General features: G+C 34.7%; 8 protein-coding genes, 4 long non-coding RNA genes and 1 other non-coding gene across 23 annotated transcripts; 7 read left to right on the top strand and 6 right to left on the bottom strand.

Annotated features, from left to right (window-relative positions):
- Positions 1 to 5,487: 5,487 nt before the first annotated feature.
- LOC146906951 (dual specificity protein phosphatase-like protein) lies at positions 5,488 to 9,178 on the top strand. Its single transcript, XM_085727063.1, has 3 exons — positions 5,488 to 5,619; positions 7,958 to 8,243; positions 8,796 to 9,178. The coding sequence occupies exons 2-3, from the start codon at positions 8,009 to 8,011 to the stop codon at positions 8,948 to 8,950; spliced, it is 390 nt and encodes a 129-aa protein (XP_085583189.1). The 5' UTR covers positions 5,488 to 5,619; positions 7,958 to 8,008; the 3' UTR covers positions 8,951 to 9,178.
- A 10,953-nt stretch (positions 9,179 to 20,131) lies between these two features.
- Positions 20,132 to 20,635, bottom strand: LOC146906950 (S-protein homolog 5-like). The gene has a single exon (XM_085729002.1). It carries the CDS (start codon positions 20,633 to 20,635, stop codon positions 20,132 to 20,134), a length of 504 nt encoding a protein of 167 aa, XP_085585128.1.
- Positions 20,636 to 33,658: 13,023 nt separating this feature from the next.
- Positions 33,659 to 45,039, top strand: FHA2 (SMAD/FHA domain-containing protein). Its single transcript, XM_085722505.1, has 3 exons — positions 33,659 to 34,383; positions 42,497 to 42,654; positions 44,549 to 45,039. The coding sequence occupies exons 1-3, from the start codon at positions 33,732 to 33,734 to the stop codon at positions 44,756 to 44,758; spliced, it is 1,020 nt and encodes a 339-aa protein (XP_085578631.1). The 5' UTR covers positions 33,659 to 33,731; the 3' UTR covers positions 44,759 to 45,039.
- A 3,452-nt stretch (positions 45,040 to 48,491) lies between these two features.
- Positions 48,492 to 53,441, bottom strand: LOC146906948 (ethylene-responsive transcription factor-like protein At4g13040). Of its 10 annotated transcripts, none has more exons than XM_085731168.1 (7): positions 52,699 to 53,441; positions 51,875 to 52,018; positions 51,656 to 51,786; positions 50,215 to 50,299; positions 49,501 to 49,681; positions 49,071 to 49,192; positions 48,492 to 48,891 (listed from the first exon to the last, which is right to left on the bottom strand). In XM_085731168.1, exons 2-7 carry the CDS (start codon positions 51,915 to 51,917, stop codon positions 48,752 to 48,754), a joined length of 702 nt encoding a protein of 233 aa, XP_085587294.1. In that variant the 5' UTR covers positions 51,918 to 52,018; positions 52,699 to 53,441; the 3' UTR covers positions 48,492 to 48,751. The 10 variants fall into 10 exon arrangements, with proteins under 10 accessions (XP_085587294.1, XP_085587286.1, XP_085587290.1 ...); XM_085731160.1 differs by having other exon boundaries at positions 51,635 to 51,786; positions 53,252 to 53,441; XM_085731164.1 differs by having other exon boundaries at positions 49,501 to 49,678; positions 51,635 to 51,786; positions 53,252 to 53,441.
- Positions 53,442 to 67,418: 13,977 nt separating this feature from the next.
- LOC146906947 (uncharacterized) lies at positions 67,419 to 67,856 on the bottom strand. The gene is made up of 2 exons (XR_015019930.1): positions 67,496 to 67,856; positions 67,419 to 67,464 (listed from the first exon to the last, which is right to left on the bottom strand). It is a non-coding gene; the product is annotated as an uncharacterized LOC146906947 (long non-coding RNA).
- A 2,822-nt stretch (positions 67,857 to 70,678) lies between these two features.
- LOC146906946 (wound-responsive protein-like protein) lies at positions 70,679 to 73,081 on the top strand. The gene is made up of 2 exons (XM_085731159.1): positions 70,679 to 70,808; positions 72,794 to 73,081. Exons 1-2 carry the CDS (start codon positions 70,738 to 70,740, stop codon positions 72,864 to 72,866), a joined length of 144 nt encoding a protein of 47 aa, XP_085587285.1. The 5' UTR covers positions 70,679 to 70,737; the 3' UTR covers positions 72,867 to 73,081.
- A 2,615-nt stretch (positions 73,082 to 75,696) lies between these two features.
- LOC146906945 (uncharacterized) lies at positions 75,697 to 77,191 on the bottom strand. Its single transcript, XM_085729001.1, has 5 exons — positions 77,142 to 77,191; positions 76,908 to 77,004; positions 76,521 to 76,764; positions 76,345 to 76,454; positions 75,697 to 76,203 (listed from the first exon to the last, which is right to left on the bottom strand). The coding sequence occupies exons 1-5, from the start codon at positions 77,189 to 77,191 to the stop codon at positions 75,697 to 75,699; spliced, it is 1,008 nt and encodes a 335-aa protein (XP_085585127.1).
- A 170-nt stretch (positions 77,192 to 77,361) lies between these two features.
- Positions 77,362 to 81,207, bottom strand: LOC146906944 (cytochrome P450 714C2-like). The gene is made up of 5 exons (XM_085731158.1): positions 80,842 to 81,207; positions 79,339 to 79,565; positions 78,750 to 78,991; positions 78,225 to 78,597; positions 77,362 to 77,919 (listed from the first exon to the last, which is right to left on the bottom strand). Exons 1-5 carry the CDS (start codon positions 81,146 to 81,148, stop codon positions 77,494 to 77,496), a joined length of 1,575 nt encoding a protein of 524 aa, XP_085587284.1. The 5' UTR covers positions 81,149 to 81,207; the 3' UTR covers positions 77,362 to 77,493.
- A 14,804-nt stretch (positions 81,208 to 96,011) lies between these two features.
- On the top strand, positions 96,012 to 96,118 carry LOC146906943 (small nucleolar RNA R71). Its single transcript, XR_015020793.1, has one exon. It is a non-coding gene; the product is annotated as a small nucleolar RNA R71 (small nucleolar RNA).
- A 6,381-nt stretch (positions 96,119 to 102,499) lies between these two features.
- Positions 102,500 to 104,399, top strand: LOC146906942 (uncharacterized). The gene is made up of 2 exons (XR_015020023.1): positions 102,500 to 102,607; positions 104,217 to 104,399. It is a non-coding gene; the product is annotated as an uncharacterized LOC146906942 (long non-coding RNA).
- Positions 104,400 to 122,230: 17,831 nt separating this feature from the next.
- LOC146906941 (uncharacterized) lies at positions 122,231 to 122,910 on the bottom strand. The gene is made up of 2 exons (XR_015019857.1): positions 122,666 to 122,910; positions 122,231 to 122,563 (listed from the first exon to the last, which is right to left on the bottom strand). It is a non-coding gene; the product is annotated as an uncharacterized LOC146906941 (long non-coding RNA).
- Positions 122,911 to 123,175: 265 nt separating this feature from the next.
- On the top strand, positions 123,176 to 124,294 carry LOC146906940 (uncharacterized). 2 transcript variants are annotated; one of them, XR_015020083.1, is made up of 2 exons: positions 123,176 to 123,819; positions 123,946 to 124,294. It is a non-coding gene; the product is annotated as an uncharacterized LOC146906940 (long non-coding RNA). The 2 variants fall into 2 exon arrangements; XR_015020084.1 differs by having other exon boundaries at positions 123,943 to 124,294.
- A 6,922-nt stretch (positions 124,295 to 131,216) lies between these two features.
- Positions 131,217 to 132,196, top strand: LOC146906939 (glutathione S-transferase T3-like). The gene is made up of 2 exons (XM_085729000.1): positions 131,217 to 131,806; positions 131,977 to 132,196. Exons 1-2 carry the CDS (start codon positions 131,217 to 131,219, stop codon positions 132,194 to 132,196), a joined length of 810 nt encoding a protein of 269 aa, XP_085585126.1.
- The last annotated feature ends 11,983 nt before the right edge of the window (positions 132,197 to 144,179 follow it).

Genomic DNA, 144,179 nt, shown 5'->3' with positions numbered 1-144,179 from the left:
CCAAATGCTCCGGAACATGCAACACCTCCACCCCAAGGTCCACCTTATGGACCTGAATAAATTATGAGGTTTCCTCTTTCTTTACTCTTCCTCTCTCTTATATTATCTTCCTTTCTCTTCTCTCCTTCTCTTCTTCTCTTCTTCTTTTCTTCTTTTCAAATCATTGAGGACAATGCTTCTCCCAAGTGTTGGGGGGGGGGGGGGGGGGCAATAAAGTGTCTTGTTTAGTCAAGTGTCGTAGTGTTTCCAAACTCCCTTGAATTTTAATTCATGTAAAGCAGCTTGTTTTTATTATAAATTATGAAATGCCCAAAACTGGTTGGTCACCAAGACATTAAAATGATCAAGTGCCTAAAACTGGTTGATTATCAAGAGGGTTGGAAGCAAATATATTTATAAGGAGGCATCACTGACTCTAGGGGAAAAGGGTAGGCCCCACTGACTTCCCATGTGAAGGTGGTGTTTCTCTAACAATCACCAATAGCTTCTGTAATTCCATCTTAAAAATGTCAAATGATCCAATGATCATATAATTTCCATCTCTCTTATATGAAATGAAGAAAGGACTTTTCTCGATTAGTTTAGTGTTAAGGTTAGAACCTATTTCCTCATAATATCTATCTTATACAAGAGCAAGAAAAGGGTTGGACTACACACACACACACACACACTCATTTGAAACTTGTTGTTGGGTTGAATAGGTTCACAAGGAATGCTTGAAGTTGTGATTAGTGTACACTTGAAATGAAGCCTTAGAGGAGACAAAAGTTTTTAATTCTCTTGTCATATGTTAAATCTTGTTTATGCTACTATGTTTATGCATTTTGCTTGAGGACAAGCAAAGATTCAAGTGTGGGGGAGTTTGATGAGTCAATGTTTTTAATATAATATTTTAGTTCGTTTTATTTATATTTTATTAAATTTTATTTAAACTTATTTCCTTTTTAGAACTATTTTACTTCAATTGCAAGTTATTTTATTTCAGGAACAAATATTTCAAAGATTGCGTCTTGGAGCAAAAGAAAGGAGAATTGCAGCTGATTCGTGCCAAAAATATGAAGATCTTATACAAAAATATCATGTGCAAAGAATTTGAAGATCCTTCACCAAAATATAAAGTTGGCACGCCCCATATTGTCTTTTTGCTGCTTTTGCTTCTTCAACAGCTTCTTATTTTAGTATTTCTGACCTAGAGCCCACGGTTTCTTGTGCAACACTTTAGTGATTTAATTCTTGGGGCTCAAGTCAATGTTAGACTATAAATAAAGCAGCCATCTAGCTTGTATAATCATCTTTTATTCTTGGAAATAATAAGCGACAATTGTTTTCTTTAATAAAAGATCAACCTTTATTTTATATTCCTCTTCTTCTTCTTCTTTTCTTCTATGTATACAATGAACGTGAGTGAGTAGACTCTTCTTGTCTTGGGATTGTTGGATAAGTCTAATGACATAATCATAATCAAAGCAAGCCTTGAACCCTATTTTTATATAAATCTACTTTCTAATCTAATTTCACCGTTGTTATAATGAATTAACAAGTATCAAACTCATAAAGCGACAGCGGAGGGTTAGTACTTGTTAATTCATCATCACAAATATTAAGCGATGGATCGAAAGATGAAATTTTAATATTGGAACAAGTGAAATTAGACAAGGATTGCGAAACATGAGAATAGTCTAGCAAACCTTGAGACAAATAAAGTTACGTTCTTCAAGAATTTCAATAGCAATCAACCATGAGAATAGGCGTGGTTGCTAGAGGAACACACTCACTGAGACCGAAAGGAGATGTGATAGGCTTAAGAGAAACTTGTCTTTAGAAAGTGGGTCCAATATAAAGTTATAGGTTTAGGGTTTGGTTTGTGAAGGATTTGTCAACAAGATGAACCAATAATCCCAAGACGCCTTTTTATTATTATTTTCATTCAATTAAAAATCCAAACTTTTTAATCTCAAACTCTCATCTAATCATTATTTAAAGTTAATAGAATTTATAACTCCCTGTCGGAACGATACTCTTTATTACTACATCGGTAAACCGTGCACTTGCGGATTTATCTCATCAGTGATAAAAGCTCGGGCTCGAATGGTTTTAACTTTGCTTTTGTGAAAAAGTTTTGGTATTTGATCAAGAGTGAGGTGTGTATCATGTTTTACCAATTCCATGGTAATGAAAGGATTCCTGAAGCTATGTTAGCTTATTTTGTGGCGTTGATTCCTAAAATTAATTCGCCTTTAGAGTTGAAAGATTTTAGGCCGATTTCACTCTTAGGGTGCCTTTATAAACTTTTAGCAAAGGTGTTAGCTAGGAGGTTGACGAGGGTCATGAATGCTATTATTTCACTGAATCAATCGACTTTTCTTAAAGGGAGAAGCTTTGTGGATGGTGTTTATGTGATAAATGAGATTTTTGATTTTGCTAAGAAATCCAACTTTGATTTTTGGATTCATAAGGTCGATTTTGAGAAGGCATATGATTCGGTGGATTGAGGCTTTTTGGTGTATATGATGGAGATTGTAGGCATGGGTCCGAATGGATAGCTTGGATGAAGGCGTGTGTGTTTGGTGGAAGTATGTCCATCCTTGTTAATAGGAGTCCAACGGAAGAGGTTAATATTCAAAGAGGTCTAAATCAAGGCGATCCGCTAGCACCTTTTCTCTTTCTTTTGGTGGCGGAGGGTTTTAGTGAGTTAATGAGGAATGCAGTGAGGTTAAATTTGTTTGAAGGTTTCTTGGTATAGGAGGAGGGGGAGGTGTATTCTCATCTTCAATACGCTGATGATACTCTTTGTGTGGGGAGAGCAACAGTGGAGAATTTATGGATTAGGCATTTCTTAGAGGTTTTGAAATGCATCCGGTTTGAAAGTTAATTTTTATAAAAGTTGTTTGTAGGGTGTAAATGTGGATGCCAATTTTATGGTTATGGCGTGCAATTTCTTGGATTGTGGTCAAGGTAGTTTTCCGTTCAAATACTTGGGGTTGCCGGTTGGAGGGAACCCGGGGAGAGTCAATACTTGGGAGCCATTGGTGGATCAATTCTCTAAAAAATTGTCTTCTTGGGGGAATAGGTATCTTACCCTTGGAGGTAGAATTGTTCTCCTAAACTTCATTTTGAATGTGATCCCTATTTTTTATCTTTCTTTTCTCAAAATGTCGGCTAGTGTTATTAAGAAGGTTGTGGGAATCCAAAGGGGGTTTCTTCGGGGAGGTACGGAGGTTGGTAGGAAAATTAATTGGGTGAGTTGGAAGGTGGTGCGCTAACAAAAAGAGAGCGGGGGGGGGGGCGCTTGGGTTAGAGATGTGAGATTGGTGAATTTGACTCTTTTTGCTAAGTGGAGATGGATGTTGCTTCAAGGTGATAATGCTCTTTGGAAGGAGGTGTTAGAGGAGAGATATGGGCGCAAGGTTGGTGATTTAGTGGAGGGAGGGGTTAGAGTGCGGCTGAGCAATGCTTCAAGGTGGTGGAAGGACTTGGTGTCTCTTGCAAAAGGTGAGGAAGTGGATTGGTTCAATGAGGAGGTAGTAAGGAGAGTGGGGAATGGGGCAACTACTAGTTTTTGGAAGGTGGCGTAGAGAGGGGATGTAGCTTTTATGGTGAAATACCATAGATTATTCTCAATCTCGAACCTTCAAGAGGCTACGGTACAAGATATGTGGATTCCTAATGCTAGTGTAAAATTGTTTGTGTGCGAGAATAACCTTCTTATTAAGCTAATGGGGGATTTAGACGGTTTTCGAGGAAATTTAGACGAAGATATTTGCAGGTGGAAGTTGGAGGAGGATGAGTCCTTTTCAGTGAAGTCCTTGTATTTGAAGTTGGTTAGGTGAGAGATAGGGATGGAAGTTCGACCGAATGATGAAAGGAGGGTGTTCCATGATATTTGGAAATTCGGGGCTCCATCTAAGGTGATAGCTTTTGTTTGGAAAGCCCTCCTTGATCGGATTCCGACTCGGGTTAATTTGGAGATTAGGAATTTTTTGCCTCCTGATGTTGGTCCCAATTGCGTTTGGTTTGTGGCGGCTCCCAAATCCTCTTCACATCTTTTCCTCCATTGTGATAGGGCGAGGAATATTTGGTTAAACGTGATGTTGTGGTTAGATTTGAACTTTGTAATGCCTCCAAACTTGTTTGTCCATTGGGAGTGTTGGGTGGGGGTCAAATTAATAAGTAAATCCGAAAGGGGTTGCGGATGATTTGGCATGCGGTGATTTGGAAGGCGATAAATGAGGTTATTTTAAATAATGTGAATGCAAGGTGGGATGAGTTAGTGGAGGAGGTTAAGGTGTTGTCTTGGAGGTGGTTGCTTAGTAGATTTACTACTCTGTCGTGTATGTTTTACGAGTGGAGTTGGTGCCCTCCGGAGTGCCTATTGAGGTAATGTGTGTGGTGGGGAGCCGGCTGTTTTGTCTTGGTGGATGGCTTGGGTATTGGTGAGCTTGGCGTGTTTGGCAGGAGGTTTTTTTCCTGCATTTTTTTAGCAGGTTTTGCTGCTGTCTAGCAGCTGCTGTTGTTCAGTTCGGCTGCCAGCATGCTGTTTGGGAGGTTTTTGTTTTTTTGGGATCAACTTTAATCATGTGTATTGGTTGTTGTTTTATTGTTGTTTTAAGGTGCTCCTTACACTACTTCTAAAGTATTATTTTTTTTCTTTAATGAAAAACAAATCAATGGTTGATTAGAATAATTTAGTAAAATAACATCTTTCTTTTAATTAATGCATTTCTTAATATACATGTAAAAACCTTAAAACGTCATCCATTTTAAAACAGATGGAGTACTTATTATCATATTAGTTCTTACATAAAAATATTTATGTGAGCATCGAATGCTTATTTTAGAATTAAAGACTACTTTAATTAACATAGCCCAATCAAAAACTAGTTAACCAAGTTGCTTGGGCTTCAGTGGCAAGAAGCTCTTCCAAAGACGTACTCGTGGAATACCGGGTTCGATTCCTAGGGGGAACAACGCTTGACCAGTGCGCATGCCTCTGCGCACGAGCCGGATTAGTCGTCCACCTTTGGTGGGTCAGAAACCGGTGCGAAAGCCAAAAAAAAAAAAAAACTAGTTTAAAATTTCGATACTTTATAAACTAAGGTCTTGTTAACGAGTGCCTCCAGAGCACTCTTTAAGCATTCCAAATTTAGTAATTATTCTTTAAAAAAATCAACTATTACAATTTTCAATGCATTCAATACACAGCTTTTCATCAAAAATATACCATTTAAATTTAAATTGGTTAAAGAGTGTCCAAGACACTCGTTAACATTTCTCTAAAAACTATTATGAATATCGCCAAAATTACTACTCCCTCCGGTCCTATTTACAAGAGACAATTTACTTTTTAGATACATTAAATAATTTATGTATTTGGTTTAGGTTCTTGACTAGATACATACATTATTCAATGTATCTAAAAAGTCAACTTTCTCTTGTAAATAGGACCGGAGGGAGTATTACCTTAATAAAAAAAATAAAAATAAAAAAGGTTTATTAATTTATGGAAAAGTGTTACGACTGGCGCACTAAAAACGATCGATTACTTGACCATAATTCTTTGTTTCCTGTTTTTTCCAAAACCTCCGCCGATTCTCAAATTCGCCACTAACAATAACACTCGTAAGTGCTTACCCATTCTTCCTCTTTCTGCTTCTCAGTTCTTATTATCATTGTTATTGCTCTTTTTTAAGTCAATATTATTATTATTATTATTGGTTTATTTTTAAACTCGGTATCCGGTCTAAATACCGACAAATTTGAGGGGTCCATATGGAAATTGATTATTAGCTTGAATTCACTCCTCCTTTAACCTGCATGATTAGTTGCCTACTCACTGTTTGATAAAATGCTTATTATGTTAAGCGATTATGTAAATGTTGCATGAGCTATTTTTACAGCAGAAGATATAGTAATGTTAAATTGTTTTTGCATATGTTATAAGTTGTTTTTATAAGCTATAAGAAGTTATGAAAATAAGTTGAAAAAAGTTTTATGAAAATTGTCATAAACTGTTTTCATAAATTCTCTCAAATATTCTCACAACTTATGACATTAGATAAGCTCAAATAAGTCAATCCAAAAAAATACTAACTTGGTGATACAAAAATCAAAATTTAGCTAGCAATTTGATATCTGAGAAACTAATTTGGTGATGATGAACTTCATAGTTAGTTTTTTTTGGCATTGCATGCTACCTCATGCATATGAATTTGTGTATATAAATTATGAATTTTATAATTCTTATCTGATTGATCGCTTTATTTCTTTCTCCAACTGAGAATATTTGCAGCACTGTTTGATCCCTTTTGGTGACCTTTAAGGCTGTAATAGATATATAGAATATAAGAAGCTTTAATTAATATTTTTCATCTTTAACCTTTAAGGCTGTAATCCTAATAGTGCATAAATTTAGAGCTGTTAAATAGGCCCCCAACTGTAGTTTGAACTTAAAATGAGTAAGTTCATTAGTGAGCCGAAAAATGGATAGTCCTGTTCTACTTACCTGGGTTGGGAAGTAAAAGGGTGACCGACCTACGTTAAACAAAATTATTGAAAGATTGAGAAAGTCAGCGGACATGTGTCCAAGTACTTGTCAGAGATTCATGACTTCAGAATAGGTGGGTTTCACTTGGTTTCTGCTCCTTTCACAATGCTATGCAGCACTTGCATGGCATGTTGAACTTGCTATGAGAAAAGGAGGTGGCAGGGATTTAGGTTTCTCAAACTCAAAAGGGGTGGGTGAGTGTGTTATGAGTGGTGCCAAAACAAAGAGTCTATCCTAAAAGACCAATCTATCATAGATTTTTAAGTCCTCCTTATTAGGTGAGAGTTCCTCAATGTGGGACTCATAATAATGCACCATTACTATCCGATGTATATAGCGTCTTCACTCCACGACACGTGGTGCTAATCTAGTAGTGCATTGAGTTGAACTAAGTAGCCCAGTTCAAACCTAAATAACCTGTGAGTTTAGTGAGCTTGGTCAAAACAACTTGTCGTCATAGTGAGTTGGTTTTGGAGCAACTCAACCCACCATTTTGGTAAATTGAGCAAGTTGGCTCATGTGGACCAGAATCCGCTTTGATGGCTCCACTTAAAATAGCGGTGGTGAATTTTTGGTAGTACAGATTTATATGCAAAACTATGCTTAAAGCACATCCATTAATTTTTCATCCCTATTTTTGAAGTTTTACGAAACTGATCCTAAGTTTCTACTTTGCATAAGAATTGAATGTTGTGAGGTACCAACTATATATGTGGATTTGGTGTCATGATCTTGACATTTACTGACGTGTGTATTAACTATTAATCCACTAAGATTTGTATGTTGGGCAGTACATGATTTTGGCATATTAAGTAGAGGGCATGAGTTGTCATTGTCGTGTATGTGAAAGAATGTACTGATACTTGTATGTGACTGTGTGTATTTAGTTAAATCAAAGCTTTTATAGTTTTTCAATAGTAATACTATTTACATCAAATACCGCTTAGCATTTTAGCTTAATCTACTTGAATTTGCATGCTGCACCATTGTATTAGCATATTATATGTTCATTCTTCATGGACACTAACCATGCTGTATTTGATGTGTATACAATTTGCAATTTATTAGTGCACGGGTACTATAATCTAAAACCTAAATATATGAACTATAAGGAAGTTTGTTCTGAACGTCATAATCAGTTATGCTCTGGTATAAATCTAGTCTGTGTAGATCAATCACTATGCTGTATTTGATGTGTATACAATTTGCAATTTATTAGTGCACGGGTACTATAATCTAAAACCTAAATATATGAACTATAAGGAAGTTTGTTCTGAACGTCATAATCAGTTATGCTCTGGTATAAATCTAGTCTGTGTAGATCAATCACTGTTGGACAATCATTTTATCAGTTCCAGATATGAGTATGTATTATCTTCTACTCTAATTTTCTTTAATTTCACATGATTCAAGCATAACACCATCTGGAAAAGGAGAATCAGAGAGGAGCTGCAGAAAAATCAAATGGCTGAAACTAGTATCTCTGAGCCGGAAATTGTGGCCAAACCTGAACTTATATACCGGTGTAAGAAATGCAGAAGAATCGTTGCTTCAGAAGAGAATATGATTTCCCATGAACGTGGAAAAGGAGAATCAAGCTTCAAGTGGAATAAAAGAAGCAGTGGATCCTGGGAAAATAAAAATCAACCAGCTGATTGCACCTCAATATTTGTTGAGCCCATGAAGTGGATGCAAGCAGGTACTTGAAAATTTCCATCTTATCCTATGATTTCCATAAGGAGTCCCATTTGTTTAATCTTTTTTTATTATTATAAAAAAATGACTAAAATTTGAATAGAAAAAAAATTATTTGTTCAAAAAAATTTATGTGATGTAGAAACCCTTTTTTAATTGAGTTTAAAGACTATGCATATGCATCTAACTATATTTCACCATGATGTTGTATTATTTACTAAAATATATACATGATGAGATAAGATTGGGTTCATGCAACACTGTTAACTCATAGTTTTTAAACTCTTTTTATTTGGCTATGATTATAAAATAAAGAACTTTTATTTTGAAATATAGTTGAAACTTGTGTGTTATTATAAGTTACTCATAATTTTTCAAAATAATCATTAAATAAATCTTTAAGCTTTATTTTTAAAATATTTGAATTAAAATGTTGAAATTTTTAAAAGTTTGCTTTCAAAATAAGAAGCTTGTTATTAAATAAACTGAAACAAATGGGCATAAAATTACTTTCAAAACCATTTACTAACACTGTGAATAATTGAATGTTTGGAAGTACAAGAAGGTCAAGTGGAGGAGAAACTTGTGTGTATGGGCTGTAAAGCTCGTTTGGGTTACTTCAACTGGGCTGGCATGCAGTGCAGCTGTGGAGCCTGGATCAACCCTGCTTTTCAGCTCCAAAAAAGCAAATTGGATGAGTGTTATATGTAAATCGATTTCTGAAAAACCAGAGCTTGAAAAAATGTATGTTATTTTTCTTTTAATGAACAAAGATAGTTTTGTTTGGAATATTTTCTTGTACCCTTTTACTGTTTCTAACTAGGAGTAGGTTACAAGATATGGTTTTCATATGCTAAGGGTGGATTTGGATTGGTATATAACCTCCTTGTATGGACTAATATAATGGCATACGTACTATGTTAGGAAGAACTTCTGAAATTAACTTGCAACATATTCGTAAGTTTTTTTTCGGTTTATTTTATTAAGCTCTTTATTATAATTTTAATAATAAGTATCCAGTTTATATTAAAACATTTTCACTACAGTTTTACAAGGCACCACAGTGGGCACCTATATTCATGTGTGAAATCACGGGATGCACCACCTGAAGGATGTACCACCTCAGCAGGTGGTGAACTCACGTTGATGTTCCCTGCTACTGGTTGTACGCTCCTCCAAACGTGGGAAGGGGTGTGCTTGCAAAAGGCATTGTATCAAAGTCAAACAGTGTACTAACAAGTAGCAAATAAGTGAATATGTGAGGTGATCATACTTTGGGGGAAGACCCCCTATTTATAGTGTGGCTCTAAAGTGATATGCTCTTGGTTGTTGCTATCTTCATGCTGAATTCAAATCAGATAAATCATATTTGACTGTGTTCCATGATGCTATGAACAATGGAGCACGTTGATGCTTCTAAAATTTTCGTTCTGGAATGAGTTAGTTTCCTGATATGACATTTGGGGTAGGTAGGTATCCGTGCTGCATCATCCTTAATGCGGAGGTGAGTGCTTAAGATGTATTTGTTGATGGACCTTGTTATTGGGTCAGTTTGGTGCTTTTGAAGTAAGCTTCCTTGCTGGATAATGCTTTGGATAATTGGGTTGGGTCTTTTTGGCTCATACAGTTATAGAAGGTGAGGGTACCCTCCATTGTTTGTTTTACCATGTTGTATTTAGTGAACTTGTGTGATTTTCATGCTGTGTTGATATGATGTTATGAAATACTTGTGTTGCATGAATTCTATGTGCTTCCTCGTAAACCATTGGATTGATTATACCATGCAATTTGGTAACCCGTGATTACCGTTGTTGAGATCTTTGCCTCTAGCTCTAACTTGAAGTTAGAACAAGTTGGACTTATCTAGATACTCCTTTTGAGCGATCCTTTCTTGAATTGTTTAACAAGGTGAAGCATTCATGCATGCATATTGTAGTGTGTAGTAGTATCCATTGAGTTGGAACTATTGTGGTGTTTCCATTGGGTTGGAGTAGAGGTGTCAATTTGCTATATGACTACACATTTTACTAGGGTTTCCTAGCTGGAGCGCCGCATCTATACGTCCATCAACAATCAGGTGCGTGGAAAATGACTTCCCTAATCCCTAGGATGTGGATATTTTGAATTCTGATTAGCATAATAAACGACTTGCGTGCCATAGTTTATGACTTCCATTAATCTGAAGCCATGGATCCTTCGTATATCCAAGTGGACTTGAGACTTCAACTCTTACTCGCAACGGAAAACTCATGTCCAAGTTTGGAATCGTCTCTTAGATTTACCGCAAGAGTATTGGCGTGAGAGAACTCTATTTAAACTTTTTGGTGCCCTTGGCACAACTTTGACAGTTCATGTTGCTACACATAATTGATTTTTTGGTCATTATGCTCATTGCTAGCATCTTGGTTGGTGTTCTTAACTTCATGTTTCTTAAAATTGCTTCTTCAAAATCAAGCACCGATTTCCTCCTTAATCTTAAATTTAATGTGGTTATTTAAACTTTATCATAATTTCTTAGGTATAAAAATGAAATTTTAATTGGTTGTTTGAACATTTTCATAATTACTCTGGTTGCAAAATGTAGTAAATGTTCCAATTTTTAGATTGTAGTTGGGCTTATTGAGTAATTACGTAATCATCATGGAGTCAACCATGAGATCATGCACATAACTACAATTGATTACAATTATTGAAGATTTTGGTTTTGTGTTTGACTATAGTTATTTACATTGATGTATATTTTATTAATTGCCTATGTACAGTACATGTATAGCTGAAACATATCAATACTCTTTAATGTATTCGGTCATCTCTATCCATAAATAGAGAGGCTGATGAAACTTCTCAATAAAATTCAAAATCATTCATTATACTCTCTATAGGGCTGAGATTTTTTGTAGTGAAGATTATGTTGTTTTAGATTTATAGGTGAATGAACGAAGAAGGGGATCAAAACAAAGATCATGTGTGTCATGCCTTTTTAACTGGACTTTGATCTTGACCGTGTATTTTGATCTATCAGTTGATATATATATTTAAGTCTCTTTCGCACAAGTTTCGTTTTTTCTTTGTTCATATAGATTTTGACACTTGACATCGAACAATTGTGAAAAACTGTAACTTATAATATATTTGATTTGATTGCCATTATTTCAATTGTGAAAAACACAAGAAAGCTACATTTCAGATGTAGTATTGTTTACATCCATTAATTCAACACTTTTCCAAGGCAAACAAACATCGAACGATCCTGTTCCATCATGATCCCTACACCCACCATCTTTATTCATTCTCCACCTGCAATTTTTGCATCTATCTCGTTTGAAATCATAAATGTCAATATAATGACGGTTGGGGCTTTCTTTCCATGTAAAACTGCAGAAGAATAATGTTCCAAACGGAAATCTTGGCTTGAATGAAAACATGTAACTTTCTTCAAGCTTGAGTGTGTGAAATCCTAAATCATCATCTTTCGATTTACAATGAAGAGTGATATCTATGGGGTATGGATCTTTTGTTAGAGCATTGATGATTGTAACATTTACTCTACTATATGAAGTAATCTCTCTAGCCTCAAAAGCCAGTATTACAATTATCAGGATTGAGAATTTTAGCGTAATTGGATTTTGATATGCCATACCTAAATCAACAATACCTGCAAGGCTTATATCAATCATAATTTATAGAACTTCAAAAATCTTATCCTAGCTCCTTTTCAATTTAAAAATATCAATTAAAATACATACTCCAATCGGAAAACAGATATTATTTTCAAAATGTATGAAAATTAACATTATTCTCAAAATATATTTATATGTAGTCTAAAGTAACTATTGATTCGGTTGAAAATGAACGTGTATCTTTATTATACTAACATTTTAGAGTTTTTAGAAATGCACCATCTCAAGATTCCTCTCCTCTAAATATGTCCACCTCATCATAATCCTATTTGGCATTTGTTCCAAAAATTTCTCCTAATTTTTAATACAAGCTTAATAATAATTATTATATTAAAAACCGTTTTTTAATATAATTATTAAATAATTATTGTTTCGATTAAGATTTATATGTTACATTAAAAATTTGGTACGTTACAAACAAATCATTATTAATATAATTAATGTTTTGATTAAGATTCATACGTTACCTTATTACATTAAAAATTTGGTACGTTACAATCAAATAATTATTAATATAATTAGTATTTAGATTAACATTTATATGTTACATTAAAAAATTTGTAGGTTACAAAATTATCATGAAAGATGTCTATGAAACACGACTTCATCTCTGATGTTTTGCCAAGAAAACAATCGTGTACATTGGTTGTGAGGGTTGTGAGGGCTTGGTTTGTTCAAGACTATAAAAATAAAAAACTACCATTTTCCTTGGAGTTGGTTATGATGGATCGAAAGATTCTTTTTCATGTCGTTTTAGTTTTTTTTTTTGTATTTTTTTGTTTAAAGTATAGTGTTTTAATCTTTGTTATCTAAGGTGATCGAATTGGTGTGTCTATACGAAAAACATTGATCTACAAGTTCAAGGAGCAGCTCCAAGAGGGAATGGTGTTCACGATTTTCTCATTTGACGTTGCTTGCAACAGTGGTTCGTATAGACCATCACGCCTCGAATACAAACTGAATTTCATAATCAACACAAAAGTGAAACTTTTTAAAACTGCAATATAACATTTTTATATAACATTAGGAAAAGGTATATTTTTTTAATATAACATTTTCTCACGATTCATTTATTGAATACATTTTTTTATTAAATTATAATATTATTGACAAATACTTTTTATTACAGCTTTCTTAGTTCAAATACAAATTTTCCTGCATCGAGATTGATCCAGTTACAAGATTCATCTCGCGTACCTGAAAATGAGGAGTTTCTCAAACCTACTCCTAGGACCAGTATTGAGGAGTTGAAGAATGTTAATAAGGTTTTTTGTTTTATTAGCGATATATCTTGATAAAGTTTGTACGTTTCTTAGTATAATGTTATTTTGTATGGTGATGCAGGGCACCTCTTTTATTGTCTTGGGAAAAATCATTGAGATTATCAATGAGGATGGATGGTGATACACCGCTTGCTCATGCAACAAAAAGGTATATGCTGATTCTAACATGTACTTTTGTGAAAAGTGTGATCGTCATATTGTGCGTGTTACGCCTAGGTATATGCTAACTTAAATTTGTTGATATTTTTAATTAGCGTAAAGCACTATCCTTAAGTTTGTTATTAACACATCAAGCCGTTTGATGCAGGTTCAAAATCAAGATTCAAGTAGTTGATGACAGTGGAAGTGCACTTTTTGTTTATTTAATCGAGATGTTTCTGGATTGCTTAATAAATCATGTTCTGACATTATTCAGTCCAACAACATTAGAAAATAAAGAACTTTTATTTTGAAAGTTAGTTGAAACTTGCGTTATAAAAGTTACTCATAATTTTTCAAAATAATCATTAAATAAATCTTATTTATTTTTTAAATTTTTGAATTAAAAGGTTGAAATTTTTTAAAAGTTTACTTTCAAAACTAGAAGCATACTATTGAATAAACTGAAACAAATGGGCATAAAATTAATTGCAAAACCATTTACTAACACTATGAATAATTGAATATGGATTGACTTGGAAGTTCAAGAAGGTCAGTGGAGGAGAAACTTGTGTGTATGGGCTGTAAAGCTCGTTTGGGTTACTTCAACTGAGCTGGCATGCAGTGCAGCTGTGGAGCCTGCATCAACCCTGCTTTTCAGCTCCAAAAAAGAAAATTGGATGAGTGTTATATGTAAATCAATTTCTGAAAAACCAGAGCTTGCAAAAAGTATGTTCTAATTGTAGCTTTGTTTGGAATATTTCTTGTACCCTTTTACTGTTTTAAACTAAGATTAGGTTACAAGATATGGTTTTCATATGCTAAGGGTGGATTTGGATTGGTATATAATCTTATTGTATGGACTAATATAATGGCATACGTACTTGTGTGTATGCTAGGAAGAACTTATGAAATGCAACATGTTTATCAGTTTTATTCGGTTTATTTTATTAAGCTCTTTATTATAATTTAAATATTAGCAAAGCATTCAGTTTATATTGAAACATTTTCACTACAGTTTTACAAAGGTGCCACAGACTAGATGCACCACCTGAAGGATGTACCACCTCAGTAGGTGGTGGTGAACTCACGTTGATATTCGTTGCAACTGATTGTACGCTCCTCCAAACTGGGGAAGGGCTGTAACTGCAAAGGGCACTATATCAAAGTCAAACAGTGTACTAACAAGTAGCAAATGAGTGAATAAGTGAGGTGATCATACTTTTAGGGGAAGACCCCCTATTTATATTGTGGCTCTAAAGTGATATGGTCTTGGTTGTTGCTATCTTTATGTTGAATTCATATCTGATAAACTCAGTTTGTTATGGAAAATTGAATCCAAGATAAGCAGTAGTGCTTATCATATTTGAATGTGTTCAATGATGCTATGAATGATGGAGCACATTGCTTCTAAAATATCCGTTTTGGAATTTGGGTTAGTTTCCTATGTGACATTTGGGGTAGGTATCCGCGTTGTATCATCCTTAATCCTGAGGTGAGTACCTTGGATGTATTTGTCGATGGACCTTGTTGTTGGGCCAGATTGGTGCTTTTGAAGTAAGCTTCCTTGCCGGATAATGCTTAGGATAATTGGGTTAGGTCTTTTTGGCTCATATAGTTATAGATGGTGAGGGCGTCCTCCGTTGTTTGTTTACCATGTTGTATTTAGTGAATTTGTGTGATTTTCCTGTTGTCTTAATATGATTTTATGAAATACTTGTGTTACATGAATTTTATGTGCTTCCTGGTAAACCATTGGATTGATTATACCATGCAATTTGGTAGCCTGGGATTACCGTTGTTGAGATCTTTGCCTCTAGCTCTAGCTTGAAGTTATAACAAGATCAACTTAGCTAGATACTCCTTTTGAGCGATCCTTTCTTGAATTGTTTAACAAGGTGAAGCATTCACCCATACATATTGTGGTGTGTAGTATCCATTGAGTTGGAACTATTGTGGTGTATCCATTGGGTTGGAGCCCGCGATCTTGGTCGAGAATCATATAATCCAAAGGGAACATTTGCTCTAAGCAATGTTGTTGCTTCGTCCAATGGGTGTTGGTTGGTTTTGGAATCTGGATCATATGCAATGACGTATAGACCACATCTAGGACCTTTGTGCATTATTGTGATTTTATTGAATGGAATTTTGTGCATGTACATGTTTGATGCTCACATGTTCTACCGTTAATAATTTTACGAGCTTTCAATATGTATATGTATAGATATCCCATGTTTGTATATGTTTTGGAGCTAAGCTTCCTATTTCGCCAAATTTCTAATCAAGGTCAGTGCGAAGGGAGTGCAATCAGCTCTTTGGAGCCGGGCCCCACAAATTTGGAACCCAAATTTTTAGTTTTTTGTGAGAACATTTAAACAATATAAAATGCTTAACCTCTTCTATGATAACCAATGTGATACTTCTAACTCACATTTGCTACACAACAATCTTCCCCTCAAGTATGAGTTCATCAATTCGCCATGTTTACCCATCAAGCAGAAGTCCTTTCCTCCGCACACACTTCATTGTACCGCCTTTTCCGCACTCAACAAAACCCGCCTTGTAAACACCTTTGGTCAGGAAGACTTTCAACACAAAGAGCCGATTAAACCCTCCGTCGAACCTTGGCTTTGATACCATTATTGGGACACGAAGGGAGTGATAGGGTTATGCTACTGTTTCAGTGAAAATTAAATTCCCAATTCAGAATTGGAAAAGTCTGAGGGAGAGAGAGTATTTTCATAAAAGATGTTATGTCCTTTTCATTAATCTTTCTTGTCTAATATATCTTGTTATGCAGCTTACATGTGTAAAACTATCTAGACCTAGGAAACTTGTCCAATTATTATTGCTTGCTGATAGAATAAAGAAAAATTGAAAACAAAACTAATTACTCGTATTCTTATCTATGACCACCTAATGGTCCTACAGCTGTGTCTAGCTTTAAGCCAACCAATTGTCCTTGCTCTAGTCCTTGAATTTGTTTGGTAACTTGATTGATCTTTTAGGCCTATCTTCTCTTGCTTTAGTTGGGCCTTTTGTTTTGTTCGAATAGGACCGATTTTGTGTATGTTCTCCGAGGCTAAACAGATTTGGTGGTGCCATAAACGGGTGTCAATTTTAGTGAAGTAGGTTGCACCGTGAAGTTCATCAAGTAACTCGTCAATTGTTGGAATGAGAAAACGATATTTGATAGTGATGGTGTTAAGAGCCATATAATCGACACAAAATTGACACGATCTTTCTTGTTTACTAATATGATCGGGGAGGAGTAAGGGCTTGTACTTGGTTGAATGATCCCGTCACGAAGCATTTCACTAATGAGAGTAGTCATGACTTCCTTTTGGAAATACGGGTAGCGATATGGTTTGATAATGACAGGGTTGGATGATGGTTGGAGGTGAATGTGGTGATCATGAGGCCGTGGTGGTGGGAGCCCTTGGGGTGTCGAAAAAACAACCTGATATTTGTGCAGCAAGTTTTGAATGTCCGGATGTGGGTGAGATCTTGCTTCATCGTCAAGGGGAGTGAGTGTTAAAAGGGTAGCGTCTGAAATTTTGGTGGATAACATAGAAATGCAGTGAACGAAGTCAATGGAGTGGGTCATAATCATTCGACTCAACTGGTGAAAAGAGGAGTGGGAAATGGTTGTGGTTTTGGAAGCATGGATGGAATGGTAAAATCAGACACAAATGGACCCAATGTTTGTAACCATTGGACACCAAGAACAATGTATGCTCCTTGAATGGGAAGGACATAAAAGGAAATAGGGAAAAGATGGGTTTCAACAGTTAAAGCAACATTGGAGAAGAACCTGTAACAATGGAGATGTTCTCCATTTCCTACCATAACAGCGAAGGATTAAAGGGGTTGAATGTTGAGGTTTAAAAAAGAGGTGATTCTAGTCTGGATGATGTTATGGGAGCTGCCTGAATCCACAAGAACACTAACAGGGTGGCCATGGATTGAAGCCAAAGAAACGCAGTGTACGAGGGCATGGATGATCGGTGGCTGCTTGGAGAGAAAGATGAAAATTTTAGGTGTCAAGGTCAGATTTTGTGGTGTTATCTTGCTGGTTTGATGGTAATAATGATGGTGATGGGTCGGGTGGTGTGCTGGGAAAAGGAATTGGATCTGAGATAATCAGAGGCTCGTTTTCGTCTTCGTCCCCCAGAAGTAAAAAAAAATATTTGAGATTTGCAGCAGTGACTAGTGTGGAAACATTCATCACAGTTAAAGTAGAGGCCTTTGGCGCGGCGTTCTTACATCTCCTAAGTGGGGAGTCTTTTGATGGGTAAGGATGAAGTGGGAGAAGGTAATAGTTTTGAAGATGGTGTTGGTAACAGTGGGGGTTTTGGACCTGGATTTTCTTAAGCTGGAGTTTGGAAGGGTCTTTGTGCTAAAGTTTTGGACTTAAAAAGTTTGGAAAGCTCAATGGCTTGGGAGATGGATGTTGGTTGGTGAATGGCAAGTTCATTCTAGATGTTGAACTTTAACCCGTAAACGAAACAGTCCACTATGGCAACCGGAGAGAGACCAGTTACGCGATTGCGCAGCCGTTCGAACTCCTTTTGGTATTCGACGACGGAAGTTGTTTGTTTGAGCTTAAATAAGGCTTGTTGGTGGTTATCATATGCAGATTGTACAAAATAGACTTCAAGAGCATGAACAAAAGATTCCCAAGTGGACACTAGATGGTTATTGAACATCCATTGGTACCAACTTAAGGCATCTCCGGACATGTAACAGGCGATATGGGCTAATTTCTGGTTGGTCGGAATGTTGTAGTGGTTGAAAAACTGTTCGACTTGGAAGACCCAATCCATTGGGTTTGAGCCGTCGAAGGGACTAAGGCGGAGTTTTGGTGGTTTGGGAAAAGGGTTGTTATCTTGGAGAGGGTGGGGAGTTACAGTTGGGATAAGTGAATTTTATAAAGTCTGAGAATAAACTATGATTATGTTGTTGAGGTTTTCAAGAGAGGAAGAATAAAGTTCATGCCTTTGGTCTTGGGTGTTTTTGAAGATGGTGAAAACATTTGTGAGGGAAATAATGGAATCATGGAGTTGTTGGGTGTTGATTTGAGGGTTCCTGTTTGTAGGGTCGGCGCGTGGAGGCATGGTGTGGAAAACGAGAGCAGCAAATGATAGGGTTATGCTATTGTTTCAATGAAAATTAAATTCCCAATTCAGAATTGAAAAAGTCTATGAGGGAGAGAGACTATTTTCATAAAAGATGTTATGTCCTTTTCATTGATCCTTCTTGTCCAATATATGCTGCTATGCAGCTTACATGTGCAGAACTCTCTAGACCTAGGACACTTGTCCAATTATTATTAGAATAAAGAAAAATTGAAAACAAAACTAATTACTCTTATTTTTATCTATGACCACCTAACGGTCCTACAGCTGTGTCCAGTTTTAAGCCAACCAATTGTCCTTGCTCTAGTCCTTGAATTTGTTTGGTAACTTGATTGATCTTTTGGGCCTAGCTTCTCTTGCTTCGGTTGGGCCTTTTGTTGGAATAGGCTTTGTATCAGGGAGCCCAAGTGACCTCCCACATCAGGCAAGAACAACCACTCGAGTGAGAAAGACACCACACATTTACCTAAAACCTTAAGTCAATGGATTCATTGGTCCTCTAACTTATAAGTTCATCAATTGGAACATTTTAGATATAAAAATTAAATTTTAATTGGTTATTTGAACATTTTCATAATTCCTCTAGTTGAAAAATGTAGTAAATGTTCCAATTTTTAAATCGAAGCGGGGCTGAGATTGTTTGTAGTGAAGGTTTTGTTGATTTAGATTTACAGGTGAATGAACGAAGAAGGGGATCGAAACAAATCACGTGTGTCGTGCCTTTTTGACTGGACTTTGATCTTGACCGTGTATTTTGATCTAACGGTTGATATTATATCCTATCATATCTCGCATTAGACACTCCTCTCACTTATACATACATACATATATGAAAAATGCTCTTCTCCCAACAAGATTTGCTCACTTCCAACTAAACTTCCGAAAATACCCCGTGTGAGTTAAGTCACGCAGGTGTTAACTCAGTGTGACTTAACTCGCGCAACGTGACTTAAGTCACGCTGAAAATTCACATTGAACCCCAGCGTAAGTTAACTCACGCTGGTTTTCTTTCTCACTTTCACTAATATTCTAACTCACGCTATCCTTTAATGCATGATGCCATGATACCATGACTCCATCATTTAATGATGCCACTTGTTTATATGCATGATGTCATTCTTTAATGTGCACTTCCACCTGCTCTTAGTGCGTGTCAACTAAAGTTTAACAAGCCAACTCTATCCTTTAATGCATGATGCCATGATATCATGATTCAATCCTTTTTATATGCATGATGCCATCCTTTAATGTGCACTTCCACTTGCTCTTAGTGCGTATCACCTAAAGTTTAACATGCCAACTCTATTAGTGAAAGTGAGAAAGGAAACCAACGTGAGTTAACTCACTCTGGGGTTCAGTGTGAATTTTCTGCGTGAGTTAAGTCGCATTGAGTTAACATCTGCGTGAGTTAACTCATGCGGGGTATTTTCAAAAGTTTGGTTGGGAATGAACAAATCTTGTTGGGAGAAGAGCATTTTTCTAGGTATATAAACAAAACAAAACAAAAAAAAGTTTAATCTCTTTCACATAAGTTTCATTTTTTTCTTTATTCATATAGATTTTGACACTTCACGGGTCATATTCAAACTGCAACTTATATGTAATATATTTGATTTGATTATCATTATTTCAATTGTGAAAAACACAATAAAGCTACATTTTAGATGTATTGTTTACATCCATTATTTCAACACTTTTCCAAGGCCTACAATTATCGAACGCTCCTGTTCCATCAGAATCCATACACCCACCACCTTTATTCATTCTCCATTTGCAATTTTTGCATTTATCCCGTTTGAAATCATAGATGTCAATATAATGAATTTGGGGGCTTTCATTCCATGTAAAACTGCAGAAGAATAATGTTCCAGTCGGAAATCTTGGCTTGAATGAAAACATGTAACTTTCTTCAAGCTTGAGTGTGTGAACTCCTAGATCGTCATCTTTCGATTTACAATGAAGAGTGATATCTGTGGGGTATGGATCTTTTTGTACACCATTGATGATTGTAACTGTTACTCTACTATAAAGACCGGAAGGAATCTCTCTAGCCTCAAATGCGAGTATTAGAATTATCAGGATTGAGAATTTTAGCGTAATTGCATTTTGATATGCCATACCTAGATCCACAATACCTGCAAGGCTTATATCAACCATCATAATTTATAGAACTTCAAAAATCCTAGCCTGTCTCATTTTCAATTTAAAAATTTCAATTAAAAAACATATTCTACAATAGGAAGATAGATATTATTTTCAAAATGTATGAAAATTAACATCATCCTCAAAATATATTAATTTTTAGTCAAAAGTAACTATTGACTCTCGTTTGAAAAGAAATGCGTATTGACTAGCTGATGTTAGTCAAAGAAAAAAAGAGAAATTAAATAAATAAATATAAGATAAATTAATCTCTAATAATAAATTATTAAATTGCCAACAAAAAAAATTAATATCTTTTCTTTTTTAAAATAAAAAATACTAATACTTTTTTTTAAGGAAAAATATCAATGCCTATTGACTCTTTTGAAAATAAATGCGTATTGACTAACTTTTTTTGACCGAGCGTATTGACTAACTTGAAAGAATTTAAAGGACCTCTAGTAAATAAAGGCAATTACAGTAGAAACTCTATAAATTAATAATGTCAGGATTGGAAAAATTTATTAATTTAGAGAGTTATTAATTTATCGATAAATTAATAATTATTAATTTAAAGAGTTTTTAAGTAATTATACCGTACATACCAAACAAAAAGGCAAATTAGTCTATGCCTCTTAGAATTACGTTGCAGCGAACCTTGGGACTCAACGTAAATTAGTAACTACTGTGTTCATATGCATTGGAAATCAATAATGACTTTTGAAGTACAGTAACTACTGTGTTCATATTTCAATAGAGTGTAATATATTTTTTTCAGTTTCTATGAATTATTAATTTATGATTTTCTTGGGACCGAAAATTATAAAGGGATCTCCCGAAAAATTATTATCTTATTATTTTATCGAGTTTTTCAATTTTTTACATTGGCCCAAGTCGGGACCGGACAAATTTATTATTTTAGAGAGTTTATTAATTTACCGAGTATTAATTTAAAGAGTTTCTACTGTAGTTCCACTTTCCTTAGAAACAGCTCACACATCTTTCTCCTTAAAAAAATAAAAAATACTCAAACATATTTTTTTGGTGGTCGGCCGAACCTCGCATATATTATGCATTATCACTGCTAACTGAGTTAAGCTCACGAGTACACTCACATACTCCCTCCGTCCCGGAATAACTGACCCATTTTCTAAAAAAAAGTGTCCCAAAATAACTGACTCATTTCAATTTTCAATACAACTTTCATCATTCCCAATACAATATAACACTAAATAATACTACTTTTATCATTCCCAATACAATATATTCCACTTTCCCCTTTATTTATACACTTTTCTTAATCTGTGTGAAAAACCAAAGTAGGTCAATTAAACCGGAACGGAGGGAGTATCTTTTAACAAAAGAATAGTGTCCTTTTAAAAGTATGTAAGAATTTACTATAAATTAATTAATACATCAAAAAATAAGATAAATTAATGGATTCTACTATTTAAAAAAAAATGTTACCGAATGATCCTGAGATATTCTTTAAGCACTTTTAATAGTGAATTTTTATGAAAATTAGTGTATTTAATGCGTTGAAGTTTTAAAAAAAATCATATTAAATACTACTTCCGGTCTTTATTTATAAAAAAAATTGTATTCTTAGATTTTTTGTATAATTGATGTATTTAGTCTCGAGATAAACCGGATACATCAAATATTCGATAAATATAAAAAGTGAATTGTTTCTAATAAATATGACGGGGAGAGTCTATAGTTTAACTTATAGAATTTTATTAGAGATTAATTTTGATACATTATTACTGTAAAAAAAAAATTACATTACCACTCTGTTTTTATAAAATTTAAGATGCATATAATTAAGCCCCATTTAAAAAATAAGTATAATTAAAGTCAAATATTTATATTAATACAATGCTTGTAATTGACCGATAGTGTAAAATATTTTTACATTTTCAGTGTATATGAATTAAATCCATGTCATTATGTTGTTTAAAAAAATTCATCATATTTAATAATAAAGATATTAATCCTTATAATGTTTTTCGTTGATGGAATTAGAACCAAAAAAAAAACATGGTCAAAATGACTATTATATAATTCCAACAATAGTTTTTTTTAATAAATCATTAAACCTTAATTATTTTTATAATTAAGTTTTTTTGAATAAAAAATACATAAAAGTAGGGGTGGACGGTGCGATTTGGTTTGGTTTTGAGGTTAAAAGTCATATGAACCACAGGATAAAAAAAGCATGGTTGGATTGGTTTTGTTGACTTTTAAAATAAATCTGAATCAAATCAAATCAAACCATTACGGTTCGGTTTGGATCGATTGGTGCGGTTTTTTTGAGACAATATAATTTTTTGTTTCAAACATTAAAATCGAGTTAAAAAGATAAAACACAACATATTTGCAACAATGTTACGACAATATTTTTAATTTCATCCAACATTACAATTTCATTTTCACCAAACAATATAAACCAAATTAAAAACGTGGATAAAAAGTAATTATATTAGGTAAGAAATGTAAAAGACTAAGATTTTATCATTCTCTAAAATTTCAAGCAACACATAAATACATTTTTGAAATAAAAAACAAAGAAGAAACTTAACATGAGAAAAAATATGTCAATTTATAAAAATTTACATCGAGTTTCTATGATATTGGTATAGGTGACATTGATTTAAGGCTTAATTGCATATTTGGTCTCTTATGTTTATTTTAGGTTTCAAGTTGGTTCGTTATGTTTTAAAAGATTCAATTTGGTCCCTTATGTTTTAAAAGTTTTAAGTTGGTCCAGAACATTACTCACCTTGGAATAAGTTAGTCTCTTCCATCACTTGACCGTTTAGAGATTCGGGTTGAGAATATGAGTGATGTAATTTAACTTATTTAAAAAATCAATTTTAAAACATTTTATTAACTTTTTTTGTTTTATTAAACTCAATATCATGTCACTAAAGAGACTAACTTGTTCCAATGTGAGTAATATTTTAGACCAACTTGAAATTTTTAAAACGTAAGGGACCAACATGAAACTTTTAAAACATAAGGGACCAACTTGAAACCTAAAATAAACATAAGGAATCAAACATGCAATTAAGTCTAGATTTAATTAGTGTTTTTCTTATGTTGTGGTTTGATTTAGTTAGATTCAATTGGTAAAATAAAAACTGCAAAGTGAACCAAACAATGCGGTTAAGTAAAACAGTGATCTAAATGTATCCAAATCAAATATGATTTTTTGCAATTTTGATTTAGGTTGGTTCAATTTACGGGTTTTTTATTAGGTTGGTTCGGTTTTGAACACCCCTACATAAAATATAAAAATTACATAAAAACATGTATAGGATAGATATTTTTATCATTCAAATTAAATTAACGAAAAAATAATTAATATTATTTAATAAGATATGATGTCACTCTACTATCGCAAAAAAAATAGTCTACTATAGGAAAACAAATCTTAATTTTCAAATATATGGATTGGTAACATCATTACAGTTTTATTATGGAAATCTCCCACACTACCTTGGGTCAAGGGGAATACGGATGGATCTCTGATTGGTGGACATGCATCTTGTGGTGGCATATTTAGAGATCACAGGGGGTCCTTCTTGAGTTGTTTTGTTGGCAACTTGGGACAGTTCTCGATGTTAGAGGCGGAGCTCCATGGATTCATCATGGCAATGGAGTTTGCGGTACAACATCATTAGCACCATCTTTGGTTAGAGGGGACTCTTCTAGTGCTCTCTCTGCATTGAAGAATCCAAAAGTCATCCCTTCTACTTATATATGTAAGAAAGGAAATGTCCGTTGAAATTACCAATTTGCCCCTATGAGGGGCATTTTGGTAATTCAATTATTGGAAGTGGTTTTTTTTTTTTAAGGTTTGGCCTATGAATTTCCATTTTTGCCCCTAACCAATTTTTTTAATTATTTTCTTATTTTTATATTTTTAATAAAATTTAATTATTTTCCAATTTTTATATTTTTAACTATTTTTCAATTTTTCCTCCCAAATTCAATTGTTTCTACATTGCTGTTGTGGGAGATTAAGGTATCGTTTGACCCGACTTTTTTTCAAACTTCTCTACATTTTGAAGGAGAAGTTAGGCCGAATACAATATCAATTAAGTACTTACTAAAAAAAGTACTTTTTTTGAACGCATAAAATTGAATGGAATGAGCTTTGACCAGAAGCTGTTGAATGTTACTTTAAAAAACTACTTCTTGACAATTTATTTCACAAGCACCTCTTTTCAACTCACGCCGGAAACTTTTTCTTTATTTTTTTAATATTATATTTCAATATGTTTTATTCTTCCATTTAACTTTATTTTTTTTAAACGTTCCATTAATTTTTTAAGGAGATTCCATTTAATTTTATTACCTTTTTTTCAAAGGAATTTTATTATCTTTTTATCACTTATATATTTAATTTCAATATCGTTTAATCATCACAATCTCACAAATATTTTTATTCACGCTGTCATTTAATGATCCCAAATATTTTTATCTCCTTTCTTCAACCTCGCGAATATATACACACATTAACGTTTAGAGTAATATTTTATGTCCGTCTGTCTGTTTTTTTGTTACGCTAATGCATATAATTTTTTTAGTGTTGCTTGGTTGAGTGCTACCTCACCAATTTTTTTAACTATTTTCCAATTTTTATATTTTTAAGAACTTTTAACTATTTTACAATTTTTTATTTTTAACTATTTAAAACTAAGTTGATGGTTCATGGTTTTTAAGGTTTATATTTTGACATATTACAATGATTCACAATTATCCGTCATTTTACCATCTATCATTTCAATGTAATCTTCCGGACTGAATATTACTAAGCATATGTGAAGAGACTGAATATTGCTCAGTTGATATTACTTTTTTGACGTCAAAGAGATTTTTTATTTTTTAACGGTCAAAATATTAATAACCAAGTTCCTACACAAGACGCTAAAGAGTTTAATGTGTTTCTTTCGTTCATTTTGTGTCATGTAAATATTGGTGTTAATCCCTTTTTGGTAACTCTATGACAGTAGCGCTCACTTTTATAATTTTAACTATTATGTAATTTATGATGTTTTCCTGCTCTTGATAAAGTTTTTTAATTTTTGTGCAATATTCATTAATTTGTTCATTTTTCCTTCGGAACAATTTTTTTACAAAATACGTTACTGAACCCCATGCCTTAAACCATGCATCACAAATATTTGGATTATGCGAACTTCATTCTCAAATTTACTAAGAATGGTAATATTCCGTAATTTGAACATCTCTCCTTTAAAACAAGTTTTTAAAAGTGCGTATAATTCACATGAAAGGACTCGATACTAAATTGCAGTTAATATCTGCCTTTGCTGTAGATCATGTGAAATGATTTATATACATTGAAACTGAAAGGCAAAATGATATAAATCAAGTAGAGAGACATTCAACTATCTGTCTGATTCAGAAGTTTGTTCACCTGAAAGGAATGGATACTAAATTGCAGTTACTATCTACCTTTGTTGTAGATCATGTGAAAGGATTTATATACGTGGTACTAAATTGCAGTTAATATCTGCCTTTGCTAGGGGTGGCAAAAATACCCATGCCCACGGGTACCCGTGGGTAAAATCCGTCACGGGTATGGAGCGGGTAGCTAAACTGGTATCCACGGGTATAATAAACGGGTATTTGACTACCCATTATTATATGGACACAGACACGGATTGGATTGTATCCATACCTACGGGTACCCATACCCGATAATAAATTAAGTAAATTACTAATATATCTTTATATATCATATCTTATTACTTAAAGTTAGTACCTTATTGAAGAAAATTTTACCCCCCACCTAAAAATCCTCAATAATAACCTATTTTTATTTTAAATTTTTTAATTCATCTTATTAAGTTCACCGTTTCCACTTCATTCACATCATAAAACATATAGATTATATAAGAATCATGAATTTTCTATGAATTATGTATGATTTATGAAATTTTGAGTGGATTATGTATGGATGTTTAAAAGTTGAAGTTTTTTGGTAATTAAAAAAAGTTATTATTTGTACCAAAAAATAAATAAATTCAAAACTCCATGGGTACCCATGGATACCTCAATACCCACGGGTACCCGTATAGTGAGTACCCACGAGGATACGGGGCGGGCACGGGTATCATACTTATCCAACGGGGCGGGGACGGGTATCATATTATCCGTACCCATGGGTATCCATTGACATCCCTAGCCTTTGCTGTAGATAATGTGAAAAGATTTATATACGTTGAAGCTAAAACACAAAATGATATAAATTAGGTAGAGAGGCTTTCAGCTATCTATCTGATGCAGAAGTTTGTTCGCCTGAAAGAACTGGATACTAAATTGCAGTTAATATCTGTCTTTGCTGTAGATCATGTGAAATGATTTATATATGTTGAAGCTGAAAGTCAAAATGATATAAATCAGACAGCTTTGGTAATAGGATTTTCATTGGTTTATAGATAGATATCAATTATTACTGAAAAAGTGTTTCTACCGCTGACAAAATATGTTTTCATTTGTTACTTGTGATCAAACCATTTTAAAGATTTAATTTTGTAATCCGTAATGCAAGAGTACTTTAAATATTGTATTATGGTTTATAATTATCTGTCATTTCACAATCTATCCTTCCAATATAATATTTTGTCAAATACGTTACTGAACCCCCGTGCGAAGCACGGGTTTGTAACTAGTTTAGATTGAGAAAGTGTTGGCATAATTGTTTGTATAGAGGTTTACAGGTTATTGCTTCTCATATTTATCGCGAAGGTAATGGGTGCGCTGATAAACTGGCGAATCATGGGCACTTTATTCAGAATTTAGTTTGGTGGGAGACGTTACCCTTGTTTATTAGGGAGGAGTTCTTTCAAGACCGATTTGGGATTCCTTATTTTCGATTTCTGTAGGTCTTTGTAGTTTCTATTTTTCTTTATTTTCATCGTTTTGGCCTTTTTTACGAGGGTTTTGGTTTGGCCCCCTCTTGTGATCATTTTTTCCTTTTTTAATAATATTGAGCAGGTGGCATAGGATGGAGGTGAACTGGAGGTGCCAACTTAGTTGGGATGTTCTTTCCTCCTCTTGATGCTTTCTTTGATCTTGTTTCAACAGGAAGAAAAAATGTATGAAAAATTAACATTATTCTCAAATAAATAGCTGTTCACTAACTTTCATGAGTTTAAAAATAAGGTCAATTGGAATGTAGGAATTTATATTATTATTTTGTTTTGGAGTAAAAAAAAATCATGAGTTTAAAGGACCTACGTTGTAAGTTTTTTTTTTTTTTGTAACAATCACACCAATGGCATCTCACATCTTTGAGTATGTTTTAAGAGAGATGATATTTGTACAACTATTATATGATAATTTTGGACAAATCTCTCTTTATACTTGCATTATGTTCTTACTCTCTCTTTCTTTTTTATCTCTATTGTTTTTTATCAATAAGAAGAGAGAAAAGAAGGCAAACACAAAAATTGTCACCAAATAATTATACAAATATTATCACTCTATTTTAAAATTGTGTTTCATAAGTGGTAATTTGATAGGCTCTAAAAGTTTTATAAAATGGAGAAGTGGAAAATTAGTAATTAAAGGGTCAGTTTTTGCATTTTAAATCTTTCCACGAGCTGATCATAATTTCGTAAGATGGGTATTTTGTTTTTTTTTTTTTTTTCAAAATGGAAACTAAAAGAAAGAAGAAGAAAGAAAGTCAAGGAAAACAATTAAGGATGAAAAAATATTACACCCATGACATATTTCAGCAAGATAAACAACATTTTGGAGGAAAATACTTTCTCTACTTCTATGTCCCAACTTAGCTAAATAATCAGCAAAAGAGTTATCCTCTCGAAGAGTATTACATAATGTTCACATTCCAATCCTTGAGTAAACAATTTCTTGATAGCATATATCAAATTCACATAGTGATGGTGATCAAACTACAAGAATAATTTCAATCAGCCATGAATATTTTACACATGGTCAATTTGTGTGAGTAATACACATGGCAAAATCGTGGGTAACAAAAATGAAAACATATAACACTTATTAGGGGTGGTAAAAAAACGTCCAACCAACCGGACCGACTCGTCTAGCACACTGTTTTTAGCGGTTTGAGTTGAAGTTTTGAACTTGTTCCCTTCCGTTGGTGTGCCTCATTTAGCTCGTTGAAAAAGCGTGTCGGGACAGAGATAGGACGGGCCGGTCCGCTAACTCGTCAGCTTGTTATTTATTTATTTTTATTCAACATGTTAGACATTATTTAATTGGGAGCGACGCAATAACTCAAATTTGTCTCATAAGCTTGTTTTTACAACAAATTTTTTTGGTACAGATTTTATTTGTTTAAATAATAGGCTTAATAGCAGTTTTAGCCCCCTAACTTTCCTAAAGTTGTGATTTTGGCCCCCTAAGAAAAAAACTACAAAACCGCCCCCTAAGTTTTGTACCTATGGCAGTTTTGGCACTCAAGGCCAATTTTGACTCGGTCTACGTCGACGTGGCACCCTAAGTGAGGTGCCACATGTTATTTTTTTTAATTTTTTTTGCCTTGGGGCCAAAACTGCTATAGTTGCAAAACTTAGGGGGCGGTTTTGTAGTTTTTTTTCCTTAGGGGGGCAAAATCGCAACTTCGTGAAAGTTAGGGGGCGAAAACTGCTATTAAGCCTAAATAATAACATGTTTTTTTATAAAAACAAAATTGTCAAAAAAATACAATAAAATTATCAGTTTTTGTTTTGACGAGTCGGTCCGTCAAATTGATTCGGCTCGTGTCGTCTCGTCCATTTGGTTGATGGGATCTTCATGATCCATTCCGATGAATGAATTTGAGTGCAAGAGTTGGATAAATCCTGTCTTGATTTCCATTTGCTGCTGGTTGTTTCAGGCTTGACTAATTGACTGAACCACCTTAACCTATTGTTTTTCATCTCTAGTGTTGGTCTTTCTTCGTCATTGGTCATATATGTTGTTGATTGCTGAATATATTTTCTTCTTTTTCTTGCTTGGTGTATGTTTTTCCTTTTGGTCCTTTCGATCTTGGGATCACAAAGTAGATGACCCTCAGGTGTTTTGCCTCGGATAAAAAGCAATCAAACAACTATATCAATAATTAGTAGTCAAGTGTGTTATAGAAGTTGTAAACAAATAGAAATTAAAGGTAAAACAAAGAAAAATATTCACAGGTTATGACTTGTTCGTTGGGTGAACTAGCTTCACCTAGCGAATGAAGTAGATCAGAGAAAAAAATATACAGATTTAGAAAAATTGTAAACAAGCCAAATCAATCTAATTTGATGCAGTCTTCGGCAACGACGCCGCCATTTTATAAAGAAGATTTTACCTATCCTCCCACATTAGTAGTATTTTGCCATTTTTATAAAATAAAATAAAAACTATTGAACAACATAGATCGCGCTTAGTTCGATTTCGCTCGAATTCACAAAAATTCTAAACAAAGTCTTATAACAGCTTTTAGATAACGTGTTCAGACGTAAGATATTTCAAGATAGAGAAAGTTTTGATGAGATTAGGTTTCGATAGCTATTCATCGTATGGTTCATCTTAATCGATCGTATACTTTTATGGTTCAAACATAACTTCACATATCCCTCAACATACGTCCCCATTGGTTGCCAGTGCCTTTCTCTCTCTGTTCTCTGTATTATGTGAGTTACAAGTGATAAAATCCAAAAAATCTAAAGCCCGATTGTTTTGGTTTTTTTTGAAGAAAAAAAAAATCAATTTTTTGATCTAAAAAAAATCACTTTTTTATTTTTGTAGTGTTTGTTTTAGATTTTTAAAAATACATTCTGTTAAAAAAAATCATTTTTATCCACAAAATGAAAAGCTATATCAAGTAGCTTTTCCAAAATCTATTTTTTTTCTAAACATAAGGAACTCAAATGTAAGAGCTTCAAATCTTAAAAAAAAGGATTTTTATGATAGTAAACAAACATAAATAGTTTAGATTTTTTAAAAAAATCTCTAGATTCTTTTAATTCAAAATCTATTTTTTTAAAAGCTGAAACAAACGCACCCCTAATTACACCTCTATTTATAGAGTTTTTGCAACTTAAGGTTGGCTAGGCGAAGTGATGTCCACCTAGCAAATCGAGCTCTCTTCAGATGTTTTTTGAAACCGCCTTAGTTCGCCTAGCAAGTCTTTTCTCGCGTTAGCGAACCGACTTTGGAAAATCTTCCTGAAACTCTTTGTTTTGGCTCCCTTCCACCTCGTTGCAACTCGCCTAGCAAATCGAGTTTTTCCAAAATATCTTCTAAGTACTTTGGCTTGAATTTCAGCAAGTGTGCTCATGTTGCAATGTTTCATATCAATGTAATCTTGTTCAAAACCTACAAAAAGGTGTGGGAACCAGGACATAATAACTTTCTGACGTAGTTTTACAATGTAACTTATATTTACTTATAATCGGAGGTTTCTTCGTTAGTTAACTCGTAAAACAAGTAGATAAGTGCCATGGAAAATTATTGTAATTTGACACTTATTATTTCCACCTACATTTTTAAGACAGAAGGGCATTACGTTGTAGTAATAATTCCTTGATTCAACATAAAGGTTATTTTTTCTTTGTCAATTTTGGCCAAAGACATTTGATTTGTACCCATAATAAGCATCCATAAATGATAAAAGTTTGAAACCTGAAGAGTTGTCACCTAGTTTATCTATGCTAGGAGGAGGATGTGCATCTTTAGGCAAAGCTCTATCAAGATTAGTATAGTTAACACACATATGCCACTTTCCATAAATTTTTTTGACAAGTGCAACTTTGGAGAGCCAAGTTTTGTACTTGGCCTCAGAAATTAAATTTGCCTATAAGAGGTATTTTACAACTCCTTCTGCAGCCTCTGCTTTCTTGGGAGGTTGCTTCCTACGATGTTTAGCTACAATGCTAGCACTAGGATTCATTGTCAACTGGTGACAAGTACCTTTGATATCTATTTCGGGCATATCATTAGTGCTCCAAGAGAACATATCAACATTTTCCTTTAGACACACGGTTAACTATGCTCAAACAAGCTCTGAGAGTTCTTTCCCAATCGTCATGTTCTTGGAAGGTTCATCTCTCAATGGAACCAGCTCAAAGTCACCATCGGGAATAGGCCTCAAGATATATTTGTTCAATGGACATTTTTTTTTTGCTCTTTTTGGTCCATTTTGCATAACCTAGAATCGAGTTCCACTATGTTAACATCAGAGGTGATCTCGAATGCGTTCTTCTTTTTCTATATCCTTTGAAAGGGTTTTAGGCATGAAGACATTGCTCTGGTTTTGTTGGTTGTCAGGAAGAAATTCCTTGCAACCTCAATGTTTCCATGCAAAGTTCCTACCACATAATCTTTGGTGTGATACTTAACCTTCAAGTGCACCACTAAGAATACAACTACTAGTTCAACCATAGTTGGTCTCCAGATGATACAATTGTACAGGGACTTACAGTCCATGACCAGAAACTGAACTTTCGCAGTTCTCATGGCATATCCTTCTTCGAAGGTCACAAGTAGCTTGACATATCCCCATGGTTTGGTGGATGAGCCATTGGAACCTTGTAAGTCTGATCCAATGTATGAGACAAGATTCTCCTCAGTTAGCTAGAGTGTCTTAACGAGTATAGAGTACATGATGTCACACGAGGTTCCTTGGTCGACAAGGACCCTGAGAACATCAAAATTTCCTATGTAGGCTTGCAGGAGCAGTGGAATCGCTGAATTTGCGAATCCTCATGGATCTCATCATCATAGAATGTCAGCAGTGAGGTGACAACATTTTGGGTTACGCTCTTCAATTTTTCAAATTTTTTTTACCGTATCCAAGTTTGTAGTCTCTAATATTTTACCTTAGATTTTTAGTGATGTCTCATGTTCCTAAGATAGTTTTAGATTGTATTTAGTCCCTCTAAGTTTAGGACTTATTCTCATCTTGCATAAACTTATTCTGCATGCATAAAACTTTTTCTAACTCATGTTTTGAACCTACTTTGAGGTAGAAATCATATTTTACAAAGTGTAGAATCTCAGTGTGTTTTTTAACTATTTTTATGCACTTTTACACTTGTGAATCGGTTCAAATGTCACAAAGGACAACTTGAATCGAATTAGTTCAAATATAAAGTTTTAAGACACTTTTGAATTGACTCAAAACATGTAGGAGACCATGTGAATTGATTCAATCATCACATATATGATCATCTAATCGATTCAATCTTCAAATGATACCCATAACACATTTTAGTCCCTAAATGGATTCAGACTTTCGCTGAATCGATTTAGACCGTGTATTTTCCTTAAAAACCATCTTTCTTTTGTTCTAAAACACTCGATCTATAAATATTAATTCCCATCATTATTTTCAACGCCTAAATTTATTCATTACTTTTCTCTATACTATCAGTCTCTCAATAACCATAAGAAAACACTTTCTTCATACTCCCTGCGGTCCCATTTATAAACAAAAACAATTTTTAGATTTATTAGATGACTAATGTATTTTCACAATATATAGATCGGATACATTAAATATTCAATGAATCTAAAAAGTTGTTTTTTGCTTATAAATGTGATCGGAGGAAGTATTTCTCAGTGAGAATTTGGGTCTAGGATTAAAGGGACAATTACAGGTTGTGTAATTGTTTGAATATTTCAAGTGGTGTTAATTAGCATGAAAGTACAACCATTTTACATCTACATCTAAGTATATGTTATCTCATCAATTGAACTCATGTATTTTCATATTCATTAATTGACATGAAAATACATTATTGGATGCATTTGTAAGATAATTGTACTAATATATTTAAAGGGTTATGCTAACAAGTGTCTAAGGGTTCAAAAGACGAGATTATTTAAGAATCTTATGTAGAAAAAATTCCTTTTTGAAGTTTCAATAAATTGAGTACACAATTTCCGATAAAAAAGCCTTTCCTTAAGTTGGTCCAAACAATTATTATTATTATTTACTTATTTATTATTATTTGGGAAACTTTTAATGTGACTAAAGAGACACAGTGATTCAATTACACAAACAAACCAATTCTATTCTCTTCTTCCCTTTCACTCTCACAAACCCCTTTCTCTGCAATTCACGATGGGAACACCGACAACCGGCGCCGGCGGTGACGTGGAAGCCGGATTCGCAAAACTCCAAGGCGAAGATTTCGAATACTACATGCAAACCTACAGCATAATCCTCGGCCGCAATTCAAAGAAATCAACCGTTGACGTCGACCTCTCAAGTCTCGGCGGAGGAATGAACATCTCCCGTCACCATGCTCGTATCTTCTACGACTTTGCTCGTCGTCGTTTCGCTCTCGAAGTTTTGGGAAAAAACGGTTGTTTAGTTGAAGGTGTTCTTCATTTACCTGGTAACGCTCCTGTCAAGCTTGATTCTCAGGATCTTCTTCAGATCGGTGATAAGGAGTTTTACTTTTTGCTTCCTGTGAGGAGTATTCTTGGTGGGGCCGGTGCTCGGCGTATTGTTGCTACTCCTGCTGCTGTTGCTCCTCCTGCTGCTTTGCCGCATTATAGTTATGGACATCTGCCTGCTGGGACTGGTGGTGCTGGTGCCGGTGCGATGGTGAAGAAAGGGAGGAGGGAGTATTATGAGGAGGAGTATGAGATGGATGATGATGTTGATGTTGGCGGGGGGAGTAGTGGGAAGAAGGTGAGTAGAAGGGAGGGTTATGATGGTTATGGGTATGGTGGTTCTGGAGGCAAGGCTTCAATGCCAGGACCGATTGGTTAGTTTCTGTTGAGAATTTGAATTTGAATTTATATTGCTGTGATTGTTTTGTGATTTAGACAGTATTTGAATAAATTTCACAGCAGGTGCTTGATTGGATATGAAGGGATTTTATAATAATTATATGATATGATGAATTTGCAATGATGTTGTTGGTGAATATGTTATTTTGGTTTTTGGTTTATCAGCTTGTGTTTCTTTGTGAATGTTGGTTGTTATTCGATTGGCTGAATGAGGTTACTATTTTATTGTTTTTGAATTTCTATGTGAACAGGGTGTTTGTTTGTGTGTGTCCTGTTATCTAGTGAGGGTGTGTAGTTGAGGTTTTGTATGTTCAACTTGTAGTTTACAGTGTTTGCTTGAATGTTGTCTTTGTTAGCGTTTTTAATATTGTGTTTTGTTTGAGGAGGATGATTGGTTTTGTTAGGTTACACGGTTTTTATATCATGAAGTGGTTATTGTATCCGGTTGTGCCTGTGTTTTTTACTGTTTGTAGCTGCTTTTATATTGTGTCGTGATATTTCTTGGAGGTTATATATAGTTGAACATTGCATTCTTCTCCATGGGGGGAGGGGTTATGATCATGAAGAGTCCGTGTGATTGTCACGATTCATGATTTCAGAGGGTTCGTGTGATGATGGATTGACCAATGTCGTAGGGCTCTATTGTCTAGACTCTAAAACCAGGTTTTTTATGAAAGTATAGAACTGTCTAGAGCAAGGTCTTATGCACTCGGTATAATTCTTTATTATTTTTTCTAGAGATCATAGTTACCTATTACCAAGAAGCGTGGCATTTTTTAGTACTCTTAAGCCTATACTGTCGATGTGCTAGGGATTAGCTGATGACTGTCGATGTGCTAGGGATTAGCTGATGATAAATAAATATGACCTCCTATAGCCTAATCGCAGGATGACCTAAGATGACTAGCTCAAGTTGCCTTCTAGTTGGATGTTTAGTTTTTATACATGTCATATTCAAAGTTTATACTATCACTTGTACATTTAATTTCCCTTCTGTCTATTTCATGTTATGGGTCACAAGACATGCCCATCTTCCAGTGATATGAGGATATTGTTGTATTTCAATCAAGGTTTTAAATATTGTTTGTGTCACACTCGATTTTACGGAGAAATAGAATTGTGGTCAAATGTAGATAATGTGGCCGAAGACCTTTGCTTCAAAGCTTGACTTGAATGGTATTAACATAGCATACTTTTTTCTATAACAGTTCGAAATAGTTGTACCTATAAGCCACTTCGAGAAGATATGTTGTAGGAATGTGCAATTTTGTATTCTACAAGTATGAACAATCTTGAACCCAGCTCAGAACTTGTTTTGCTGGCACTATGATAGGTAGGATTGCATGTTAGAGCGTAAATTTAGTAGGGTCATAAATTCACCAATCTTAGATGTTGTGCCAAATCCAACACTAACCAGGCCAAAACCTCGGGAAAACCCACCAACATTAACCCTTTGGATGTTCTAGTGGGAGAGTAAATTAACCCCAGAATAAATCATCGCCCGAGGCTGTTGTCAAATATGAGGAGCTGCGGTTGGAAATCTGGACTTCGGTTTTTTGACTTCCGACTACATTTCTGAACTTAGAGCTTTGACTCGGGTGCTGGCAGAACTTGGTCTTGCTGTGATTCCTTCCGAGGAAATTAACCCCAGAACAAATCAATGCCCAAGGCTGATGCCAACTATGACGTGCTGCAATTGGTAATCTGGACTTTGATTTTGTGATTACCGACTACATGTCTGGACTTGGAGCTTTGACTTGGGTGCTGGGAGAACTTGGTCTTTGCCGTAATTTCCTGTTTTTGAGTTCTCTCTGTTTATGCACATTGAGTTTTCTCCCTCTATTTTTTGGTGTTTTGCAGGCTTGGCTGTTCTTTAGTAGTGGAAAAGGGAAGTGTGAGGATATGATTTGACAATATTTCGAAATAAGAGAAACTTTGTAAAACTCTCATTTTTCAATTGTCATTTTCGTCCAATTACCATCATTAAAGTTATCACATACTTGCAGCGCTTAGATTTAGTACAGTTAGATTAGATGGTCCCACGAATATGATGGTACACCTTTCTACACAAAATATCTTCCTTTTCCGTGTTGAAACCGTACTCGACCCTTCCCCCTTCCCTCCATCGAGTTAGCACTCGGTTGGCTTGCAATCTCACCAGAAATAAGATACGGATGGCAGCTGAAGGTGATCCTTCCCACAAATTGGTTGAGGGCTTTTCTTCACAACACCAAATGAGGCCGTCCTATGGTCATGCCTAGTCGGACATAGGCGCTAAATGGCCAAAATCTGGGGGTGAAGGCGTTGACTTTGTGTTGCTGCTATCCAATTGTGAAACTGTTCAATTATTCTAGTAGAGGAGGTTGAGGAAAACCTTCCTGTTTGGTTCGACCAAGCACATTTGGAGACATGTGGCGAAGTGGCGGCCCATCAAGGAAAGAGAGAACTTCTTATAGGTTAATTGAAAGGAGAAAGAACACAAGTAGTTGTACATGTATGTATATGTCAACACTGTGTCAAAATTGGCATACTTAAACTTTCTATAAATTTTTGTAGAGTGCAAATTTAACCAAGCTAACCTTTAATTAAAATCAATGTTGTCAATTGCAGATCACGGCTAATAGCAGTTTGTTCAAATTCCGCCACGCAACACTGCTATAGCCGATATACTTCACAATATTTTGTTCTAAATAAGATACTGCAGAACAAATAGCGATTTGTTCAAATTTCGGTATGCAATAAGAGCGCTCTAGCCATTATTTAACAACATTGCATAAAAGTTCTCAATACGTCGACCAAACAATTCAAAAACTATTTGGTTCTTCTTCAAGCCATGTTATGGTAATGTATAATCCATTTAAAAGATACTTCCGCCGAACTAAATTATAAGCAAAACTACCTACCTACACACAAATTGAGGATGTTAGTTATGTTTGTTTAATTTTCTTTAATTCATACAAAAGGTAAAGGATTTGGATCATCCTCTAAAGTGAGTAAAGTGTAAAGTGAGAAAATCAAGGGTTGTTATTTTAACAAACTCATGATTTGTTATGATGTACCTACAATATCTACTTTTGGTTTGCTAATTAACGGTTGATATTTCACACTTTACCTTCTAAAGTGAATTGTTCACTTTAGAGGAGCCGGATCCAAAAGTAAAATACTTCCATAATCTACCCTTGATGGTATATATTGTAAAGGGTGTTCAATGAAGGGTCTTTTTAGAGTAATGACATTAAATGAGGAATTGATTTTATTCCCATTATAACCTACTACTATGTTGTCAATAGCGGTATATAGTGTCGCGATTGTGGTGGGGCGGCGCGGAACGATGCATGGTCGTCCTCAAACGCAGTGGTGTGGCTGTTGTGGCCGCAATTGTGTCCCAAAATGAGAAGCATATCAGGCTTGGTGTTCCGCTATAGAAACGGTACAATATACTTTGGCAACATTTCTACCATGATCAAGCATTTTCCGGCCAGCATCTTCACATGATGAGAAGTAGAGAAAAATGCGGGGCCTCTATAGTTCTGCTACGGCATCTTGCAGCAGCAAGAGAGAAGAGGCTGCTCTTTAGGAGAAGAGGATCTTTCGATTTTAGGGTTTAGAGAATAAGCCATCAGTTTTAAGGCTTGGGTTTCACATAACAATTCTTTAATAAACCCAACCATGGGCTATGTATTTTCCTAAAGCCTAACAACGATTTCTGTTAGTAATAAGTGTGAAACTGAAAACTCAATGATGGGCCATACATTTGGCCTGCCCCCTTTCTCTTTCAATTTGCCACTGTCTAAAAGATAATTGTGAAATTAAAATAAAAAACAAAATTACTTATAAACACCCTAAGAAATGAAAACTGAAACATAAATGAAAATATTTATTTGCATACATATTATAAATTACTTAAAATAAACAATTTCATATGATATATTTAGTATAAAAAAAAGGGCATCCGATGCACTAAAGCTCCCGCATATGCAGGGTCCGGGAAGGGATCCCACCATTTGGTGTATTGTACGCAGCCTTACCCTGTTTTTTTACGCAAGTGGCTGTTTCCAGGACTTGAACCCGTGACTTTTCAGTCACGTGACAACAACATAACCGCGCCAAGGGTCCCCCTATATAGTATGTATATATAGTATTAAATATTTAATGAATAATTTGAATAGAATAGTGGTCATCCTGCAATCCGCAGTCCTGTAATCCTACTTTTGAGGTCGAGTGCTCCGCTATCTGGAATTGATTACATAGATTATTACTAAAAATCATCAAAGGTGCAAATATGCTAATTTCGATTCCTGGTGTCAAGACCCGCGTGTGTTCGTATCTACATGACATGTGATAATCTTTCATTTTAAGTGTCTGCATCACGTGTCCAATTCCAGGTCGGATCTATGGGTATCATTTCTGTGGTGTGCACGAGTATCACATTGTTTTGCTTATATTTGAGTCTAGATTGAGTAAATAACTACTAATGTTGAATATGATAGAATGAATGTGTAAGGCTGAATTTTTATATACATTATCATCAAATTAATATAATGTGATTCAGCAGTTGAATCGATTAAGCTCGCATTAAAAAAAAACTCCCGCATACATAGGGTCCGGGAAGGGGTCCCACCATTTTTTATGCAGCCTTACCCTGTTTTTTACACAAGAGGCTATTTCCAAGACTTGAACCCATGACCTTTCAGTCACGTGACAACAACTTTACCGTTGCGCCAATGCTCCCCTTTTTCGATTGAACTCACATTATAACAAAAAAATCATTGAAGATTTAAATATGCCAATTTTGACACCTGGTGTCAAAGACTGTGTTCGCTTCTATATTACATGTGATAATTTAACATTTTAAGTGTCTACATCACCTGCCTGATCCTAGTTGGTATTGCATAATGAAGACATTAGTGATGATAAGCCCTAGTTATAGAGATAACTTGTTACACAAGTTATCTGTTAGTTACCTTTAACTAACAGTATTAGAGTATTTGTTAGTATACAGTTAGTGTAGCATAGTTCCTCTAGTCTTTTACTTCACCTATATAAGCTGTACTATCATTTTGATCACACTTAATGAGAATTGATTCATTCATTTGTTCCTTCATAATAGTTGGCATCTATGAGTGTTACAACTGTAGTGAAGATGAGTTGGGTTTTTTTTTTTTTTTTTTTTTTTTTCATTCTGGAGTTACTACTTTTGTAGCTGATTTACCAAACAGCTCTATTTTGTGGCTATGTGCTTAACAGCCCATAAATACTTCTATTTAAAGCACTAGCAGTTCCTTGTTGATTTTAATGGTGTTGCTGTCAAAAGTGTTTAGAGTTGCCAATTGCGCGTGATTGATTACGGAAACTGTAATGTGGGGGATTTTGTGTTACATCCCCGGTTGTACCCTAAATTATGGTAATTTCAACCATTATGATGAGCCCTTCTTTCCTCCATTTCTTGAGTTATTGAGCAATCTTGCTTTGTTATTTTCACAATTTTGCCCCACTTTTTCTTAGTTATAGTTGCCCATATTGTTTGAAACCTGTTTAAATATTGATTCAAACCACAATGACTGCTATGATTTTTATAATTATAAACATGTCTTTTTGTGTATTTTTTTTTTTATCTGAAGATTTATATATGCGCCGTATGAATTACTTAACTTGTATCTATGGTCTTCATTATAAGAGCTGTTCCCGTCAGAACAGTTGGAATTAACTGCTCCACATCGTCATCCGGAATTGATAACTATAATGATTGATAAGTGATAGAAATTCGTTCCTTTTTAATGTAGTTTTCTTAATTATTTTTTATTTTTTAAATTATGGATATATTAATGCTTTGTTTTGCATTGTAGTTTTTATTCAAGTCCATCTATTGATAAGATTTTCTTGTACATTAAAATTCATGTCTTTTTTATACTTATTAATTTGCTCTCCTGGATGTTGCAAGTTGTCATGAATAATTACCACATGATTTGGGTGATACTGGGATAGAATGAAGTCAAGTGAAAAATGGCAGATTGGTAAACTTTATTTGGTTAAATTAAATTTCCTTTTTGTATCTACCCACTTTTTCTCCTAGCAATCACTCTGTTTTTGACACTTAAACTATTTGTTGTGCACCTGAGTATTGTTTCCTTGCATGTGATGAATTTTCCGATTTTATTATTGCCAACATATTTTGTCGTGTAAAATCAAATGTATTTACATTGAATTTATTTTTCAAATTTGTCTATTGGATAGCCGCGAGAAGACGTAAATGAAAAGGTAGAGATGAGGAGACAAACTTTGGTAGCACATGCTTTGCATTTAAGGAGAAGTAAGATGAAATATATATAGGGTGTGTTTGGATGGAGGGTTTAGAGGGGGAAGGGAGGGGAGGGTTTATTTTTCATTTTTAAATTACGGACACTATGAAATGTTTTTTTAAAAAGTTAACATATTAACATGATAAATGATCATATAATACTTCAATCACACTTAATTTATTTTAGAAAAACCTGTTATATAGTCTGTAATTTAAAAAAGAAAATTAAACCCTCCCCTCCCTTTCCCTCCTAAACCCTCAATCCAAACACACCCTTAGTGTAAGTTTAGCAAAAGGCACAATAATTATTGGTTTAGAGGTGAGAATTGGATTTGGAGACCATACCATGTTGCAAATCACATTGACCAAGTATCTTGGGTCAATTATACGAAATGACTGAAAAGAGGGAGATATTTGTAAACTTTAGGTTTCAAGTAGGGTGGATGACATTGAAAGGCGCTTTTGGTGTTATTTGTGATAGAAAGGTACCATTGATGCTTAAGAGAAATTTTTACCACCCAGCTATAAGATATGCAATGTTATTCAAGATCGAATATTATGCTATTATAAAGATCCGACCAGAATATAAGCCGAATGTTGTTGAGACATGAATGCTACAATGGATGAATGGACATATAAGACTAGACAAGATTAGGAATGAAATCATTTGAGAGGGAAATTCATAGCACATATTGTGGAAAAGATGGTAAATTCTTGCCTCTAGTAGCTTGACATGTGTGGAAAATTACTGGCAAAGCTCGAATAAAGTGGAGGATAGTCCAATAATTAGAGGTAGAGGAAGACTTGGGAGACCTCTAGGTCATTAAGGAAACTTTATACGTTTCTCTCTGTGAGTGATTATTGATAGGAACATTATTATTTGGTTCATGTAGCTAACCTCATATAACAGGAAAAGGCTTGCATTCTTAAGTTATTGCTATTTTTGACTTATAGTAAGTATAGGTTAATGCAGTAAAGTTTTAGCTTAGTTAAACTATGATAAAATTAGAAAAAATGTTGAATTTTTAATTATACTATAATGTAACAGCATGAGCTTGAAGGTCCTGCGGGGTGACTGTTGTTTGATCCTTGTGGAGAGACCAATCTCATACTCTATCCACGTGTAGGTAAAAATAGATTGCAAAATTATTGTGCCATTTTGAAACTTAAATAGTGATTGAGGCTTCTGTCATGATTGGCTTTTTTGAATATGGATTTAGTCATATGATTTTTAATCCTATTGAATGCTATGATGAACATAAAATAAAGAACCTATACTGAAAATGGTATGTAGTATCCAAAATTGAATTATAAAGACATGGAAGCCTTTCTTATACCCGACTTACAAGCTTGTTAGAGTTCTCTTTTTCCTTAGAGTTCACGAGTTGCCCACTATTTATTTTTCCTGTTTTGCACTCTTCTTTGATGACCTTCATTTATTATGTTTTTGACTTTTAATTCTATGTATATATCTATAATTAGGTTATTTTCTTTTTTAATTTAATGGGTTTTCATGAACTTAAGCCTTTATATTATAATCTGTTAAATTGTAACTTTAGCTTAAGTTGTGACTTGTGACTTTTGACATGAGAATTTCTTATGCATTTTAAATTTGACGGGTGATTAAATTTTAGTGTGCTTTAGATGGTATTTTTATATACATAATGAAGTTTGCGTTTTATGACCTTTCAATCTGTGATCAAACTATCTACATGTTTCTTTCTCCAGTCCTAGGTTGGATCTTGGCTTTAAGTTTAACAACCTTAATTGACATGGTTTCTTACCTGCAGATAAGAAGGCAGAAGGAAGATCCCGTGTAGATCGTGATGCTGATAATCTTCAGCTTCAACAACTGGAAGAGAAGGACGTAGTATCATCCGTAGCTAATGTCCTCTCTGACCTTTGTGGTCCTGGAGAGTGGATGCCTATGGAGAAACTTCATGCTGTGGTTAGTTATGATCTTTTATTTGTTTAAGTTACTACTTGTTACAACATTTCTTTTTGTGATTTTATAAACATGAATGAGTAGCAGAAAGGAAATTTGTCTCGTACAGTTGTAAGATCAGCAATGTTGTATGGGACAGAGTGTTGAGCAGTAAAGAACCAACACGAGTAAATTAAGCGTAGTGGAGATGAGGATGTTACGTTGGATATGTGGCAATACTAGACATGATAGAGTTAGAAATGACAATATTAGAGAGAGTTGGGGTAGCACCTATTGTAGAAAAGATGGTAGAAACTTGGCTTAGGTGGTTTGAGCATGCAGAGTCAAATCACTAGAGGCGGAGAAAGACCTAGAAAAACTATTAGAGAAACTATTTAGAAGGATCTGGAGATTAATGAGTTGGATAGGGATATGATATATGATAGAACATTATGGCGGCGTTTGATTCATGTAACCTACCTCACTTAGTGGGATATTGCTTTGTTGTTGTTGAGTAGCAGAACTTTTCTTTTATCCATTTTAGTTGCTGTCACCAGAATTCTGCATGAAAGGTATCACCTACATTTTTAGAATCCAATAGTTCCGGAATCAACTTCTACTCTTGGGTAGTCTTTGGGATTTATCCAAAATTGGGAATGTTTTAATCTAAATTAAATTCAATTGATTTGATATAGAAATCAAATTTTGTGTTTGTAATTATTAAAAGAATAAAAGATGGACCTTGAGTTGATTTACGGTTTGATTTCCATGTTTGGAACACATTAAAAATGAATTCAATTAATTTTATGTTAGTAATTTACGTTATTACCCATACTTGGAATAGTTAAATGACTTGATTAATAAGGGACCAATAACTAAAATAATTGACTGCAAACATTATCATAGGGTATGTTTGGATGGAGGGTTTTGGAGGGGAGGGCTTACTTTTCAATTTTAAATTACAGACTCTTTAAAATGTTTTGAAAAATAAATTAATTGTGATTGAAGTACTATATGATCATTTATCATGTTCTTTCAATTTTTTTAAATATATCAAATATATTTGAAAATATAGGCTTAGCCCTCCGAAGCCCTCCCCTCCCAAACAGACCCTTAAAGTCTGATTCCCTTAGAATACAGAAATGTTGTTTTTCGTAGTCATAACCAGTCATCTGGTTATGTAATTTAGAGTCCTAGGATTGGGTTACCTGTACTGATTAGTCATAGCTCATAACATGACAACCTTATTTCTTCATATCACAATTTTCATGCAAGGATGGGTTATTTTTCTGAGTTTTTTTTTTATATCACATTAAAGTATTCCTAACTATTGCTCATCTGGTAGTATGATGCTTTTTCATTTATGCTTTCTAAATTTATACAACCCACCCACGTAGGTGAGAACTATGCATGAAATGAACGGTGTCATTTTATCTATTCCTTTATAAGCATCAACAAGGTTCTTTGTAACATTAAAACAAAGTGGAAATGTTGAAAATAGTGGAAGGAGTGATTTGTGTAGTATAGTAATATTGAAACTTAATATCTGCTACTTGTTGCTCTCTGTGGAGAAGGTAGACTGTGAAATAACTCAAATTACCATATGATATATAGTTTAAAATCATTATGATGCATCTCAAATGCATTTGGCAAGATTCACAGACCTATTTGCTTAAGGAAAAAACTTAGGTACATGCTTATATGTACTGTTTTCACTGTTCTGCACATAAGTTTCTTCCAGACCTGATAACTTCCCTTCACACTTCTTATTAAACACCTTTTGCACTTTTTGCAACTATTATTGTTGATGCATGTGAGAGAGAGACAACCAGTATTCTTGTCATGTCATGTTTTTGTAGTGTTGCACTTAAGTTTTGTCCTTTGTTTAATCTCTGAGTGTTGCTTTGTTTTTGGTCAGTTGCTGGATAAGTATAGCGGTGTTTGGCACCATGGTAGAGTAAGGAGGTATCTCACATCAGAGGAATGGTCTTGTCCAGAATCCAAAGGGAAGCCTTGGTATGGCTTACTTATGCTACTAAGGAAATACCCGGAACACTTTGTCATCAACACAAGGTCCAAGGGCCGTGTTACTCTGGAGTTTGTTTCTCTTGTCTCACTTCTCTCGTGAACTTCGTGCTATCTTCTAAAAGTAATGATAACTTCGGTAGTCTGTGAATTTTACAGAATTGTGGTATCTGGTGGTCAAACATCAGATCTGTATAAATTTGCACCTTGCTTCCTTTTTTCGTTAGGTAAAGACTTACTTTTTGCAAATGTTCGGAGAAAAAACGTCCATTTTGGGCAATTGGTAAGATTTCTGCGAGCAAAAGAAACGATAATGTGTTATTGATAGACTAAAACCTGATTGAATCAATTGCTGTGATGGGGAGTCCATAACTTGTTTTATGAGTAACCTGTTCCATCCGTACAATTGGAAGTAGTTAACTGGTGATATAAATTAGCCGAAACATTACAAAATTGGCTAAATGATGAAATCAATGGCACATTAGGTTGAATTAAATTGCTTGTCAAAACTCACATAAAAGAAATGTTGGTAAAAAAAAATTGTATCAAATTCAACCAATGTTATTGATGTATGTTATTGATGTTTGATGGTTTAAGTGGTAAGGAATTCAATTCTGCAGGGGTTTCTTTTCGAATCTTATGAATGCAAAAAATAGTTATCAACATAGTAGTTTTGTCCAGTTAAATTGATTCACTTCAATTTCTTGGATTTAATTTGATTCTTAGATACTGAAATTTTTAGATGCAAACTATTCCATAAATTACAATAAAAGGAATCTTGAGTTGAGAGTTTTTTCCTTGCCCTACATGTTTGTAATTGCCAGAATGTAGGTCCTTATATTCTATGCTTTTGAATTTTAATGTATTTCTTTTATGGAATGACTCTGTAATAGATGATGTACCAATTATTCAAGATAGAGAAGACTTTTAGGTTAAAAAAACATTCACAAAGGATCAATCTATGCAATTTTATTTTACTATTATCGTGATTATGTAGTTTTTCAACAAAAAAAAAATAAAATACAATAACTAGCTAGAAAAATAAAAGAATTGTGCTCTTCTCCCAACACATTTTGATTGCATTTAACTGAAATATCGGAAACACCCTTGTGTTAGTTAATAACGCAAGTGTTAAAATCTGCGCATCTTAACATGCGCTGCGCAACTTAACTCACGCTGGAATTAACACTTGTCTGAGTTAACTCACGCTGGAAATTAACATTTACGTGAGTTAACTCACACTGGAATTAACATTTGCGTGAGTTAATTCACGCTGCATGAGCACGTAGAAGTATTTTGGGAAGTTCAGTTGGATGCGAGTAAAATGTGTTGGTAGAAGAGCAGAATTCAAAATAAAAGTCCTCTCTATTATGGAATGTAGCTTGTACAATCTTTGAAGCCAACGTTGTTAACAAAGTTACAGGCCCCATTGAAACAAGAACTTTGTTTATTAGTTGCAAAAGGACAAAGCATTGACGTGTATATATGCATCACCAATAAGGCAATTGCATCCAAGCCACAAAGCTCGTGCACACAATAAGTTCTACCTATATCTTTACCTATTATTGGATCTGAACCAATGAGTATGAAAGCAATACTCTAACCACTTAGTTAAGTAGGTCAGTTATCATCTTTGTCTTGTTTTATTCATATTTTGCTTCCAACCAACCTAGTCAAACTGTAAAGCCTGTAAGTCAGAAGTAACCACCACCAACTATGTGATACATAAAAATCTTTGGTATGACATGTATTAATCTCCAGATTCTGGTTCATTTTCTATAGTTTTACCATAAACTGCTACATTTTCCATTCATAGTAAAAGTGCATTATATAGTAAAAAACATCATCCATATTTGGTTGTCGTGAAAAGACACCTACCCATTGTTATTATTAGGAAGATATTCATTCATGTACATTAATATATTATCAACTCAAAGTAAAAGCAAAATGATTTACACTAATTTGCAAGAAGTATCTTAGAAAAATGTCAATTATGACTCTCTAACACATACTCCCTCCGATCACTGTTATAAGCAAAATTTCACTTTTTAGATACATTGAATAATCAATGTATCCCATCTATAATAAAGACTTATAATCGGTAAATTTTGATCATTGACTCTAACTACTATCAATAATATTAATTAATGTGTAAAATCATGACTTTATTGGTGTGACAAATGCCAACTTTAACGAATTAGTTAATTTATAGGGGCTGTTATAATAAAAAGTGCAGCTCTTGAAATCGATGTTTCATTGACTATTTTTAAGCTAAAATCAAATTATACTACTCCCTCCATTTCAAAATGAGTGTCGTTTTAGCAAAAAAAATTGTTTCAAAATGAATGTCATTTTCAGTTTCCAATGCAATAATAACTTTTTATTTTCAATTGTACCCTTCAATTAATACTATGACTACTCCCAAAGAATTATTCTTTCTTTAATGAAAAACAAACCAATAGTTTTTTTTGAAGAAGCTAAATAGCCCACCCAAATTGGCACCGGAGAGAATCGAACCTGAGACCTTGCGGAGGAGCACACTCCCAAGACCCAAGCCAATACCACCAGGCCAACCCAAGTGGGTTAAACAAACCAATAGTTGATTAGGATAATTTGGTAAAATTGCTATGACATTTGACTACTTTATTTCATTCTTTAATATGTATGCAATTGGCTAAAGCGACACTCATTTTAAAACGGATGGAGTATTAGCCAAACAATTTTACTTTTTTCGGACAAGGAATGTCCGAGAGAGCAATGAATAAAAGTATCAATTACATTGGAAAAAGAAAATAAACCACTAGAAAGAAAGCCAATAAACTAGTAGTAACACAAAACTCATCCTAAGAATAAAAAGGGATTCAACCACCACATATTATATTAAAAGCAAAATTGACGTGTTTTGTCTTCAGCCACCAAAAAGATTGAATTTTAATTTTCTCAAGATGATCAGAATACTGAGTTAAAAAGAGCTTTCAGCCACAAAACCGACATTTCATTGACTACAAAAATGCGGTCAAAAGAAAAAAACATTGACTATTGACCTAATAGTATTAAAATTATGAAAGTTATGGTTAAACTATGAAATATTAAACTTTTTTTAGGAAAATTTAAATTTTTAAGCCACAGATAAAAGTATGAAATAAATTACGTGAATTAAGATAAATTTACTTTATGTTAACTAATTTAATACATCAGAATTTAAATTTATAGAGCCCTAATTAGTGATTATATAAGAAACTCCATATTGAAAACTTAAGAGTTTATAAAATTGATTAAAATTAAATAATATTATTCAAGACAAAAAATATATAAAAATAACAAATGGTAAAATATCTATACAGTAAAAACCATATTTTTTTTTTTGGTAGTGAGTAAAAACCATATGATACAATAAGGGATAAAGTAAAATGAAAATAAAACCCTCATGTTCATGAATAGAGTATCAACTTAATATTTAAATGCCGATTAATTTTATGTAATAATAATTTGTGGATGAGCATAGCTCAGTTGGTAGGATAATGCATTATTATATGCAGGGGTCGGGGTTTGAACCCCGGACACCCCACTTATTCACCTTATAAATGTGAATTCTAGTCATTAGGCTATCTGACCAAAAAAAAAAAAAACCAAAAACCAAGGAAAAATGAGGGGGAAACACATTGTCAATTAAAGTCTACAGTGACACTAAAATATGTTTATCAATTACTTATTGAATCATACAAAAATAAATGTCAATATGTAATCATTATTTAATACTAAATATAGACCCTATTTGCAGGGTGAAAAAATTTCAATCTAACTGCATAAGAAAACTTTTAGATATCTCTTAAATGTGGCAATGAACAGAAGCATTTTTATTTCCATTGCACAGAAGAAAATAAATGTTGCACTAGTTTGGTAGATTTATTAAGGATCTCAGCACCTGAAAGTTGACAATGTCCAACTTGAGATGTACACTCTTTAATGTGTTAATAATGTGTAATAATTTGCATGTCTTAAAAGATTATTAATGCTATCAAGGTATGTCATAATGCTGAATTTTCTACAATATAATTAATGGATCTAGCATGAGGTGGTTCATGAATCATAAATTTCAAGAGATTGATGTTTTCTGATCTGCATCTTCATAAGCAGAAAAGCCACTCACTCCTTGCATACTTTCCCAATCATCTTTGTGCAAGGGATGCATCTCAAGATTATTTTGCAGTTCTGGGCTAATCATTCTCTTGAGCTCTAGATTTTTTGCACAAAAGAATTAAAGTTTAGTTAAAACAAGTAATATCTAGCAGGAATTTAATAACCATACACATGTATTCAATTATATTTGAGACGCAAGTGTTTTATTGTCGGTGTATAGTTATTAAACTCTATCGAAGAAAGCATATGTGGCATAGTTCAAAGAGAAAGATTACTTTTACGTGTGATTGCTTGTCGAGTCATCGCCAAGAAATCATCCCATTTGAATTTGCGCAGTTCTTGCTTCTCTTCTTCTGGAAGATCGAAATTTGGCTCTCTCCCACACATGAAAGCAGCCCTAAAGAAAAAGAGATGTTTTTCATACTAAGTAGATCATGGTTAACATAATATAGCAAATTCAAACACCAAGATATTTTATTTTGTTAGCATTAACAGATTTCTAAAGTTCTTGAAAATTTGTTAGCAGCAGAGATCGAACCCTAAACCTTCATCTTAGTACACCACTTCAGTGTCCCAACTCATACCACTGAGTTCAATCGTCGGGGACAGAAGTAGGTAACTTGACATTGAAAGGAATGCATATTCTCACCGTGATTATCAAAAGCGAAGCTGTTGGTAACAACATTATAGAACTCAAGGTAGTACCTGTCATATAAGTGAGCAGCTTCTTCTTGCGATCCAACAGTACCTAGGTGAATCTGTTTCTTGTCGACTTTTATTGCTGCTTGCCACTTCATATTTTTGAAGTACACACCTCTCATGCTGACTTCTTGACTATGTAAATTCTTTCTCCTATGTCGCTTCCTACGTTTGACAGCAGGTCCTGCTAAATGCAATGTAAAGTAGGTCACAAGAAATTAGTCGTAAATTAAAAAAGCTAATAGAGAATTTGATGGAAAGATGATCAATAAAGAAACTGTTAATGACCAGTAAAACATACTTAAATAAGCTTAGTTGGACATTTCCTATGAAATATGAAAAGTTTAAACATTTCTACCAATGATATCAACGAAGTTAAGCTCCGCAACAGTTTCAAGATATCTAATTATAATATAAAGTGGACAAGCTGTATCAAAAGGAAAAAACATTCATACATTAGGGAAAAATAGTGTGATTGTATCTCAAGTATGAACATTATGTGCATTCAGTGAAACTACAGTTTTCCCCTCTTTAGTGAATCAATCTAACTTATTCTAAAGCAAGTTTATAACAAGTTTAAGACATTAGAATATATTTCCAATCACTAATTGTTCCAAACAGATCCTAAATCAAAAACTATTTATTTGGATCAGCTTAGTCATAAAAAAACTAAGCCATACATAACACTGCAAATGAGGAAAAACATAGTAAACAACTAACCAAGGGTTGGTTGAATAAGCAGCTCTTTGGATGAGCTTGAACCAGAAATATTTGATGAACCTGGTTCTTCTTGCACAACAGTATTCTGGAAAACATAACAGATTCAGTAAGTTCTTGTCTGTCTAAGATATAATTAAATAAATAAATAATAGATCGACGCCAAGGGCATAACTTCATACATTTATCAACCTTGTAAACATTTATTCTGATTCTGATCACATCTGGTCAAAAATTGCTAATTCATCAATCTAGAATCGATTTTGATTCTAGTAGTAAAAGATCAATATATCAATCCCACCCGGTGTGATAAGGCTTCATTGTGGTGGTAGTTGTAAATCAAAGCAGTGAGGATGCTGTCATTCTAGTTTTTAAAAGACGGCTGATAAAATATAGCTTTTTTGGTATTGCTTCGTCGGTAACAAGGAAAATTGATTATGCTGACTATCGAGTAATGTTTTAAAAACCAGACTGAAAACTGAACTGGTGAGACCTTCCGGTCATGGTTCAATTGGTTTAATCGGTTCAACCATGGTTGAACCGGATGAAAGATAATGCATTGAGCCAGTTGAAGAAGACAAGCAAAATATGCATGATGACCAATTTTAAACTTCCTCTTCAAAATATTTTTCATCTTGCCTTTTACTATTAGAATGCCGAAGCGAGCTAAAGTGGTCGATAAATTCCAATGATGATTACTGAGTATCATCATGTTTATCCAAATAACTAGCCAAAATCTTAGAGAAAAGAAGAATTATCCAACCATGGCGCTATTGAGCATATCCATTCTGAAGAGGCGATAGTAAAACATCTACAGATGAATGTTTATGATCAGAACAGAACATGTTCAGAAAGCTGTTAGTCTTGTAATTGAATGTAGTAACTCTAATTTGCTGAATTTTCTAATATTGAACATTTTGAAATGAATGGTTTAACGTATGTTAGAGTTTCATCTACCTGATCTTTCAATTGAATCAGAAGCAATGTCTTAGAATTTAGGTTAGGCCTAACTCAACCCTACAAAATCGGCCTCTAAGATCAGTGATGCATCCAACTTACAAACTCGTTTTCAGATCATATCTCATCAAGTGAGGGACTCTTAACACGCTCTTGTGTCTAGGACTGGATATCTAAAGCGTAACTTGAGTGGTCCGATAGTGGGTGGTCCGACGAATCTTGGATTGCTACTAATCCTTACAAAACCAACTTGAAAGGCGAGGGATGCCTCCCGGTTCTAAACTCATTTTTCAGACCATATGTCATCAAATGTGAGACTCTTAACACAGTCCAATGAAAAAAAGATAAAATAAAAGTCCTCGTTGAAATGGAAAGTGAAGTAAAAGAAGCTTTAAACAGATTTATCAATAGGATTGAAATTTGCGAAAGAAAAACTTCAAAAAAAAAAATATATACAATTATTTACTAGTAGTGATCTTATTCCTACACTGTCTGGGATGCTTGCATCATCTGAAAGCATAGGCCGTTCACTCTTGGGTTTAGCATGCCAAGACAAATTTTCAGAACCAGTTAGATTCTCACAGTATAGAGGAAGAGGAGAGACAAAGGAACTGCTTCCTGCAAAGGCAAAAAAAAAATGATTGGAAAATCATCTCAGTCGAGTAATAGATACAAAAGCATGATGAATAGGTTTACCGACGTGTACCTGAGCATAGTCCCAAGAGCCTGCGCCTTCTTAAGCTTACCATTGTTAGTTTCAGTCTTTTTACCGAATCACCAAAGCATGATGATTAATTTTCTACCATAGCCGTTTTTTTCCTTTAAAACAGGTAAACGAGATTACTTGGACCTATAGGGGAAGAAAAAGTTTCATAATCAGTTCAATATTGTAAAACCAAACAATGCTGTAAATTCCAAAAGAAAACAATATGCAACCAAACGTGCGTTTGAAAGAGCATATTTACAGCTTATTTGGGCTTATCTTATGGCATAGACATAAGTGTAAGTGTTCATATGAGAACTTATGAAAACAGCTAATGAGCTATAACATATCCATAAACTGTTTTCGACTTATTTTAATAACTCCCAAAGATAACTTGCGAAAATAGCTTTCAACTTATATAAAAAACAGTTGAACTACATTCTCTCTTGGATTAGAAAAATAGTTTACAAATATGCACTTATATGATAACTTATTCAATAAGTTGTTTAACCAAACACACCACAATTAGTAAAGGCAAAATGTATCTTTAGGGTGACATACACACATGACAAGTTATACTACAAAAAGCAATGGTTTTTTCCTAATTATAGGACCAGAAATAGGTAGAAAATCATCAAAAGTTGACACTAAACAATGAAAACATCAGTTAGAAATCAAGAACTAAATCACACATAAAAGATTTAGCTGAAAGTTTTTCCTGCTTTGACTTGATGCTTAAAAACCACCTTGGTCAAAATCATCCATAAACAAGTACAGATACAAATGCGGAGAAAAATTGAACATGACACAGTTTCAATCACTCTTACCTAGAAATAAACCTTTGTAAACATAATTCAAATCATTTATCCAATTTTATCATAGCAAAAAGCATTGTTCAAACCCTTTTAAAACTGAAACATGATAAAACTAATTTGCAAAGAAGGAAAAACAAATCTTTTGAGAAAAAAGATGGTATCCTAGTTTGCTCAATGAAACATTGAATGGAAACACAATTTGAAAACAAAAATCATGAACATAACCAAAGTATTTCTCCTTTTGGTTAAGTCAACTCCATCAACCTACCACCTTTCTTGGAAAAGGGTAGTAACAAAGAAGACAAACCCATTTTGACCACACAAATCACAAACCAAAATACACACACACATTCACAACAAAATTCAAAAAACACCCATTCAAGGAAACTATAGAAAGACCAAGACTTTATCATCAGTCAACTCAAACATTCCGATTCTGCAGCTCATCAGTGTCATCATATCATACGAAGCACACACTCAGACACGGACATCGGACACGACAACATATAAAAAAGGAAACTAAATGAAAGAAAGGACATAAAGAAAAAGACACAAAAAAACGTACGGAAATGGGAAGAACAAGTCAACAAGCCATTGTTGTTGGTAAAAGCTAAGGGTACCTGAAAAAGGATAAGGTGACAACAGAAAGAGAAGAGAGAATCTAAGTGAGAAAATCTTAAGGAAAAGAAAGAAGGGGTTTATAGGAATATTGAAGGAAGACAAGGTGGTGAGTGTAGTTGTATGAGATAATGTGTGTGTTGTGGCTCATGCATCTACCACCTTTTGTTTCTGTTTTTGTTTTTGTTTTTGTTTTGTTTTTTATAATTTTTCTTTCTCCCTCCTCTTGTATTGTGTGTTATTAATATACTTGTATTGTATATAGAAGAAAATAAGAAAAAGAAGGGTGGTGGAATGGAAGGGTGGTATTATTGAATATTGATGGTTGTTGAGAGAGAGAAAGTTATGTAGAGTGAGAAAATGTGAACGTAGCTACTAGTTGAGACTTTTATTATGTGGGTTCAATGTCAATGCTGCCCTTTAAAGAGCCAACAGATACTAATGAGGTTGGTTACAACATTAGAAACAAATTTGGCTTTACCATATTGCCCCTAAAGCTTCTTGTTTATATCTTATTCTAAAGGGTCTTGCTGACGATTGTCTTTAGAAATAGTTCAATTTTTAATATATTAAATGTACAAATTTCAATATATTAAATACACAAATTTTTATTAAATTTATCATTTAAGGTCCTTAAAGACTTTCCTCAAAAAAAAAAAGTTCCTTAAAGACCGTCCGGAGACACTCATTAATATTTTCCTATTCTAAATATTTCGTTCACAATTCTAAGAAACAAAATTCTAATTCATTAGGATTAAATAAATGTAATGAGATTGATTTTTTTTATTACATGAGGGAGGGTAAACAAGGAAGAGACTCAAAATAGGGTCGAACAAACTCAACGTCCATGACATTTGCTAAGACAACATAGGTCATACTAGGAGGGACTTCATGCAAAATACTTAAAGCACTCTTTTAGCTAGGAAGTCAGCTCCATTGTTACCCTCATATAAAGTGTGTCACAAACTAACCACCCAATCTCTGTGAAGAAAATGCCTAACAATCATGATCAAATTTTCATACTTGTGATGCATATTCAAATCCTTTTGGATGAGGTCAACAATAATAGTTGAACCATAGAGAAACAACACTTGCTTTAAACCAGTATCCCAACAAAACTTCAAATCATGTTATAAACCCAAAATCGTAGCATGGACAATGCAAGATATACTAACTTTCCGTAATAAAACATGTGAAAAGAACCTTTATGATCATGAATAAGACCACCAAAACCACCCATATTAAAATCTAGGAACACACTGCCATCATCGTTGAGAGCTGTAGTAGTCAAGTTATGGTGGGAGCAAGTTGTTGAACAATGTGGGAGGTATGAGAAGAAAAAGCTTTCAAGATATGATGCAAATGAGAAAACACTTGAACACCAATATCTTGGACAAAATGCTTAATATCTTCAAAGATACATTTATTGCGAGAACATCCAATCTCCACAGAATAATGGATCCAATTGAGTCAATATTTGAAATGAATTATATCATCTTTGTAGGAAATTATTTCGAATGGGTCCAATGGAGCCAGTATGAGGAGTAACCGACCGGTGGTGACAAAAGGACTAGACATCCTTGGCATGCAGGCTGAAAAGAAAATCAAGTAACGTATTTTCACTACTTTCATTATAAATAGGGCATACACTATAAGATATAAGATTACGAGATAGTAAAATAGTTGTGAAAGGAACATAGTCGTGGCACAATAGCCATAATAAGAATTGAATATTTGACGAAATGTATAGGAACCAAATTCATTTCCAACTTATTCCCCTAGAAGCGAAGTATGGTCACTCATTAACCATTGGTAGCCTTACTTGACACTGATGTGGCTAAGGAAGTTTAGTGTTTAGGATTTTTTGTATGGCTCTTCAGTTTTCTCTTGATATTGTTTTTCACCATACTGCAGTTGAACGATACATTTTTAATGTGGTTCGAGCTTTTAATATCTCTCATATTGACAACTCATGCTTTAGTTCGGTTTGGATATAGTAAATTTTTGTATTATTAGTGTTTGACCCCTAGCTTCTTATATATTTATGCATGCAAAAAGAACTGCAAATGTTTAATCCTGACATAATATATTAATGTTGTTTAGATTGTGGATTGTTTTCATTGTATTGCTTCTATTGCAACTGATTTTGTTTCTTAATAAATTACATTTTTCAATATAAAAAGAAGAAAATTATTTCATTATAAATAATAAAGGCAATACAATTAAGGATATAATGAAAAACATATAAACAAGACTAAAATATCGATACCTTAGAATAAGTGTTAGAAACCTCATTTGTTTGTCTACCTATAAAAACAACTTTTTAATATAGTAAATTGTTATAGAGAACCTACAACTTAAATCAATTTTACTGAATTTTGTGTTCATCAACATGTGGATGATTAATGTCATCCATCATAAGTTTAGAATCTAAACTTAAAAATAGAATTAGAGTTGAAACTTCATCAATACCAAGGAATTAATGTTTTAACTTCATGGACATGGGTAGTTGTCCTTTAGATAATGCACAGATTATTTATTTGGTATGAGATATTGGTGATAATGTTACATTTAATGAATCCATGAGAAGATCTTGACCAAGACGGACAACTACTAGGAAGAGGGTTTATATTCATAAAGTGGATATTCATTGGTTGTTTAAATCTTGAAATCTGCTCATTAGTTCATACGAGTTCTAATCAAAACCTCCCATAGATCTTTTGTTATAGCCTCCACAAGAAGAATATTTATGTTACGCCACCAGTTGTATGTCACCATTGCCATGTTAATATGTTAGTGAGGTTTGATTATATCAAAGACATTGAAGAAAAGCTTAGTTGTTATGAAAAATTAACTCAGTGGATGTCCATCCTTAGTCTTCCACCTCCTATAACTCCCATAAGTGAATGGATGGTTAGTGGTCCTTAATTACTTTGATCATTCACTTGCTCATATTGTATCCTATAAATAGGACTCATATTTTAGTGCAAAGACACACTTGAGGAGCAATACATTATACTCTCTTGTTCTCTCTATTCTTATATACTTTATAATATCTTGCAATACTTTAGATTAATTTCATAACATTAGTGAAATTTTATGCACTAAACAAATGGGTTTTAGGTGATGTTTAGAGTCTATTTCCCACATTTATATGGGGCTTGCAAATATTTTAGCTCTCTTAGTAATTAATCGGTTAATTATAGAATTTGAATAATTGAGGATTTAAAATATGTGTAGGTATGATGATAAGGTTTGATGATTTTGAATTAAATTAATATGTAATGTTAATATGTTGATTTGATCGAGTTTAATGTGAAATTATACCTTGTCATATGAAGGTGGTTTTATGAGGATAATGATGTGAGTTATTAAATTAATATTATCATTAAGACGTTGAAATTGGTGTATTAATGTTTGAGATTGTATTGAATGTTTGGAAATTTAATTGTTTATATGTTTTAAGGTTATTGTTATTTGTATATGTCATTCTTAAATATGTATTAGAACAATGTAATGGAGTAAAAAATTAAAGCATATTGTAAATATATAAGTATGTAAACTATGAGCAAAAATAAATGTGAATGTTATGATTTTCTTGAACTGTGAACAAATATATAATTTGAATTATGAACAAAGTCATGTGTTTTAATAAATGGTTATTATGTTAGTTGTAAACTATTTTGTGATCTAATAATGAATTTAATGAAAATATAAACATGTATATTATGAATGTCATGAATGATTTGTTATCAGTGAGAATGTTTGACTCGTGTCAATGATGTTTCTTATCAAAGAGTGACCTAGGGTGACTATAGAAGGAAGGTATATGAGAGGGTTATATGTGTTGTTCATATATGTAATTATAAATGTAATTATAGTGTAAGATGTGGTTAAATATATGTGTTGTTCATCCATTTAAAAGTGATGGCATAGTATTATGTTTATTCACTAAGTACTTTAGAGTTAGCTAGTTCCACATGTCAATAGGAGCATCGTATAAAAGTAACATGTCTCAGCATTGTATGAAATAAATATTGTATTATGAGTGATTCTGAATAATTTGTCGATCAATGTGATAGATACACGTTATTAATATCCCTGATGTTATGTATGTGTTTTACTATTAATGTGTATTTATTTTACTTTTAATATTATTCAATTACTCACCTTAAGTGTTTTGTGTTTGACATTTACGACGTTGCAAATATGTCATATGCTTCAGAAAATTCATATAGCCTTGTTGCTTCAGGAAATTAGTCACATCATTTTTTACTTTTATCTTTAAATTTTACTCATCTATGTGTGTGCCTAAGTCATATTTATTTGTGTTTGTGACCAACTTAGACTTTCTCTACTTAACAACACTATGAATGGATTGTATTATTGCATGTACATGCATTTAACAACATGGGTGAGATCAACTTTCATGCAAGAATCTTTCATTTTTTAGACCTCTCATTTCATGCAAGAATCTTTCTTTCTCATTCCAACTTTCATGCACTTAATGACATGCATGCAGCCAAAAGAGAGCAGCTTTCATGTTTAATTTCTTGTCATGCCTTTAGAAAAGAGAGCAATGTTTGAATATCTAAAATGGCAAGCACTTGTCATTTGCCATGCATGCAGCCGTGTTTGAAGATTGGAATGGCGAATTTACACTATTTGCCATTACATGTGGTGAAATGTATATACTCGACACTTACCTTAAATTCACAACTTACAAACTCACTTCAATATTCACTTCAAACTTAGCACTTTCTCATTTTAACTGTAATTTCAACATGGACGTATCTAATTTTCTTTGGGTGGAAATGGCTCACAGATCCTGTCACGTCTCTACCAATCCAAATATATTTATTATTTATTTATTTGCATAATAACAACTTATGTTTATGTTGTTTTATCTATTAGTTTTAATATACTAACTAATGTTATTTTGTGTAGGAAGAAAAAACACATTATGTGAGAAATCGTTGTCACAAAATATCAAAGCCATATGCATGCATAGAACCATATGTAGAGCGATCCGATCTTTTGATGCCAACAAAAATAACAAGTTTTCAAATAGATTCTTGTTTTGTTTGTGCATTACTTGAACGGTGGCGACATGAGACACACACATTTATTCTTCCAACAGGTGAATGTATAATAACGTTGAAGGACATTCATATGATATTGGGTTTAAAAGTCGATGGTTTGTCGATCACATCTGACAGACACTTTTCATGGGATGATTTTGATAATTTGTTAGGAACAAATATTGATCAAAGGTCCGCAAAACTATGAAAATAACATGGTTAAGAATTTACAAGGCACAACTGGCGGATGATCAAAGTCCCGAATCAATTGTGTACCATTTTAGAGCCTATTGTCTATATTTAATGGGCTCAGTAAGATTTCCTGATAAGACGGACAATTTAGTACACATAAAATGGTGGCAATGTTAGAGAAGGAACCCACTGAGATTGGAACTTATAGTTGGGGTTCGTCTTGTTTGTCGTGGCTATAAAGAGGAATGAGTGACAGCGCATATAATGGGGTGCATAATATAATGGGATGCACGATATTAATACAAGCATGTGCTTATTCGAGAATTATGCACATCGCACTGAGGCCAATAATAATTTTCCAGGTGTTATTCATATGTAGAACCATAGTTGATATTATTAACTAACTAACAATTAACTATGATTACAAATGTTAGAGTAACTTTAATTTAGTGTGACTACATCTAAACAAAGAGACGTATTTTTTGTTTAAACCATATGTTTGTATTGGTTCTACGTGATAAACAATGACAACACTCTCTAGAGAGACATAATCTAATAAAATATGAATAACAAACATAAAGTAAACAAAATAAGCTTTGAATCAACACTCTAGTCATTCAAAGTCGAGAAGAAGAGTAAAATTTGATAAAGAAGAAAGCAATAAAGAAGAAAGTCTAGATCCTCTAGTGTCAAGAAAATACTTGTGCGTTTGGTGGATAATATTTTTATCAACCAGTTCAACATTCATCTGTAGTAATATATATTCACATATAATGTTTCATTTATAACACCACTTAATATGGTAGATTAATTTAATCAGTTCAAGAATCATGTCAAGTCCACTCTCAAGAAGAATTGGTAAGACGGTGTTTCACAAAAAATTATTTGCATTACGATTCAAATCTTGAAGAACATGAACAAGAATGGTTCTTTGTCCCCAATGCGCATTGCATAGAACGATTCCAAGCAAGGTAGTTAGAACCGAGCTTAGGACAAACGGTTAGAGAATTTGGTCCTTCACTAGGATGAACAAAAAACACAGAATCAGTATCTTGTTGAAGGTGTGCAGGAACTGCTCTTGGAGGCATGATGAAGATGAAGATTGATGAATAAAAAACGAAGAAATTCACGTAAAATAGCGTGAAAAATGAAGAATAAAGGATCAATTGAAGATGAATTCACTGAATCAAAGAACAAAGAATAAAAAACGAGACAAGAAATGAATGGAAAATCTGCAATTTCATGAAGATCCAAGAATAACGATCAATGAAGAAGAATGAAGGAGAAGGTGCAATGGAAAACAGTTAGAGGATCATAACTAACTTTCCCGGTGTGGGAAAAAAAGGCGTGTGATATCATATTAGGAAACAAGGAAAATGAATAGAAATGATTTCTTATTGATGAATGAGGTGTTACAACCGACACACACACACACAAGAATGAGAGTACACAGTAAGGTAACAAATGCTAACAAGTAGCTAAGTAAACTAAGGCTATGGTAGCTTAGGCTGCAAGTAAAGCTGTGCCCTTAGTAGTTTTCTCTTCTTTCTCTTTTTTTTGTGTAATAAAAGTTACCCGATCGATTGAGGGGCTTGCGATTAATCCAAGAAGCCTATTGAACAATCATCAAATATATGAGACCCCCATAAATTGGAGGCATAGCTCTATTGAATTGGATGCACATGTCAATGGACGACCAAACAAGGTGTTAAAGGAAACATTTAACATCTGTAATTATTTTGATTAACAAACTGCATAATCAAAAACTACTTTGTAATTTGTCTAAAAAAAAATACTACTTTGTAATTTCATAATATTAAAGAATTATTATGGCTCCTTATTACACATTTAATTTAATGATAAAAGTGACTATTTTTCCTTATTTTTAGCCTCACTCATTCTTGGTTCGGCGTATTTCATATTCGCTTACGCATTTACACGCCCTTGTGCAAATGCAACGAAGTGAAGGACAATTATGTGATTTTAGCATCGACTAGACTCTAACCCGTGCGATGCTCGGGTTTTGTAGAATTTCATATATTGATTATACATTCAATACTATGCTATGAAATGACTGCAAAAAGCAACAAAAAATTGCAAAAATTACACCAATTTGAACTATTAATAGGAGAAATAAAGAGGCCGGCAAAATTACAGAAAAAAGTGAAGTTTCTAATTATAAAATTATCATCTAGATCAGTCAAATTATCTACAATTTTAAAGATGCAACTTTAATATCGTATAACGTAGTAAGCGTACATCAAAAAAAATGAGAAGGAACTACTATCAATAAAGGTACCGCTAATAATAAAAAATAACTGCTACGAGAGAGGAAACTGCTAAGGCGGTTGGGGCTTTAAAAAAAATGTTTTAGTCATGTATTTCAATTTTGGAAGCAACAATATTTCAACAGAAATTGAATTGGCATAGTGGTTATAGTTGTAAAGTGTAAGCATAGGGTACCTGGTTCGATTCCTTGCAAACTTGGAATCTACCCAATCCAACCTCTGGAATCGGCAAAAGTTATGGTGCATAAGCCATTTCCTTATGCACCATGCATAAGGACTTTACAACCATCATATTTATTGGACACTTGTAATAATCATAGGCTCTCACACTCTCACAATAAGCAAAAAACATGTTCCATAGGCTCTCACACTCTCACAATAAGCAAAAAACATGGGAAACAAACATAATTCTCATACGTTCCTCTCTCCTGTCTCCAACGTTCTCTATACTTTCATTCCTTCTTCTTCTTCTTCAAAATAAAACGCAGAATCCGATGAAGATTCCGGCCGACTTGCAAACTTTTTTTTCTTCATAAAAGTTACTCAGATCCACCAAAAAAGGCGGGATTAATTAGGGCAAACTTATCAGAACTGTTTAACATTTATATATATTAAGATTAAGATAAGATTTGAAAGAACATGAAGTGGGGATAGAATTGTCATCGTCGACATTGGTAAGGGTAAGACAAAGAGATGGAGGAAACTATTAATAGTGCGAGTTGGTTGGTAACAAACTTATAAGGGCACCGACGAAATGGTGATTAGATGGGTGGCCATCCATACATATATACACATACAATACATGATAGTATAGATAATGCCCCTCAATGTCAACCAGTCAACCTTATGGTAAAGTTCAACATTTTTTTTTTTTTGGTGGAAACAAGCCTGATTTATCTTTAAATTTAGAAATTACATAAGCTTCATATTATATTATAAACTATATTCAGTCAAAAACAAAATTCGTTTGTACCAAAACAAAAACAAAAAACATTAACTCTAATAAGCCACTTCATTTGGATCGTAAAATGTGGTTGATTCTAGAGGAGTGTCCTTTTAAAAAGAGACACTAGCAGAAATTTGGATCTCTCATTTTCTATCCTTACATGTTGCACAATAATTTTTTTGATGAACCATCATGTATGTACACATGAACGATTTTTTCTTATATATGTCTGTATTTTGTGTGACAAGTGAGTGAAAAAAGAGAAAAGGATAGATCCAAATCCATTGATTAGTGTTTTCTTTGAAAAATCATCGGTCGTTATTGCTGTTAAAATTAGCAAGATAAACCACCAATAGTCAATTAATTTTCTCAAAATAATCAAAACAAATACAGTTAAAACTCTATAAATTAATAATGTCAGGACCGAAGAAATTTATTAATTTAGAGAGTTATTAATTTATCGATAAATTAATAATTATTAATTTAAAGAGTTTTTAAGTAATTATACTGTACATACCAAACAAAAAGGCAAATTAGTCTATGCCTCTAAGAATTACGTTGCAGCGAACCTTGGGACTCAACGTAAATTAGTAACTATTGTGTTCATTTGCATTGGAAATCAATAATGACTTTTGAAGTACAGTAAATGTAAACAAATTAGTCTATGCCTCTAAGAATTACGTTGCAGCGAACCTTGGGACTCAACGTAAATTAGTAACTATTGTGTTCATTTGCATTGGAAATCAATAATGACTTTTGAAGTACAGTAAATGTAAACAAGAGGAACAAATGTGTTCAATGTATTCTTAATATTTTTTTTTCCAGTTTCTATGAATTATTAATTTATGATTTTCTTGGGACCGAAAATTATAAAGGGATATTATCTTATTATTTTATCGAGTTTTTCAATTTTTTACATTGACCCAAGTCGGGACCGGACAAATTTATTATTTTAGAGAGTTTATTAATTTACCGAGTATTAAATTAAAGAGTTTCTACTGTATTGTGTTTCCTAAATTGCTACTCATAAGAACTTGTTCTATGATCAGAATAATTTTTTTTTTGTTGCTAATAAGAATAAAAGGATTATTAGAAAACAAACTTAAACTAATTGAAAATACTATTTAAGAATAATAAAATAAATTACTACTAACTTATATTTGTACCTTTTTTAAAAATATTTAATACCATTAAGCATCCTATTTTTCAAAAAGGTAAGTGTAAATACTTTATAAATACATCATCAACACAATTCAGATGTTAAGGATATTACATTATATATGAAAAGATCGGGTTCACACTCCAAATTCTTCACGTATTTATCTAAGATGTAAAATTTTAGTTAATAAGATATTTGATAAAAAAAACGTATAAATACATTTTTAGTATCAGGATTTTTTGCTTTGAACTATGATATTTTCCTTTCACTCTTAAATTTATCGTATAAAAAAAAAATAAAAAAGAGAAGAAAAGTCAACAACAAAGGATTTTGTATAGTAAAATACTTATGGTGCTAACACACGGATGTCATTTTGATGCCATTGACGCATTTGTTTCTATATCTCTTAAGTGCTTATTCTCTTATCTAAATAATTTATTTTATTATTCATTTATCATTCTCTTTTATCTAAAATACACTAAATATATCAATAACATCAAAAACCAATAGTAACATGCAAGAAATTTTCACTAGCACATATAGTTACCTAATTTTTTTGTAAGGATAGCTACCTAAATTCGGTCCATTAATATTTAATGTTTGAATAATTTGTGGCCCACACATGCCACTTTTTTTTTTCTTCTGAAAATTATACCTATATCCCATCAGTGTACTTTGTATGACAAAGGAGACAGAGAAATTCAACAACGTATGTAGCACACAGATTTTTACTACTTGTGTTCGTGTGGTCGTGTATGCACTTTTTTGGGTACAGTACAGGCTCGTCTAATCGTCTATGACTATGTACCTTTGTTTTCCATTTTAACATTAATATTTTCGAAATTTCGCTAGTTGAAAAATCGTCAAAAACCAATTTGTGTAACCAAATGTTATATTTGAAGTTTATTTACACTTTGTTCACTTTATATACATTTTAGTTTTACTTGAAATTGTTATCAGTATTTAATTCTTAATTTGAGCTATGTGCCATTTTGATCACCCTTACTCTTTTAGTAATTTTAGTCTTTTTAATTTAAAGATTTTGATAGCATCATTTTTGCATGGAACTTCGAATTCCTAGGGTACCATGGGCGGATCCAATGTGAAACATGGTGTGGCAGTTGCCACACCAGATTATTTCCCATTTAAGTATATATATAGTATAAGTCAACTATATATAAAAGTTTCTTCGTTAGCCTAGCGGTATACTTAGCCTAGCGGTATACCCTAGCGGTATACGTTTGATGGTGGGTTGTAGGTCCTCTGTTCAACTCTCGGCGAGAGGCGAGATGCTGTTTTTTCTATTTTCTATTTTTCTATTTTTTTGTTCAACTCTTGGCGAGATGCTGTTTTTTCTATTTTCTATTTTTCTAACTCGGCGAGTTGCTGTTTTTTATTATTTTAAATTATTAATATTAAAAATGGTGTTGCAAGGAGTCGAACCTGTAACACCATACCTCTAGCTAGTCGAACCTTTTTTTTCAACTCTCGGCGAAAGGCGAGATGCTGTTTTTTCTATTTTCTATTTTTCTATTTTTTTGTTCAACTCTCGGCGAGATGCTGTTTTTTCTATTTTCTATTTTTCTAACTCGGCGAGTTGCTGTTTTTTATTATTTTAAATTATTAATATTAAAAATGGTGTTGCAAGGAGTCGAACCTGTAACACCATACCTCTAGCTAGTCGAACCTTTTTTTAACTCGGCGAGTTGCTGTTTTTTATTATTTTAAATTATTAATATTAAAAATGGTGTTGCAAGGCGTCGAACCTGTAACACCATACCTCTAGCTAGTCGAACCTGTAACACCATGGGCAAGGAGTCGAACCTGTAACACCAGACCTCTAGCTAGTCGAACCTGTAACACCATGGTATAATGCTCTCACCCAGACCACTTTGCTGCAGTTTTTAAGTTGTCAAAGCTTTTCTCTGTTAATATATATAGTTTCTTTGCAAATTTTGCCACACGAATATCAACGGTCCCTGTAGGGTACTCTTAAAAAACTTAAACTTGGTTAGTGAGCTTTACTGTACGTGTACTCATTGGTTGAAGCAGTAAGAAAAGGCTAGAGTTTGAATTAAATTACAATCGTCGTATTCATGGAAACAATTTTTAGAATTGGAGGAAGGCATAGTGAGCTTTGAAATATGCAAAAACAAAGGTTTGAGTTTAACATAAGCAAGAATTCGAAAATATATAGAAATAACAAGTTATGTTGCATTATAGAAAGGCTAAAATATGGTTTTAGTCCCTGCAAATATGTCTCGTTTTGGTTTTAGTCCTTGTAAAAAAAATTTGTTTTTGTCCCTGCAAAAATTTTTTGTTTTTAAAAATAGTCTCTGATCCCATTTTTGTGATGATTTGCATACGTGGCACATGATGACTGAACCCATTTTGTAGTTTTTGGTCCCTGCAAAATATTTTGTTTTTTAAAAAGGTCCCTGCAAAATTTTTTGTTTTTGAAAATAGTTCCTCCAGGGACTATTTTAAAAAACAAAAAATTTTGCAGGGATCAAAAACAATTTTTTTTTACAGTGACTAAAATCAAAACAAGGCATATTTGCAGGGACTAAAACCATATTTTAGCCTTATAGAAATAACAAGTTGTTAGAGTGGCTATGTTAAAATCTGTTGCGGTTGTTTTTAAGGGACTACACTATTAAATTGGGAAGCTGTTGAGGGTAAATCTTAGACCGAATTTTGAAAGGTTTACTATTGGATGAGGTAACTCAACTGATGGCTAAATCAATCAATTAGCATTGGCGAGAAAGATAAATCCTCAATGCCTAGTTTTAATTTGTAAATATCGTCGTCTAACTAGTTTTTTGATGATGGGAAAGTAAAAAAAAAAAAAAAAGAAGGCAAATTCCACAAAGGAAAAAAAAAGGCTAAACTCAAAGGAAGGTTGTCCCCACAAAGTCAGCAATAAAAGCAATAAAAGTAGTCGAAAAAGGAGTTGGACATTGCCTTCAAGTGATCGAGTCACCCTCCAATCTTGCTTCATATTTCGCTAACTAATCCGCACATCTATTACATTCCCTCAACTTCAAGGAATGATGGAAAGACAAGAGCCAAGGGTAATCAATAAACCTCTCAATAAGGTCAATAACAGGTGCATAAGGGTGAGTTGTCAAAACTCCTTCACTAATCAAATTCAAAGCCGATTGACATTTTGATTCACATTCAACATGTTGAAGGTCATTATTCCCTGTCGTCTGAAGGTTGTGAAAAATAGGTTGCAGCTCTGCATTCATATCGGTAGTAATACCACAACTGCTAGAGAAACCCAATAACCAATTACTATTAGTGTTTTAATTAAACTTTCGAACCTATAAACCCGATAATGTTGTCTAACTATTTTATATCACATATACAAGATCACTAAAATGACTTAAGCATATAATTGTTTACATAACAAATGTTTTAAGTATTACGCGAATAGAAGCCATACGAGGTGAATTCAACTAATGTGATTTCAAACGGTTCTTATTTAGTTCACCTTTAATTCGATTTTATTTTTTAATCGAATTAAAGGTTGACTAAATAAGAATCCTTTGAAATCAACTTAGTAGAATTTACCTCTAGATCAAAATCCGAGGACCAGCCGTGAGTCGTTTTAATGCAAGGAATTTCGATCAAAACAGGGATACTTGCTCGGTAAGGGCAAGTAGTATTCAATTATCATAAAGATAAATGATATTTGTACAACCATTTTTGTACAACTTTTGTACAACTTTCTCTCTCATACTCACTTTATCTTCTTATTCTCTCTCTTCCTTTTTCTCTCTCCATTGTTTTTGACCAATGAGAAGAGAGAACAACAAGTTTGTCCCAAAAGTTGTACCAAAATAGTTGTTCAAATATCATTACTCTATCATAAAATGTAGCAGCTTAACATACTGGTTCATGAGACATCAACGAGATATTTTATTGATATTTGGTAAATGTGTGCTTGGGTATGTGGGTTAAGGTTTATAAGATGGAGAGGTTGTTTTATCAGTAATATACGAACATGTGTTTTGAAGTAAGAAAATTGCTGTTGACACATTGCATAAGGCTGTGTCACATATAAAATACGGTTTTGCCCCCTCGGCAGTTAACTGCCGAGGAAAACAATATTATGAAAATCTCGGTAGTTAACTACCGAGGAAAACATACCCTTCTCTTTTCTTCTTCTTCTTCTTCTTCTTCTTCTTCTTCCACTTCAATCTTTTTTTTTTGTTTTTTTCTTCAATACTTCTAACGTAGAACACTTCCCACTTATCCAGAATCCAACTAGCAGTAAATTTGAGTAATTTTCTTCAATCAAAGGCATAGAAATCATCAACAATTAATTTTAGCAATGAATTTTATCCCAATTAGAGTAATTTTCTTCAATTTTCCCAATTAGAGTAATTTTCTTCAATACACCAGTAAATTTTCTTCATGGAAAATTCAATTGAAGGCATAGAAATCATCGCTAAACATAAAAAACTCAACCTATGGAATCATCATAACCTCCAAAACTCAATCTAGGAATCATCATAACCTCCAAAACTCTTCAAATAATAATTTATTTATTTTTTTTCAGAAAAAGAATCATAACCCAGTTGGAGGAAGGGGCGAAGGATGATGAAACTTGAAAAAAGAAAGGATCTTGAGATGATTTTGTTGAAAGAATGAACCTTGGATTTGAATTTGAAAGAAAGAAAAACAGAGAAGAAAGGAAAGAATGAACGCATGCTTTTGTTCAGAAAAAAGTGCCACTGTCTTCATAATATTGTTTTCCTCGGCAGTTAACTACCGAGGTTTTCCTCGGCAGTTAACTGCAGGCAGATTTTAAATGTCTCGGCAGTTAACTGCCGAAGGGGCAAAACCGTATTTTACATGTGTGTCACAGCCTTCTCAAATGTGTGAACAGCAATTTTCTTGAAGTAATGAATCACTCTAGGAAATGCCGAGACAGTAGTTGGTACCTACATTTTTTTCTTAATTCACCTACGAATTATGGCCTAGGAGCATAATGGTTAACTACGTGAACAATTATTTTTCTAAGGTGTAACCAGTTTTGGTCTATGGCTTTAGGAAAGGGTGTTCAAAATAAAATCACAAATTGATTAAAGAAAACCAAAAATCGCATAAAATCAAAATTTATTGTATGTGCTCTAATTTAACAACCGCTAAAATGAAATCGGAGTTCGGATTCTTTTTCCAAAAGCAAACTGAAACGAATTGACTGCATACATAATAAATATTAGGCTTAATTCGATATTTGGTCCCCTAACTAATTTGTTGTTTTCATTTTGGTCCCATAAGTTCTAAAATCAACGATTTGGTCCCTTTTCTTTTGCTCCGTCAGTCAATATGGTCCCTACCGTCAAATAAGTAACTGCCGTTACTACTGTTCCATTTTTTCATTAAAAAAAAATAAAAAATCTCTTCTTCTCTCTGAACTTCATCTTCATCACTCACTCATGAACAACAACCCAGATTTTACAAAATCTTCTCTCAATGTTCATCATCAATCCAACAACATCATCATCAAATCAATTCAACAACAACATATAAAAAATTAAACAATAGCAACAACATCATCTTTTCTTTCTCTTCTCTTCTCATTCCTTCGTCCTCATTCCTTTCTCTTCCCATTTTTTCTACAACCCCCACCACTGCCATCATCGCCGTCGTTAGCCATCACCTCGCCGTGAGGTAACACCATCATGTCGTCCTCAACTATGTCTGTCATCCTCACCATCACTCTCAGATCTAACCTCAAAATCCACCACCATCACACCTCCGGTGGGTGTTTGTAAGAGAGAGAAAGCCACACGCCGTCGTTTAGATCCAACGGCGGTGAAGAGAACACGAGCGGTTTAGATCCTAGAGAGTGTTTAATTCGAAGATGAATGGTGCTGTTTTTGGATCTGCTATTAGGGGCTGTGTTGTTAGTGCAGATTGCTTTGCTTGTTCAGTTTAGGAAGGGTCTGTGTGTTCAGTTTTTTGGTTTTTTGGTGCTGTTCGGCTCTTCCTTTTGCTGTTTTTTCCTGTACTAGCCCGCTGTTGCTGCTGGACTTTGTTACAGTATGCAGGGGTTTTTTGTGTATTTCCCAGCCATTTTGCACCTCTGGTGCGTGGCATTTTAATATATAAGCTGATTCAAAAAAAAAGATTGTTGTTGTTGCTTGTTTCTATGTTGTGGTGATGATGATGAATTTATGGATTTTGAATTGTTGATGATGATTTTGTTGTTGATTGTGATGAAGATGAATTTCTGGAAAATAAGGACTGCATTCCTGGATTGATTGTTGTTGTTGTTGATGAAGATGATGAAGAAGAGTGAGGATGAAGATGAAGAAAGAGAGAATTAATTAGTTGTTGTTGATTCACCATAAGATAAAATAGACCTGCGAAATCGAATGGTCGTTGTTTAAAATAAAAAATCAAACGGTTTAAGTTTAAAAATTAATAGGATCTATGGTGGACCAACATTGTTTGTGTTCCACTTTAGACATTTAAAGTTAAAGTTAACGGTCCGGGACCTTTTTGAAAACTGAAGCAAAAATTGAGGGACCAAATCGTTCATTTTAGAACTTATGGGACCAAAATGAAAACAACAATTAAGTTAGGGGACCAATTATTGAATTAAGCCTAAATATTAATACATATTTTTTAGACGATAGATGAAATGACAACATCATTATGAATTCACACATGCATGTGGAGGCGTCGAGGTTCGAAATCCGATGATGATGTCCGACCTAACAATTTTAGTATTTTCTTAGTTGAGTCAGGACTTGTGGACTACATATATTTATTTCTCTATTAGTGTAATATATTGCATTAATTCATTACTTGTTGGTTTTTTTTTAATAATACTTATTAGTTAAGTTTAATATATTTCTTTTACTATTTTACATGTTTCAAACATAATCAATTAGTTTCATTCCTAATTGTTAATTATCAGTATATTTATGCTATATTTTGCTTCAAACTTAAGGTTTTAAAGTGTCTTTATAATATTGATTTTAATAGATTTTTTTCAGAAGTCATCCAAATTGAACCGAACCGCGAGTACTAGATTTTTGGATTGGATAACTTTTCTACAACATGTGAGAAATATAGTTCGTTTAGAGCAACTATATTTTTGTGTGAAACTATATTCTTGTGAGAAGTCTATGGTCAATGTTTATAAACATGGATGCATGAGCAACTATATTAGTGACTCTTCTAAAAGAACTCGACATAAGAGTTGTTACATAACGAGGATATTTCTACGATAATCAATCAAAATGGATTCTAGCTCAGTTCGATCATGTTCTAATAAGTTAAAAGTATATACAACAACCTCCAACTCATGCATCCAAATTAAAAGTCTCATATTACAAAGAGGGCCGAAGCCCAGATGATGTACTTTTTTGTTTGTTGAAGTGATGCACTTTAAATGGACTCATCTTGTACCTTAATTTTGTTTTTCTTAATAGTCTCATATTGGATAAGATAGATAAAATTTTAAAATGTGTTTATAAGTAGGACAATTTTCATCATATCGATTGATTGATTTTACGAGGATTGTTGAGTTAAATCTTATTCAAATTTTATGAGGATTTCTTTTGTCATTGAGGGTGGGGTCCAAAACACAGAAGCAATATGGGCTTTAAAAGCAAGCTGAATCAACTGAGACCCGACCCGTTAATTTCGCATATATAATAAATTCTCGAAGGTTTCAGAAGCTGTGAAACGCAGAGCAAGAATTAGGGTTTCATTTTTTCGAATTACGAAAACAAAGAAAAGATGATTTACGACGTCAACTCTCCTCTTTTCCGATCCTTCCTCAGCCAGAAGGGTGGTTCCTCCGATAAGAGGTTTCTTCTTCTCTCTTTTTTCTTCATTTTGTTCAATTCTATTATTTTCAACTTTTCATTTTTATCATCTTCCTATCATTTTTATGAATACCCTTTTACTTATTTGTGCTGTTTTTATTATTTTTTTTTATGTTGGAAATAATAAAATGAGGGAAATTTGTGTGTTAATGTTACTTAGGGCCTGCTTGGATAAACAGCTTATTTGCAACTTATAGAAAAGTGCTTATTATGATAAAAACTTATGTATAAGCTGTTTTTATAGAAAAAGATGTTAAATTGTTTTTGTATATGCTATAAGTTGTTTATATAAGCTATATTGGAGAACTTGTGAAAATGAGTTGTAAAAAGTTTATGAAAATTGTCATAAGCTGTTTTCATAAGTTCTACCAAACAATTTCACAAAACTTATGTCAATAGATAAGCCCAAATAAGAAAATTCAAACCGGCCCTTTGGTGTAAGAACATGGGGTGGAAGGCCAATAGATGGGTGTTTTGCAACATGGAATAATGACCAAGCTTTATCCAACTAGGTTTGAATTTATGTTATAGATAACCCTGTTAAATGTTATAAAGCACACACACAAACATCAGACGATGCAAACACTGATACGTAGTAGGCAGTAGGCACTGATAATAAGTTGAAAATATGGAGGTGATTGAAGGTAACCCGCACATGTTGGGTCTTATTCAGTGTCGGACACTCCGACACATGTTTATTCTAATGTGTTGGTGCTGCATAGTTTTATCGAACACATAGACACATGTTTATACCAATGTGTTGGTGCTGCATAATTTTATCGGACACTCAGACACATGTTTATTCTAATGTGTTGGTGCTGCGTAGTTTTAATGTGCAAATTGGCTTGAACTGAAGTTTATTTTTTTTCTTCCTTTTCATTTTCCTCTTTAAGCTGTCCGACATTGAGAACAGGATTTTGTGGTGGTTTCGAGTTTTTGATTGAGTAAATAGACTTTTGAATCATTGTGCACAATTTCTGTTAGTTAGTTACGAAGGATTTTGAATATAATGGTTTGTAACTAGACATGATTATTGATTGGAAACTATGGTGTGGTTTGATATTTGTGCACAATCATTTGAGAAAGGTGGTTTTGAGTTTTTGATTGAATTACTAGACTTTTGAATCATTGTGCACAATTTCTTTTTGCAAGTTTTTGTGTGCATATAACAAGTATAGTTAAGACAGATTTTGAATATGATTGTTTGTAATTTGATACGATTAATCGTATGAAATTATGGCGTGTGGTTTGATGTTTTTCTTGAAATTATGGAATTCACTGCCTTTATTGTTTTCAAAATATGGTGTTGGGTATTGAAGTTATGGAATTCATTCCGTTGTAAAAAAGTTGTAAACTTTTAATCAGGGATATTATTTGAAATGTGTTGTGTATTTTTGCCATGTTAAGATGCATTTATAGTTGTGTATATTTCCTGTTTGTGTATGTGTCTGTATGGGTCACACTATTGGCATTGCTTGCATAAAATGAATATTATCTATGTTGGTAATGTGGGTCTCTTGCTTATCATCGAATGATTAAAAGAAATGCGTAGCCCCTCATGGAGGAGTCAAGGTTTAGTCTCAAGAGCATGATTAGTTTTTTTTTTTTTTTTTATTTCAAAATGTTTACCAAAACATTTGTATCTGTTATGGTTGTTGGTGGTTATTGGTACCAAAATTGCATGTTTGCATATCATTTTGAGATTACCAGGATAATTGGGGTTTTTTTGTATGTATATAACATTATTAATGTTCATCTTTTGCTGAATTGTTTTGCTCTTTTTGAGCGAGATTTTCTATATTGCTTCAACTTCTGCTGCATTGTTTTTCTGTTATTTTCCTTGTTGGTTTCCCTTCGCATGATAGATAATTTGGTCAATATATGTTCATCGTTAATGAGTTCATGTTGATGTTGATTTTTGAGATTATGTTGTTGGGTTTTAATCAAACTATTGTTTTGTATGTCAGGAAAAACGAGGAGCAGAAGCCAAAAGAACAGAGATTCAAAGCCAACGAGAACAAGCCAGTTATGACAGAGTGATAAACTGCAATGCTCCATTAGAATGAATAGCATGTTAGTTTGTTATTGTACGGGTGCTATGAAATGGAAGATTTTTTTTCATTGTTTTCTGATATATATGTTGTGGTGACTTTAGAGCCTGTTATTGTAATGGTTTGATTTTGATTATGGTTACATAAACCTGCGTTGAACATAAATCGACTTTGAGCACATGCAATGAAAGTACCCGTTTAAAAGCTTTGCTTGAAATATTTTCATTACTAGGAAGACATATTTTTGTTACATAACAAGTGAGGATGCGTTTGGATGAGCTTATTTGGTTACATTAACTGGTTAACAGTTTCAGTGGTGGTACAAAAATATAAATTAAAACATGCTTGCTAAGCTAAGAGATGTAGAAGCAACTAGAGTGGTTGATATGAACCTACCTAACATTAATCTGGGCTCCCATTTTATTAGGAAGCACACTATATATCTCGTCTATTAAACCTGTTTTATTCGAGAGCTACGAATACCACTAGCTACAGAAACTGCATGCGCGATAATAAGGGATAGGGTTAGTTTGTTTCTGCTTGCACAGATTGATTGCAAACTATGATTGCTGTACATGAAGGTGAAGCTTTGGGTTTATGGGAGGCTTTGAATTGGGTTCTTAACTCAGGTTTTGAAAATGTGATTTTTGAATGCGACTCAATCCTAGTCGATGCTATCCATTCTAAGTCTGTAGGCATATCTGAGTTTAATGTTAGTATCTCATAATAACAACTTTGAGGCTAAGTTTGTTCGACGACAAGTGAATATAGTTGCCCATACTTTATGATTATGTTTCTTGTTGTATCCACTTTATTTAAATAAACGACATTAGTTGACTTTTGTCACAAAATAATAATCGTGGAGTGGAGGCGGGGGAAGAAACTCCCCCCTTATTTTTGACACCTGTTTTTGCACAATCTTGCGCAACAATAATCAAAAAATCTTTCCCAGGATGACGAGAAAGATGAGTGAGTAACTACAAAAGCCTCAATCACATTTAAGGTAATGCACAAGACGCAAATGCTTGTAAGAAAACACAACTTAGTAAGGAATGTTGTCTTTCTATTTTTTAATCTTAAGGTGGTGGTGGAGGTACCATACACTAAAAGGAAGGAGCAAGTGGAAGAAATAGAAGACATTGGGAGAATGGCTTTGGGGTTTATTTTTCAATCTTAAGAGGTCATCATCTTTCATAGGTTCCAAAGAAGGTTGAAAAGACTGCGAGGTTGTGCCAATGTTAGCAGCTTGCATCTTTCATGGTTGAATGCAGGGAGATGATGGTGTGGTGGGTGTAAATGAAGGCTAGTTTCAATTTGGCTCACAGTTTGCTAAAAAACCTTATAGTAAGAGAAAGTTGGGCATTCTGTGATTTATGAATACTTTAGACACATAACCATACATTGTTGGAGAAGCTGGACATCAGATCTATCAATTTCCTCTAGGCTTTATGACAGAAAAAATAGGAAGAAATTTGGGAAATTACATTGACGGGTTTATAGAATATGATTGATATATACTTGGTTGCATTGTCAATAATTTAATCATGTTAGTAAGGTTGACTCGCGAGTCTACATAGACTTGTGGAAGGTCCGTAGACTCAACTTGTATACTTGTAAGAGTTTATGGAAAATAAACGTCTTTGTAAAAACATGTAAATGACACATATACATAACAAAACACGTTACCATAAAAATACAATTAATTCAAACTCCATGATATAGTAAAAAAAAAATGAAAATCGATAATATAGTAAGCAAGGTAACAAAGTATGTAGATAGGTTCATAGTTCATTCCTGCTACTTTAAAAAACAAAGAACAAAACAGAAGCAGAGAACACATAAAAAACAACACATGAAAATAGCAACAAAATGAACGAATCAAGAAGATGAAACGAAAATAGAGGACACATGAAAGGACAACACAAAAAAATCATTGGAGGACAGAAATGACAATAAACGTATGGTGTGAACGCGAGATAGAGATAAAGGTTTGTTGTTCTATCGAGTTTTCTAACTTCTAAAAGAAAACAAAGAGATAAGATAGGTCTTCTAATTCCTTTTAGGTTCATTTTTAGTGAAATTGTAATTCCAAACATGCTCATGTTTTGTATTTCTTTTAAATTACACGGAAGTCGTAAACTTGCCTCAAACTCGCGAATCCATCCGAGTCTGATCAAGTCTACCATTAACAAGTTTGAGTGCGAAGCAACTCGTGTTGACCACCTAGCCTTGCAAACTAGTCTGAGTGTACGAGTTGACTCACGAGTGTAACAACCATGTATGTTAGTCTATATACATAGTTAAACCTCTAAGCTTATTTATGTATAAACAATCATGCCATGGTTCAATATAGTTAAGTTATATCTAAGAAAATGTTTATATCATATATCATCGCATATTACACTTAGACTTTGGTAAAAAAATTCATTTAGACTTTATAATATTCAGATTGATCGTCCGAACATATTTATAAGCAGACTAAGAGTTCAAATCATACCTTAAGAACGTCATATCTAACATTACAAAAATCTGACAAGTTTTGGACCTTAAATTAATTTTGATTTGATAAGCTAGACCTATTTAAAAAGCCTTGATCAACAATATAATACAATATTAGGGAGAAAAAAAGACAATATAGAATACAAAGTCCTTTCTTAAAGAAGAAGAGACAATATATAAAGTCAATGTTTCAAAATATGCAGATAAAGAACTCCATTCCAATTTTGAACACTTTGAGCAAATCCTGTCACATTTCCATGAGTGGTACAAAAACAAAGTCATTTTTTTATTTTTTTAACCAAACAAACTTAACTTTTATTTTAAATCAATGAAGAGTGAATACAAGGAGGAGCATAATCATAGACTTGGTGGCTAGCATAAGAAATGGCGGCTCTAGCTAAGAAGTGAGCTATCATATTCACTTGCCTCCGGATAAAGTTAACTTCAAAGGTACAATTCAAAGGTAAAATATTCCGAATACTATTGACACAAACATTAAACTCAGATAAACCTTCAGTGCTCGCATGAATTGCATTCACTTGTGAATCGCTTAGAAACGTGACACTTGATACTCCCATTGTCCGAACGAACCTCATGACAGTCAGCAATGCAACGGTCTCTCCCTCCTGAACTTGCATCTCAGGCTGTATCCAACCTGTCCAAGCCTTCACAAAGTCACCTTCCCTACTACGAATGCAGCCTCCATAACCCGTTCTGTCACAATTCCGAAAGAAACTAGCATCAATGCTGAAACGGAAATCACGCTGCACTAGTACTTGTCTGTTCCTGTCACGGCTGTCTGCTGTTATAACATTCTGAGTCGTGTTCTGCACCATCCGCCATTCAGCATGCATCATTTGCACAATGTTAACAATCTGTCCTACGCTTTACTACTTCTGATTTTGATTCTAAATAAAATCATTTTGATTCTTCCAAATTCCCCATATAATAATCAACATTCGACTAACAATGCTCTCTGGATCATGCGCACAAACATCCAATAGAATTGCTCCAACCGAATCGAAGCGAGCCAACTGAGATTTTGGAGTTGCAGCCAACCCTGCTACTTTCCAACAATCTGCACTGGTATGGAAATAAAAAAAGATATGCCAATCTGATTCAACATAATTTTCACACAGCTCACAATGTAAAGGGCAGGAAACATGGCGTGCATTTAGCCTATCTCGAGTCGGCAAACAACTTCTACAAATCCCCCAAATTAGATTCCGCACTTTTGGAGGAACTTGTGCTCTCCACACACTATCCCAATCTCCCTGGACCTGACGCCTCTTTTCCTTCATCGACATACGAATCACATAACAACAACCGGATCTAACCATGTAAATGCCATTCTTATCCTCATTCCAAATCAACACATCTTCATGATCCTCCAAAAGTAATGGAATAGACAGAATTGAGTGACTAACATCAGGTGGGAATAGATTATCAGGTGTGAATAGATTACGGATCTTCAGCACATCTCACTTTCTATCTCCTTGCATCATCAAGTCGCAACAGCCATATCATAAACCTCATTCTTTTGCAGGGAATCCACCCAACTCGAACCAGCAGACCGTAGACAAGGATCACTCGTTACTTTTACCTTCTTTCCATCACCTATACACCATCTACATCCATCAAAAAGAATATGATGTGATGACCAATCATATAGTCCAATTTTCATAAATGCCAAATGGACATTTTCAAACTAATGCAGCAAAAATGAGCATACTCATGAGTGACTTTTGGCTACTATTAGCACTACCTTGAATTACCAATTTTCAAGTAACCACGTTTTATTCCTTCATCACCCATCTTATTCTCAACTTATTGTCCTCTATTCCTTTTTCCATTAAATAATCAAGAAAAATATTATGATTGGACATCTCTGTATTGTTATAATGTTACTAGCCTATGATTCAAATATGATGAAAACACTATTCAAAGTGAGAATTCAAAAGAGAGTGCAAATGGTTCATAAGTCATAGGTAGAAATAATGTTCTCATTATCCATTTGAAATAAAATCGATAGTCTTATTACTCAACATTCGCAAGAACAGTGAAAAAGGAACCCCAATGAACAAGGGGAGAATCATTTTAGTTAAATTGTTTCTCAACTAAATTCTTGTCATTTTGAGAACAACTCCATGACCGGGTTCTATCAGCAAACGAAAGGCCGGTGAATGACAGTAACTTGACGAAAGGGAGACGCGAAACTTTGACAGGATGAGCGACAAAAACACCTTCAATTCTATCATGGATAAATGCTGTCCAGGACAAACACGGGAACCGATTCCAAATGGCATATAAGCTTGTGGAATCTTGCAGGCTCCAAGCACACCATTTGCAAATCTTTCAGGATTGAACTCGTGTGCATCAGGCCCCCAGATATCAATGTCTTGTTGCAATATCGCAATTGGAATCTGCATATTAATTCCTTTTGGAACTTTGATACCTTTTAAATTAATATCTTGGAATGATGTTCTGGTGATAAATACTGCTGGTGGATAAAGCCTCAAAGTCTCTTGAATCACCATGGTTAACTGCAATAATTGCAACATTTTTATATAAGATGTTTACTTAATGCATAAGAATGTTAATGAAGTTTTAAAAAGATGTAGTACAATATTGATAATTGAGACAAACATATATTGAAAATATTGATAATTGACATGCAAAAATGTTGTATTTGAAATTCTTCTAATACAAGCATATTGTTTAGTTTACACAAAGACAAAGACGAAATTCAACATACGTCATTCAAGCTTCAAAAGTCTATGGTTAAGATGATTAATCTGAAGGGCAATGGATTTTAATATATTTAATGGAAATTTGGTGTAAAACATACCGTTTTCATGGTTCTAAGTATACTTGCATCTGGATTACCATTTCCACATACTTCAAGCACCTCTGCACGAGCACGATCTTGCCAATCTTGGTATTTAGCTAACAACATTAAGCACCAAGCTGCTGTAATTGCAGTAGTATCATGTCCAGCAAAGAATATAGTTTTGCAGTTATCTATAATGAACCTGTCTTGTGAGATTGAATTTGAAAAGAAGCCATCACTTCCCTCACAATGTTTTGCACCCTCAAGTATCATTTGCAAGAGATCTTGTTCACGACCTTCCTCTTGGCGTTGTTTTACGAGCTTGGATATATTTGAGTTTATCTCTTTCTCTAATCTCCATATCTGTCTATTGCTTTTGTTTGGCAAGTATCTAAAACAAATCATGGTACCATTTTCCACATTAGTATCATCACTAACAAGAACAAGAACAAGAAAACCAAAAAGAAAATATTAAATGGAAAAACAGTACACTATATTGCTCACGATTCATCGGAACGAAAGTTTTTCCATGATCATGCATACCTAAAGCCCGGAATTCCAACATATATCTTGGAGAGGAGTTTTAGAAGATCTCTAAGCTTTGTGAATATTTCTTTTCCTTCGACATAATTGCTCCCAAAACTAACTCTAGCAATTATGTCAGCTGACAAGCTTCGCAGATCTTCATCAACTGTAATCTCTGAAACTACTCCATCTCTTTCTATTCTACTCTCCCAAGATCTTATCAGTATGTTTGTGGAGTCAATTACTCGATCAACCATTGCCTTCAACATGATATACAAAAACAGAAAATTATTACAATGATATTTTAATCAACATTTATAAGCACTTAATTGTATGTGACAGCAATACCATTACTGTTGTCAATTGCAAATCGTGAAAAAAAAGGGTTTTGTGCAAATTCCACTATGTTTTAGTCCTATGGACGCTATTTGACAACACTTGGTACTAAATAGCTTATTGCAGAACAATGACAATTCGTTCAAGTTCCACTATGCTATACCACAATAGCACTGCTATCGCCGCTATTTGATAATACTTAAGTGAATACCATTACCACTGCATACATAATTTCTACGGGGCAGAGTATTGTGGTGTATTGTACGCTTACCTTGACCTTGTCTAGGTACAATTCAGGCGCGATTATCTTCCTCTGATGAGACCAAATCGGCCCACTTGATGATACTATACCTTGGCCAAGGAGTGGACCCATATCTCTGGAAAGATAAGAAGGTTTCCCTAGATTGAAAGAGGTGTTTAAGAGGATTTCCTTCACCATTTCCACATCTGTTACCAATAACCATTGTATACTCCCAGTAGAGTACAAGAATGTGGGACCTACATGTATCAAATCAAAGTTCTCAACTTCAAAATGATAGAATCAAAATCATATTAACCTCTACTGTTAGATTCCAGGAGACTAACCAGTATTAGTAGAAGTTGAAAGAAAATAATACATAGAATTTTTTTTTGCTGGTATGTATACCTATTTGGTTAAGCTATAAAGTGATACAGCAGAAGAATTATTGGAAGATATTACAAAGGATCATAAGGAAAGATTGCAAAAAGAATTGAAAATCATATACTTGACAATTAGACAATTAGATCACAGCTACCTATGTCAGGAAGGTTTTTTTGTTTTTGACAAACACAATGAAAATTGTAAAACATTGACATGGACACCGCTTAGATTAGCCGTGTCCCGGTGTCAAACATGCGTCGTCTCTGACACATATACGACACCGATACATAATTACATTGAATTATGTGATTTTCTGAAGGACCGACTATTCCTTCTTGATGATATTTTTGACTTGAGTTCTTGCTTTGATTTTCCATATCACAAGCTGATTCAGTATTAGAACCAATGCAAGAACTTTAAAATCAAAACATATCTTTAGAACAATACCAAACCAAAACCATGTGCAAACAATACCTTCAGAACAATTGTAACCTAGTCATTTCACATTTTGGCAGAACCTAATAAAGTGTCTAACTACATAACATTTCTACAACTTCACTACTAACAACATAAAATGTCTCCTCAAATTTCACAAACCATCCATCGCAATTTTATATTTTTCATTTAGGGTTAATAGTGTTTTAGCCCCTGTAATATAGGTCATTTCCGGTTTCCTCTTGTAAATTTTTTTTTTTTTTGGATTCCGTACTTGTAATTTGAAGATTCTTTGGTTTTAGACCTTTCATGAAAAATTTTGCCCCCTATAATTTGAGGAAATTTCGGTTTACCTCCCTGCAATTTGAGCAAATTTCGGTTTACCCCCTGTTAATTTGAGAAAATTTCGGTTTACCCCCTGCCATATCATCGATTTTATACGGTCAAAATTAAGGTCCAAAACCAAAAAACTTCAAATTACAAGGACGAAATCCAAAAAGAAAATTTTACAAGGGGAAGACCGGAAATGTCCTATATTACAAAGGGGTAAAACACTATTAACCCTTTCATTTATAATAAAAATTCTCATCAAATTTTTTTCAGCTTCATAAAATTTAATCAAAACCAAACATGGAACATAAAAATATAGTTATGATAATAGTGATCAATGATTGTTTTCTCAAAAAATAAAATATAAGAAAGGAGAGAGTAGTTGACCATATTGCTTTCTCCACTTGTGAATATGAGGAAACAAAGTTGAAGTCCAAGTATGAGATATAGAAGCACAAACATCTTCATCTTCATGTTCTTGTTTGTTTTGTTTGACTTGTTTTTGTTGTTGGAGTAAAAGTGTCTTCATTTCTTTGATATTACCAAAGTAAAAATCAGGAGAAGGTCCATGAATACCCTGTCTATGAAGCTTTGCTCTTAATGATCTTGGTCTCAAAACCAAAACATGTAAAAAATGGATCAGTGTCACCAAAACTGCTACAAGAGCAACCGTAACTTCAGCAACTATGCTCATTCTCAAACACTTGTTTCTTCCACTCTCTTCTTTGATTTGTATAAGAAAACGTTCAAAACTCTTTAAACAGTATTCAATAGTCTTATGCTTTTAATTATTAAAAACTCTATTCTTAAATGTTTTTTTTTAATGATATAATAATAACATTCCATTCTCTAACATTTTCTTCATCCACTCCCTGTTGACCAGTATTTATTTGTTTCTCGGTACATTCAATGAATAATATAAACTTTTTTTTTGGTGAAATGAATAATATAAACTGATTCCTTAATAAGATTTTCCTTACATTGAATCAATTCAATTTTATACTTTTCAATAAATAATTTTTATTGTTTTATTATTATTATTATTATTATTATTATTATTATTATTATTATTATTATTATTATTATTATTATTATTATTATTATTATTATTATTAAATAAGATTTAGTCAAACAAATTATTTTGTCCTACATTTACTTTGCTACTAAAATAGTTTTTTTTTGATAAAATTAAAATAGTTATATAGTAAAATGTCAATAAATTTAAGGGTTAAATATGTTTTTGATTACTATAAATATATCAATTTTTTCGTTTTAGTCCCTCTAACATTTTCCTTCAACTTTTAGTCCCTATAAAATTTTCAATCACTATTTTGCGGTCCCTATTTTAAGTCAATTTTTTTATTTTTTACTGAAATTTTGCAGAAATGTGTAGAATATTGTAAAACTAAAATAAAATAAAATTGTTTTTTAACAAAAATAAATTAAATATGAATTTTTAACGGTAAAAAATATAAAAATTCATATTTAATTCATGTTTTGTTAAAAAAATTCTAATTTTGTTTGAGAGAAATTCTTATAATATTATAAATTTTTCTGCAAAGTTTTATTCAAAAATATGAATTCTACATATGAGTTTACTTTAAAGGAGGGACCAAAAGTGAAGATGGAAAACTATTTGGAGACTAAAAGTTGAAGAAATTTTTTAAAGGGATTAAAATGAAAAGTTGACATAGTTATAAGGACCAACAACATATTTAACGCTAAATTTAAATATGAATAATATATAAATTGTTATGAATATATCAATTAGTGAATGTCCATCCATTAACCTTCCACGTACATGTAACTCCCACTAGTTAGTGGATTGTAATGTGATTATTCATTTACCTATTTGTGTCCTAAATATGACATATATTGCAATATAAAGACACATTTGTGAAGTAATACAATATACTATCTTGTTCTCTCTTTATCCCTTTCACTCTATTCTTCTATAATATTCAATATATTGTGATACTTTTGATTAATTTCATAACACGTTATCAACATGAGACTCTACCAGAGCAATGTCTTAATTATCTTAGAGGCTATATTCTAAGAATTTTGAATTTTTCTTCTTCTCATTTCCTTGCACCGATTAGTTTAATTTGATCATGATATCATGTTATTTTTTTATTTTTGTGTTTGTTTGATTCAATTACATAGATTGAGTATGGTCTAGTCATAAACAGGAGCATAAGATTAATCACAATTGTTACAATGAAAAGTGTTAAAGAAGCTGAAGAAGCAATTTGAATGTTTCATGGTTCTAGACAATGATTCAGGTTTGCTAATGGTTCATTACATCTCTATGTTTTTAATTTCTCATTTTGTTTCGAATTTGTTAGAGTGAATTATTTATAACTTTTCAATTTCTCATTGTACAAACTATTATAATTAGGAAAGGGATAATTTTAACTTCGCAACCATGAAGCTTAAAAATATAGAACATGCTTCATGTCAATTATTTTATATTTTATTTTGCACATAAATTTTGCTGAAAAGTTCTTTGAACTATATAATTATCTTCTTTTTGTGTGTGTGTTATTCTAGTTAAATTTTGGAAGAATTTAACATTGAAGCATCCCTGAAGGATTGTTCAAACAATGAACATATTTTATGATATAGTTCTCGAAGAACTTGATCGTACCTGATCAGAAGGTGGCTGCCGGTGCTTCTATAATGCGGTGGTTGATGGTGGTGAGAATACATCAGTTGGTTACTGGAACGGCGGGGGTGTGTACCTGCAGACACTCTGATGCTCAAGTCAGTAGAGGTTCATAATGAGGGTTTAGAAGTGAAAAAGATTCTACATTGGAGGTTGCGGGGAGCCTCCTATTTATGGAGGTGGGTGAATGCATAGTCGTTGTAATGGTACACGTGTGTTCGGCGATTACGAAATCGGGGGAAGTGTAACCGCCAGTGAGATATTCGCTTGAACGTGGGAAAGAGAGGTTACAGTTCGTTTGAATTGGTCTCAAGTAAACTGCCAAATGCTGCATTTGGGCTTGATTTGTTATTGGGCCTAAGCAATTGGGCCTAGGTCTTTGACCGATCTAGAACAGTAGCCCCCCAAGTCGTGGTTCTTAATAAAGAGTGATGACTTAAGACTGAGCGGGGAACTGATCGCAGAGGTCTTATGAAATGATCGGAGCATATCCTAAAGAGGTGGATAGTGCGAGGGTATGCTCGTTATAAGTGTTGAAACCCTTCTGGTATCCTGAGGATGGAGCAGTGTTTGCTCGCCATGAGATACCTTGTGGGTTCAATAATGAGAGAGCCAGATAGGCAGGAGGCTTTGAGATACCTCATAACCTATCACATCGGCGATTATGTTGATTTGGGTTAATGGTGCTATTCACAAGAGTACACCCGTCAGGACCTTAAGTAGGCTCGTTTGGTATGACCTTTTAGGTGGCGTGCCTGCAGAGAAACCACATAATTTTCTAAGGAATGCCGCACAAATTCTAACAGAGGCGAACTGATCGGTCAGAGTAGATAAACGTATCTTAGGACTTAGAATTTTGGTGGTTATGTCGACATCAGGGTTAACGGCACTGAGAACATGATTTGCTCTCGCCAGCCCTTTGCATGTGTTTTCCACCCTGAAGACCTGTGTTCGACATTCTATTGTTTGCCCATGTTGTGCATAAGTGGAAAAGATTCCCTCGTTAGAGAGTTGGTCGTTTGTCATTCAGTAATTAATGCCCATGTCTCGAGGGTGAAACTGAGGGGACATGGCCTTTGGTTTCTTGATGCCACGTGTAAAGGCTATGATGGTACTTGATTACCTAGCACCTTGAGGGCGTATCTGTTTACGTTTCTGAGGCTGGACCGTTGCTTTGCTTTACCAATGAATGGTTGCATGTGAAGGGCAACACCAGATCACGCTTGCTGTATTCTGAAAGGTTGTGAGGGAAATATAAATAGTTTTAAACGTATGTTTGGAAACACTTTATCATTTCTGCAATTTTAGCAACCCAGAGAACTTCAGATTTTTATCATGTGTTCCAGTGCATTTTGGTCCTTCAACCCTTCATCTTCAAGCCCAGTTCTTCACCAACTCTATCACAGGTTCGTTTCCTCTGCATTTCTCCTATTCTTACTGGTTTGATCATAGTTTTTGTTTGTTTAACACCGTAACTTGCATGAGTAGTTTAGGGTTACTCTGTTACGGTGGTTTCCACCGTTGTTCTAGTGGCTTCCAATGTGTACGAGGAGTTTTAGGACTTAGAGTATGTTTAGATGTCGAGTCTTTGAGTTTTTGGTGGAGGAACCACCAGTGACAAGTTTCATCCTTTTTAGGGTTTTGATTTGTTACCATCATGTGATGGTTGATTGATGATGGTCATCCTCTGTTCTTCTCGTTTTAAGGTTATGTGTTTCCTGTAGCCATGACAAGTCTGATAGGTGAGGGAAAAGTGGGTTTGATCATTTAGATTCACCCTTTCTGTGCTTCCCTTTAAGGTTTGGTCCATGGCAGGTAAACCTAATAGGAATGAGGCCGTCTTGGATGACATTTCCTGGGTAGGAAAAGAGCCTTTGGATGCGATATCCTTGTTCTCGTCAGATGGTGCGGCGGAAATCCCGCATATTTCCGTTAGAAGGAAAAAAGACTGGGAAGTGAATTTTTCGAGCACTTCAGATCAGATTTGTTCGAAGTATACCGCCAACTGTATTCCTATGTAGGAATTAGTTTTCAAGGAGATGGCGTTTAGGCTCCCGTTCTCGCCCTTTCAAATCAGTTTGTTCCAGTGGTTGGAACTATGTCCCTCACAGTTTCACCCAAACTCTTATTCCTTTATCAAAGCTTTTGACTTAGTATGCCAATACCTGCGCGTTTCCCCCTCCAAAGACCTATTTTTTAGCATCTTTTCAGTTCGGTAGGAAACCGAGAAAAGAGGTGGGTGAAAGTGGGTCTCTTTAGCCAGAACAGGAAGTTGTTTGATGCCTTTGAAGGGGGAGCAGATGAAGCCTACATAGTGTTACTTTATATATGTTTTTGATGATGTTCTTTAGATTAGTTTATCCTTTTAATAATTGCCTTATGGTTAGCATGTTAAAGCACCCAACATCTATGTGTCTTGGTCTAGGTGTCACTTGCTCTTGTGAAAAAGTGTCTATGTTCTTCTTTTGGCATATTGAATCGATTCATCACACATTGAATCGACTCATCTAAGTCTCTGACTACAGGTGAATCGATTCACAACTCCTTGAATTGTATCATACATGAATCTACTCCTTTTTGTTTGAATCGTTTCATAAAACTCTCTGACCTGCACTGAATCGATTCATCTGAAGGTTGAATCGTATCATTCTTCATCCTGGGTTCACGTGAATTGATTCACTTATGCACTAAATCGTTTCATCCTTCATGCATTCTTGGGTTGTCTTTTGCTGTATGAATCGATTCAGTCATTTAGTGAATCGATTCACCAAGTTGTTTTTGTGCGAAAATTCACTCTTATCACCCCTCACTATATATAGTTTCCTCCACACAACTCACAATTCATTGAATCATTTGCATATATTCTCTCTAGGTCTCAAAAACTCATTGTTCATACATTCTTCAAGATTAAACACTTTTTCTTAGAATCACTTTGAAATTCCGGCAGGCTAGCTTTCATATGTTTTATACAATGTTTCAACATCAGATACGAACAGAATGTCGAGTAAGATGTTTTAACATCGAGCTAGCAGAAAACATATAGATCAAGGCAAATATAACAGATGTTGAATTTTTAGCGCATTAGTTAGAAGTTGTTCTATGTGATGTTTCAATTTCAGATGCACAGAAAGCAGATGTTCCGTTTAATGTTCCAACATCGTGCTAGCAGTAAACATAAACGAAACAGCAAAATAAAAGACAAGAAAGTAAAAGGCACAGAGAGTTTGTTAACCCAGTTCGGCACAACTCACCTACATCTGGGGGCTACCAAGCCAGAAAGGAAATCCACTAGTGTAGTCTTTATTCTATAGCTCTCAAGAAACTCCTCGTTTACACTAAAGACCTAGGACCTACCCGTCTAGATTTCAACCTAGGAACTCCTAGATCTGAGATACCATCTCACTATCCTACAACCAATCACAACCACTGTGGTTATCAGGCTCAAAACAAACAAAAGGTGAAGTTGCCTTCAAACAAACTACCTAACACCGTGCTTCACAACTTTGGTGTAGTACACAATCTACCTAGCTCCTTGCTTAAAAGCTTCGGAGTAGTACATGAGTTTACAACTCAATAAACAATCCTAGACTTGCATCACAAACGATACAAGAGAAGAACACACATGGAAGACGACTCAAAACCCTAAGAATCTATTCTTTTATCAATCGATGGTTTTGATCCATTACAACTCAACTAAAGGTCCTACTCAATGCATCAAGGTGATACAAAGAGAGGCTCACAAATAAAGCACAAGTCGAAACCCTAAAGACTCAATTCAATATTCTTGAATTGGTGAGTAAAATTAGGATACAAGTCTTCCTTATATAGCCATTCAAAGCATGGGCTTTTTCGTCATAGGCTAAACATATATTTGTATCAAATATTCTCTTCAGAAATATATTGAAACAAATATTCCTCAGAAAATATATTTTCCAAAATCTCTTTTGAAAATATATTTTACAAATAAAAATATCCATTGGGAAAATAATTTTCTTCTGGAAACACATATATTTGAATCAAATATTCTTTTCAGAAATATATTGAAACAAATATTCTTCAGAAAATATATTTTCCAAAATCTCTTTTGAAAATATATTTTACAAATATGGTAACTCCTAAAAAGTAGGAACATTTTTAGGAACCGCCAAACACACCACCAAGGAATCCTAAAATATTGTTTATATTTTAGAAACAATTCTTCCAGCTGATTCTGGGCAAAAACGCGTTGCTTGGTGAGCAAGAAATAGGGCGTGGTTTCCTTAATAAGATAAAGATTGCGTAAACCAAGCCAAATAAACAGGGCACACTGAAACATGCCAAGATGTTGGAACATCGTATCCAACATCATACATGAGTATTTGTTTTAGCAAGAAATGAAGCCAATACTCAAATACCCAACACACTTTGTACATTGAGTCACTTGATTTTCTAGGGTGCTAGTAGGGATTGTAAGTTGGTTCTTTCAAGGAAATTGGTTGGGCTTAATCAAGGTTCCAAAGTGAAGTGAATAATCTCATTCCACCTCCAAAGGACTTTGGGGTTTTTCTAACCGTTCTTGAAGTCGAAGGGGATTTACTTACCGGACGTAGCATCGAAGGCTCGAGTGAAGAGTTCGAAGGGGTGCACAGGTATTCAAGGATTTGAAGATTCAAGGAGCACCAAATTCAAAGGTTATTTGAAGTTTGGGGGAGTGTTTACATAGGGGTTGAAGAATTAGGTTTAATTTCAAGGAACTCTTGTAAACATATTGTAGTCAACATTTGTTACTTAGTTGATGACCTTGGTGAAGGTGTACTACATCAAGAAGAGTAGACGTAGCTCTAGCGAGGACGAGAAAGAGCGAACTACTATAAAAATATCGGTGTTATCTCTCTTCCCTATCCTCTTTACTTTTTGCTATTGCATGTGATTAATTTAATAATTGTTAGGATAATTGCTAGTGTTGATCTAAGTTGTTTTTCATTGAAAGATAATTTAATTCATTGAATTAGGTTTCAAATAATTTGCTTAGATCAATTGATTGCAAAATCTATTCAATTCTTCAATTTCACATGTATTGTGTTTTCATTTGATAGCTTAGTAATTTTGTTCATATATGTTTGTTTTGAAATTGTCTAAAAGTTTTGTACATTGTTCAAGGTTTATTAAGGTTTTATTGTATTAAAGATTTCTATCGTTAATATCTCAATTCTAGATTAAATCTTATTGCACATAGATTTATCTTTTTGTATATTGTTGTGATTGTTCGCGCACGATTCCAATAGCCAATTTCGTTAAACTCACTTTTTATTAAACTCCGGAAAAACTTTTAAAAAGATATTCACCCCCCCCCCCCCTCTAGCTTACAAACTAATTAGCCATAGAGACCAACAAGTGGTATCATAGAGGTTGGTCTCTGCTTACGGCTAACTACCGGAAGAGTTGATCCATATGGCTAATTAGGAGCCCAATGGGCGTATAATAGAGCACCTATTTTCGACGGAGAAAATTATGACTATTGGAAAGAATGCATGAGCGTTCATATCCAATAGGTGGGCATGGATGTGTGGGACGTCGTGGCCAACGGGCGGTTTCAACCACAAGTTATTGCCGACGGTGTAGCACAAGATAAGCCAAAAGCCGATTGGAGCAATGATGACAAAAAGAAGGTCCAATATGATTTGAAGGCACAAAATATTCTCATCACCTCTCTTGGGGTTAATGAGTATCATTCCGTCTCTCATTGTAAGACCGCTAAAGATATGTGGGATGCATTGGAAACTCTTCATGAAGGAACCGATGATGTAAAACAATAAAAAATTAATACCCTTGTGCAACAATATGAACTTTTTCGCATGAAAGATGGTGAAACCATCTCCTCCATGAAAATGAGATTTACTCATATTGTAAACAAGTTGCAAAACCTTGGTAAAACAATTTCAAACCAAGATTGCACTAATTAAATTTTGAGATGTATGACAAAGGAATGGCATCCCAAGGTTACCGCTATCAAGGAATCGCAAAATCTCAATGTTCTTAGCATGATCACACTCTTTGGAAAGTTAAAGGAACATGATCATGAGATCACCCGGTTCAAATCTAGTGAGGAAGAGGGCAAGTTGAGAGACAAGAACCCAGTTTCGTCAAAGGCAAGTTCATCTATCATTAGTGAGGGTGACTCTGGAGGAGAATCACCAAATGAAGAAGACATGGTACTCTTTGTGAAACGATTTAATCGTTACATCAAAAAGCATGGTCTAAGACGCAGCGACAAAAACTCTAGAAGGTCACAAAAAAAAGGAGAGAATGGTAAAGATGAAAATGGCCTAAGTTGCTTTGGATGTGGCAAGGTTGGTCATCTAAAAAGTGAATGTCTCGATTTAATCAAGTCTAAAGGAAAAGCAAGTTCATCCGATAAGTCAAGAGGAAGGAGAGCTTACATAGCATGGGAAGAAGATGAAGAAACATCTACAAAAAGCGACTCCGAAAATGATGAAATTTGTCAACTATGCTTCATGGGACAAAGAAGGAAATCAATTGAGGAATGCCTTGCAACCTCGCAAAGAAAGTTGTATTTAGATAGCGGTTGCTCAAGGCATATGACAGGGGACACCTCAATGTTTATTGACTTTACGAGAAAGGAAAGAGGGGTTATCTCCTATGGGGATAACAACCAAGGTAAGATCTTATGTAAGGGTATTGTGGGAAATCCCTCCACAACCACCATAAAAGACGTTATGTTAGTTGATGGGCTTAAACATAACCTTCTTAGCATCAGTGAGTTTTGCGACAATGGGTTTACAATCACTTTCAATACCCAATGTTGCATAATTCAACACAATGATGACAAGAATGTTATGTTTAAGTGTTTGCGTGATGATAATGTATATGTTCTTGATTTAGATGATGTATCATCAAGTGGTGCTAAGTGTCTCATAGCCAAAAATGAAGATTCTTGGTTATGGCATAGACACCGTAGTCATGTCCACTTTGATTTGCTAAACAAAGTTGTGTTTAAAGATCTATAGTTATCGATTTATATAAAATAAAATTTGAAAAGGACAAATTATGTGATGCTTGTCAAAAGGGGAAGCAAACTATAGTGTCTTTCAAACCCAAAAATATTGTTTCTACTTCAAAACCTCTAGAACTTCTCCACCTTGATCTTTTTGGCCTCTGAAGGACATGAAGTCTAGGTGACAACTATTATGGATTTGTTATCGTTATCCGCTATTGAAACTCTTTCAAAATCATGATTCATTAAAATTAGAAACAAATTAAGTTAAAATCATGCAAATCTTTTAAATAAATTCAAATCAAATTTATTGTTTTTAGAAATTAGGATCGTTTATTAGCTTTTTAAACAACTTTTGAAAATAATCCAAGAAAGTACAATTTTTATTTACTTAATTATAATAATATTGACAATATAATTATTATAATTAAATCTCCTTTATTTAGGCGAACAATTTGTTTCCACAACAAATTATGGTGGTAAAATAATGCAAATCTTTCGTGACGAAATTCAAAAGATATATCTGATATTGAAACTATTCTAGATCAAGATCTTTTAAATTAGAAACAAATTAAGCTAATTATATGAAAATTATTAAAAGGTTAAAATATGGTTTTAGTCCCTGCAAATATGTCTCGTTTTGGTTAGTCCCTGTAAAAAAAAATGTTTTTGGTCCCTGCAAAATTTTTTGTTTTTGAAAATAGTCCCTGACCCCACTTTTGTGATGATTTGCATACGTGGCACATTATAACTGAACCAATTTTGTAGTTTTTAGTCCCTGCAAAATATTTTGTTTTTAAAAAAGGTCCCTGCAAATTTTTTTGTTTATGAAAATAGTCCCTCCAGGGACTATTTTCAAAAACAAAAAATTTTGCAGGGACCAAAAACAAAATTTTTTGTTTACAGGGACTATAACCAAAACGAGGCATATTTGCAGGGGCTAAAACCATATTTTAGCCTTATTAAAACAAATTTAACGGATCACATCCGAAATTGAAACTATTTCAAATCATGACCTTTAAAATTTACTACCTTTTTTTTTTAATCGACACCTTATATTGCATCAACACTTGAAGCAATTTTGTATGTTTCAGTTTTGTAAGGCGAAAGGTTGCTATTTTTATAATTATTATAACGTATCTTTATTCAAGGTGAGAAAAAAACAAGAGGGGGGGGGGGGGGGGGGGTGTGTGTTTGAATTGTGTTAACTTTTTCTTCTTTTTAAAACTAAGTCCAATGTTCACAGTCTGAAACAGAGTTCAGAGTCTTATGTAGTGGATAGGTTAAAAAGAGAGAGAAGAGAAAGACACAAAGCAATTATACAGGTTCCTTCCACAATCTGGAAGTAGTCATGTCCCCCTTGCACTTCCAAGGAGAGTTCACTAGATCAATATCTGATTACAAATGCTCAAGCACAAAATCAAGAGACTTACTCAAGTACAAAAGCAAGAGATTTCCTATGCTCAAGCACAAACGCAAGAGACTTCCTATGCTCAAGCACAAAAGAAGGAGACTTCTAGACAAACAAAATTACACAGAAAAATGTTTAAGGTTGAACACTTGATATAAAATTAGTGGTGTTCACAATACATATCAGATGCAGACTCTTAAGACTCTAGAATTTCTAAGGTATGAAAGTTATTAAGATGGGTTTTGAAAAAATTTAAACCTCTTAGCGGAATAAATTCCGATAAAGTATCTTAATTAAATCATTAATCACAAATCAAACAAAAACTTGAAAGGAATAAATGTTTACCTCAAAGAGTGATCACAAGTAGTGCTTAATGACAATACCTCTACTCAGTCCACACAAACAGCTTCCTTCTATCATAGTGCTAACTGACCACGAGTGAAGACTTAGAGAGAAGGGGGCAGTTTTTAGGGTTTCCGAAAACTAGGATTTATGAAAAAGTGAATTAGATTTAGAGAGTGACTCTTACTTCTACACAAGGGTTCTATTTATAGAAACCCTTGTGTGTTCACCAAGTCAGACGCTATTATGCATGTACAAGCCCAATAACCCATTTGCTTGAACTGCTAACTAATTAGCTTCACTTACTAAACACATCCCCAATGATAAGTCTTACTTATTTATCTCGTTTAAATGACCTTTTGTGTGTGACCCCATAGGTTCTTATAACATTGGCAATAATATTAAATCCTATTTAATATTATAAACAGTGAGTGATATCTAACAACACATCACTGCTACCGAAGTGATAAAAATGTCATGTGAACTAACGAAACATTTACGTGATAGAAGAGTAGTAGAGGAAGATGAAAGAAGGAGTAGAAGAAGAGTATTAGAGAGAGGGAAGAGAGGAAGAGGAAAGCTCATATGTTATTGAGGTCCATAAGGAGGACCTTGAAGTTGGAGGTGTTGCATCATCCGACGGAGCATCTCATTATTTGTTGCTCGGTGCTCATCCTCTCGATTTCATTGTGAATCCATGTCCATCTTTGATTTTCATTAAGCTCACCGGCTTCATGGCCATGGTGCCCCTCTTGGTGCAAGTTAGCACCGTCTCTTTCATCATGGTGCAAGTTAGCACCTTCTCCCTCATCATCATCTTGCTCACCAAGAACCTGCACATCATTAACATACAACCAATTTTCTTCCACCTCGGTGGTAGTCCGAGATGGGTTAGGCAATAAAAACATGATTGGCACATTAAGCTTAAGTTGGTAATGGAGTGGTGGACGATGTTTAATGAAATTCATAGCAATGAGGGCTTCCCGGTTAAGCTTATTGTTTCCCTCAATTGGTTTGATCCCCACATCCTCACTCACACCAAAACACCTAGCTATGTATGTAATGATGCCACCCACCACTATGTCTCCCCTACCGGCTGGTCTAGTAGCTACAAAGTCTAGGTAATCAATCAAATAAAAGCCAGTGTTGACGGGGTGGTTGTAGAGCATTGCCCATAACATGAACAACTCATCGGTTCTAGTGTTTCCTAGCTCGGTTCTACCCCAAATAGTGCAAGCCATGACCCTCTGAAGGTACCTAAGTACGGGGTTGTGAATGTTGCTAGCTTTGTTGGCTCTAGGGACATAGTTATCAAGGCCGGTGATACGGTTCCAAAAGGTAGCTGGGTCATAGTTATCCGGTTTTAGACTATCATCCCAATGATCATGAATATATCCCTCATTGACAAAACCTAAGGCTTCACAAAAGTGCTGAAGAGACATATTATAATTAATGTTCATTAACCGGAAAACAACTCTATGATTAGGTTTATCAAAATTCAACTTATCTTTGGTAAAAACAAGTGAGCTTAAAAATTCATAAGTAAAATTCTCATAACCCCTCATAGGTGTTAGCATATCAGTCCAACCTAGCCTACCCATCAACCTAAAAACATCATCTCTAAGCCCTAGCACTTGCAAATCATAGGAATCAGGATATCTAGAGGGATGTAAGGTTTTAGAAGTAAGAATTTTATACCTGTCCCTTTGTTTGTTGTCTTTGAACTGAATTCCATGATTCTTGACTTGTGTTTGCTTCTTTGGGGGAGGACCGGAAGAACTTGCTGGCTCCTTTCCACTTCTTCTTCTTGAAGCCATTTGACCTTGGTTATGGTTGGTATGAAGGTTTGGGGTTTGGGAAGATTTTTGGTGGAAAGGATTGGTTTAGGGTTGGGGTGGATGTTTAAGTAAGGTTTATGGGTTTAGTTATGGAGATTGGTTGAGGTTTTGTGGTGTTTGGGTTAGGTTTTGAAAGATTAGGGTTTTGGTGAATTATAGGTTTGGATGGATGAAAGATGTTTTTGATTGGTGGGTTTTGTTTTGGATGAAGTTTAGGAATGATTGGTGAAAGAATTGAGTTGATTGGGTGAGTTTTGAAGGAGATATGAAGGTTTGAAGTTTGGGAGTTATGGAGGTTTAGAGAGAGGGTTAGAAGATGAAAGAAAATTGTGGTTTGAGAATGAATGGAGAAGAAGAAGAAAAATTGGTATATAGTGGGCTAAAAGTCGGGCACGGCCGTGCCACCCTTGGCACGGGCCGTGCCAACACTCTGTGGCTCCATGGCTATTTTTGTGTTACAAACCATGGCACGGCCGTGCCAACCTCAGCACGGGCCGTGCCAACACTCTGGTAAGGAGGCTTCAAAATTTTTTGAATTTCATGATTTTTTCGAATCACACTTGGACAAATACCTACAAAACAAATTAAAACAAAGAAAAACAAAACAAAAGCAATTAGATGCGTGGGTTGCCTCCCACGAAGCGCTCTTTTAATGTCATTAGCTTGACGGTTAGAAAGAGTCCTTAGAATGGATCAAAGATATCATATTGTGTAGATGACGCTATAAAACGTTCTTTCACAACATGATTGTTAAGCATGCAACAAGAGTAAACAGCGGGACCCTTCATAACATTTTCCAGCTCAAATCCTACCATCTTATCACTCACTTGAAATACTATCCTACCGTTCTTAACATCTATGAGAGCTCCTGCAGTGGCTAGGAAAGGTCTACCTAGGATTATGGGGACGTCTTCGTCCTCCGCAATGTCAACGACTACAAAATTAGTTGGGATATATATCCCTTCTATCTTAACGGGTATGTCCTCGACAAATCCTACAAGTTTCATGGTAGAACGATCAGCAAGTTTCAATTCCATCTCGGTAGGTTTCAATTCTCCTATCCCTATCCTTTTGAGAAGAGACAAAGGCATCAAACTAACACTAGCTCCTAAGTCACATAAGGCTTTGTTTATGGTTTCATTCCCAATTTCACATGGTATGGCAAAGCTACCTGGATCTCTAAGCTTAGGGGATGCTTCTTGAATGATTGCACTAGTGTCCCTAGCCAAGGCTATTGTCTCATTATGCTCTATAGCCCTTTTCTTTGAAAAAATTTCCTTTGAAAACTTGGCATATAGAGGCATCCTAGACAAAGCTTCAGCAAAGGGAAGTTTAATGCAAATCTTCCTAAGTATGTTAACAAATTTTTCAAACTTACCCTCTAGTTTAAGCTTATCAAGATTTAAGGGGGATGGAGTTTTGTTTTCTTCAAGCGGTTTTGCTTCTTCTATCACAATTTTATCACCTAAAGGCTTGACACTTTCTTTCCCAATGTTTTTAACCTTAGCAAAAGTTTCGTTTAACTTACTACCCCCAAAAGATATGACATTAACTTGGTCTTTGGGATTGGCTTCGGTTTGACCAGGAAAGACTCCCGGTGTTTGGGAAGAGGTAGCCACTTGTTGGGCTATTTGAGCGATTTGAGTTTCAAGCATTTTAGAGTGAGTAACAATAGAATCAACCTTGGTATTGAGCTTGGAAAGAGAATCATTCAGAAATCCGGTTTGGTTTTTAAGTTCTTGAAGTTGTTTGGTTTAGTTGGCAATAGAGTTTTCCAACAAAATTTCCAAATTGGATTTCTGAGTGAATCTTTGGTTGTTTGCATAACCGGGTGGTGCTACTTGTCCATAGGGATTTTGGTTTTTATAAAAGTTTTGATTTTGTCGCATCCCTTGGTTGTATTGAGCATAATTCATTTGCTCAACACCATTAATAGCACTACCTAGTTGGCAATCAACACCAGCATGACCAGTTATACCACATATTTCACAAGAAGGAGTAGAAGCAGAATTGATAGCACTAACATTGAGTTTTTCAAGTTTTTCGGTTAGTGTATCAATTTTAGAAGCGAGGTGGTCATAGTTAGAGACTTCGTACATACCTGCCTCCTTTTTGGAGGATGACGAACTAGTGGTGGCTCTCTCGTCGGTCCATTTGTAATGATTTTGAGCCATGTCTTCAATCAAGGCATACGCCTCTGTGTAGTTCTTATTCATAAGTGCTCCACCTGCAGCTGCATCAACAGACATCTTAGTGGTATAAGACAAGCCATTATAAAAAGTGTGGACTATAAGCCACTTCTCTAGGCCATGGTGGGGACAAAGTCTTAGCATTTCTTTGAAACGCTCCCACGCATCATAGAGAGATTCCCCATCTTTTTGGTTGAACCGCGTGATTTGGTCTCTAAGTTTAGCGGTTTTAGATGGTGGAAAGAAACGGGCAAGGAATGCTTGCCTCATCTGATCCCATGAAGTAATGGAACCGACTTCGAGGGAATGGAACCAAGCGCTAGCTCTATCCCTTAAGGAAAAGGGAAAGAGATGAAGTCTTACGGCTTCTTGGTTCTCCTTCATGGTTCCATTAATTCGTAGGAAAACAGAAATGTGAAGATTGGGATCCTCAGTGGGGGATCCCGAGAATTGGTTTTGCTGCACCAAGTTAAGTAGGGCAGGCTTAATTTCAAAATTGTCATCCTCAACCGTTGGGTACACAATAACAGCTTGTGGCTCAGCCGTAGACGGCGTTGCATACTCTTTGAGAGTGCGATTGGCCATGGCGGTGTTATTTTGTGCCGCTCTCCTTCTTCTATGCAAATACCTTTCGATCTCGTTGATTATTACAACTCGATTTTTGGTTTTTCGCATAAAAAATTGAGAACCCAAGAAGTTAATGATAACAGAAAAATAAAAAGTTAAAAATAAAAAGAAAAGAGAAAGAAGAGAGAATTCTAATCACTAAGAAAAAGCTAATTAAATTAGTTAACTCCCCGGCAACGGCGCCAAAAACTTGATAGGGCCAAACCGCAAGTGCACGGCCTATCGAAGTAATAGTAGTAAGTAGAGTTATCGTTCCGCTAGGGAGTTGGTCAATCTAATTAACTTTTAGAAAATGATTAGAGGAGAAAGAAATAAGAAGTTGGAGAGTGCAGTTTTTGAAAGTAAATAACAATAATATTAAAAAGCCTCGGGATCATTGGTTCATCATAATAACGAATCTTTTCACAAGCAAGCCTTAAACTTATAATTATACGTTAATCTTAATTACTAAGGACAAGTTTCTCTTTAGCATATCACAGCTCCTCTCGAAGTTAGTGAGTGTATCCCTCCAACAACCACACCTATTCTCATGGGTGATTGCCTTTGGGACCCTTGAAGATCGAAACTTTATGTGTCCCAAGGTTTGCTAGACTATTCTCATGTTTCGCAAACCTTGTCTAAATTCACTTGATCGGATATCAAAGCTCCGCGTTCGCTTTATGAATTGATATCTGTGATGATGGATTAACCATTATCAAACCCTCCGCGTTCGCTTCCACAGTTTGATAATAATTAATTCATGTTAAAACGGTGAATTTAGATTAGGAATTAAGGTAACAAATAATTAGGGTTTAAGGCTTGGCTTGATCCGGATTACGTCATTAGACTTATCCAACGATCCCAAGACAAAGAATTCTACTCACTCATGTTCATCGTAGACATGGGGGAAGAAGAGAGAATGCGATAAAAGTAAATTGCAAAGAAGAAAGTAAATAAAGTAAAGAACTTTTATTGAAATAAAGACTTGAAATATTCAAAGTAAAGGTGAATGTTTATGGTGGAGAGCTACTCTATTTATAGCTTTACAATCGACTTAGAAACTAAGCAACTAAAAGGGTAAAACAGTAAAGCTGCAACAGGGTAACTTGGGCCCGAAGAAAAAGCAGCAAAAGGGGCTTCTGGAGGTGGCACGGCCGTGCCACATGTTGGCCCGTGCCAAGCTTCTGACTTGGTGGGAACATATTTTTGTTCCGTATCTTCGTATTTTCGCACTGTATTTGCTCCAGTCCTCTTTCTTTTGCTCCAAGACACCTTCCACCATATATTCGTTCCTAAAATAAAATAAAAGACAATTTAAAGTAAAATATTCTAAAAGGAAATAAAATGCAATATAATTAAATCAAATCTTATTTAAAACTAAACTAAATAAAGCATTAAAATATACTAATCTATGACTCATCAATGACTCTCATGTAAACAGAACTGATGAAGCGAATGATGTTGGAACATCAGACTCTAAGAATGATGAGCCAGGCATTGAAAATGAAACAGGTCAGAACAATCAGAATACTGATACAGAAGCTGATGACCCTCAAACCAACAAAGGACCATCCATTAGGATTCAGAAAGATCATCCAAAAGATCTGATCATTGGAAATCCGAATCAAGGCATTACAACCAGGTCTAGAGAAGTAATATCCAACTCTTGCTTTGTGTCAAAAATGGAACGCAAAAATATTAAAGAAGCACTGACTGATGAATTTTGGATCAATGCTATGCAAGAAGAGTTGACTCAGTTTAGAAGGAATGAAGTATGGGAGTTAGTTCCAAGATCTGAAGATGCAAATGTGATTGGAACTAAGTGGATTTTCAAGAACAAATCAGATGAAAAGAGGGTGGTAACTAGAAAGAAAGCAAGGCTAGTTGCTCAGAGGTATACCAAAATCGAAGGAGTAGATTTTGATGAAACCTTTGCTCCAGTTGCACGTCTTAAATCAATCAGATTATTACAGGGTATTGCTTGCATGCTAAAGTTCAAGCTGTATCAAATGGATGTAAAGAGAGCATTTCTTAATGGGTATCTAAACGAAGAAGTATTGTTGAACAACCCAAGGGATTCATTGATGCTACCTTTCCAGAACATGTGTATAAACTAAAAAGGGCTCTATATGGATTGAAGCAAGCACCTTGGGCATGGTACGAAATACTAACACAATTTCTTGTCAAGAATGGATGTAGAAAAGGAGGAATTGACAAAACTTTGTTTTTCAAAAATGAAGATAACAAGACAATGATAGCCCAAATATATGTTGATTACATTGTGTTTTGAGGGATGTCAAATCAGATGGTTCAACATTTCGTCAAACAAAAGCAATCTGAATTTGAAATGAGTATGGTTGGAGAACTAACATACTTTCTTGGCCTATAAGTGAAACAAATGGAAGATACCATCTTTATTTCTCAGAGCAATTATGTTAAAAGCATTGTGAAGAAGTTTGGTCTAGAAGGAGCCAGCCACAAAAGAACCCCTGCAGCTACTCACCTGAAGCTAACCAAGGATGAGCAGGGAGAAAGTGTGGATTAAAGTCTCTACAGAAGTATGATAGGAAGCCTACTGTATCTTACTGCTAGTAGACATGACATCACCTTTGTTGTAGGATTATGTGCCAGATATCAAGCTGAACCTAAAATGAGTCATCTCACTCAAGTGAAAAGAATCCTAAAGTATGTAGGTGGCACTAGCGAGTATGGGATGATGTATTCATATAGTTCAGATGCTAGACTTGTAGGATACTGTGATGCAGATTGGGCAAGTAGTGCAGATGACAGGAAAAGCACCTCTGGGGGATGTTTCTTTCATGGAAACAACCTTATCTCCTGATGTAGTAAATCCGCAAGTGCACGGTTTACCGAAGTAGTAATAAAAGAGTATCGTTCCGACAGGGAGTTATGAATTTAATTAACCTTTAACAATGATTAGAAGAGAGTTCAAGTTGAAAAATTTGGATTTTTAATGGTTTAAAATAATAATAAAAAGCGCCTTGGGATTATTTGTTCATCTTGGTGACAAACCCTTCACAAACAAATCCCTAAACCTAGAACTTTATGTTGGACATACTTTCTAAAGACAAGTTTCTCTTAAGCCTATCACATCTCCTTTCGGTTTCAATGAGTGTGTTCCTCTAGCAACCACGCCTATTCTCATGGTTGATTGCTATTAGAATCCTTGAAGAACAAAACTTTATTGTCTCAAGGTTTGCTAGACTATTTTCATGTTTTGCAATCCTTGTCTAATTTCACTTGTTCCAATATCAAAACTTCTTCTTTCGATGCTTCACTTTGATATTTGTGATGATGAATTAACAAGTACTAAACCTCCACTGTCGCATTATGAGTTTATTAATTGTTAATTCATTATAAAAAAGGTGAAATTAGATTAGAAAGTAAATTTACATAAAATTAGGGTTCGAGGCTTGGTTTGATTAGGATTATGTCATTCGACTCATCCAACAATCCCAAGACAGGAAGAGTTTACTCACTTATGTTCATTGTAGACATAGAAGAGAAGAAGAAGAAGAAGAAGAAGAACATAAAATAAAATAAAGGTGAGCTTTTATTCAAAGAAACAATTGTCACTTATTATTTCAGAGAACAAAAGATGATTATACAAGCTTGATGTCTGCTCTATTTATAGTCTAATATAGACTTAAGCCCTAAGAAATAAATCACTAAAGTGTTGCACAAGAAACCACGGGCTTTAGGTCAAAAATAAACTAATAGGCAGCTTGTCCGGGAAGCAGAAAACAGCAAAAGGGACTATGGGTGTTGGCACGAGCATGTGGCTGGTGGCATGGGCGTGCCAAGCTTCTGACTTGGGGGCTTCATATTTTGCATTTCATCTTCGTATTTTCTGCCCGAATCAACTCCAAATCTCCTTTCTTTTGCTCAATGACTCAATTTTTAGAATATTCGTTTCTGAAATTAAATAACTTGCAATTGAAGTAAAATAATTATAAATTGAAGAAAAAGAAACCGCAATTCTGACTTGAGAAAAATGAAATGCGGGGGTGCAAGTAGTAGCATGAGGGGTGCAATAAATAAAAATAGACTGGGCTTAAAAGGGCAAAGGGGACGCATGGGCCTGCAGATCGAATCTAGGCCATTTGATCAAAATCATATGGCCTTGATCTGATCATGGAGGGAAGCAACACAGGCCTATTGATCCAGATCAGAGGATCCTGGGGGCGTGGGTAACGCAACCCTCACGCACTGGAATGAGACGGCCTATAAATAGGCTAAATCTCTTTTTCCTCTCATTTCTTTCCTCTTTTCTCTCTCCTCACTTCCTCTTCTCTCAAACTCTCTCTGTTCTCTCTCCTCTTACCTTTCTTCTTCGACGAGTTTCAACGGCGGCCGGAGGGTTTCCGGCGCGGTGGACGGCCACCCTAGGTGGCGCCACCGCCGGAAACCTATTTATTTATTTATTTATTTATTATTTTTCGTTTTTTCGATTTACTCTTCCTCCTTCCTCTTTTCTACATTCTTTTTCTTTCTTTCTTTCCTTTTCTATGAATAACCTAAAAACCTAAAAAACCAGATCTAAGAAAGTTGAAGCTATACCTTTGGATCTGTTGGGATTTGTGTTACGGCTTACTTGTTTGGTTATGGATTTTATTCACGGTTTTGGATATGTGGCTCAAGGTTCGGATTCAAACCTTTTCTATGTTGTGGGTTTTGAAGGTTGTTATTGGGTTTTTGGTCGATTGGTTTGGGATGTTGTGATTGCGCGAACTGTTGTTGGTTATGTTGTGAGATTGTTGTGTTGTGGCTATGTTTGTGTGGGTTTGAGTGGTTGGATTATGGTATTAAGGTTTGGATTGGCTGTTGTGTATTGTGACTTGAATCGTGTTTGGTAGAATGGATTGTTTTATGATTTGTAAATTTTGCAGGTTGTCTTTGTGTGTTGTGTTTGGCTCTGTTTCGATTTATCCCCTTCTTTGTGATTATTTCCAACTTTTAAAACCTTCTTAATTGACAGAAATGGTGTAGCACCCTAAAAATAATAGTATATTCTTATTAGTTACTATTTACTAAATCACCTTAATTTAAAATAATAGTTTATGAGTGTGTTAGTGGGATAGAAGCAAATAAGGTTATTATGGTCTATGGAGAAAAAAATAAAGAGTAATGGCAAAGCTGTCATTTTACAATCATAAGTCTCTATATTTAAGACCAAGTCAACAATTAGGGAGAAAACTTCTCAAAGGGTGTGTTTGGTAAAAATAAGCTATAAGCTAGCTGATAGCTGATAGCTGAAAAGCTAGCTTATAGCTGATGGCTGATAGCTGGTAGCTTATAGCTGAAAAGTTAACTTATTAAAATTAAAAGTGTTTGGTAAAATTAGCTGCTGAAGTGACTGATAAATATAAAAGGACATGTTTGTTTAATTTTTTTATAACTCATATATAATTTTTATTACTTAATGTTTTTCTTTTTAAATATTTAAATTTGTTTCAAATTATTTTAATCTCTAAAATGATAAATATATTTATGAATTTAATTGACATTTTTTATTTAACAAAACTTTTTTTATAAATTTTATTTAACTAAACTTGCTTCACTATTTATGGTAAATTTTATATATAATTATTTATTATATGAATTAAGAGTAAGGTAAAAAAAAATTGAACAAGAAAAATTAAAAAGCCATATATACTATTGCTGAATGCTAAAACGTGATCAGTTTTTTTTTTTGTTTTGTTTTTTTAAGAGGAACGTGAGCGGTTATATTAGAAAGTGGTTAGTTTTTTTAATTAACAACAACAAAATAAAATAAATAAAAGGTTAAAATTGGAAGAAAATGTAAAAAGCTAAAAGCTATAAGCTCAAAAACTACTTGAATTAGCTTTTCAAAAAACGCTATAAGCTAATGAAAAAAACTTTTTACCAAACACATCACATTCCATCAAAATAAGCTTTTAAGATAGCCAACAAACTATAAGCTAGCTTTTTTGTGTTACCAAACACAACCAAAACCTCCCCACTTTCTACTTCAAACAGAACCAAAAACCCTCCTCCTTGACTCCCAATAACAACAAGAACGGTTCCAACAATTCTTGCATCATCACTGACCCTCTTAATCAGGTGAGTTCTGACTAAGTATTTATTTATGAGAATTAGAAATTAGAAACATACATGTTTAATTGTATTAATTAGTCATCTGGCCTATGGGTAGAACTAGTTGTCACCGGAAACTCTGACGGTGATTCTTGTCGCAAATGAATCCTTAACTGGTATATGTACATGACTAATTAAGTAATTTATATGTGGAATCATTTTAGTGATTTCCAAACCATAGACATAATCACACCTAATTAGATTGTGTGTGCTTGGATTGGGATTAACACCGGAACATGAATCTCTGTTCATATGCAGGAGTGTTACGGTTATATGCAGATTAGCTAGTAGTAAGATTCTAGCTCAAAGATATTGATTTTGATGAAGTTTCTGAATAGAGCATTCTGATTACTAATATGATAAGGTTCCTTGTTTTAATTTAATTCCTTTATATTATACAATCGTATAAACTAGTTATGAAAATATAGAATGTGGTTTTGGACTTTTGTGGATTTTACAACTAGTGGATTATAGGTGTTAGTGTTACGGCTAGGCATGGTTCATATACATATATAACTTATGTTTAGTTCTGCATCATCGCATATATATATATATATATATATATATATATATATATATATATATATATAGGGTTATGTTACAAGACACCCTTTGGTGGTGTCTTTTATCAAGCAACACCTTAAGGTGTGATTTTCACTTTTTAGTTATAACTTTGCTAAAAGACACCTTCATAAAAGTAAGTTGGTGTCTTTTCGCAAAAGCTCATAGAGTAACTTGATAAAAGGCACCTTCACAAAAGATGTCTTCTATCATAACCCATATATATATATATATATATATATATATATATATATATATATATATATATATATATATATATATATATATATATATATATATATATATAGGGTTTTGCTAGAAGCCACCCATGAAGGTGTCTTTTAGCAAGCCACACCTCAATGTGTGATTTCCACTTTTTAGTTATAACTTTGTTAAAAGACACCTTCATAAAAGGTGTCTTCTAGCAAAACCCATATATATATATATAATGGTTATACATATGAACTAAGTGTTGGATTTCAACCATTATAGCCTACTGTCATATATATAACTACTTATAAATTAATAAAGGATACTAGTTCCTAGTTTATGTTACTAAGTAAATCAAGGGTAATAATTAAAAGACACAAATTGTGGGGTAGAAGGGTATTCCCAAAACACATGGGATATCCTAAGGATGTTCGGTAAGGGCAGGTAAATGGGGCAGCCATTTACGACTTATTAGTCTACCTTACCGGTTGGCAACCACCTGAGTACACTCACGCTCGGGTGGACTTTTGCAATACACACAGATAAGTAAATGATGGGAATACCTTAATGAAAAGGGTTGTGTTGATGATCAAGTTCTCTAGTAGAGATAAACTTTGTTATTCATACTCTTATGAATACATATGAATGATGATGAGATTATAGTATCTAGATATAATCAAATAGTTTGTAAGAATTTTATATGCAAGAGCTTAATAATTATTGCCAATGAGGCGAGGTACAGGTATGGATTATTTATGAACTCACTGAGATGTATTCTCATTCCAATTAGTTTGCATGTTTACAGATAAGTGAACTGATAAAGCCAAGGCGAAGGAGACTTGAGGAGTTGTTCGACGTGGCAGCCTTTCTCTTTGTTTCGTTTACTTTTATTCGTTAATAATTTGAAGTACGTGACTTGGTACTCCTTTGGATACTTCATGTAATAAGTACTATGTTTATTTGAGTTTTAAACCTTGAGTTTCAACCAGTTACTAGTACCTTAGCAAACATTTCTATATTATTTTCTAGTTAATAATATGGAGTGTCACAGATGGAAACCAGAATAAAGGACCTTGATGGGAGATTGAATGTGTTTAATGATGAAGGACGTGTTTGGTTGAAATGGAAAGAAAACTAGGACCCTGAAATTTGGCTTCAAACAATTTTTTAAGACCCCTGGACTCATGTTTTGACACTTTTGGTCTTATTAAAAAGAATATTTAAAAGGAAAAAATAAAATAACTAAAATAAAAACAAAAATTAAAATTAAAAACTAATAAAAGATGGAAATTAATAAATTAAAAAACTAAAGATAAAAAAATAAATAAAACTAAAAAAGAGGGCCCGAAACCGGAACAAAATTGAGGTATTTTAAAATACTTTTCTGTCGAAATTTCCTTTGAAAAGTCAGAAGAATGTTTCGGGTCAGAGGGTGTATGAATGTAGGATCTTAGGTCAAAAATTGGGGTATGACAGAGAGTTTATTTCTCTCTGTGGAGTTTATTTCTCTTGACAAATATTACGTGAGGCTGGGTTTTATCTCTAATCCACTGCTGCAAATGCCTCTGATGTGTTGGATGATGTCTCAACATGGCCATATGTGCATTATTTTTAAAGTTACTCTTTTTAAATAATGTTGAAGTTCCACTGCTGCCTTCTTGAATACTCATGTTTAAGAAAAAGAAGGTATGACCAAATAATCTCTCACTCCTTATGTTCTTAAAGATTTATAATGCAAAGGCTGTTTTAGCCAAAATTTGCCAAAGGGGGAGATTGTTAGGTTTTAGACATATGTTGGCTGCATTTTGTGAAAACTTTAGTTCAAGCAAGATGTCAGACACAATGTCTTAAATATGTTGGTACGACATCATAGCATGACTTGATCCGCTTACTTGGGAATTCAATTTTAATGTGAAGATTTTCATATATTCTCTGAAGATTACTATCATCTGAAGAGTTGACCAAGGACCGAAGATTCTATAAGCAGAGGAAGGCGGTTTATGCTTAACTCAATCCTTAAGAATGTTGTTGCAACATTTAAGGAAACATTTGATCTACTTGTGCTGAAATATCGAGATTTCAGCTGACCTTTAGCCTAGACTTGCTCATCACGCCTATTCTGCATTCAGGCTATATAAACAAAGACTGAAGACCTAAAAAGTCACTGAAGCCGCAATTTAGAAAAGAGTCATCTAGGGTTTTAGTCTGTCTTTATTATTTGTGAGCGACTCTCTTATGACTTTGATATTAGAGTTGTACTTTGTAATTGAGTTGTAATACTCTGAATCTCTCTAAGCTTTTAAGCACAAGAAGATTCATGTTCTAGGAGAGTGTCTCCATTATCTGTTAGGAATTACAAGGACGACCGCTGGTCTGTGACTAAGAGGAAGTGAGTGGGCTCTCATATTCAGGACTAGTTAGAGTCTTAGGTAGAAATACACGGGTAGTGATTAAGTGAGAAGTTAGTAGGCCGGTGAACGCTTTTATGTATGCTTCGAATTGATACTATGAAATTCTGGCAGGCTAGCTTCCTGATGTTGTATGCAATGTTCCAACACTGAGACACAGGTGGTATGTTGAGTTTAATGTTTCAACATCGAGCTAACGATAAACATATAGAACAAGGAAAATATAATTGACAGAAATGTAAATGGCACAGGTTATATTTTAACCCAGTTTGGTGAAAAACACACCTACTCTGGGGGTTACCAAGCCAGGAAGGAAATCCACTAGTGTGGTCCTAGTTCTAAGTTCTCAGCAAACTCCAAGTTTACAACTTATCACGTAAACACTACTCGTACCGACTTCAGCCTAGGAACTCCTAGACCTGAGATCCCATCTCACATCCACTCAATCACACACCTTGTGATTACACAAAAACAATCAATATGATGAAGACACCTTCAGACACAAACTCACTCCGTACTTCAAAGCTTGAGAGTAGTTTACAATATTACAACTCAATAAACACAGTCCTAAACTTGCATCAAGGAGACACAAGAAAGGCTCACATTTAACAAAGATTCAAAACCCTAAAAATACTCCTTTATCAATCGATCGTTTTGATCCAATGCAACTTGACTACATGTCCTGCTCAGTGCATCAAGATGATACAAAGAGAGGCTCACAAATAAAGCACAAGTCTTAACATTGAAACCCTAAAAGACTCAATTCAATACTATTGAATTGGTGAATAAAACTAGGGTCTGAGTCTTTCTTATATAGCCATTCAGCAACATGGGCTTTTTCGTCACTGGCTAAAAAATCAGCAGACCAAATCATATATTCAGTCTCCACAATATTCTAGAAGCAAATATATTATTTCATTAAATGTCACAACAACATTCTAAAAGACTAAGCTAAGTATAAACCGCCTTTCCTTACTTCTAGAAACAAGCTTCTTGGGCGGCAATCCAAGTGAATCAAATCTTCAGAGAATATTCAGGAATCTTCATGTTTAAAATAAACCTCCAAGTAAGCGGAATCAAGGCACGAAATCAGGGCACACTGAAGTCGTACCCACATGTTGAAACATTGGGTCCAACATCTTGCTTGTATATTTGTTTTAGCAATAATGAGGCCGACATATAGTGGATTTCCTTCCTAGCTTGGTAGCCCCCAGATGTAGGTGAAGTTGCACCGAACTAGGTCAACAAATAACTTGTGTTATTTTCTTATGTCTGCTATCTATATTTGTTATCCATTACTTCTTGTAGCGAGATGCTCTGACACCAGACGTGACATATGACTTGTCATAACATCACATCATCCATTATAACTGTGTGCTAGAATTTCAACAACAACCCTAGATTTTGGCGTTTCGAGCCTTTTGGGTCGTTCTCGGACATCCCTAAGTGTTCCTTTTGATGTGTTTGACTACTGTTTTACTTTATAATCATGGGATAACCTCTTTTACTCGGATTGAAATTGATTTTGTGAATCAAATTAAAAACTTTTAGAAAAATGTTCAAGAGCACGAATTTTCCGAAACTCGTTTTTCTCAAAGAAAAAGGGTAGGGTTAAGGTTGTTTACTGTAATAGTAATTTTTAAAAATGATTGTGCTTGAGCTTTAACTTGGTCTTGTTTTGAAAATGGAATTCTTTTGAAAAATGATAAAATGAGACGAAATTAGGTAAATTTTGGAATTAATCGAAATTGTTCTATGATACGTATATGTATATGTTACTGCACTCATATGTGAATTGTGTATGTAATTAGTTGAGGCATTTGAACTTGGTTACTTGATTTTGGTGAAATAATCAGAAAATGCTAGTTTTTATAAACATAGACGAACTTTGTCAAATTAATACTTTATGGTCGGATAACTTGTAAAAGATTTTGAGTTCATGTTAGTATGATAGAATGTGAATGAATTGACGATGATTGGGTGTTAAATGTGATAAATGTCATAGTATGGATAGTTGCCCATCTTTCGTGAAAGGTGACTTGAAACTTGTTGTTTTCCTTAAGGTGATTGTGATCGATGATAATTCGATGATGATTTTCATGTTGGTGATTTATTGTTGGTGATGAATTCTTACATGCAAATTGGTGATGATTTTAGTGGTGACTGCATGTATGAAAAACATTGGTGTTTATGTTGGTGATTCATTGTATCAATGTATGCATTGTTAAGTCATGTGTTCATGCATTCATAAGTGTCTAGAGGTGATGTTTAGAATACTTTGTATTCATGAGGCGATGTTTATGATGCATTTGTATCTTGAGGTGACAACCTTGACGATGATCGGTACCACATGCATATAGAGTCGTGTCTAGGCGCACTGCATAACTTGACAGGTGTCATACTTGCTTATGTGCTTGGTGAATAATTGCTTTGGTGAAACATTGGTGGAATGTATACTTGGTGAATTGTATACTTGATGAATTGTATACTTGGTGAAAATTGGTGAATATGTGAGAATGTGAAAATGTACTTGCGTATTATTATATTTGTATGCTTGATGGTTATTATTGTTGTTGAGTTGCTTAATGTAACGCCCGTCGTAATTATTTAATTATTTGATGAGTTTTAACATATATTTATATGATTTATATATGTGTGATTTATATGATTTAAGAATTTAAGTAGTTTACATGATTTATAGATAAATTATGTGATTTTCAAGATTGATGTGAAGTATATGATTTTGTGAAGTTATAATGTTGGTGTGACTTATTTTATTATTAAATAAAATAAGATATGAAAAATAAAATAAAAATATTAGAAGTTGGGCTGTGATGTGAAAGGAGTAAGTTTAAAGGTGAGTAAAGTAATAAGGGGAAATAAATATAACAACGTAAGTTAGAAACGTTTTTACGTGAAACGCTTTTGGAGAAAAAGGGAGAGAAGCCAGAAAAGAGGAGAACTAGAGGGAGAGCTGCGATTTCATCATAACCAGGTAAGGGTGAGACTACCTTTCAATATTATTAAGGGTATGATTCTGAAAAAAGGATTTAGCATGATTAGGTTGAGTTTTGTGATGATTGAGAATTAGGGTTGAAAACCGATTTTTGTTGATTGAACCATGAAAAGATGTTAGATTGATGCAAAACTGGTATACAGACCTTAGATATTCCATAGGGTGATAATTAGATGTTAATTGGATGATAGAACAAAGAGATTAGGTGAAATTTTGGAAAAGCATGTTTTTGGCCGTACTGACATTTATCGCTTGCAACTGCGAGCAGTACCACTCGCCATTGCGAGCTAGTCCAGACACTCGCCATTGCGAGCAAAGCCTCTCGCCACTGCGAGCAAACCCATTACTCGCCATTGCGAGCAAATCACCCGCCATTGCGAGTTAAGCTGTTAGTTGCCCAAATTGTTTTCCATGCGATCATTTCGCACGTGTAGTCATGAGTTGATCTTAGAATAAGAATGAGGGTTGTTTAGGATACTTTCAGATATTCCAGAAGTCTGTTTAGATGACTGAGATTATTAGTAATGATGTATGAGTGATATTATGATGTTTTATGATATTTACATTGATGTAGTTCATTCCTCAAATGAAGCTAATGCATTCAAGCACTATTTTAAGCCGTATCTTGCTGTTGTTCAATGTTATTGACCATTTAAATGTCGTGAAGCTGCATGAGTCGTCTAAGTTGTAAAGGTTTAAGGAGTTGTCCATATTAATGGAATTGTAAGAGAGGTTATGATGTTGTCTAAGTTGTAGGAAGATTGAGTCCATTGCATACTCATTAAAGATGGGGGATTGAGGCCCAACAACTTAATGCTCAAACTACGTTGGGGGCTTGAGGCCCGGCAGCTTTATGCTCACTTGTTGAAGAGCCTATTTACGCTCATATTATGTTGGGGGCTTGATGCCCCGAATGGTACCACATGCATTTGCATATCAAGAGGTTTACGATGATATAAGTTGTTAAGAGTTGCATTTGTCAAGTTGTGTCGCATTGTCGAGTTAAGTGTCAAGTTGAACATGATGTCTGATGATGATTTTAAAAGATGATGTTGATTATGATTTACTGATGCTATTTGATTATGAATTGATATTATGCTAAGTGATAAATGTTGATAATGTTTTATGTTGTTAAAAATGCATTTTGACGAATTATATGTTTAATTTATTGACTGTGAAATCTCACCCCTTCTGCTTGAAAATGTTGCCCTTCGTATGGGTAACTTGCAGGTAATAAAGACTAGAGGCGTTCGTGAGTGGACTCCTCACTTTGTGTCTAGGTGCTCTGATACGTAACGGGATGGGGCTTGCTTTTACTACTATTCCTTATGGTTTTTTATGAACTTTTATGAATAATTATTGAACTAAGACTTATGAGATTCTGATGAGGCTTGCGTGTAACACCCTATTTCTAATAAGCGGTAAAATGCGCAAATATACAAACATATTCTAGAAATAGATGATACGTCTTCGAATCAAACCACAAAAATACATGCATAAAGATCATGTTACACAACATAGCAGCGGAACATACATATAATTCATAAAACATCTCCAGATCTCAACAAAATACAATTGTATTCTCCAATTCTCAAATAACAAATAACATCTCAACTCCAAAATACATAGTCCAAAAATAAAAACCAACATGCAAGAACTACCCTAGATCAGAGCCCTAATCTAGACACTTGCATAAAAAGAGGAACTCCACTCCTCGGCATCAACAAGCAAACAAACTAAGCATCCTGCACTCCATCTACCCGTCCATACAGAAAGGTAGGTGGTAAACCACTGAGGGTTAGCATTACATCATCATAATCCATATAAGATTTAAATAAGAACATTGGAGATGAAAGAATATATTCAAGAATAACAATTCAAGCATGTATTCACAAGCATTCACAACCTTCATATAATTCATTACTATCATTCCAAACTCAACTCAACAAGTGTATCATACACATATCACAACTTCACCTTGTCAATCAACAATTAACAATTCAATCCGCAATTACAATTAGCAAAATCAACCATCAAACACATCTTAATGCAATTCAATCCAACAACAGTTTATGCAATGTCTCTAGACTCATCTAGATGCATGTGGTACCAAAACACCTCAAGGTCGTCACCTTCAATGCAACAAAAACATCGTAATCACCTCAATTAGATATAAAATCCACCACCATCAGTCATGTATGCATGAACATATGACTCAACTACAATGCATATGTTCACACAAACAATTCACCTCAACATCACCAATATTTGTATATATGAAAACAACAACAACAATTCACCACCTCTTAACATATATACAATCACCAACAACATTCATAATTCAAGCAACATATAGTTGTCACATATATACATACACCACCAATCATCTTCGCATAAGATATACACCAACAATAAGGATTTACAAGACAATTAGCTCATAAGGTCATATTCAACAAAGTTCGTCTCTCAAAGCCACAACATAAGATAATTAGAGGTTATGAACCAAAACCAATTCTACAAGCTCAATTGCCTATGCCATGTTCCCTCGCAAGTTACTTATACATGCAGTAGAGGTTACATAACATTTCATCGGCCACGTATGGAGAATTACCAAAAATTCCTAAGTTCGTCTCACTTGACCATTTTTCACAAAAATTCCCATTTTCAAAGAAAAACAAGTAGGTTCACTACATCACAGTTTAACCGCCTTAGCTGAACTCATAAAAATCAAGTTTCAAAGATTAAAACAATCCACAAGGATTGGGTCGACTTAGAACTAGTTATGAGGGATTTTTCGACAAAACTTTTCAAGAGTATTTTCCCCATAACTTGAAAACTAAGTATCATATTCAAGTCAAACTAACGCCTTTAGAAAGCTAAAAATATCATCTACAACTTTTATGTTTATACCAAAAACCAGTTCGCGACTGAAACGAGGGAAAAAGATGCGAGAATGCAAAACAGAGATTCTGTTCTGTACAACTCGCCACTGCGAGTAGGTCTACTCGCCATTGCGAGTTACCAGTCACTCGCCGTTGCGAGTATGCTTGCTCGCAGCTGCGAGTTATGACAGTCCAGTCTCGGGAAAAAGAGTCATTTTCACCCCAAAACCCCAATTTTGACTCCCCAATGCCCAAATTTGATTCCAAGGTTTATCCAAACATTTCTAAACATGAAAAGACACACAAATCCATATCAAATTTGTCCCAAAATATTCTCTTAACAAAAATCATCATTTGACCCAATTTTCATCAAACTTCAATCATTTTGACTACCCAAGGTTTCAATCATCAACCACATCATCTTTCAACAACAACAACAACAATTAATCATCATGAATTCATCAACAATTTATTACAACAACACCTCATATCATCATTTTTGGACAAAAATGCAAAGCATACATATAACCACAATTCAAGCATGTAATTTTCTCACCAACAACTCAATTAACATTCAAATTACATACTCAAACATTGCATCAAAACATGAACACGAATTTCCAATCAATTAAGTTCAATTCATCAATTTCATAAAATGGGTAAAAAGAAAAAGTTAGGAATTATGGTTGAAACCTAACCCTCTTACCTCTAGCACCAAGATTCTCTAACTCAAGCTTCAATTTAGCTCCTAGATGATGAATCCCTCTTGCCTCTAACCTTTGTTCTTGTTCTTCCCTCTAGCCTCTATCTCTTCTCTTCTCAAATGAAAAATGAAATGAAAATGTTTATAACCCTATCTCTTCACTAACATTAGTTTATAAAGGCTCACTTAATTGGGCTTATCTCACAAACCTTAATGGGCCTAACCCATTGCTATTTCAACCTCAAAAATGTTACTACTCACTTACCGGTAAAATATAACACTAACGGTCACTTAACGGTAAATAAAATAATTACTACACCCTCTAGTAACTTGGTAAAATAATAACTCTCACTAAACACTAAAAATAACTTTCTGTAAAATTACAAAATTACCCCTACTCTCAAAATGACCAAAATGCCCCTAAGTCCAAAATGACTAAAATACCCTTCTAACACCGAATTCTACGATTTCCAACCAAAAATACACACAGAGGCAATAATCACATAAGAGCACATATAGCACACATAAATAATAAATAAAATAAATCTAGCGAAAAATTGGGCTGTTACAACTCTCCCCCACTAAAAAGAATTTTCGCCCTTGAAAATTACCTGAAGGAAACAACTCCGGGTACGCAACCCTCATCCTACTCTCCGATTCCCAAGTGGCACTCTCACCAGTCGGTCCAACCCAAATCACTTTAACCAAAACGATCTCCTTGCCACGCAAACGCTTCACTTCACGATCCTCAATCCTAACTGGCCAAGTCTCAACAGTCAAATTATCTCTTACTTCCAAATCATCCACTTGGATCACATGAGACGCATCATACACATACTTCCTCAACTGAAACACATCATGAAGATTCGACAAAGATGACGGTAACGCAATCCGATACGCTACAACCCCAACCTTCTCAACAATCTCAAAGGGTCCAACAAAACGAGGAGTCAACTTCCGACACTTCAAAGCACGACCAACACCGGTTACAGGATTCACTCTCAGAAACACATGCTCACCAACCTGAAACTCAAGGTCCTTCCTCCTCTTGTCATGATAACTCTTCTGCCTACTCTGAGACGCTTTCATCTTCTCTTGGATCATCTTAACCTTTTTCGTAGTCTCTTGCACAACATCCGGTCCTAACAAAGCACTTTCACCTGACTCGTACCAACACAAAGGAGTCCTACACCTCCGACCATACAAGGCTTCAAACGGTGCCATTCCGATACTAGAATGAAAACTGTTGTTGTAAGTGAACTCAATCAACGGTAAACATTCAACCCAACTGACACATTGCTCCAACACACAAGCTCTCAACAAATCTTCCAAACTCTGAATAGTCCTCTCCGTCTGACCATCAGTCTGGGGTGATAAGCGGAACTCAACCTCAACTTAGTCCCCAAAGCATCTTGCAAACTTTCCCAAAACTTAGAAGTAAACCTCGATTCCCGATCCGACACAATACTAGAAGGAACACCATGCAATCTAACAATCTGCTCAATGTAGATTTCAGCCAACTTCGCCACAGACATACCGGTCTTAATAGGAACAAAATGTGCCGACTTCGTCAACCTATCAACAATCACCCAAATTGAATCAAAACCATTAACAGTCTTCGGCAACGCTCCCACAAAGTCCATTGATATACTATCCCACTTCCACTCTGGCACAAACAACGGTTGCATCAAACCTGACAGTCTCTGATGTTCAATCTTAGACTTCTGACAAACCAAACATGCATACACAAATCCCGCAATCTCTTTCTTCATTCCAGGCCACCAAAACAACTTCTTCAAATCCTGATACATCTTAGTCGCTCCTAGATGAATACTCAAACTACTTCTATGACCTTCTTCCAAAATCGTTCTCTTAAGCTCAATAACACTTGGCACACAAACACGATCATGAAACATCAAAACACCGTTCTCATCCAACTTGAAGTCTCCACCCTTACCTTGGATAACCAACACCACTCGATCTACAAGTTCCAAATCTTCCTTCTGCCCATTCTTAATCTCTTCCAAAATATTACTTGTCAGCTTCAACATTCCCAACCTCACACCATCTGACGTCAACTCACTAACCAAACTCAAATCTCTAAATTGCTCAATCAATTCCAACTCTTTAACCATCAAAGCAGACATATGCAACGACTTCCTACTCAAAGCATCAGCAACAACATTCGCCTTCCCAGGATGGTAACTCAACTGAAAGTCAAAATCCTTAAGATACTCTAACCATCTCCTCTGCCTCATATTCAACTCCTTCTGGTCGAACAAATACTTCAAACTCTTGTGATCACTGAACACCTCAAACTTAGAACCATACAGATAATGCCTCCAAATCTTCAATACATACACAACCGCTGCCAATTCCAAATCATGAGTCGGATAATTCTTCTCATGCACTTTCAACTGCCTCGAAGCATAAGCCATAACCTGACGATTCTGCATAAGCACACCACCAAGACCCATCTTAGAAGCATCACAATACACAACAAACGATTCCTTCGAATTCGGCAAAATCAACACTGGAGATGAAGTCAACCTCTTCTTCAACTCTTGGAAACTCTTCTCACACCTAACATCCCAAACATAAGCTTGTCCTTTCCGAGTCAACTGCGTCAATGGCAACGCCAACTTAGAGAATCCCTCAATGAACCTCCGATAATAACCTGCCAATCCAAGAAAACTTCTAACTTCAAAAATAGACTTAGGTGATTCCCACTGCAACACTACATCAACCTTCGACGGATCCACGACAATACCACCTTTAGAAATCACATGACCAAGGAAACTCACTTCCCGTAACCAAAACTCACACTTCGACAACTTAGAAAACAACTTCTTCTCTTTCACTACTCCCAACACAATCCTCAAATGCTCGGAATGCTCTTCTTCAGACTTCGAATACACCAAAATATCATCTATGAACACCACGACAAAACGGTCTAGAAAAGGATGAAATATTCTATTCATATATTCCATGAAAACACCTGGCGCATTAGATACTCCAAATGGCATCACAGAATACTCATAGTGTCCATACCTCGTTCTGAACGCAGTTTTGGATATTTCTTCCACCTTTACTCTAATCTGATGATATCCTGATCTCAAATCAATTTTGCTGAACACTTCCGCACCAACCAATTGATCCATCAAATCGTCAATCCTTGGGAGCGGGTACCGATTCTTGATTGTCACTTTGTTCAATTGCTGATAATCCACACACAACCTCATGCTTCCATCTTTCTTCTTAACCAACAACACAGGAGCACCCCACGGAGAAACACTCGGCCTAATAAACTGTTTCTCGAGCAACTCTTCCAACTGCTTCTTCAACTCACCCAACTCTGATGCAGACATTCGATACGGCGCAATCGAAATAGGACTCGTTCCCAGAACCAAATAAATTGCAAACTCAACTTCTCTCTCCGGCGGCAACTCGGTAATGTCGTCCGAAAAAACTTCTGGAAACTCTTGCACTACCGGCAAATCACCAACTCCTTTCTCACCACTTTCCTTCAAGGAAGAAAACATCATGAACGCACAAGCTTCACCATCCAAGGACCTCTTCACTTGCTCCGCGGTTAAGAACCTTCCACCTTCCTCAGCTACCGGCTTAGAAAACGTTATACTCTTGGTCAAACAATTAATGTTAACACCAAAAGTCAACATCCAATCCATACCGAAGATCACGTCCATATGCTTCAATGGAAGACACACAAGATCCAACTCAAAATCAACATTACCAAAACTAACAGGACACTTAGCACATACTAAAGAAGTAATCACATAACCACTAGCTGGGGTATCGATAACCATCCCACGAGACAACAGAGTCACAACCAAACCCCAACGCTCAACACAACTAACCGCGATAAAAGAATGAGTAGCACCAGTATCAATAATTGCAATCAAAGGAGTACTATTGATAAAACACATACCTCGGATGAGATTATCCGGATGCTCCACCTCTTCCGCATTCAATGCAAACACCTTCCCCGCCGCCTTCTTCGGCTTGGTACACTTAGTACTGATATGCCCCTTCTCACCACAATTGTAGCAAGTGATCTCCTTCTTGCACTCAAAAGCCTTGTGACCTGCTTCCCCACGCTTGTAGCATTTCTCACCACCCTTGCAATCATTATCAAAATGACCCAATGTACCACACTTAGAAACCATAGCATCCTCCGCATTGATGTACGGACAAAACCTCGAAAGCTCCTCAAACTTCGCCGCATACTCAGCCACCGAACGGTTCTCTTGCTTCAAGTTAAAGAATTCCACTTCCTTCTTAGTCCTCAAATCCTCAGGAAAGTACTTCCTCAAAAACTCAGTCTTGAACCTAGCCCAAGTCACAGCTCCACCAGCCTCAAGCCTCTCCTTAGCATTGGTCCACCAATACTCGGCCTCTTCAGCAAGCATATGAGTAGCCAACCTGACCTTCTGATCCTCACTAATCACCATAGCACGAAAGATCCTCACCATGGCTTGTATCCAACTCTGAGCTCCATCCGGGTCATACCTACCCTTGAACATCGGCGGACTGTTTCGCAAGAAACGATCCAACCTCCGCTCCTCCGCCTCACCAGGATCACGATGACCAACCGCCGCCTGCTCATTAACCTGAGCCAACACCTGAGCCATCAAAGTCAAAGCCTGAACAATTGCTCCATCATCTCTACCACCAGCCATCTCACTTCTTCATAAAACCAACCAACGGATAAGAACAACAGCACAACAACACAAGAACAAGTACCGAAGGTAACTCATTACCATTCACATACTAACATGGAGTATCAACAAACACTAGTCTACTAGTCTGGACAAGACTAACCAGGCTCTGATACCAACTTGTAACACCCTATTTCTAATAAGCGGTATAACGCGCGAATATACAAACATATTCTAGAAATAGATGCTACGTCTTCGAATCAAACCACAAAAATACATGCATAAAGATCATGTTACACAACATAGCAGCGGAACATACATATAATTCATAAAACATCTCCAGATCTCAACAAAATACAATGGTATTCTCCAATTCTCAAATAACAAATAACATCTCAACTCCAAAATACATAGTCCAAAAATAAAAACCAACATGCAAGAACTACCCTAGATCAGAGCCCTAATCTAGACACTTGCATAAAAAGAGGAACTCCACTCCTCGGCATCAACAAGCAAACAAACTAAGCATCCTGCACTCCATCTACCCGTCCATACAGAAAGGTAGGTGGTAAACCACTGAGGGTTAGCATTACATCATCATAATCCATATAAGATTTAAATAAGAACATTGGAGATGAAAGAATATATTCAAGAATAACAATTCAAGCATGTATTCACAAGCATTCACAACCTTCATATAGTTCATTACTATCATTCCAAGCTCAACTCAACAAGTGTATCATACACATATCACAACTTCACCTTGTCAATCAACAATTAACAATTCAATCTGCAATTACAATTAGCAAAATCAACCATCAAACACATCTTAATGCAATTCAATCCACCAACAGTTTATGCAATGTCTCTAGACTCATCTAGATGCATGTGGTACCAAAACACCTCAAGGTCGTCACCTTCGATGCAACAAAAACATCGTAATCACCTCAATTGGATATAAAATCCACCACCATCAGTCATGTATGCATGAACATACGACTCAACTACAATGCATATGTTCACACAAACAATTCACCTCAACATCACCAATATTTGTATATATGCAAACAACAACAACAATTCACCACCTCTTAACATATATACAATCACCAACAACATTCATAATTCAAGCAACATATAGTTGTCACATATATACATACACCACCAATCATCTTCGCATAAGATATACACCAACAATAAGGATTTACAAGACAATTAGCTCATAAGGTCATATTCAACAAAGTTCGTCTCTCAAAGCCACAACATAAGATAATTAGAGGTTATGAACCAAAACCAATTCTACAAGCTCAATTGCCTATGTCATGTACCCACACAAGTTACTTATACATGCAGTAGAGGTTACATAACATTTCATTGGCCACGTATGGAGAATTACCAAAAATTCCTAAGTTCGTCTCACTTGACCATTTTTCACAAAAATTCCCATTTTCAAAGAAAAACAAGTAGGTTCACTACATCACAGTTTAACCGCCTTAGCTAAACTCATAAAAATCAAGTTTCAAAGATTAAAACATTCAACAAGGATCGGGTCGACTTAGAACTAGTTATGAGGGATTTTTCGACAAAACTTTTCAAGAGTATTTTCCCCATAACTTGAAAACTAAGTATCATATTCAAGTCAAACCAACGCCTTTAGAAAGCTAAAAATATTATCTACAACTTTCATGTTTATACCAAAAACCAGTTCACGACTGAAACGAGGGAAAAAGATGCGAGAATGCAAAACAGAGATTATGTTTGTACAACTCGCCACTGCGAATAGGTCTACTCGCCATTGCGAGTTACCAGTCACTCGCCGTTGCGAGTAAGCTTGCTCGCAGCTGCGAGTTATGACAGTCCAGTCTCGGGAAAAAGAGCCATTTTCAGCCCAAAACCCCAATTTTGACTCCCCAATGCCCAAATTTGATTCCAAGGTTTATCCAAACATTTCTAAACATGAAAAGACACACAAATCCATATCAAATTTGTCCCAAAACATTCTCTTAACAAAAATCATCATTTGACCCATTTTTCATCAAACTTCCAAAACAACACAAGTTCATAGCAAACTTCACCATTTTGATTACCCAAGGTTTCAATCATCAACAACATCATCTCTCAATTCATCACAACAACACCTCATATCATCATTTTTGGACAAAAATGCAAAGCATACATATAACCACAATTTAAGCATGTAATTTCCTCACCAACAACTCAATTAACATTCAAATTACATACTCAAACATTGCATCAAAACATGAACACGAATTTGCCATCAATTAAGTTCAATTCATCAATTTCATAAAATGGGTAAAAAGAAAAAGTTAGGAATTATGGTTGAAACCTAACCCTCTTACCTCTAGCACCAAGATTCTCTAACCCAAGCTTCAATTTAGCTCCTAGATGATGAATCCCTCTTGCCTCTAACCCTTGTTCTTGTTCTTCCCTCTAGCCTCTATCTCTTCTCTTCTCAAATGAAAAATGAAATGAAAATGTTTGTAACCCTATCTCTTCACTAACATTAGTTTATAAAGGCTCACTTAATTGGGCTTATCTCACAAACCTTAATGGGCCTAACCCATTTCTATTTCAACCTCAAAAATGTTACTACTCACTTACCGGTAAAATATAACACTAACGGTCACTTAACGGTAAATAAAATAATTACTACACCCTCTAGTAACTTGGTAAAATAATAACTCTCACTAAACACTAAAAATAACTTTCTGCAAAATTACAAAATTACCCCTACTCTCAAAATGACCAAAATGCCCCTAAGTCCAAAATGACTGATATACCCTTCTAACACCGAATTCTACGATTTCCAACCAAAAATACACACAGAGGCAATAATCACATAAGAGCACATATAGCACACATAAATAATAAATAAATAAATCTAGCGAAAAATCGGGTTGTTACACTGCGTGCCAAGACTTTTATTATATTGAACTACTTTCCGCTGCAAAGTTTCAGATTTTATGATGTTGAATTTTGAAAGATAATTATTATTATCTATTTTATGATTTCAAGAAGTATGTGACATTCCGTTTATGAATTAAATACTCTGATTTATATGAAATTTTTATGTTGGGAAAATGGGGTGTTACACTTAATCATTTGAAATTAAATTATGCCATTTAATTTAACTTGATTATGTTTTGATTATGAAATGTGAACTAGCTCCCAGTGGTCATTTGGTTGACCACCTACCTTATTTGTATGGATGGGTAGACGGCGTGCAGGAGTAGTTTTGCTTTGCTTGGTGAGTTGCTGGAGGATAGCTTTGGAGCTACCTCGTCTTTTGTCTTCAGAGTCTTAGTGTGTCGGCTCTGATTAGTGTGTCTGTCTATTTGCATTCTATGACTATTTGATATTATATCACTCAGTTTGTTTATATGATATTTTGTATTTGGTGATGTAGTATGATTATGTGACATGGCTACTTGGAGATTTTTTATTTAGCTGTTGATGTGATGATATTATTATTCTGCTGTGATGTTTGAGAAAATTATTTATGCATGTTTTAACTTATAGAAGAAGTAGCATCTAAATCCTTCGCATGATTTGTATTATTTGCGTGATTTATCGCTTTAAGGGTTTAGGGTGTTACACACTACACTATCTTTAGAAAAATTTCCACCAAACATTGATGAAAACATACAAGAAACGGTTGAAGAAAATATGGTATGGTTGTATCTTATCAATATCACTTTCAAATGAATATAACTTAATGCTCAGAAATGTTTTTGGATATAAAAATATAATCAAGGTTTCACAAAATGAAAGTTTGAAAGTTTAAGTGAGAAAGTGATATTTGATCTTAGATTTATTGAATTTGAAAGTTGCTTTATGTTGTATTAATCTGAAATATATTTATAGAGGCTTTAGAAAATGTCCATGAAGCAAGGCAACCCTTAAAAGAGGCTCCACAATCAAAAGGAACGTGTTTGAAATCACACTGTTTCAGAAAATTGACATTAATCATGTGGTGATCGATTACACTAATGTGGTAATCGGTTACCATGTTCCTACACTTCAAAAATTTGAAATAAATACTTCGTAATCGGATACAATAGGTAGGTAATCAATTACATGATGTCCAAAATCAATCAATTTTTCAACATTTTTCAAAGCTTGCTTCATAAAGACTATTATATTTAACTTAGCAAATGATTTGTTATTAAGTTCAAATGAATTTCTGAGTATTCTAAGTTATATAGATGTTGAAAGTAATAAATCAAAGATAAAGACCTACTTATAATGATTCCCATTAATAATCTAAAAGTATTTATCTTCATCTTATCTTCATCTTGTGCCTCCATAGTTTTTCTTCTTTTGTGATGTCACTTTATTATACTCTAAACTCAGCCAAGTTTAAGAAGAAAATTTTCTTCATATGTAGTTATTTTAATGCTGGAATCAACATTTATATTTTAGAATTTGTAACTAGATATGCGTCGACAGAGTATAACAATGAGTATGGCTTGTTTCTTCTCATTTATTTCACAAGTCCACATGTCTTACCTTGCACCTTTCATGCACCATAAGCTTGTAAAATGATTGCTTTTTTCTTTTTTTAATTAAATGAAATGACACTAATGTCCATTTTACAATTGTCCCCAAGGAGGTTACTAGGATACCATATTAGCTAGAGCCTCAAGTTAAAACCTTATTGATTTTTGATTTTTCTAAAAACAAGAATAACGTGCAAAAGCAACATGTGATACATATTGACATTTCAACTATGTTGACACCTCAACCATATAACTTATCCTTTGAAGCACCCTAAAATTTATTGAAAAAGGTAGAAAAGAACAAATAAAAATAAATTTGTCTCACCAACACCTTCACAATTATTTTAGTAGATTTTTTTTCGTGACTTTGTTTTTCATATGTTCTAAAGGAGAACAAAGCATTTGATATTATTAGAAAAATTAAAATGAAAGAGAAATGTGAATGAAAGTGTTATAAAAATCATAAGTGTAAAAATTTATGACAAAAATATAAAATGATAGTCATAGAAGTAACATAAACTATTTTCCAACTTAACTATTCAAGATACTCTAAAGACCTAGAATTAAAGTTCATGGAGATATATCCAAAATTAATAAAGAAGAAGACAATATAAACGTTAATTTCTAATTACTTATTTCATTTGATTACAATCATCTTAAAGTATAAAATTATGGCTATATGGTCCGTAAAAATAAAAAATGGAAAAAAAATACAAATTATCGGGTGCGAACACTATTACGAAATGTCAACTCATGAAACTTTCTAGTAGAATCTTATGGGAACATCCCTCAAATACATGTACACAAGCCTACTGGGGCTCGACTTCGCTTCGAAACCCCTTCAACTAGACGACATATAGGTTTTGTAGAACGTGGTTGTATAGAAAGTGGACACCAATACCCTATACAATCATCATCGTCAGAACATATACGAATAGGACCAGCTGTGATAAAAAAAAAAGTAGAGTAAATTATTTTGGTTAAATGATATGAAATATGATATAGAAAGTAACTAGAAAAACTTGTGTAGGATACAAGATGTGTACCATCAACATCCATTGCAACAACTAAAAGCGAAATAAAGATAATAATAACATAAACAAACGTAAAAAATTTAGTCATACTTTCTTCCCTATTCTTGTAAGAGATAGAATATGGTTTTATTACTTTATGACTTATAAAGCTCATTCTCACCTTAAATATAGTAAATAATTCAAGAGCTTGTGGAGATGTAAAAAAATTTCCTGAATTAATAATCATTATTAAACATCTCTTTAGTACATTAATGAGTTATGTTTGTTTTTTTAACACCCTTAATAACGAGGTCACATAAAGAAACTTATCAATCATAAAAATTCATTATTATTTTATAAAATTTCCGTTATTCAATAACCTTTCATGACAGATAGAGAAAATCACAAAAAAGGAAAGGAAAAAAAGGGATTTCATGTGAACATTGAGCCAAAACTGAGTTATAACTATTGTATATATTTTTGTCAAAAAAAAACTATTGTATATATTGGTGTTGTCCTTTATGTTTATATTATTAATTGGAATCCATCAACTATATAATTAAATATAATGTTTAAGGTGTGTTTGTTTCAAGTTATATTTGTATATTTCCAAGAATAAAATGATAGAAATGTACATTCCAATGTTTGTTATAAGGGGGCGTTTGTTTCAAGTCATATTTGGATATTCTTGGGAATAGGATATCAGGAAATATATATTTTTGTTTGTTTCAAATTTTTAAAATTTTATTCCTGGGAATAGAAGTTTCCTAGGAATGTTGTTTCGTTCCCAATGAAATTGGGAGGAATAAAGTTCTCATGAAGGTGGGAATAAAATCATTAATTACTATTTATAAATATCATTTTATCAGTCATTTTCAGGAATACTTTAAATACTAATCAAACACATTTTCTCAGTAAATCCGAGAATAAAATTCACATCCTTATATTCCCAGGATCATGTTTTGTAAACTTGAAACAAACACCCACTAAGTTTATTAAATTTATTTTCGGGAATAAAACATTCCAATTTCGGAGTTGATGCGACACTCTTCAGTAAGTGTTACGTAGTCCTCCTCAAATTAATCCATTGTGGTTTTTAGTAGTTCTTGCAGAAAGTTGACGCAACACGGACTTTGCTTCGCCATTTCTTCTGCAGGCATGTGAACTTGGTATTTTTCGAGGATCTGGTGAAGCTCCTTGAATTCTTCATCTATTTCTTTCTTTGCCTGATTAATTTATGTCTGACGAGTGTCTTCCCCTACTTTAATAGTGTTGATCTGCTCTTATTTTCTAGTTGGTTTTGATTTCAGCAGCTCTTGCCACTTGAGATCTACTTCCTTTTGAAACTCGAGGTATCCTGGTTCCTTCTCTAGTTTCTCCAGAAAGGATGTTGTCACATTCACCTTCTTGAATAGTGAAATCAAGTGCTCCCATTCCTGTTCCTCAGTTCCTCTCTTGTTGTTATTATTTGTGTGTCTTTGGTTACTTCCATGATTACCTATTTCACACAATAATCACAAGTTTGAGAAAGTTTCCTAACAAAGATAAGGTTGTGCTTAATTTAAAAAATTTAGGTTGGTGTTAACTCCAGTGCGGTTACTTGACTCTATTATTTCCTAAATGCAATGCACACTTGATCTAAATTAATTGTTATAGTTATTATCTATTACTACTACTAATTATGACTCTATTCCTGCAATTACTAGATGTTGATCCTAATCCTAAATGCAAAATTAAATGAACTAACTCTTATTAATAAATGACCTATTATTTAACTAGACTCGATCTAATGTTGAACTCAGGTGGTAACTAGATAGTAATTAAGGAAACATGCGACTTCACAACTTAAATCGGCCTAGTAACTCCATTCTTTATTCACCTTGGTAAGGTGGACACTAATAGGGTTTCCCATTTGTAGAACTACTGAGAGGGAGAGTGTGTTATGTACCTCTAAGATTCATAGATGAGGGAATCTTTAGGAACATTGGGAAGTCATACCTTTGGAAATTTAGGAACGCTAAAGCCTATGTTTCAATTACCTCTAAGCAAAAGACCCCCATGAATCGTCACGTGGATCATCAGGTGCAACCCGATAGACGGAGGGATATAACTACATCTCTGAGAGAGTAAGACCCCACACGTAAGGATCACCGTGTGATTAGCAGGTGCAACTTAACAGGTGATTAGGTTATAACATCCCAACAAACTCATCAGTTACATAGTCTACTTCAAATAATTTAACTTGAATTGACTGTTATTTAATTCCAACAAATAAATAGAGGGGATTCGCAGAATCCTAACCGGCGCTAACATTCTGCAATCAAAACATGTAAACTTTTCTATGTTGTAAACAGATTATATTGCAAAACTCTAAACCATTGTCTCTTATATTTTATTTTTTTTCCCAAATAAATAACGCAAATTGTTTGGTTGAAATGATAATCCCTTCAGATACGATACTTTTTTATCAATTTATTACTTGGTAAACAATTTGGTACACTTGCCTAATTGGACCATCACCAGCTCTAAAGTTTTATTGGCAGGATTTTTGTGATCAAATTTGATGTGTATTGGTTCTTCAACTATATTAGTTTTAGAACTATATTCAGAGTATCTTAAAAAGATACAATTCTGAGCTTTGGCACCAAATTTCTTTAGATAGACTTTGTTGTTCAAGATGTAACATGCACATCCAAATTGGTGAATGTAATATATATATATATATATATATATATATATATATATATATATATATATATATATATATATATGGTCTTCTTTCTTTGAATAGTTTATATGGTGTTTTGTCCAATATAGGTCTGATATATATTCTATTTTGACCATACCATGTTGTGTTTATAGTTTCTGCCTAGAAGTACTTTGCCATATCAGTTTAATTAATCATGGTGTGTGCCATTTCTTGGAAGGATGTATTATTTCTCTTTACAACTTCATTTTGCCATGGGATTCTAGGAGAAGAGAATTCATGGAAAACTACTTTGTTTTCACAAAAAATTCAAATGACTCATTTTCAAATTCACCACCATGATCACTTCTAACTTTCAAGATTTTCAATTCCTTTTCATTTTGTGCTTGGGTGAAAAGTTGCTAAACATATCATAAGCCTCATCCTTAGTTCTGAGGAACTTAACCCAATGGCATATGCTATAGTCATCAACTATAACAAATGCATACTTTTCCCCACTGATAGAGGTTGTACTTTTTTTTTGAAGGAGATAGAGGTTGTACTTACTGGCCCAAACAGATCAATATGAAGTAGTTCCAAGGGTATGGAGGTTGAGATAATTTTCTTTGTTTTGAAAGAAGTTTTAACAATCTTTCCTTTTTGGCATGTTCCGCATATAGCATCTGAGTGATATTTTAAATAAGGTAAGCCTTTGACAAGTTTTAACTTGATAAGTTTATAGATTAACTTTCAAATAGCATTTCCCAAACGTTTATGCCAAAGCCATTTTTCATCACTCGTTGGCAGAAGGAAAACTACCTTTTGATCAGCCAAATCAGTAAAGTTAATCTGATAAACATTGCATTTTTTGTACCCTAATGAAACTATGGACTTGTTAGGGGTTCTCATAATTGTGCACTTGTTATAATCAAACAATACTTCAAAACCACCATCACAAATTTGACTTATGCTAAGTAGGTTATGCTTTAGTCCATCTACTAATCAAACATTATCAATAAAGTTAGAGGAGTTACTAGTAGTTCTCATACCAATTATCTTCCCTTTCTAGTTTCCTCCAAATCCCAAAGTTCCTCCCTCTTTTAGTGTTAGGGTTTTTAACATATGATTTTGTCATGTGATGTGTCGTGAGCAGAAACTATCCAGGTACCATGGTTGCAGCTTAGATTGTGTTGCATCTGAAACATAGAAAGTTTCAGACTTAGGTACCCATATTTTCATCGGTTCTTTGGGGTTAGTTCTGAAAGACTTTTCCTTTTTCATAGCTTTAGGCTTCAAGCTATAATGCTTTGAATCATTCAAAACTTAAGGTTTATATTTTTTTTAGTCTTGAATTCTTCAAAGGCTTAGGCTTTGAACTTTTTAGAACCTAAAACTTCGGAATCATTGGTTTTGACTTGTTCAAAACCATAGCTTTTGAAGGTTCTGGAACAAAGCAGGAATACAAGTCTTGTTCTTTGTTCTCACACACAGCACAAGGGGCTTTCTTTGCTTTCTCAAGAAATCTGAATCCATGAAATTTGAATCCATTTCATCATCTCCAACAGAATTCTCTTCGACAGGAGGAAGGGACAACCTTTCTTTCATTGGTATTTTAACTATTTTGACCACTTTTTGTTTTCCTTTTGGGTCAACTGCATTGTCATCAGAATACGTAGCAACACCTTTTTTAGATCTTTGATACCTTCTCCACTGAGTCCTTGTCATAGGATTTTTCCCTTTGTAATTGTTACTGTAAACATAATTCTTTGACTCATTTGGAGTCTTGGCATCAATAACAGCAACATTTTTTGTGACAGTGATACTAGTACTTCCTTTAACCACATTATTTTTCCCAAATTGAACATTTATATGGGTTGAGTGAACCCACTTCTGAACAGGTGTCTTAGCATGAGACACAAAAGTTTTTCCATGACCATTCTTATTAACATAATTAGTGGTCGAAAAATTACTGATAGAAGGAATGTAACTTTTGGTGAAAGAAAACTTTGGTTTATGATCAGCAGACCATTTTCCTCTTTTCTTTGATTTTGGAATAAAACCATCAAGGCCCTTAGTAGCCTCTTTGTCGAACACAGAACTGCATCTGGGGCATAACATAACCTCATAATTCTTCAATCCACAACGGTTAAGGAAATCAGTAAATTCCTCATCAGCCAAAGGATAAGCCACATTCATCTTCTCAGCAATAGAGACTCTAAAATGACTTCATCAGCATTTTTAGGGCCTTCAATAGCTTCCAACATCTGACATTCAGCAACATCAACTTTTGCTTCGACAGACAGCTTCTCGACAGCATCAATGATGGCATCCACCACATTGCAATCTGCAACTTCAATGTACATTGCATCGACAACTTTCAGAGGACCAACACCCACTTGCATTTAAGGCTTTGACTTGTCTCCAAATTTCTGTCTGCGCTCATTCAGAGCTTTTTGAACCAAATCCCAAAAAAGTACACAATGTGAGGTTTAATGTCCCAGAAAATTATGATACTTACAAAAATCTCTCTTTTTACGTTACTCTAGTGGTGGAACTTTTAAGCCCTTAGGCACTACCACTCGACCATCAGCACTAAGAGATCAAAAATCTCATCACATTTGGTTACATCAAATGTATAGGTTTTAGGAACATATTTCTCATTTTTTGTTTCGACGGGATTCTTCCCATCAGAGGGCCTCAACAATTCGCATGTATAAGGAGGCCCAGGTTTTAACTCAGTAACATTAACCTCACAATCTTTGACATCTTCAAAGGCTATGTCGAATTCCTGGTCACTATCATTGGTTTCCACATAAGCAACCTTTGCTAGGCTGAAGTGACTTGTTGGAGTCCCGAAACTTAAATTGTACTAACCCTCAAGCATCATGAAAAATGTTATTTCTTTGCATTATTATTAATTACCTTTCCTTTTATGCTTTAACATTTGTTTTAGTCTTAGGAAGTCATTTCAAAGCGTTTACGGTGGAAGCTAGTTTACCCTTACATTCAAGAGCACCAAACGTTATGAGACTTGCTACTGAAGGTACTTATAGGATCACCATCTCTTTTCCGAATAGCATAATCGGTGAGATTCAGAGCCAAATATTTTCATATTCATTCTAGGTTGTTTAGATACTTAAATACTTCCAATATATGAGTGTTCCATATGAATTTTATTTTTGCTCGAATTTGCAGCCGTTATTTACGGACGATCGGTAAGATTATAATACACATGAGGCAGTTTTCTTTGGTACCTTGAGCCTTTCTAGCAACCCTTGTTATATTCTTATTATCCTTTGTGAAACCAATTTGAGCCTCCAAATGAAAATTTCTTTTTTGTTACTTAGTGACGAATCATGTCACAGTCCGGAACCTTATGTGTACCCTGTTTGATTTCTCTTGGGAGTTAGATAGGAATTATTTTAACTGAGTATGGTTTGAAGCTAAGTTTGAGGTTACTCTTTGGAATTAGCAACATTTTAAGTTTGGGGTGGGGTACCAGTAGAACTTATTTATCATAAAATAAATGAAAAAAAATGAAGATTGTTATGGGTCTTTATAAAATAAATAGAAAAAAGAAAAAATCAAGAGCCAAAAACATGAAAAAATTTGGTCTCTTAAAAAAAAGTGTTTATGTTCCAGTCATGAAAAGATAAATAGGTCTACTGTAGTACCCATCTTGACTGATTCAAAGAAGGAAAGGTTAGAATCACATCAATGTTTAGTAGGTATTCCTAGGTTAGTGAACTAACTCCAAGTTTCTTTGTTAGCCTACTTTCCCAAATATATCCACCCTTAACCTAAGCCAAGTTATAACACTTAAAATCCTCAAAGTGTGTATATATTTTAACTTTGACTGCCTGTTTAGAATTGTTTCAGATTTACAGAAAGGTACATTCATGTGACGACTGGAGTGGATAAATGTTGTGATCAACCCTACTGACTTTAGGTGATACATATGTGTACCATAGAAAAGAGTGTGGCTGAGAATATAGTACTTTCTCCTAGCCGGGCCCTCTTGAACGTAACATAGTAAGTTAGTTGTTGCTCTGTTGTAGATGTGATGAAAAACGTCCTGAGCACAATTCCCGGAAAGGTATATTTTTCCTGAAAAAAATGCAAAGAATAACTTATGTTTTTTCTTTCATTACTTGAGGTCAAGCAACAGTTTAAGTTTGGGGTTGTGATGACAGGTCATCTTACGTTATTCGTAACATGTTTTTCAGCCTTTTTCAATAGGTTTTACCAGCAAAACAGAGAACTATTAGAGTAATTGCCTATGATTTTAGGACATTTGTAATGTTTTCTATATTTGAGTCTGTAATCATAGTTTTCCCGAAACATAGCAATTTTACGGTGTTCTTGATGTAATTCACGAAGAAATCATGCAAATTAGCAAAGTAAGACATCCGAAGATTTATGTGGTCTTTGGGAAGACAAAGATTTAAGATTCAAGAGGCCTCAGAAGACATTATAGAAGGAGGAATTATGTTCCCAAGTTTCAAGACATCTTACATTGAAGAAAACACCAAAACGGACAAAGAAGACTGACATTTCAGCACTGAATTTACACTGAAGCTCCTAGGCGCTTCGGAAAAGCGCCTAGGCGAATAAAGGTGGTTTAGAAAGCGCCTGGAGCATGCCAGAAAGCGCCTGGCGCATGGCTGCCTAAGGCATAAGCGCCCAGGCGCATGCCAAAAACGCCTGGCGCATGGTGAATTGCGAAAAAAAGTTACTTTTTGTGACTTTTTCGCCCCTGGAAAACCCATACTTTTAGCCCAAGTCAGGCGGAAACTTTCCCTATAAATACCTCATTCGTCATTCATAACTTCTCGTTGAGAACTGGAGCAGTTCAAGAGGAAGGTGATCCTAGGAGCACGGGAGGAGTTTTATCTTCTCTTATCTTTTTTAGGGCATGTTTTTATCTTTTTGTATCTTGTCTTTAGTTACCATGTGTAACTAAGTAGTTATAGGTTATAGTTCTAAGATGAACTCCTATTTCTTTTGTTGGATAATTATTTAATTATATGTCGTTTATTTAGTTATATATTGTTCACTATTTAGTTTTATTAGTCTAGATTTATTTATGTAGTAGACGCACCCCTATATTAGATATTTAGGGCATCTCCAGTGTTGGTACCTTATGAGTTCCTATTTCCTTAAGTTTCGTGCCTTAGTTTAGTTTGCCATTGGAGTGTGATGACATGGCATATCAAGTTGCTTAAAAATAAGGGATGTAACTTCAAGAAGGCACCCTCATATCAGGGAACTTAACAATAAAAAGCCTTATTTTATTGCAAATTTGAACTGAATTAGATAGGGAAAAAATTCAGAATCAATTATAAAAAATTAACCAGAAAAATGCATTATCTCCAAAAAACATAAAAAAAAAAAAAAAATCAATCAAGTACAATAAAAATTGAATCTTTATTAATTGATGGATTGCTTGTGAGATCAATTTTTACGAGAAAGAAGGTAATATAACTGAGATTTTAGAAGGAAGAATGAATGGTTTGGGGAGTTGGTAGGTTAATTAATTTGTATTTATTTCATAGAAATAGACTGAGTGGATGGATTGAATTTTTTTACCAACGGTTAGAAATTGGTACAAGGTTGATTAAAAAAAAAGATGAAATTGGTACATGGTAATTAATTGTATTGAAAGCCATAAGACCAACGGATAGTTTTTTACCACAAGACCCGGTAGTTTTTCACTTGTGTATAAATATGAATCAAATAATACTCAAACTAACATCATTTTATGCAATGGATCCCTCCCAATATAATCACCAATCTTACCTCAATCTTTTGCAAAACCAACAACCACACATTCTTGGTGACACTTCTCAAAATCCCCAATATTATTTTTATCCACCACCATCAACAACAAATTCCAATATGTGGCATAGACCTCCAATAGGTTCTAGCAGTGGTGTGGAGTCTAGTAATTATGTGCCACAATTCTCCACTCAAATTGGTCGAGAACCACAACTTTCCACTTCAATTGATCTTGAACATATTACGCTCGATGAAGGACCAAGTTCTAAGAAGGCGAAAAAACAAATTCGTGCAAGTTTTTCTATGGAAGAAGACACACTTTTACTTCAAACATGGCTCAACATTTCGAAGGATCCAGTTGTGGGAGTTGACCAAAAAGCTGAAGGTTTTTGGTTAAGAATCAAAGACAACTACAACACCTACCGCAATCAACTTCCAAAGAGGGAATTGGGTCAACTAACATCTCGATATCACCAATTGAATACACGTGTTAGTAAGTTTGTGAGCTGCTACAAAGCAGCAGTTAATCAAAACAAAAGTCGTCGCTCTGAAGATGATATAATGACTGAGGCACATAAGGTTTATACACAAGATACGGGAAAAAAATTCCTTCTTGTTCATGCATGGCGAATATTGAAAAATGAACCAAAATGGAAGGGAGAAGCAATCGAAAACTCTTCAAAAAGAACAAAGGTTTCTACTAGTGGGGGGTATTCAACATCATATCCAGGGACACCGGTTGATTGTTTAGATTATGACCAATCATCATAAGTGGTCCGCCCAATGGGACAAAAGGCAGCAAAAAGGAATATCAAAGGAAAAGCAGTTGCAACGTCTTACAATGATGTCGATTTAACTGTCATGGAAAAGGTTGTAACAGGAAAAAAAATGCCATCATGTTAAGGGTGGCTGAGGCAAGGGAAAAGGAAGCCAATGCAAGGGAATTGGAGGCGAAGGCAAAGGAAGCAGAAGCCAAGGCAAGGGAAGAAGAGACTGAGGCAAGGTGGTATGATATCCTACTGAAGGATATGTCTACTATGAATGAAACACAACTTAAAGATCATGAGTATTATTGTAATCATATTAGGAAGAAGTTATGAATGATATAATCAAGGGCAAGTGTTAATCTATTTTATAAGCAAAATTAACTGAGCATTAACGGTGTTAAGAGGGAAGGGAAGTGTTAATCTATTTTATAAAAACTTAAGGGAGGTCAGTGTAAGGTTTAAAAATAGAGGGGGTGTCAGTGTCATTTTAATAAACCACAGGTGAGGTGACTGTAATTTGCCCTATAATCAAATATTGTAACTAAAAATAGCTGTCAGTAAGGTTAATTTAATGTTAATAATCCTATTGTATGTAATTCTAATTCTAATGTTAGTAATTATGATGTTAGCCGTTAGTAATTCTAATGTTATCAATTTTAATTTAATGCTATTGTATGTAACTTTAATGTCAGTATTAGAAATTCTAATGTTAGTAATTTAATGTCAGTATTCTAATGTTATTATTAATGTCAGTAAAAAAACTAGCCGTTAAAAAACTATCTTTTCACATTCTATCATTTTCTCTCATCTCTTACAACTATCTTGTTTTCATATATCATCCACATAATGGATCCAAACACTAACCCAGATTGAATATGGGATGAAATGATAGATGAATTCTTTGAGGACAACCCTGCAGAAGAAGTGATACGATTAATACGTGAAAGTCAACAAGCGGAAAACAACACTAGGCGTGTACAAAGAAGAAGGGTGATAAATCGGAGTCGTGAAGAAGGACATACTCGTTTATTTAACGACTACTTTCCTGAAAATCCTGTTTACCCAGAAGATCAATTTCGACGACGATTTCGAATAAGAAAGAATGTTTTTCTTCGAATTGTAGAATCCCTTGGAAATCATTACGACTACTTTCAGATAAGGTTTGATGCAGTTCATAGAGCAGGCCTTTCACCACTCTAGAAGTGCACTGCCGCTCTTCGTCTATTAGCATATGGAGTGCCTGCTGATAATGTCGATGACTACATTCGAATTGGCGAAAGCACTACAGTGGAGTGTTTAGAGAGGTTTGTAACAGGAGTGTACACAATTTTTGGGCCCCAGTACCTGAGAAGGCCTAACAATGAAGACACTGAACGCCTGCTAAAAATAGGGGAGGCACGTGATTTTCCTAGTATGTTAGGTTCCATTGATTGTATGCATTGGGAATGGAAAAATTGTCCAGTGGCTTGGAAAGGAAAATTTTGTCAAGGAGATCATGGGAAACCAACGATCATGCTTGAGGCAGTTGCATCATATGACTTGTGGATTTGGTATGCTTTTTTTGGTACTCCGGGTTCAAACAAAGACATTAATGTTTTAAATATGTCCAACGTGTTTTTCAACATTTTAGAAGGAGAAGCACCCAATGTACAATACACAGTGAATACTACCACTTATAATATGGGGTATTATCTAGCTGATGGTATTTATCCTGAATAGGCTACATTTGTCAAAACCATCCCAATGCTCCAAGGAGAAAAGAGACAATTATTTGCCAAACGACAAGAATCGGTAAGAAAAGATGTGTAACGAGCATTTGGATTGCTTCAATCTCGATTCGCAATTGTATGCAGTCCATCACGTTCTTGGCACATGAATACAACGAAACATATCATGTATGCATGCATCATAATGCATAACATGATTTTTGAAGACGAACGTGACACATATGATGGTAACTTTGATTACGATCATGTCGATAATGGCATTTCATCAGCTGAAGTATCTAATGGTCCTCATCCTGACTTTTTAGAAACATACATGCAAAGGAGAGCACATATTCAAGAAAAACAAATTCATCGTCAACTTCAAGCCGATTTGGTGGAGCATATTTGGGAACGTTTCGGACGCGAGAACGACACTAATTTATTTATATATTTCTCATTGTTTGTTTTCTTTATGTATTTCTCGTCATTATGTATTTCTCATTTATATGTATTGCTCGTCGTTTCTTTTTTTGTTATAAAAATTAATTAATTCAATTCTTTTTTATGTACGTATCATTTATTTAATTCTTTTATTTTAAATATTTATGATTTTTTTTACCTATTAATAAAGTAAATGAATTAAAATTTAAATTGAATCAAAATTAAGTGAAGATAAAAAGAAAATATAAATTTGTGGGGTCAAGTATGAGTTGCTTATTGCAGTTACCATTGGAGTAGAACTCGTTGAGATTGCTTAAATGCAATGTGGCAATTTGGGCCCACAAAAAGTAACTCAAACAACCAAGATTAGTTCTCCCCTTCGAGATGCTCTTAGGTTGTGACAAGGCCTAACATAGTTACTACTATATGGATGCTTATATCTTGATATTTATGTCCTTATATAAATAATTATCTGTCTAGGAAGTAATTAGTTAATAGCTAACGAAAGATACCGAAAGCGAGTTGACCCTAGTAGTAAGTGCTTAGGAGGTGGCATTACTAATACTGAGTAAAATTTGCTAAACCTAGGAGGTAACTAGATAGAGGTTAAGGAAACAAGTGGTTGCATGAAGGAAATAACTTGAACCTAATAGAACCATTCTCCTCGACCCTTGGTAAGGTAGACGCTGATAGGGCTGCCCGTTTGTAGAACTACCGAGAGGGAGAGTGTGCATTGAGAAACCTAAGATTCATGGATGTGCTAACCTAATGGAACTTTGGCACTTCATAGCCTTAGGAAAAACTGGAAGGCCAATTAAAGTTCATGCTTCAATTACCTTTGAATTAACAAGACCCCACACGTAAATATCATCGTCGGACCAGCAGGTGCAGTTAGCCATCAGAGGGATAAACCTATAATCAACTGGGAGAATAAGGCCCCGCACGTAAGGATCATCTTGCAATCAGCAAGTGCAACTTGACGACCGACTAGGTTAGAAATGTCCCACGGCCTCATCACTTAGATATTTCACTTAGAATAACTAGATTCAACATGTATGCTAATTAAATATCCTACAAATAAATATAGGGTATTTGAAGAATCCTCTAACCGTTGTTACTTTTCTGGAACCAAAAACATGTAACTTGCTATGTTGCAAACAGATAAAAAATTGCAAATCTCTTAACCATTATCTCTTTATTTTATCGTCAACTTAAAATAAGTAATGTGAGTTGTTTGGACGAAACAACAATCCCTATGGATACAATACTTGCTTATCACTTTATTACTTAGTAAATGATTTGTTACACTTGCTTAATCCGACCATCAACCTTATATTGATTTAAAATCTGACTATGTAGTGTCATCAGTCTTGACAAGCTGTAACAGACCTTAAAAATCTGATATGGTCGTTAAATTCAAATTTGCTCTGATGCACTTTATATTGATTTAAAATGAATTTAATTAACTAAGATAGAACTTAGGGGGAGCTTACAAACCTTACCTTAGGGATTGTCTGACTCAGGGGGAGCTTACAAACCTCAGACTTTGAAGTCAACCTGTTAATTATATTGACAACAGTTGTTTCAAATACTTATGTTTGTCATCATCAAAAAGGGGGAGATTATTGGAACAAAATTTGTTTGTACAATTCCTCTAAGTTTTTTATGATAACAATGTATTAATGAACAATTGGATATGCTAATATATGTTCAATTGTGAAGGACCATAAATTAACTTTTAACAATGGTTGAACATGTATAAGAGCAACAGAAGCACAAGAGAATCTCAAAGACTATGAAAGAAGATCTGAAGAAAGGTCAACCAGAAGTCAATGCCTTGGATCAGAAGAAACGATGCCACTCATAATTTGAAGTTTTTCATCAGACTCTAAAGACCTCCAGACTATTAAGTACATAAGATCTTGAGGGACCCAGACACCATGTCAGATTTGTCCTCTTTTATAGAATTGTAATGGCTTTTCGTGGTTTCGTTTTCTAAGTGTTTAAAACCAGGTCAGAATCTTATGTATGCAGATTATGGCTCAGAGTCTGAATGCAGCGGATAAATGTAAAACACAAAGATAAAGAGACAATGAGAGAGAAAGGAGACACAAAGCAATTTTATATAGGTTCCTCCCACAACACAGGAGTAGTCCAGTCCCCTTGCACTTCCAAGGGATTTCAATATAATTACTCTGGATTACAAATTTCTCAAGGACTCTTCCAAGAGACATCTCAATGCTCAAGCACAACTGCAAGAGATTTCCTTGCTCTAGGACACTACCTAAAGAGTTCTTTCTCAAGGACAAATCTAAGAGACTTCTTGCTCAAGAACAACTCTAAGAAACTTCTCTTTGCTCTAGGAAAACTCATAAAGACTTCCTTGCTCAATCACAATTGATTGAGACTTCCTAGTTGCTCAAGGTTTCACCAAGAGACTTATCTACTCAAGCACGCAGGCGAGAGACTTTCTAAATATTTACAACTGTAAACAAGTTAATTTTCTCTTACACAGGATTTAACAGTGGCAGTATAAACTGAACAAATGAACAGACTCTGTGGGATTTCTAAGATATCATCTTGAATAAGAAAATCCTAAGTGTTTTGTACTATTTAATTTGACAGAGTAGTGGAATAGTAAAATAGCAAAGTCTTGTTACTTCTTATTCAGGTCTTCAGCTCCTTGTATAGGCAATCATTTGAGAGACGTTGGAGAAAAGTGCCAGCGCAAATAGAGTCATTTGAATTTCCATTGAGAGGTCCTTTGAATCAAGAACGTCTGCCCTTTGCCTAATATGGATAATATGGATAATTCCATTGAGAGGTCCTTTGAATTTCCTTTGCTGAAGGAAGAATTATCAGTCGCAATCTCTTTGTTCTTGAGGTCCTTTGTCTGTTTGCACATGTAGATATAAGAAGACAAAATAACTGCTTTGTCAGATACTATTATAGGGACAGTTCACAGAATAAGACAAGCCTACATGAATTCTGGGTCACTCAAGATTTTCTCAAATTTAAGGGTCATCCAAGTATAACAGTCACGCTTCTAAGTTTGATGATCTACACAGAATCTGTAGAGGTAACTCTCCAGCTTCTGTTAGGCATCCTTCTTCTAAGGACGTTGACTTCTGGTTGACCTTCCTATATATCTTCTACCATAGTCTTCTAAGTTTCCCTTGTTCCTTCTGATGTTCTTCATATGTTCATTCTTTAATGATAGATTAATTCTTTGATCTGCACACATGAGCATATGTTAGTATTCAAATTGTTCTTTAATACTTTGTTATCATCAAATCCTAGAGGAATTGTATGAACCATTCTTATTCCAACACAGTTTGTCTTCTTCTAACCACGTGTAGAAACAAGCAAGGAACTTCAAGTACAAAGAGAATGAACGGATAATTCCAGTTTCTGCAAAGGAATTTTGAATGTCTAATCAACGGCATTATCCATATCATGTAATGGCCTATCGTCCTTGATTTGATGCTTCTCAACGACTCTAAATGTGGTGGCACGCTTCTCCAACGTCTCACATATCCTTGCATATATAATGAGTTGAAGACTTGAAGAATAATAACAAGACTCTGCTATTTTTAATTGTGTTTTTACTCGATCAAATCAAAAAGCGCATCGAACACTTAAGAATTTCTTATCAAAGTTTGTATCTTAGAAATTTTAATTCTTAGAGTGTGTTTTACATTGTATTGTTTACACCTCTGATTTTATATCAAGTGTAAGAACAAATCTGATTTATTTGTAATCATCTAGAAGTCTCTTGTTTGTGTGCTTGACCATTGGAAGTCTCTTTCAGTTGTGATTGAGCATTAGAAGTATCTTGCTTGTGTGCTTGATCATTTGGAAGTCTCTTGGTAGTATCCTTGAGCATTTGTAATCAGTTGTGATTATAGTGAAAATCCCTTGGAAGTGCAAGGGGGTTGGACTACTCCTGGATTTGTAGGAGGAACCATTATAATTGCTTGTGTTAGCTTTCTCTCTCTCCTCTTATATTTGTGTTTTCATTATTCTGCTGCAAACAATGTCTGAGTACTCCTCAGATTCTAAATCTGACTCGACTCTGAACTCAATCAGACTCTGACCAGTGCAAAAACTTAGGAAAGTCTTGATAAACCCAACACAATTCAACCCCCCCCCCCTTTCTCGTATTTTTCTTACCTTCAAATACTTCCCAAAAACCAAGATCGAATGTAAGGGGTGTTATACCCTAATTTTGGACCTAAAAATACTAATCAATCTTTCTTTTCTTGCATTTCCAGCTATTTGAACTATCTCTGATCAATTGCATCTTTCTCTGCACTTCATTTCAATTCCATTTGCAAAATTTACATGTAAGGGCATTTTAGTCATTTCCTATGTCAAAATTTCTCTCAGTCTTTCAAAATTTTGTTTGAGTCCTTTCAAATAGTTTGAATAAGTCCCTGCTTCAATTCTATGTCAAAATCCATTTCAAAAGTTGCATTTGAAGTCATTTTAGGTCAGTTTTGCCCCTAGGGGCATTTTGGTCATTTCAAGTGTCAAGCCACTGTTTAAATCTCAAAAATTGTCTCTGAGACTTTCAAGTTGGTTTAAATAAGTTCTTGTCTCAATTCCTTGTTAAAATCCATTTTAAATTTCATCTGAGTCACTTTTTGGTCGTTTTTAGCCCCAGGGGCATTTTGGTCATTTCACACGAAATTTCGGCAGAGAGAGGTTACTTTAAAGTACCTCATTTAGGCCATTGGTTCATTTTAGTCCGTTTTGTCAATTTTATTTGTTTCACTTTACGTTATTTTCCAATTCCCAATTTTAATTCATTTTTATTTTATTTTAAGTCCTAAATTTCTAAATTTGCATTTTAGTCCATTTTTGTCCAAGTCATTAGTCCAGTACATGTGTCAGTCCCTCATTAGTCCAAGAGTTAGTTACGCCACGTGTCAGGTCCCAATTGGTCCAAAGGTTCAGTCAACAGGCCTATAAATACAGTCAATGCAGTCATTTTTCTCTCACCAATCATTTTTCTGCACAATCAGCAAAAAAAACACTTTCACTTTTTCTCTCTCCAACTTTTCAGATCAAACAATCAAAAATTCACATGAACTTGATGAATCTCATCAAGAACACCAAGAACAAACCCTAACCAATTTTTCCAGAAATCACTTCTGCATCAACACATAATCGTCAACGCAGAATCAACGACTCAGGATCATCAATCACGCAACAATCCGAGTCAAAAATCATCACAACACTATCAAATCAAAAAACCGAAAATCATCCAAACAAATTCGAAGCTCATCACGTTCGTCATCAATAACGACGAATCAATTGCACATCTGTAACGAACATCATCAACAGATCAAAAGACGGAACGAACGAAGGCAAAACGGTTCGTGAATCAAGCAAAACGGTTCGTGAATCAAGCAACAACAACAACCGAAGCCAGATCGAGCAAAAAGAAGCAAGAAGAAGGAGTTGAGTTCGAACAAGAACGAATCCAACAAAGAACTTCGTCGTAACAGAGGTACTTGCTCCGATCTGTCCAAAATCACGTTTATCTTGTTTGTTTGTAAAAGAGCTTTTGCTAAAAGTTTAGATCTAGGCTTCGTTCGACTCGTCTTTGAAATTCTAAGCACGGATTCGAGTAGAGGAGATGAAGACGAACCTTTTAGTGTAAAAATTTTTCGAAAAAACGAAGGTTCAAGTTTCCGGTGCGGCGGCGCCGCCACTTCGGCCGGCCGACCACCGCACCGGACCACCACTCCTCATCTTCTCCGGTCGAAGAGTTTAGAAAGTGAGGGAGAGAGTTGCAGACGGTTAGAGAGAGAAAAGAGATGGGAAATGAGGGTTTTCCCTTTGAATTTGCTTATATACTCCCTAATCCAATCGCACGCGCGCGCGTGCATCGCCTTCCTGTGCTCCCTCATGTTTTGGCCGTTGGATCTTGGATCTGATCCATTTGGATCGATCCGACGATCCCTGTGTTCTCTGGTGATCCGTTTTCCTCTTGTGTACGGGCTTGGGCTTATTTCTTGCAAATCCTGCATTTTCTCCTATTGTTCTTGCTATCTTACACACTGTTTCCACTTTTTACACCTCCTGCATGATAAAAAATTTCTTCAATAAATTCCAAATAAATTTCTACATCTTTCTTGATAATTTTCTTGATGCTTCATAACCTTTTTGCATAACAAATCTTGATAAATAATATACATAGCTTTTTTTCTTGTTTTTTTTAAAACTAGCAATTTCCTTGTAATTTTTAGTCCAAAAACCTTTAAAAATTCCAAAAAAATTCATGTAGGCTTCTTGACATTTTTGTAGCATTTTGTGATAATTTTCATGTGTTAAAATTGGTTAAAAAGTAAGGTGCTAATTTTCTTGGTGTTTTGGTCATATTTTGTGTTAAAAATAAGTGAAATTTTGCTTGATTTCAATCCAATTTGCTTGTTGAATTTTAGTGTCCTATGCCATTTGAATCCATAAGAGTTTAGCTACTGTTTGTGTTTAATTTTGTTGCATAATTGTGAAGTTTGGTGAGTTACTTAGCTTACAAGTCATTAAGTAGTTAAATAATGCAAATGTGTTTCAAAACTTGTTTTAAAATGTCAAGTAGATCAAGTAGCCTTAATTCTCATTCCAAAATTTGTTCCCAAACCTTTAAAATGTAATTGGAATGTGAGAATTATGGGTCACTTGGTTCTTGCACTTTATGGACAAATTTTATCCATGCTTGCACTTATTTTCTACCTTTTACATTCTAATATTTCTCTTACTTCATTTCTTTGATATTGCCTTATGCTACTAACCTTTTCCTTTCATATTTCATATTCACCATAAGCATCATCATTGCATCCCATTCTCATCCCTTTTTTCTTTCTTGCAATTTAATTTGTACCAAAAGTTAGAATGTAAACATTTAGGAGCTTTTTGTAATATTTTACTTTCATGCTTTTAATTTCTTGGCAAAGAGGCCATAGAATGTATCTAGGGTATGATGTAAAGGACAATGGACTCTAATGATGTACACCGACACAAGCACCGACACATGCACACACATCACTAAGTAGCTAGAATATGCATGTTTAGATGTATGTTTAGGATTGTATGTTTAGATGAATGCCTAGGACTCTTACTTAGAAAAAACCAATTTTCCAAACAAATGTGAACAACTTCACTCAAATCTTTCCCAAATAAACCTTGGGATCCAATATCCCATTGTATTTTCTTTTCCATTTTTCTTAATCAAATTTCAATGAAAATAATCAAACTTTGACCATATTTTGCAATTCACTAATTCCACCTCACTATTTCCTAATCTCATGCCCTTGAGGCCTCTTTCTATTCTTCAAAATCCATTTTCAAACTTAAAATCAACCAACAAAAACAAAAACATTTTTTGAGAGAGAACTACGGTGGATTTGATCCCTTAATCGGGTACGTAGGCAAGGAACAAAATTCCTTCAATTCAACTAAAATAAAACTCCAAAAACATTCTTCTCCCTCCAATTCTTCATTTAGTAATTCTTAGGTGTAAATAACATTTCGAAATAGCATTTAAAAATAAAGCGCGCGCGTAGAAATTAAAGACGGTTCCTATAGGTTACTATAGTCGTTATGGGTGCCTAACACCTTCCCGTAGCGAAAACAACTCCCGGACCTCGATTCTCAAGGGTTTTGCTTACTTTTTCCCTTCCCAAGAAAAAATAAGATATCACCGGTTTAAAAGGTTCAAACGTAATCAATGTTTGACACCCGAAAACCAAGATAAAACAGCTGGCGACTTCACTGGGGAGATTCGAGAGTTACGCCTAGTCTTTATTTCCACGCTTGCGCTTGTATTTTTACTTGCTTCTTTTACTTGCTTTCCTATGTGAATAAATGTTTAATTTCTTGCAAACGTGTGGGGTGAGAATATCAAAAGTCCTGCACCCGGGCTGAGTGAACTTAGGATTTAGGAGGGATATAATCGACAATTCATTCCGGGGGTTGCCTCGTGTTTTGGATTATGCGATCAATCCCACATAGCTGAGGCATTTTGGAGGTGATGTTGTCGGCGCGGGTTGTCGCGTTTAGGCACTTTGCTTCTAATTGTTCTATGACGCTGTGAACCGTAGATAACCAAACCCATCCATGGCCATTTTCTAGGACGTAGTGCGGAGGCTAAACCGAGTGTCGTCTCGAGTTTTAGTCGTCACGCGATACTACACTCAAGTTAGACCTTCCACGTATAATCATGGAGCGAGAGTTGTCTCGTGACACCATGAGATACGTCGGAGAGGTTGCAACTTGGGAACCTTCTTAGAACCCGGTTACTATTATCCTAAAACCCTAGTTTCACCGGACACCGTGTCCACCCATGACTCCTCGACTTTGAACTTCAAACCCACCATGTTTTCTCCGAACTTGAACATAATCATGCATTCATGCATACATGCATACATGCATAAACTTTTTTTTCATGCATTTATCGGAGGACTTAGACAAGTCATCTTTTGAACATCACGGATATGAACACCAAGTGATACCATCTCAAATAAACTTCTAGTTTTGCTCAAGATCTTCAAATAAAACTGTGTTTCTCCGTGATGTTCACAACCACTTTGACAAGTCTTCTGACAAAAAAAGAGTCTTTTTGCATTTTGCATATCATGCATCATATGCATCATTCATCGGTCACAAATGGCTTCCCGTGCTCATTGTCTCCTGGTTCTTCTGCCGCAGTCTGAAAGGTGGCTCGTGCTCGTAAGGTTTACCAACCAGATAGAGTTCATCAGACAAGATTGTACAAGAGAAGAAAACATGGCTAACCTTGAGGAAGAGAATGCCAGCCCCTCGGGCCAGCCCATTAAAGAGTCTAATCTGGATAAGGTTCTGAGGCTTATCAAAAAGAGTGACTATAAAATTGTTGACCAGCTGCTGCAAACTCCGTCAAAGATATCCATCTTGTCTCTGCTCATGAGCTCAGAAGCTAACAGGAAAGTGTTAATGAAAGTACTTGAGCAAGCTTATGTTGATCATGAAGTCTCAGTGGATCAGTTTGATGGAATAGTGGGTAACATCACTGCTTGCAACAGCTTGGGGTTTGGTGATGATGAACTCCCCGAAGCAGGGAAACACCACAACTTGGCTCTACATATCTCAGTACATTGTGGATCTGACATGATATCCAATGTGTTGGTAGACACTGGATCGTCTCTGAATGTAGTGCCTGAATCCACGCTAAGGCAATTGAGCCATCATGGAATTTCTCTGAGGGGTAGCAGCTATCTGGTTAAAGCTTTTGATAAATCTCGCAAGGATGTTCTCGGGGAAGTAGACTTGCCAATTACCATTGGTCCTGAGACGTTTCAGATAACATTCCAAGTCATGGATATCAATGCTTCCTACAGTTGTCTTCTCGGTAGACCCTGGATCCACGACGCTGGAGCAGTCACCTCTACTTTGCATCAGAAGCTTAAGTTCATGAGGAATGGTAAGATTGTCACTGTGCACGGTGAGGAAGCATATCTAGTTAGCCAGGTATCATCATTCTCTTGTGTTGAAGCAGGGTCCGTTGAAGGGACGTCGTTTCAAAGATTGACTGTTGAGGGTGCAGAACCCCGGAGGGCTGGTACTAGCATGGCCTCACTGAAGGATGCCCAGAAGGCTGTTCGGGAAGGACAAGCTGCTGGCTGGGGCAAAGTGATTCAGATCTTGGAAAACAAGCGTAAAGAGGGCCTTGGTTTCTCCCCGACCTCTGGTGTTTCAAAGGGAGCTTTCTACAGTGCTGGGTTCATCAATGCTATTACTGAAGATGCTGCTGAAAGAGGTCATGTGCCTACGTTTGTTATACCAGGAGGCACTGTGAGAAATTGGGAGGCCATTGATGTTCCTTTAGTCATGCATGCTTCCATGTAATGTGTTTTGTTGCTCATGTTTTTTGTTTTCAAAATAACAATCCTTTCGCTCTGCCCAAGGCGAAAGTGATATCTTTGTAAGGGCGTGTTTGTTTCGGCGTTGCCGTTATCAATAAAAGTTGTCGTCTTTCTCACGACTCTTTGCTTTTTACTTTTTAGTGCCTTTTTCTTGGAAATAATGGTAATGCCAGACAAAACCAAAACATTTGTTATTTTCTTATTAATTTCAAAAATCTGCATGAAAAACTTTTTTCTAAAATCATCCCAATCATATTATGC

This window comes from Medicago sativa, chromosome 7, assembly GCF_051527215.1.
Source record: "Medicago sativa cultivar Bolivia chromosome 7, Bolivia_mono, whole genome shotgun sequence".
Lineage (NCBI taxonomy): Eukaryota > Viridiplantae > Streptophyta > Magnoliopsida > Fabales > Fabaceae > Medicago > Medicago sativa.
The sequence above is the reverse complement of the archived record's forward strand: the minus strand, read 5'-3'. Positions and strand labels throughout refer to the sequence as shown.

What these genes read in the sequence shown, in the direction of transcription:
- LOC146906951 (XM_085727063.1), top strand. Translation starts at nt 8,009, where the DNA reads ATGGCTGAAACTAGTATCTCTGAGCCGGAAATTGTGGCCAAACCTGAA. An exon ending in CATGAAGTGGATGCAAGCAG is followed by an intron (nt 8,244 to 8,795) that starts GTACTTGAAAAT and finishes AATGTTTGGAAG; the next exon opens with TACAAGAAGGTCAAGTGGAG.
- LOC146906950 (XM_085729002.1), bottom strand. Translation starts at nt 20,635, where the DNA reads ATGGTTGATATAAGCCTTGCAGGTATTGTGGATCTAGGTATGGCATAT.
- FHA2 (XM_085722505.1), top strand. Translation starts at nt 33,732, where the DNA reads ATGGGAACACCGACAACCGGCGCCGGCGGTGACGTGGAAGCCGGATTC. An exon ending in TTCAATGCCAGGACCGATTG is followed by an intron (nt 34,384 to 42,496) that starts GTTAGTTTCTGT and finishes TCTTACCTGCAG; the next exon opens with ATAAGAAGGCAGAAGGAAGA. An exon ending in TGGAGAAACTTCATGCTGTG is followed by an intron (nt 42,655 to 44,548) that starts GTTAGTTATGAT and finishes GTTTTTGGTCAG; the next exon opens with TTGCTGGATAAGTATAGCGG.
- LOC146906948 (XM_085731160.1), bottom strand. Translation starts at nt 51,917, where the DNA reads ATGGTAAGCTTAAGAAGGCGCAGGCTCTTGGGACTATGCTCAG. An exon ending in GCTTATTCAACCAACCCTTG is followed by an intron (nt 49,682 to 50,214) that starts GTTAGTTGTTTA and finishes CATTGCATTTAG; the next exon opens with CAGGACCTGCTGTCAAACGT. An exon ending in GCTGCTCACTTATATGACAG is followed by an intron (nt 49,193 to 49,500) that starts GTACTACCTTGA and finishes CTTTTTCTTTAG; the next exon opens with GGCTGCTTTCATGTGTGGGA.
- LOC146906946 (XM_085731159.1), top strand. Translation starts at nt 70,738, where the DNA reads ATGATTTACGACGTCAACTCTCCTCTTTTCCGATCCTTCCTCAGCCAG. An exon ending in GGTGGTTCCTCCGATAAGAG is followed by an intron (nt 70,809 to 72,793) that starts GTTTCTTCTTCT and finishes TTTGTATGTCAG; the next exon opens with GAAAAACGAGGAGCAGAAGC.
- LOC146906945 (XM_085729001.1), bottom strand. Translation starts at nt 77,191, where the DNA reads ATGGGTGATGAAGGAATAAAACGTGGTTACTTGAAAATTGGTAATTCA. An exon ending in ATTCCCTGCAAAAGAATGAG is followed by an intron (nt 76,765 to 76,907) that starts GTTTATGATATG and finishes TTACTTTTGGAG; the next exon opens with GATCATGAAGATGTGTTGAT. An exon ending in CGCATGATCCAGAGAGCATT is followed by an intron (nt 76,204 to 76,344) that starts GTTAGTCGAATG and finishes CGGATGGTGCAG; the next exon opens with AACACGACTCAGAATGTTAT.
- LOC146906944 (XM_085731158.1), bottom strand. Translation starts at nt 81,148, where the DNA reads ATGAGCATAGTTGCTGAAGTTACGGTTGCTCTTGTAGCAGTTTTGGTG. An exon ending in CAAGTGGAGAAAGCAATATG is followed by an intron (nt 79,566 to 80,841) that starts GTCAACTACTCT and finishes TGATACATGTAG; the next exon opens with GTCCCACATTCTTGTACTCT. An exon ending in TGTACCTAGACAAGGTCAAG is followed by an intron (nt 78,992 to 79,338) that starts GTAAGCGTACAA and finishes ATCATGTTGAAG; the next exon opens with GCAATGGTTGATCGAGTAAT.
- LOC146906939 (XM_085729000.1), top strand. Translation starts at nt 131,217, where the DNA reads ATGTGGCATAGACCTCCAATAGGTTCTAGCAGTGGTGTGGAGTCTAGT. An exon ending in AAGGTTTCTACTAGTGGGGG is followed by an intron (nt 131,807 to 131,976) that starts GTATTCAACATC and finishes AGGTTGTAACAG; the next exon opens with GAAAAAAAATGCCATCATGT.